The sequence below is a fragment of the Pomacea canaliculata genome, linkage group LG13, assembly GCF_003073045.1.
Source record: "Pomacea canaliculata isolate SZHN2017 linkage group LG13, ASM307304v1, whole genome shotgun sequence".
NCBI lineage: Eukaryota > Metazoa > Mollusca > Gastropoda > Architaenioglossa > Ampullariidae > Pomacea > Pomacea canaliculata.
In genome coordinates, this window is record NC_037602.1 from 470,973 (window position 1) to 612,780 (window position 141,808).

At 44.0% G+C, this 141,808-nt stretch overlaps 11 protein-coding genes across 13 annotated transcripts; 1 reads left to right on the top strand and 10 right to left on the bottom strand.

Annotated features, from left to right (window-relative positions):
- Window positions 1-15,004: 15,004 nt before the first annotated feature.
- LOC112553683 (adenosine receptor A2b-like) lies at window positions 15,005-24,100 on the bottom strand. Its single transcript, XM_025221067.1, has 7 exons — window positions 23,390-24,100; window positions 21,115-21,266; window positions 20,648-20,830; window positions 20,287-20,402; window positions 18,939-19,170; window positions 18,566-18,698; window positions 15,005-17,719 (listed from the first exon to the last, which is right to left on the bottom strand). The coding sequence occupies exons 1-7, from the start codon at window positions 23,418-23,420 to the stop codon at window positions 17,460-17,462; spliced, it is 1,107 nt and encodes a 368-aa protein (XP_025076852.1). The 5' UTR covers window positions 23,421-24,100; the 3' UTR covers window positions 15,005-17,459.
- Window positions 24,101-26,072: 1,972 nt separating this feature from the next.
- Window positions 26,073-30,518, bottom strand: LOC112553691 (glutaredoxin-1-like). The gene is made up of 2 exons (XM_025221076.1): window positions 30,092-30,518; window positions 26,073-28,107 (listed from the first exon to the last, which is right to left on the bottom strand). The coding sequence occupies exons 1-2, from the start codon at window positions 30,422-30,424 to the stop codon at window positions 28,012-28,014; spliced, it is 429 nt and encodes a 142-aa protein (XP_025076861.1). The 5' UTR covers window positions 30,425-30,518; the 3' UTR covers window positions 26,073-28,011.
- Window positions 30,519-30,657: 139 nt separating this feature from the next.
- LOC112554323 (serine incorporator 5-like) lies at window positions 30,658-45,011 on the top strand. The gene is made up of 14 exons (XM_025222060.1): window positions 30,658-30,948; window positions 31,821-31,988; window positions 32,295-32,473; window positions 32,860-32,936; window positions 33,514-33,607; window positions 34,519-34,562; window positions 34,862-34,898; window positions 35,192-35,361; window positions 37,734-37,829; window positions 38,046-38,292; window positions 38,849-38,894; window positions 39,386-39,422; window positions 40,102-40,240; window positions 40,596-45,011. Exons 1-14 carry the CDS (start codon window positions 30,928-30,930, stop codon window positions 41,248-41,250), a joined length of 2,010 nt encoding a protein of 669 aa, XP_025077845.1. The 5' UTR covers window positions 30,658-30,927; the 3' UTR covers window positions 41,251-45,011.
- A 269-nt stretch (window positions 45,012-45,280) lies between these two features.
- On the bottom strand, window positions 45,281-63,533 carry LOC112553678. 2 transcript variants are annotated; one of them, XM_025221061.1, is made up of 12 exons: window positions 62,988-63,532; window positions 59,386-59,435; window positions 58,862-59,139; window positions 58,250-58,451; window positions 57,786-57,881; window positions 56,438-56,581; window positions 55,928-56,068; window positions 51,579-51,931; window positions 50,774-50,933; window positions 48,498-48,614; window positions 47,668-47,930; window positions 45,281-46,657 (listed from the first exon to the last, which is right to left on the bottom strand). In XM_025221061.1, exons 1-12 carry the CDS (start codon window positions 63,056-63,058, stop codon window positions 46,511-46,513), a joined length of 2,022 nt encoding a protein of 673 aa, XP_025076846.1. In that variant the 5' UTR covers window positions 63,059-63,532; the 3' UTR covers window positions 45,281-46,510. The 2 variants fall into 2 exon arrangements, with proteins under 2 accessions (XP_025076846.1, XP_025076847.1); XM_025221062.1 differs by lacking the exon at window positions 45,281-46,657 and having other exon boundaries at window positions 47,706-47,908; window positions 62,988-63,533.
- A 1,794-nt stretch (window positions 63,534-65,327) lies between these two features.
- LOC112553688 (cysteine-rich motor neuron 1 protein-like) lies at window positions 65,328-81,572 on the bottom strand. The gene is made up of 4 exons (XM_025221073.1): window positions 79,525-81,572; window positions 75,755-75,863; window positions 67,080-67,278; window positions 65,328-66,649 (listed from the first exon to the last, which is right to left on the bottom strand). The coding sequence occupies exons 1-4, from the start codon at window positions 79,877-79,879 to the stop codon at window positions 66,599-66,601; spliced, it is 714 nt and encodes a 237-aa protein (XP_025076858.1). The 5' UTR covers window positions 79,880-81,572; the 3' UTR covers window positions 65,328-66,598.
- Window positions 81,573-84,909: 3,337 nt separating this feature from the next.
- Window positions 84,910-92,101, bottom strand: LOC112553685 (cyclin-dependent kinase 7-like). The gene is made up of 11 exons (XM_025221068.1): window positions 91,939-92,101; window positions 91,353-91,412; window positions 90,434-90,535; window positions 89,670-89,738; window positions 89,191-89,301; window positions 88,835-88,953; window positions 88,202-88,301; window positions 87,691-87,777; window positions 86,451-86,600; window positions 86,095-86,236; window positions 84,910-85,576 (listed from the first exon to the last, which is right to left on the bottom strand). Exons 1-11 carry the CDS (start codon window positions 92,008-92,010, stop codon window positions 85,545-85,547), a joined length of 1,044 nt encoding a protein of 347 aa, XP_025076853.1. The 5' UTR covers window positions 92,011-92,101; the 3' UTR covers window positions 84,910-85,544.
- Window positions 92,102-93,482: 1,381 nt separating this feature from the next.
- LOC112553682 (stomatin-like protein 2, mitochondrial) lies at window positions 93,483-100,138 on the bottom strand. The gene is made up of 11 exons (XM_025221066.1): window positions 99,933-100,138; window positions 99,336-99,470; window positions 98,882-98,981; window positions 98,272-98,330; window positions 97,244-97,376; window positions 96,799-96,855; window positions 96,337-96,429; window positions 96,074-96,172; window positions 95,087-95,166; window positions 94,638-94,766; window positions 93,483-94,046 (listed from the first exon to the last, which is right to left on the bottom strand). The coding sequence occupies exons 1-11, from the start codon at window positions 99,972-99,974 to the stop codon at window positions 93,852-93,854; spliced, it is 1,122 nt and encodes a 373-aa protein (XP_025076851.1). The 5' UTR covers window positions 99,975-100,138; the 3' UTR covers window positions 93,483-93,851.
- A 2,937-nt stretch (window positions 100,139-103,075) lies between these two features.
- LOC112553681 (collagen alpha-4(VI) chain-like) lies at window positions 103,076-109,770 on the bottom strand. Of its 2 annotated transcripts, XM_025221064.1 has the most exons (6): window positions 109,465-109,770; window positions 109,062-109,116; window positions 106,469-107,059; window positions 106,095-106,282; window positions 104,828-105,185; window positions 103,076-104,256 (listed from the first exon to the last, which is right to left on the bottom strand). In XM_025221064.1, exons 1-6 carry the CDS (start codon window positions 109,486-109,488, stop codon window positions 104,249-104,251), a joined length of 1,224 nt encoding a protein of 407 aa, XP_025076849.1. In that variant the 5' UTR covers window positions 109,489-109,770; the 3' UTR covers window positions 103,076-104,248. The 2 variants fall into 2 exon arrangements, with proteins under 2 accessions (XP_025076849.1, XP_025076850.1); XM_025221065.1 differs by lacking the exons at window positions 109,062-109,116; window positions 109,465-109,770 and adding an exon at window positions 107,368-107,384.
- Window positions 109,771-122,420: 12,650 nt separating this feature from the next.
- LOC112553687 lies at window positions 122,421-125,513 on the bottom strand. The gene is made up of 4 exons (XM_025221072.1): window positions 124,245-125,513; window positions 123,907-124,060; window positions 123,353-123,401; window positions 122,421-123,051 (listed from the first exon to the last, which is right to left on the bottom strand). The coding sequence occupies exons 1-4, from the start codon at window positions 124,448-124,450 to the stop codon at window positions 122,645-122,647; spliced, it is 816 nt and encodes a 271-aa protein (XP_025076857.1). The 5' UTR covers window positions 124,451-125,513; the 3' UTR covers window positions 122,421-122,644.
- Window positions 125,514-126,444: 931 nt separating this feature from the next.
- On the bottom strand, window positions 126,445-129,094 carry LOC112553690. The gene is made up of 4 exons (XM_025221075.1): window positions 129,051-129,094; window positions 128,419-128,571; window positions 127,811-127,859; window positions 126,445-127,175 (listed from the first exon to the last, which is right to left on the bottom strand). The coding sequence occupies exons 2-4, from the start codon at window positions 128,533-128,535 to the stop codon at window positions 126,769-126,771; spliced, it is 573 nt and encodes a 190-aa protein (XP_025076860.1). The 5' UTR covers window positions 128,536-128,571; window positions 129,051-129,094; the 3' UTR covers window positions 126,445-126,768.
- Window positions 129,095-132,604: 3,510 nt separating this feature from the next.
- Window positions 132,605-136,075, bottom strand: LOC112553689. Its single transcript, XM_025221074.1, has 4 exons — window positions 135,683-136,075; window positions 133,694-133,835; window positions 133,245-133,293; window positions 132,605-133,136 (listed from the first exon to the last, which is right to left on the bottom strand). The coding sequence occupies exons 2-4, from the start codon at window positions 133,808-133,810 to the stop codon at window positions 132,730-132,732; spliced, it is 573 nt and encodes a 190-aa protein (XP_025076859.1). The 5' UTR covers window positions 133,811-133,835; window positions 135,683-136,075; the 3' UTR covers window positions 132,605-132,729.
- Window positions 136,076-141,808: the final 5,733 nt, after the last annotated feature.

A 141,808-nucleotide genomic window follows, 5' to 3' on the forward strand; every position in this document is an offset into this window, starting at 1 on the left:
GCCCACCGAGGAAACCACCACGACAGCAACAGAAGCAGACGACATGACAAACACCAAAGGTCTCGGTACAGAGAAAGGAAACGACGACGATGAAGATGACGATGACGATGATGATGATAAGAGGGGGGGGGGGACACTTCTCGAGGTAGCTACAGAAGAAGTACACCGGAAGCAAGGAGCAGAAACAAGATGTCTGGTGATGACGTAGTCGTCAGCTTGTGCGACAGAGCACGTGGTCTGAGATTGCTGCAGCCTTGTGTTCCCGTCATCCAATCACAACGCTGTGCTCTAAGGTGAGTGTCTGTGTTTGTGTTCAGCACACACTACTCACCCCGAGCTGCCCCCAGTCTCAGAGCTTTGCTCTCATACGATTGTCTTGACGACACCTACACAGATGGCCTCCAGTGTCCAGGCTAGAGCCCCCGGGGTAGCCCACACCCCATGATGCATGTCACAGTCACACGGGTACGTGCAGGGTAGTTTGTTAAAATAACAAGTAAAATGTGGATGAAATCATTCAAGTTCAATATCAGTATTTGCTCGCTGCTACAACCTCCCCCTAGTGTTTGGGTGGTGACTGGGGTCACACAAATTATTTGTAAATTGGTGAAACAAAAGTTGTGAAGTACTGTGTGACATAAATTCTCGCTTGTCACCCACACCCAGCAAGAGCCCAGCAGGCTCCCCATCATGTGAACGCCGCCCTGGTGTCGGGGGCAAGGGAGGCGACACGGCAGTGAGTTCAGAAGGCATGCGCCTGGCACTCCGAGTGATGATCAATTATTCATCAGCACTCAGGAATTCATTTAGCACATTTAAACAAAACAAATGGCGTGCTCGCAAGTCAATTACATTGGCTGTGCAGCAAAATACCCCCTCATCCTCCCCTCTGTCGGTGCCAGACTTTGGCAGCTGTAAATTGCGCCACCAGAGCGCGCGGCACGACTGAGACGTTGTCGTGTAATTACTCCAGCGTCCCCACAAGACCCCGCAAGACCCCACAGACCCCTCGCGACTTCGCTGAGTTCTAGCGTGGCGTGGACGGAGGGTCATTATTCCCGACCCTCTGGGCCCGAGGACGGATTGTCCAGTACAGATGACTACGCATGCTCAGAGATGTGGCACTTCCTGGCTGCCCCCACCACTCCACCCGTCACGTGCAGGGTTCTGGACACACTTGGACAACACCGGTCCTTTCATGAGACAGCCATCGTCATATGGTGCTACCCGGGGTACTTATTGTGCATTAGATTTACTTTTAAAACCTACTTTTGTTCTCGCAACCTCTGACCTCTCGCTGCGGGTAGTCCCGATGCTATTTTTAGACAGTCTCGTGACTACCGATACTAACACTTAGTACCGGGTGGGGGAGGGCAACACATCCACAGTAACATCGATAACATCGATAGATAATAACGTCCCGACTTCATCTAACCCTCGCCAACCTCACTTGTTGGTCTCTCACCCAAGACAAACCACAGGTTCGGATATCAAGGGTTGAGTAGTGGAGTCCCCCCGACATACCCTTTAGCAGGCTGACCGCTAGGGGTGCGTGACTCCAGCACTGATGACATCACAACACGTTAGTGTCAACGACAACCGCAGTCAACGTCACGTTGTCTCTGTCAGAGGAGCACGTCACGTGACAGAACATGTGACAACACGAAAAGGCAAAGCAGCAAGTTGGTGCCTCAGTGACATGTCCTAACCACGGTGCCCCAGTGACATGTCCTAACCACGGTGCCCCAGTGACATGTCCTAACCACGGTGCTCAGTGACATGTCATAACCATAGTTTTGCAATGATGGTTGATGCCAGCACCCGGGGTGGCTGAAAGCACGGAGCTGCCCGGTACGCAGACGATGATGATTTCAGTTGACTGTAGTCTCGCACGACTGTCAAGTCTCCCTGTCGTCTGCTGTTTCTCTTACAAATCCTGTTTTTATCCCCTCCATGTCGGTCCCGAGAATGATGAACGTGCTTTTCAAACGACGCACCAACAAATAAAAAATAAAGAAATAAAATGTGGGGGCAGGCGGTGAACTGGGGGACTGAAGGACAAGATGACCACTAGCACCTCCCTCCCCCAGACACTAACGGCTCAGCTTCCTGTCAAACGATTACGACTTCCTCTCCACCTGTCGCGTGGCTTATAATGTGTTGCTATTTACCTGTGCAGCATAAACAGCATCTCATGAAAGTTGCAGCCGTCGCGTGCCTGTCTCCCTTGTCTCCTTGTTTTCATGTGCGCGTGTGTGCGTGCGTGCGTGCGTGTGTGAGCGTGTGTGTGCATGCTGAGTGTGCGTGTGTGTGTGTGTGTGTGTGTGTGTACGTGGGCGCGCTCGTGTGTGTGTGCGCGTGTGTGTGTGTGAGCCTGTGTGTGTGCGTGTGTGTCAGCGTGTGTGTGTACGTGTGTGCGTGCTGAGTGTGGGGTCAACAGGTTGTTGTGGGCGCTAACTGTAGACACTTGTGACCTCGGGTCTTGTGACGTGTCAAGGGGGAGACAAACGGCAAGCAGGGGGCAACACCAGGCCAGGTAGGCTGTGCAGACCTCCCGTCACTTGCCATGTGTTGGTAAAAATAATCATCTGGCGAGAACAAGTGATGGTCAAGTTCTGCCGCCGCTGACAGACCAGAAAGTTCAGACGCTGCACGTCACTGATGTCAGGTGACGTCACGAAATGTCACACCGGGCTATCAACTCCAGCTAATAGAGAGCTGATAGTGCTGAGGCAATCATGACACACTTGTGTGAGGACAAACACACAAACACACAAACAACTGTGCCTTTACTCGTCAGTCTGTGGAGGTGTGGCGGTGACACTGAGTTCAGCAACCCTCGACATCAACACGTGATGTCATCACACACTGCTTACACCAACATGGTGACTAAACTACTGTAGCTGTGTAAAGAAGCAGCAAGCAACATGCAAACCGACAAATAGACGACAACATCTTCGTCTGTCTCGTGTTGACTGCTGGACACAGCCACCCGGTGTAGCGAGACGTCCTCTCCCGCCCAGAATGTAGTTCCTAGTGAGGACTGCAGACGCTGGTCTCCTGGTCTTGAGGAATGGATCAGCAGACATTTTCGTGGTTTTTTTTTTAAATCAAAACTAACGTAAAGCGTGAGTTGTGTGTGTTTAGCTTTCTCACGTTATTTTTATTTAACTTTGACTTGCAGTTACTTGCAGTTAGTTGCAGTTACTTGCAGTCACTTGTAGTTACTTGCAGTCACTTGTAGTTACTTGCAGTTACTTGTAGTTACTTGCAGTCACTTGCAGTCACTTGTAGTTACTTGCAGTTACTTGTAGTTACTTGTAGTTACTTGCAGTTACTTGCAGTTAGTTGCAGTTACTCTGTAGCAGACGATCAAACACACTGCCACTCGCGCAGGGATATCAAATGAAAATAGTGCACTATCCACATCTGTTTGCAGGCTGTAATAATTTAAACATAAGTTTCTCAACTGTTAATTTACTTGTGTCTCATGCACAGACCACTGACTCTCGCTGAGAGCTCGCTTCTGTCCGGACAAGACGCACACCTCGCCGGGGACACGATTGTGGGTAGGAACTCCGTTTCCCCTACACCGCCAGAGTGAAGCGAGTCAGCGGCTGACCTCTAAGGGTCACCATCCCAATTACCGTTAACACCGATAAGACTGAGGGCCCTGGATGGCTGGATGGGGCAGCTCTCTGTGTTTTTCTCTTGCTGTGGTTTCATCATCATCAACATTTGTATCTACATCTTTCTTTACTTCCTCTGTGTGCTGCATTGTCTTGGCTTTCTGTCTTCTTCCTTTTTGAATGCGCAGATGACATGGAGGTTTGGTAGACTAACGGTCTCCATAGCCCTCTACCTCTCTCACTGTGTGTAGTTTATAGCACTCACCTCTACACTCACCTCTACCATCGCTGTGCATCCATCTGACCTGTCTTCACAGTCAGTGCACTGAGTCACATCGCCGCACTGTTTGTCACATCGCCGAACTGTCTTTGCTTTCAGTGCGACTGATGCTGGAGAAATGTGCTATATACATGTGATGATGATGATGGGATTAGTATTATCATCATCATCATCCTAAGTATTGTTATTAACTCTAACATCGCTGTTACGTGTGGTGTAACACTGTTGTTGTCACATTAATCTTATCTCCCGTATAACATATACTATAACAGGTAGTATCGGAGACAAGAAAATACCTAACAATACCTAACAATAAACCCATTGACAATGTTCTCCAGGCCTCTGTGTACTGTTATGAATGTCTGCTGTGTTTCCTGAGTGTTGAGTGTGGTGCTGTGTGAAAAGCCCTCGTGTTTGGAGGAGAGTCGTTTACTCGCCTTCTCTCACTTTCAAAAGCCTCCGACTTATTCTAGTTCTCTACAGAGATATGGAAGGTGGAATCGGTTCTGCTGTGAGAACATGCAGAAAATGAATGTCTTCCCAGCAGGCCTTTCTGTGGCCGCATCTTGCCAGACGACACAGAGTACACATCAGTCATCGCCGACACCGTTGGTGCAAATTGGAAGACGCACTGCGTGTTAGTGGCGCCCCCATTACACCACTACGAGGATTGCTCGCCACCCGCCCACCCTGCCCTCCAGTCTCCATCCACCCATCAACCCCTCCTCTGCTCCTTAGCACGTGCAGAAATCGGATTGGAGCCTGGGACGGCTAGACACTGGCAGAGGAAGTCTTACTCACAGACTCGCAGGACTAAGTGGCGAGGGGAGAGCACCACCCCGCCACCCGGTGCTACTCACAATCTCAAGATGGCTGCCGAGTCCTTGGTTGGACTTCACTCAGGCTGGTGACTGCGGAAATGTCAACAGAGGACAACCACAGCCCTCGCCATGGTCATCATTGTTGTCATCGTCATCATCGCAATTAAGCCGACTTACACTCACATCGCTATCGTCATCGTCGGTAGGGTCATTGTCGTCTTCTGGATCTTCACCATCATCCCTCTTATCATCCACATTAACATCGTCTACATCGTCCAGCAGGTTCAACACATTGTTTACTGCACACAAAGCATTGAGTTCACTGTCTGTTGTTGTTTGTTGCAGATGAATGCTCCCTCGCTGTGTTTACTGAGCTGTTCACGCAGCCCCTCCCTACCTGTAATATTTATCGTACTTGTCTTTTTGTGACTGCGTAATTAGATTTCAATAAAAACTTTTGAAAAACGAGCTGTCGGAGTGTCGGTGACTAACTCAGTTAGTCGCCCTTGTTTCCGGCCAGCAACAGTATTAGGCCGTCAGGAGCAGAAGTCCGGCCAGCAAGCAGCCCATCCAGCAGCCGCTGGTGTCGACTCGGGCGGCCATGATGGGTCCCTGGGCTGCTGGCTGTGACGGCAGATACGTATTGGCTGGTGGACGTCCCCACGGTGGGCACCTCTAGAGGTTGACCTGACTACAGTCACGTGACACGCGCGCGCTCTCAAGTTGCTGAAGTCGAAGTTGTGTTGGACTTTGGACGCCATTGGACACCGTTAGGCTTGTGGTGACAAGTACTGGTGACAGTGTCAGACACATACTAGTGTACACCTCGTGATATACACAGCGTACTGACATGTACATGTACAACTGCCACTGTCACGTGATCACTGCAGGTAGAATAAACAACCACTGATGTATTCGTTCCTTCAGAAATTATTGCTGTCTTCGTGCACAGTGTCTCTCCCTCTTCTCTGTGTCTGTGTGTGAGACTGTGTGTGTCTGTGTGTCGTTTGTAAACCTGTACACACTTTTTAAAGTTAGAGAACATATGTTTAGGTCCATACATATGTTTGTTCGTTCGTAAGTGTGGCGAAAGACGGAGAGTAAGAGTAGGATTGAATGGTGGTGGTGGTGGTGGTGGTGATGGTGGTGCCGTGACGGCTGTCACACTGTAACAAACAAGACGACATCGAGGGCAAGAACTGCCGAGGACAAGTGAGAGGCCAAAGTGCACGCCATAGCGGAAGGACGAAAAATGCTGAGAAATCAGATTTGTCGATTTGCATTCTGCTCAAGATAAAAAACCTCAAATTTATTTTCTTTAAAACAAACTAATTCTGCCATCTCTGCAAGCGACTACCCCACATTCTAGTGATTCAGGGGCCACGTGACCACGCCATGGCTGTAATTAGAATGGATGACTTTAGCGGCCTAACCTGGCCTGTGGACCTTCTCGTTTTTAGGAGTGACAGAGCGAAACACAGACAACGAGTCGTCCAGTCCATGAAGTCAAGGAACACATGCCAGACGACAACGAATTGTTGTATTTGAGCTTATTCGTCTTACCCCGGGTATCCTCAGGTGGATTATCCAGTGAACTCACCTCGCACATACTCTGCCCACCTGACATTCAGCTCTTAACCTCGCAGTCTCTGAGGACAGTCAGTGGGTTGGCGTGTCTGTACTGTGTGTCTGTGTGTGTCTGTGGTGTGTGTCTGTGCTGTGTGTCTGTGCTGTGTGTCTGTGCTGTGTCCGTGTACTGACAGAGTTTGTTGCTGTCAAGTGTTGTTCTTTCTTTATTTTAGTGTGAACTTGATTAGCACTTGATTAGCACTTGATTAGCCTTTGTGCAAGAATTTATTCCCTAACAATTATCTGCGGAATATTAGTCTCGTGCACTAAATGTTCATTCGTATAATGTTTTCAGTTAGTGAGTTAGTAATTCACATAATTTTATTTATAATCAAAGCTGCGTGCTTTCTATTGGCATAATTTTTATTTTATTTCGTGAAATTCGTATCCACACAATTTCTTTCTCTGAAGTCGCTGCACTTGCTCCGGTGTAGTGTTACTTGTAAGGTGCGTGGTTAACAATCAAGGTGTACATAGTCTGTGTACTTTCAACAAGTGGTTAACCCTCTCAATCCATTCCAGAGGGTTGTAATTCGTCAGGGGCAGGTTACAGAATTATTTGAGAGAACACAGGTTAGCTTATTTTATAGTAAGAGTCGGCATTGTACACTAAAATAACATTAATTTGCTTTTCTTTTGTTTGTTTCTCTTACTTTCTTACCGGCAGTGTTTATTGTTACGGTCCAATGGACTGTTCACAGCAATGTGTGATGTGTGTCAACAGTCTGTCTGTTCTTTGTGGACAGTTTGTACTCAAGACAGGTGGTCACGCCCACCTAACAGCGCTGCTGGCTTTTGTCGCTGGCGCTGTTCCTGGTGTACAGAGGCCCGTAGTGCGAGCCACGCAGACCCTCACAGCCAGCACTAGGTGCACCGACTGCCCCAACCCCTCCCACTCCCCGTCTCCCTTCCACGTCAGCAGAGAAAAGATCCAGAGGTCTACACGCACACCTGAACCTACCTGCCTGCCGCCTGCAGCAACAACTTCTACAAAAAACAACACGTCACGCGTATACAGCTCCAGTCACAACAACTACCTTCCTACTGCACCTTGCCTGTCTCTACAGCCCCTTGCCTGTCCCTCCCTACAGCACCTTGCCTGTCCCTCCCTACAGCACCTTGCCTGTTCCTCTCCATAACACTTCAAATATTTCTTTTCCTCGTTTCATCTTTGCTGTCGTCTTCCACACACTGTTCTCACCTACCACAGGATGAAAGTATAACAGCTTTCTCCTTGTGACTGAAGCAAGAAATGGCTGCTGGGGACTGGCTATAGGGCACTCATTCTACTGCGGACATTGACCTCAGTCGTGTGCTCTGTAGCGTGAAATGACCTTTACTCTCCGGAAGGACTTCGTCTCAAAGACGCTTCTTCACGAGGTCAGATGTCAGGGTTCAAGTTTCCCTGCCAGTTTAGGATAAACATGACGAGATTGTTCTGGAGTTGTAGCCTGCGAGGAGAAGTAGAAAGATGCAGCGAAAAATAAAGCCGACAAGAGGAAAAACAAAAGAAAGACTGTGCATTGTGTTTTATTTGTTTACTCTCTGCCCAGTGTTGTCCCGTGGTCCCGGCCCCCATCAAACAAGCTCCCCCAGCACAAACACGTGCAGACGACAGTTCTTTGTTGTGTCGGGTGGCTGACCCAGGCAAGCCAACAATCAGCCGCTCAAAGCCAGGCTCCACAAGGTGCTGTGGAGAGGTCAGGCGAGGTCAGGTCGATGTGAGTTACGGGTGACTGCCGCCTGACAGGGTGGAGCGCTTCACACGGAGCCAGAGCTGCCGCCGACTTTTCAATTAAAATGTTGGTGTGTGAAGTCTGTGAGTCGCAGCATCTCCTCTCCTTACTTTGTGTGGGCGGGTTTTCACTGGGGTGGATTCATGCTGCACCTCTTTGGTCATTATGGTGCCAGAGCACCCGACCTTCATGTCACATTCTTCATTCTTCGCTGCCGTCTGACATCTCAGTGTAGCACGTGTGTGAATTCTTGTTGCTGGTAATGGAACAGTTTTGTACAGCCTCCTTTCTTGATGTTCTGTCCTGATTCACTGCAGCTGTAAGTCGCCATTCTAAGGTAGTAGTGAGGTCACCAATGTAATGATATAGTAAGGTCACTAAGGTAATGATGTAGTAAAATTACCACCGTAACGATATAGCAAGTTCACCAGTGTAACGGTATAGTAAGGTCACTTTTGTAACGATATAGTAAGTTCACTATTGTAACGATATAGTAAGGTCACTATTGTAAGTCACTATTGTAATGAAATAGTACGGCAACTATGGTAACGATATAGTCAGGTCACTATTGTAACGATATAGTAAGGTCACCAGTGTAATGATATAGTAAGGTCAACAGTGTAATGTGTCAGGTCACTATTGTAACGACATAGTAAGTATGGTAACGATATAGTAAGGTCACCAATGTAACGATATAGTGATACTATACTATAATGATGTAGTAACATTACCACTGTCACTCCATACCCTGATGGTAAAGTCAGCCATCAAGTTCACTGTAATCGTAAGGTCACCTTTGAACAGTCCCTAGTGAACATGTAATGTACCTCTGTACCTGTCGCCACTGACGAGGGCTGAGTACAAACGTCTGCTGACTGACCTCAGACTTTGTCACCTTCAGGACAGACCTGCCACCAGGCAAAGATATTTGTCTCTGCTATTAGTTGCTTTGTCGTTGGTGGAAACGAAAATAGTCGGGGGCAGGAGTAGGTCTCGGCCACTGCACGCGGCACTAATCGCAGCCTCGTGTTCACACAAAGCACGTGCGTGACGTAGCGCCATGTCGCCCGTCATTTGGCCGTCCCTGGCTTGTCTCCCCTCGCGTGCCTGCAGACCTCAGCACCGCCGCCATCACAAAGCAGCAGTGGGATGGGGCCAATTGCCCGCAGTCAACAACCGTGTTGCCCATGCAGGTGTTTTCCTCTTTCTTCTTTTCTTCTTTTTTCTCGTCCCGCGACAAAGCATGATGGGACGAGGGAAGGCGCTGCTTGTCGGCAACTTTGTGGCGATGGCGGCGGGCTGTGATGCAACACAGATAAGGGGCTAGTGTTCGTGACGCCCTGGGCTGGAACTGGACTTTGGTGCTGCCAGGTCAGTCTGTTGTGACAAAGTGTGCAGGTAATGTGGAGGTTCTTAGCTGATTGAACTAATAAGACAAGCGCTGGAGCCGGCGGCTTTGTTGTCCACCTCACTGAGGCTCTGATGTCATGGGCGACCTGGCGTCCAGTGCACTTCCTGGCAGCCTGGTGCACTTGACACGAAACGACTGCATCCAGCGTGCGGTCCATTGGCTCACATGTCCTTGGAGACGAGTGCCATGGAAACCCAACAACAACAACATTGGGCTGATGTTCACAGTGCAATGAACACCGGACAATACACTCATGGACAGTGTTCGCAGTTCACTTGTCAGCATTAGCCACACTTGGGACATACACAGTCACAGCGAGCAGCAAGTCTGAAGACTTCAAGCGATAAGACTGACCGGGAACTAGTCATCGCACGAACACAGCAGTCGTTAGTGATGAGGATGCTGATGGATGACCAGACTCTCAGACTGACAGCACCACGTTCTAGTCCACAGTCTCACAGTGTGCAGTGTGCAGCATGGCGCAGCGGCTGTCCTCATGGCTTCAGAGGCTTTTGAGACAAATCCTCTCCACACAGCTTCACCTATCCAGGTATTGTCACCTGACCAACGGCAGGCGCAGATAATCGATAATAAACGTGATGATGGCGGTGATTACGATAGTTGTGGTGGATGTAGTGGTGGCAGTGATGGGGATGCATGCTGATTGTGGAAAAATACCTCAGAGTGTAACGATCCACAGACAGCAAAGACGATAGAAGCCTTTGCTTCTCTGCACAACACCACAGCTGTCAGTCACATAACAGCAACACCACAGCTGTCACACACACCATAACAACACTACAGCTGTCACACACACACCATAACAACACTACAGCTGTCACACACACACCATATCTGTCAGACACCGTAACAACACCACAGCTGTCAGCACACCACAGCTGTCACACACACACACACACACACACACACACCACCTATACAACACTACAGCTGTCACACACACCATAAACAACATCACAGCTGTCAGTCACACCTCAGCTGTCACACACACACCATAACAACACCACAGCTGTCACACACACACACACACCATAACACGACAGCTGTCACACACACCATAACAACACCACAGCTGTCACACACACTATAACAACACCACAGCTGTCACACACACTATAACAACACCACAGCTGTCACACACACCAGAGCAGCACCAAGGCCTTAATGTCAGGGGCAGCAGCTCATTGCGGGTTGCAGTACTCACCCAAGTATTGTTTGGATGAGCTAACGAGCCATGATGGCGGATGGCACTATTGAATGTTTCAGGGACCAATCATGGGGCCACTGAGATGGCAGTGATGTCATTGCCGTGTCAAAATAAAACAGGAGACTGCCAGTGCGCCAGGATGTAGGCACAGAGTCATCTGCTCCTGACTCTACAGTCGGGTGGCTCTCCTCCCAACCTGCTTGATGTTGACTTTCACTCAGAAATACATCAAAGTACCCGGCGACGGCCGTGTCTTGCGCCACTTCCACACAAATAAACAAGGGTGACACTGAGAACTGCCCACCCTGCACCCAATTTCCGCAGCTGAGTCGTTCTGAGAAAAGCTGGTTGTTGATTGCTAATTGTTGACTATTAATTAATAATAAATAAATAGATTGTTGATTGTGGATTGTTATTTGGCGGCTGTTACTTTGTGACTGCTTGTCGTTATTGACTGTTAATTGTTCTTCAGCGACATTCTCCACGAGCAGGCCGGTGGTGACGGGAAGATGACTGGCAAGAGACATGTCATTACTTGTTGACACTAGTCGAGACATGTCAGGATGTTTTGGTGCGTGTGGTCACTGCAGACATCGCAAGTGGCAGTGGATTCGGTCCACCGAACCGTCACAAGTGGAGGGCTAGCATTTGTGGGCATGCGCACTGCCAGGATATGTTTGTGAGGTGGGGCGAGGGACAAAGTGACAAACAATTGTTCAGGAAGATAAGGCGTCGCCCCCCGCCTGTTGAAAGTGTGGCACCTCCCATCCACCCTCAGAACTGTTGCTGCGCATGCGCAGAAAACCTTGCGATGGTGTCGCTGCCAGGTGTCGTGGTGACACAAGCTCCACCACTCGGACACACAGACGGCGCCATGTCGGAGTCACGTGCAGTCAGCTCGCCACACAATGAATATAAGATATAAGTAGTCGGTGTGACAATTAATTAACCCTGCTTACGCTGTACGTGCGGCAGTGTATAAAGGTCAATAGGTCCTGGCTAACTACTCACTGATCTCGGCTGAGGAGCACATTTACAAAGTATACTTTGCGCCTTTTTTTTTTGTTTTTTAATTAAAGCATATCTTAAAACCAATTTATACCTGATTACTGATCAGTTTGAGTAAGAAATCTTTAGGGTAGGTAATTACTGTCAAACTATTTGGAGGATAGTTAATTACTGCTGCAACATCGTAAGGGAAGGTAATTATTGCTCCAACAACCTCCTGTCTATAAATGTTTACTCAACAAGAAAAGCCTCATGTCATGGCAGATTCCCTGGAGGTTGTATTGCTGGAGCAGACTGGCAACACCTTGTCCCTTGCTGCACACGTGACTGGAAGGAGGCTGACAGCAACATTCGAGTTCCCAGAACAGTGTATCAGCAGCAGCGAGAGTGAGTGTGGTGAGAACCACTATCTTGCCTTCAATATCCTTGTCTTCATCACCAAGGAGGAAAGTCATCTGGTAGTCATCAGACCCAGCGGTCAGGTGGCACAGCGGCTAGCGCCTGTCACCAATACAGTGAAGATTGGATGTCCTGGGTTCAGATCTCCTCTCGGGCACGCTGTTGTTTCTGTGAGTGGCATCTGTTTACAGGGCTGACTGATGTAACTTGAGTTGCTGACTCGGTGTAAAACACCAACCACCCCCAACCCACACACACACCTTCATCTTGTCATCATAGTGACAGGTAAACATGGCAAGTCGAGTACAGTCACCCTGTACAATCGGAGCTACCCGTTGTGTGCACACTGTATCACAACCACCATCCCACCCAGCTCCTCCTGACCGCCCTGACGTCCTGCATTATTCTGTATTACAGACGACACAACGGGTCATCTTTCTGACCCCTGTACAACTCACCTTGAAGGTACACAGAGTAAACATCAGAGTAAACATCTGAGGTTGACGCCGAGGCCGCGATGCTGACAGCCCCACTCACCCGATAGACTCTTTGTCACGTGAGGTGTGTGTGTGACATCACACCAGTCAACGTGTCTCCGCTGAAACTCTAGGGTTGTGACACGTGGCCTCCAGGGTTCGCCTTGTCTCCTCCTCCTTGATGTCTGGGAGTCACTGCCGCGGGGCAGCATCACGCCACGCACGTGCGTTACCATGGTGCACGGTCACGTGGCTGTCACGAGAATGACAACTGCAGGTTGACAAGGGTGTAGGCCCGACAAGCCACTCAGCGCTGCCCACCTCTCGGCCCAACGGACTAAAGGGGAAATAACTGGCCTAGGCAGGCAGCAACACTGACATTCCGTGTTTTCATTCTTGTCCCGAAATTGAATTCTTCACCTTTTACAGCCAGCGCCGCCCTGCGGGCTCGGGATCAACGACAGCATAATGGAATGTCCGGCCTGCTGCTGCCAGCCACCCTGTCAGGTCAGCCACCCTGTCAGTCAGCATCTCGCGAGCTAGTGTACGGGTAGATACATGCTGGGTACGTGTGTTGGTGTGTTGGTGTGTGTGTACGGGTAGATACATGATGGGTACGTGTGTTGGTGTGTTGGTGTGTGTGTACGGGTAGATACATGCTATTAGGTGCGTGTGTTGGTGGGTTGGTGTGTGCGTGCGCGCGTACGTGTAAATACTTGCTAGGTACGTGTGTTTGTGTGTTCGTGTGTGTGTACGTAAGTGTAATTTGTATTTATCAAACACATGTGTGTAACATGTCTACATTGATACGGATAATTCTAACTCTGCTTTGTGGGATTGCATATTCTTTGTGTCTGTAAGTGTCCAGTGTGTACAGTGTGTACTGTGTGTAATGTGTATGCTCACTGAACACTCGTGTAACTGTACAGTGTGTAATGTGTGTCCAGTGTGTACAGTGTGTAATGTGTGTAATGTGTGTGCTCACTTAACACTCGTGTCTGTAAGTGTCCAGTGTGTACTGTGTGTACTGTGTGTGCTCACTTAACACTCGTGTAACTGTACAGTGTGTAATGTAGTCTTGTGTCTTCATGTTAGCATGTGTGTATATTTGTACAATTCCACTGCTTTCTAATATGTGTACGTACGTGTGGTTTCCTATACACTTGTGTGTAAGTTTGTAGTAAAGTGTTGTTACATGTGTGAATATCTGTGTGAATATCTGTATTTGTGTAGCGTGTACGACAATGTTCTTGTGTAATGTTTGTATTACTTGTACATCCGTGTCCTCCTTTGTGTAGCAATGGTCGTAATCTGTGTAGCCCCTTGGTCTGTAGTTTGTCCAAGTAATACAATGTTTGTTTGCGTTTGGTAGTGTGTGTATGTTAGGTAAATGAGCGATCGTGCTGACGAACGGTAGTCTGATATTCAGGTTCCCCCATCCTTCCTTTCCAATGCAGGTTATCTTTATGTTTCTGTTCTCTCGTCTTTAAGTTAGCCCTGTGGTCAGTGACCCGTGCAGTGACCTCAATTTCTGTGGGCCAAAGACAAGAGAACCCTCTCCGCTCTCCAACTGGCTGTTGGTTGACATCACGTGACGCAGAGCCCTCTCTGCTTTTTCTTTCCCTCCTTCTCAGGATGAAAGAGGCGACAAAATAAGGCGCAGATCAGGATGTGAAGAAATTATAATTATATTTTCAAACTAAATTCGATGCTACAAGTTCCAGATGTTGAGAAACTTCTTGATGCGACTTCAGTCACGTTGTGCGGTGTGGAGGTGCGGCAAGCACGTGACCACACGTACTGCTGACGATCACATTTATTGTGAAGAGCATCGGGCGGAAGGGCTGGAACTCTTGACAAGACTAAGTTATCATGGATAGCGTCCCTTTAATGTAGCAGCACTGGACACTACATCAGTCTCTGTCTCTCCTTGTCATTCTTATTGTTGTTGTGGGTGGTAGGAATGTGGGGGACTGGAGGGAAAGGGATTAGGGGATGTGGGGGAGGGTCTAAACTATTTTATTTTAGGTACTAGCTTTGGTTTTACTGGTACTTTCATCAAGAACCTTCAGATCGTTTCTTTAAATGGCTTAGATTTTTACTTTCTTTATTGTTAGCCCACCTTATGTTTGGCTATAGTTCTGGTTACGGATGAGTGGAGAACTCCATATTTGCATGCCTTGCTATAAAGATTTTTTTAATTTATTATATGGTTGTGCTAGCTTATCAGCTTTGTTGATTCATTTATGGCAAAGTTAATAAGACTTTGAAGTTTTTTAATTGGGTTTCAGGTAAATGTTATCCATTTTATACTTTTGTCTCCAGAGAGCATAGATAAGGAAAAGTTTCACTTGCAACCGAGGTGGACATGTTGGGGTATTTTCCTGACTTGATGTTAAGAAACAGAACCTGGTGCAATCAGCAAACTGGATCGTGAGACAAGGTGGACAGTTTTGTTCTGCAATAAACTGTCACAACACCAAATTTAAATTAAGCTCAAAAGGAAAGCTTTTCCACACCTTCCCAAAATACAAAGAGAGGGATGCTATGTATTTATTCTCAATTTACATTAAGTGGACTGTAGTTGAGAGCCGTCTGCTACAACTACTGCTCGTCACTGTCAATACTAACATGACTGTGATCATTATACATGTACTGTGAAAATGTGAGATGGATTCTCACTTATCTGATGATGAACCCACTGAAATTTGTGAAAGTATAATCATTTAAGGCATTCGCCATTGGGATGAGGTGTTAGCACTCAGGTTTGATACGCCTGAGTACCTATAGTCTTATAAGGCTATTACTATAATATACTCAAACTATCATTACAACAGTGGCAAATTATGGATGAATTTCACAATAACAAAAAGATGTTGACCAACTTAAACTATCTGATGTCTTTGGAAAAGGTTATTGTTTTGGTTCAGATCATTTCAAGGAAAGGCAATATAGTTGTCAAACCCCTAAAAGTCTTGACTCCAATGATAACCCACAGTTTTCTCCATTCCAAATTCACCACAGAACACACTTACCATCAATAATTTTATTCCCATATATAATTCTACTAGCTCATATTTTACCTTTATGGAACTTTGCTCTTCTCTTATATTTTAGTTATTTTTAAATTAACATTTGTCATGTAAGTCACTCTAACTGGCACATAAGGCTGATGATCAGAGCTTGTACTGCAAAAGGTCTGTTGAATGGATGTTTGCACAGATCACACAGGTAAATAAATATATTGGATATTTAGGCTACTGTTAATTTCCTTTCATTCACCATTATGTAGGCTTACAGAATTTCTTTGTGACATGTCGCAATGGCTGCACACTGTTGAAACACCTTATCCAATCCACAGACTGTCTGACAGGCTGGAAGATGATAGTGCAAGCTCTGCCTGATGAGCTTCATACAAACTAGGGTGTTTCATTCCCTCTTACAAATGGACTGAATTAAGACTATTTAGAAAACTGTTTTCTTGCATTTGGGGAAACTGGGGGCATCTACAAAATCCCACTTTAGGTGGTTTAGATTATTCTTCTGTCAGCTTATGCTTGAGACCCTGTTTCTTTACAGTCATGGAAGAAGTTGGTAGGAGGACAAGGACAGTTTTTACTTGACTCTGAGATTATTATTAATTTTATTATTGTTATTATTATTATTATTAAAGTTAATTTATATAGCACTTTACACCCACATCAAAGGCAGGCTTAACGTGCTTTGAAAATAATAAAGAAAATAAAGAAAAATGCACAGACATTAACAATGAATGTTGATTTTACAATAAACCTGTAAGATTATTGCGTGTCGGTTTGTATTGCCACTCATGTTAAGTATCGTCATCAGTACATATGCGGTCTGCAGCCTGGCCATTACATGAAATCTTCGGTAAGTCAATAAAGTTTTGCTTTAAAAAGTAGTTGAGAGTTAGTAGGATGTTTTTATGGAGGCTCAACTGTCAATCTTTGGTGGAGTTGCTTCACTTTTGCAAACAGAAATAAGTTTCCATGACAACATGTTATCTGTTTCTTTCTCTGAAAGATAGCTCTGTGTCCTTTTCGGAGAAAGAAACAAAACGAAATTGAGAAATGTTGAAGTTACACAATCTGTGGCTTTAAAGTAATTTTGAATTGCATTTGAATAGCGTGAAAGAAAATGTAAACCGTTATGTAGAGGACAAATACGAAGTAAAGTGAATTCCCTTGAGTATGTGCTTGCTGTATGTTTGTAGTGAGCTTGCATGCTATTTTCTGTAAATTAATTGTCCACCAATGTCTTTATACTAAGGAATATGAATGGATGTGGATATATACATAATTCTGTTTGTTATCAAAGTATTATGATTTGAGTGAGAATTTATTGTTGCAAGCTTGTCAAACATGTAAGTGTATATTTGTGAGCAAGTCTTCTGAACATGAGCATGTTGATGTCATGTTTATATTCATGTGTAAGTCTGCTTTTAACTTTTTCTCTATTTATGAATAAGAATTTTATGGATTCTAAATAAATACAGAGTTCTGCTCGTGGATTTGCTGTTTAAATTTGTGCAAGTTGTCCTTTAAAGATGCATTCATCTGCCATGTGTACTCAAACTCTCCCGAGCTCGTCTCGCCTCAGCAGTTCCGTGAATAAAAGACAAAAACCTATTCTTGGACGAAAGTCTTTTCATATCTCGACTACATAGACATTCCCTCTAAGGACAAACGGTGCCAGCGACGACTTTGTTCAGCAGTAGTTGTTAGTAGTAGTTCTTGTAGCAGGTGTCGCTAGCATCGCTACCAAGGGACGCAATTTTGTTCTTAATTAAGCGAAGAATCACAAAGGAGGAGAGGATGCTGGCTATATCTGTACTCGGTGATGCAGGCTGGCAATCAGGGTGCAGGTGGGGTCAGTGAGGGTCACGGGGTGGGCGGCCATGCACGGCCTACAGAAGACTGCCCTGAAGCGCCGCCTGACGGCGGGGATCTTGAGGGCGTAGAGCGCGGGGTTGACCAGCGAGTTGCCGAAGGCGGGGATGCAGGCGTACAGCAGCAGGCTGCCCTTCTCCTCCACCGTGTAGCCAGACAGACAGCCTGCCAGATTCAGCATGATCAGCAGACCTGCACACACAGTATGACAGCAATGTTGGCACATCTGGTGGCATCACCTGCACAGTCATGTTGGATGTTGATAACCAGACACAGTAACACGTAGTTGACTTTATTATATGAACGATAAAAGTCTTGATTGTCGCCATGTTTAGTCAGTAAGACACAGACAGACAATCCACACACAGGGGCCTGTCTACCGCGGAGAGAAATCACCGAGCTGGTTGTGGATGACAGTGGATACAACTCCGAGCAACATGCACGGCTATTAATTAATTAACATGAGTAGAGGGATATCTGTAGAGTGTTAGCTGTAGGTGTCACAACATGAGTAGAGTGTTAGTGGTAGGTGTCACAGCATGAGTAGTGTTAGCTGTAGGTGTCACAACATGAGTAGAGTGTTAGTGGTAGGTGTCACAGCATGAGTAGTGCTATCTGTAGGTGTCACAACATTAGCAGTGTTATGTGTGTCACTACAAGTACTGCCCCTACACCTGACACAATGTTTATTTCTACAGTGTGGCCCTGAGCACCAAGCTGCTGCACACATGAAACTAAGCAAGGATTGGTATTTCTGGCTTCTACACAGACCTTGGTGATGTGAGGTCTCCGTGTGTCACAGCTAACATCGTCTACTTTCCATTTTGATATCAGTGGCGGCTTACCTACGTGTATACCACGTGAGTATTTGTATATAAACGTGTCGTTTGTCTTTGTATCCATACAGCGAGCATACAGAGTTACATCGCATAGTAACCTGCACACGGTGGTGCAGTCTACTGAGGGTGGGCATGAACCCACTCGGGGTAATCGTCGTGGAATCCACCCTGACGGTAGCCGTGTGAGGTGTCCACTCACCTGCTGGTGTCCAGCACACAATGTACAGCCCCACCACGGCCAGCATGGTCTTGGTGTAGCGCCAGGTGTGTCCTTCTTTCATCCTCAGGCCCACGTCATGCGCGGTGATCGCTCGAGAGTGACGCCTGGCCACCTGTGCGAACCCCCTGCATACTGTCAACATGCTCCATACAGGTGTTACCTCGTCATCTACAGATGTTAGTCTTATACCCAGGTGTAAGCATCCACCCAGCTATTCCAGGTGTGTTGTGGTCAGCCCCAGGTGTGCATGTGTTTGTGTCAGTGTGTCAGTGTGTGTGTGTCAGTGTGTGTGAGTGTGTCAGTGTGTGTGTGTCTGTCTTACTGTGCACACTGTGTGTTTGCGTGGCCGTACCTTAAAAATGTGCAGGTAAGCAAGAACCATGACTATGGAGGGCGCAATGAACAGCGACACCATCAGCCGCTGGTAGTCGGCCTTGAGGAGACCGAAGAAGCTGCATGGCGGGTTGAGGTCGTCATGACGACTGCTCCACAGCAACATCGGCACCAGCGCCACCACGCCGGCGGCTGTCCACGTGACCAGGAGAAGGCCGACGAGGAGTCGCCCGCGGCACAAGCTGATGTACCTGACAGGTGAAGACACAAGCCATGCCATTCATCTTTCTCATGTTGTCGACATAAAGTTAATTGTCTCCTGGCAAAGTTCTTTGCTGTACCAACAGAAATGTTGTCATGGATACGCTTGTGACAACAGTCCTCACCACAGTCTGCGTCTGCTAATAACAACAACTATAGCAGTGTTGACAGCGAGGCTCAGTGGTGGTCTCCATCACCGTCTCTCTATTTCTCTGTCTCTCTCAGGCAGTCCTGTGTTGTTTCAGCCTGCGACCTCTCTGCTAATGAATTTGAACCATCTGCGAGCCTGACTGTGATGGTGTGAGTGGTGTGGTGAGTATGAATGTGTAACGGTACTGTTGATTGTTGTTGTTGTGGTGGTGGTGGTGGTGGTGGTGGTTGTGGTTGCTGTGCTGTGTGGTTCTAACCCTTGCTTCCCTTACAGAGCTGCTATTATTCTTCTGAGAGTAATGAAGTGTTATCTTATCTCCACTAAAATATTGTTCGATTACATTTCTTAGTTATGTTCTAATTATTGATGTACTACTTTCTCTATACTCGGTGATGATTGATCTGTTGTATTTCTGTTTTACACCCTTCGTTACTTTCTCTCCCTTTTCCTCCTACTCGTCATCATCAACAATGTTTTCCACTCAAATACATCAGAAAGTGCTTTTCCGTTACGATGTTGTTCTTGTTCTTGTAGTCTGACCTTATTTCTTCATCACGTGATCATTGGCTTGAGAGCAGACTTCAGGCATGTAGTCTCATCCAGTTATCTTTTCTTTGCTTGATCATCGACCTTATCAGCAGAGGTCAGCCTGGTTGTCATGTCAGGTCTTGAACATGAACCTGGAGGACTCGCCATGTAGTAGTGACCTCGGTGGCTGCTCGACGTGTTTAACATTCGTGTTTCAGACACAACAAGCACACAAGCTGACGGACATTTTCGAGAAAAACATGAGCTTCGTGGAGAAGCTGACTTGAGACTTCACAGCAAACCAACCCCTGGAGACCTCACGATAACTCACGAGATTCTATCAGTAATGTTAGCTTCAACACTAACCCTGGGTTCCATTGCCTCCCCAACTTTGTAAGCCAAGAGTCCACCGACACTCGCATCTCACCTGTAGGGAAAGAGGATCTTGATGTATCTGTCTGAGGTAAGAATGATCAGGTGAAAGATGGAGCTGTACAAGGCGCCATGGAAGACAGCCATTCGCACCAGGCACTCTGTTGTGTTCTGTAACCATGGAAACACAGCGACTATCAGCGACTGTTGTGCTGCTGACAGGACGAGGGGAGAGGCAAGAAGGAGGAGAGAACAAGGAGACACCACTGAGGGCAAACAGCCGTCTAAGATGTTTGTGGACTCAGGCAGCACTTTGTCAGGTGTTCCCCTTACAAGTAGGTACACTGTATTGTCTTATCGCATGCCATCATGGAAAGATCTACAACTCTATCTGCTTTACAGGTGTATTTGTCTACCTGGTATTTGCTGAGGGAGTAGATGCAAGTGTGGAGAATGAAGACGCCACTGAGGATGTCGGTGATGCTGAGACTGGCCAGCAGCACGTCAGTTGGATCACGTGATCCATTTCGGCCGTTCAGGCGGATGAGAGTGTCCAGCACGAGGCTGTTCAAGCCGATGATCCACCCCGCCATCACCACCTGCCCACAGACACCAGTCCACCTCACCTGCTGACACCACCCATCTTCACGCGCACATCTCGTCAACACGCAGCTGTTGGTTGAGCGACTTCCGTCGTCTTGAGAAACTTCCGGATGGGATGATTGTTATTTTTGTTAGATAACTTTGGTAAATATAAATTACCATTCCACAAATACAAGGAGGAAGGCCTCATAACTTCCCACACTGACATGTAAACACTGTTAGCATCCAAGTAAAGAAGGAAAGAAATCAAGGAAACAACAGAATGTCGGGAAGAACTCACCTGGATAATGCTGATGATGATGTCACAGGAGGTGACGTCATAGCCGTTAAAGCCCCCGTACACGACGCTCATGACAGTGAGTCCGGACTTGCTGGATGTGTGGCTGAGACTGGAGTCGTAAGGGACAGGGGTCCCAGGGGCCAGCGTACTGCCTGGTACACACGACATGCATCATTAACATTCACACAGAGGCTGGTGTGTGGCGCATGCGCGTGCGCGTGCTTCTGTATGGCAGGACGTGTTACCAGATATAACAAAGCTGTCTTTTCCTTTAGAAATAACACTTGCAATATTGATGAAGCAGACTACCACCGCGGACAAAGGGAGGTGCAGAGGCGGATATGGAGAGGACAGGACATACTGCACGCTCCTCCAGCTCCATCTGGCATCAGTCAACACAGTAGTATGTGGGGAAGTGGGGAAGGAGGCCAATGATGGATGGAGCGACTGAAGCGCGGGGACTTACAAATGAACTCACGTCGATATTAGTGACACCGGTCAGTTGCTGAATAAGCTGTACACAGTGCGACTGCGAAAAAGAATTTGTTGGTGGCAATAGATGGCCGCTGCTCTGTCCAGTATTTACTGTTCGTCACACTCCGTGATATACAACTACAACACTCGCGACACCATCATTCTCTACAACCCTCGTGACCTCACCGCTAATGTCGCCTCGTGCAGACAAATTTCAACTTTCTTAATAACTATGCTGAATAAGGCTAGAACATAGCAACTCAACCCTATATTTAAATATATCAATTCACAGCATCATCATCGTCGTCGTCGTCATCGTCATCTCTTGTCATGTGAAAGCCCCCAGTTAGGCCACGTGAGATGAATACTCAGCACTTCAGTGAAGACAAGTGATGACGAGCTCTGCAGAGACGTCTCCAGTCATCACAGTAGCTGACACTAATTGTCTTTGTTCTTGTTTGTTTGTTGTTCCTCTTTGCGTTTTTGTGTTTGATTTTATTCTTCGTTAGTACTGTTGTTTATTCTTTTATAGTTCATATGTTATTTGTTTGTTTTCCTGTCCCCGATCGTCTGCTGTCCAAGTTTCGTTCTTGTTCTTAAAGATCCTGAACACCAGTGGCAGCGACAGGTCGAGTTATCCGGACGTTGGCAGTCTGAAGTAGCAGTTGTTCAGAGTAATCCATCTGTCGCTCATTCTCTTTCTCTCTCTCTCTCTCTGATTGGTGTTGACTGCAGGCAATGTCGTGAATGGTGTACCAACGTGCAAGATAGCCCAGAAGCCTAAAGTAAGAAGAGGGACATTGCCTAGTGTGAGACGAGACCAGTCATCGATGGAAAACAAGCTCACTCTTGGATTTCAGTGACATACAGCGGGCTGTGACCCTCCCTCTGTCTATCTTATGGTCGTCTGCCTCTGACAGCCCTCGATGGTTTAGTCTCGGCAATGTTCACGCTCCATACATGAGCCCACAGGACATCTGTGCTTCTTGCTGATGAGAGCTGACACCCACGGTCTCCACTTGAAGTCGCAGAGAGGGCTGGGCAGGGAGGGTGATCATGATTGTTGTCATAATGAGCCCTGACTGCACAGAATTCTGTGGTCGCGAATGAACATAGACTACGGAGTTATAGGAACTATAAGACAAAAGGAAAATACAAGCTAACAGAATTTAATCAGCTGTCTCACCTAGAAGATATCAAACACCAAAACTGCCAAACCAAACAGAGAGAGGGAGAGATAGAGCCTAGAGGTAGTGGGTGAGGGATTTCGCATTTTTTTAAAAAACCTAAATGAAAAAAAAATACCACATAGAGCAGGATGCCCAACCTACGGCCCGCGGGCCATATCCGGCCCGCGAGCGGTGCCAATTCCCAAAGCAGGAAATTTTATTAATAAAAAAAAACGAAAAAAAAACAACTCGAAGGGCGTTTCCCAAATATGGAAGCATGGTGTCTCTACGATGCAGCCGGACATTCAGAAGAAAAAACTTCAATATAATAAAAAATGGTACTGCTCATATTTTGTATAATGGCCGCGACACGCTGTCCGAAAGGATACCCGCAAGAAAAACTCACTGACATAGAGGAACAAAATACATGAAGAAAAGTACTAACAACGCAGTATAAAAAAATAAATCTTAACAAACTAAAGAAACAACAATAGCGAAAGACTTCACACAGATACCACATTCTCTTTCTCTTTATAAGCTGAAGTTTTGTCATTAGGAAAAGTGTTGTGTAGACTGGACGATGCCATCCATCTTTAATTTACAAAAGTAACATAGCAGGACATCAATCCTACCTTCAGCCAGTAGTCGGAAGGAGGGGTCCATGGCACGATGTCTGCTGCAATCACCAGAAGGTGGCTTTCGACAAGTGGTCAGTAGTCTGGCCAGTACTCACCTCTCCAACATCATGCTTGCATAAAGTATGTTCAGTGTCCTGTCTGTCAGTCTGACCTGAGTGGTAAGTCCTTTGACCCCGCTGGCTGAGTGTCTAGATATTCAGCAGTGAGTAGCCAGTCAGTCCGTGTCAGTAGTGTCAACAAGTCCTCACAGGTCCTCAACACTCCATGTTTTGGCAACAAACAGCCTCAGGAGGCGAGTGCACCAACAAACTCGTGTAAACGTCAACAGCGATGTCTTCTCCGTGAATCATCGTTTCATAAACTAACTGAGAAAATGAGGAATGTCCCAACAATTTGACAAATAACAGTTTAGTGTTGCCCAGTGTTGCCCAGTGTTGCCCAGGTTGACAGCGGTGTCATGGCAGCTCGGCACCTGCACAGGCGCGAGATGTGAAACCTTTGCATCTCACCTTCCACAGGCGTATGACAACAATGTGTGGAGACACGAGCGGACAGGTAAACCAAACAACGGATTGTCTGGCAGCAACTGTCCTTGCCGCGGTCCTGGTCTGCACTGACAGCAACATCGATTACAGTCGTGCTGGAGTGCACCCGCTACAGTAGGGGGCGCTGTGGTCGTGCTGAGTGAGTGCACCCGCTACAGTAGGGGGCGCTGTGGTCGTGCTGTGGTCGTGCTGGAGTGACTGTGCACCCCGCTTTGTGTGGTCAAACACAGGGGCCCGTTACGTCTGACAAACAGCGTGCTGGAGACAGTAGGGGCACGTACAGCGCCGTGGTCGTGCTGGAGTGCACCCGCTACAGTTGATGCTATGCAGTTCTGCTGGTGTAGAGGGCGCTGTGGTCGGCTGAGTGCGGGTTAGCTGACAACAAGAAGGTGCAAAATGCCAAAAGTCGAGGAGGACCGCTAGAAAGATGCATTTCACCACTTCATTTTTTAAAGGATTGCAACATTGACAACACATATCATGTCTGCAGTTTTCTCTGATAAGCACACATGTGTTGCTGTGGGAGGAGAGAAAAAAGGAGAATGTTTCACACTTCAAAATCCACAAATTGTAGAACTTATAACACTTGGAGAAAACTCGATGGAGAGAAAGGAAATGCAGGGTGAAGCTGAGTGTCGGTGGGATGACACGCTGGTCTGTGCTAGAATTGTTGTACAAATAAGAATAACATAGCAATAACAATAGACAATATGCGTTACTCAGACCGCGTGTTGAAATAACGGTTCGTTCAAAGACAGGAGTCAGCAGATCATCACCAGTTGTGAGGGCGGTCATGTGACGCAACGGTTAGTGTGAGGATTGTCTGCCTTGCGTTCAGATCTCGTCTCAGGCACGTTGTTCTTTCTGTGCATGTGACATATGTTTACAGGGCTGCCTTGCCGTGATGTCGGGTTAGTTGCTGGCTCGGCGTAAAACACCAATTTCACCTCCATCAAACTACTCGAGGTGGGACCGCAAATCTGCAGCCATTGCTGGGTCCTCAACTTGCCCACAATGCCCTTTACAGTAAGGTCACCTCCACCATCTATTTCTGCAACATTCACTAATAATTTTACTGCCCAGTGTCACTTTTCCTGGCGTTTGACCGAGGCTGCCCTTCGTTCTTATAAACTCATGAGATTGTCACCTCACACCCCAGTTGCTGGACTGCAACTCATCTGGTAAGTGACCCACGCTGTAGTTACTTCCCCATACCCACGTGACCATCACATCAATGTCCTGGAGGTAAGACCTTGAAACTGTAATACGGGAATGTGTTCGTGATCACCATAAATACATCTTTTGTCTACAAGCTATAGACAGGGTCCGAACATGGTGGAACACTACAGCCACAACAATGACTGTAAACTCACTCTTTTGCTTTTCCTCCCGACATGCATTATTGATTACTTCTCTCAATCGCCACAGAACGTTTGGATTCTGTTGCTGATGGCATTTCCTTGTTTTAAACGTTTTTGTATTGTCCTATTACATACAATAACAGATCAATGGTGTATTTATACAATTTTGATGTTATTGGAAACGGTCTGCTGGATTAGCGCCATTTGGCATATGGCAGCGTGTACTGGTGTAGGATGAAAAATTATGTGAATGGCAGTGTGTACAGATGTGTGTGAGAGTGAATGGCAATATGTAGCATGGTGTGAATTTCAGTGTACTGGTGTGAAGTGAAGGGTGTACTTGTGTGTGTGAATTAGTGTGTACTGGTGTGAATGACAGTATTGGTGTGTGAATGTTAGTGTGTATTGTGTGAATGGCAGTGTGTACCGGTGTGTCTGTGTGAAAGGCCTATGTGTGAATGACACTGTGTACAGGTGTAGTCAACATGTCGATGTTTCATGTTTGCCTGGGTGTTGAACAGTGTGCATGTTTCACGTGTCACTAAAAACTATGATTGCCCCTGGCGTCGGTAGTCTGTGAACAGAGTACAATCATTTCCCTAGTTTTGCACAGGTATCCATCCGCCAGGTTACTTCGAACAGCGTCCAGTTTTGATCTAATAACAATGGTGGCTGACCTGCATGTCACATGGTTAATTTATGTTGAAAAAGTAGCTTTCTCTACATACAATAAGCAACAAGTGTCATCATACTGAATAGCAACTTCTGTACTGGACAGTCAAATTTATTCAGGGTTGAGCTGAATCAGCTTGGGTCAAATTAGTTAATGGCCGAATCGACAATCTTTGTAGAAAGCAGCTATTTTGCTGTAACTATTTAAAGTTTAATTCACTAAATGTTAAGGGTGTATTGATCCACACAAAAGAGAATGAAATAGCACAAATTGGGCTAGACAATGATAGAGAAAGCCCATTAGTCTGTTCTGTGTTAAATGGAGGAGCAAGTGCTTTCCTAGTCTTCACATGACCTCCAAGTGTTTAGTCCACTCCTCCTCACTCTCAAGGGAAGTCACTTCCATTTGCCGCAAGACTATGGTGAGCTCCCCTTTGTCGTTCACTTGTTTACACACAGCAACAGAGAGTCAAGGATCAAACCTGAATCAAGCCAAGAGTTAGCACAGGAGAACCAAATTCAAGAAACTTCAAATGAAGTTAACACTTAAACTGACCATTTTCTTTTTCTTGTTACTTAAAATGATGATACTGCCTCTGTAACTTCTCATATTAGTCAGTTGTAACAAATTCATTAATTTATTATAACATTAACATTTTGACAAACATAATAAAGGTAATATAATTTCACGGTACAGTATGTTCCTCTTTATGACAATGTACACTCACTTGTAGCACTCACCCATACTTCACACCCTCAAAAATCTTACAAATAAAACTCTTTATTGATGGAAAAAGTACAGAAGCTGTAAAAATACAAAGTTATCAGAATTAATTAATGGTCAGATGTATCTCAATAAGTGTGAATTAAAATATTTTAAAAGTAAATACACCTCAAAGTTACAGGTACACTGGTTAGAAGCGTGAAGTGTTTAGTAACAAATGTCAATCCATCACAAACACGCAAAATCCTAAAGATCCTAAAACTAGCTCACACTCAAAACATGTTTCTAATTCCTGTCAAAAATCATAAAGCAGTTAGTGCTGCTCAGGTTTATAGAGTTCAATCCCTGAAGATGTTACAAAAACTGAAAGACTTTGTTCCAACTCTTCAGCTCATGGCTTTAAGCTATTACATTCCTGTCATACCATGAAGAAAAGATACATTCCACCAACATGTATGACATTATTGCTATATAAGCCCTCAAAGCCCTGAACCAAGCTAATACATTATCATTTCCCCAATAAAGGACACAACATTGCCTCATTTAGAGTTATTCCAAACTGGGTATGTTAGTACTAACAACTTTTATAATGTGTAATATGAGCATTTTTTAACAAAAACTGTTACCTGAATAGTGCCAGAACAGACTAAAGAAATCAGTTTCAATACAAAAACTCATCAATTTAAAGATCAAGAGGTATGCATAGACTATAATGGTGTGCTTACTGAATATATTTATCTATTTATCTAGGACTGAATATATTTATCTATTTACTTTCTTGTACATGGAAACTTGAGAAATGTACTAAACTGATTGCAAAATAAATCCTCTTCTCGATAAGTAACTAAGAATTGAGTTTCAGGTTAAATGCATTTTCCCTAAATGTTGGCAGCTATTCCAAAACAAAAATCCTTTCATGTTTTATTTACTAACTGCACCCTAACCTTGGAGATGCATGAATTTGTTGCATAAAATTAAAATATGGCATCAACATTGGTGTAAACATCATTGTATATATCATAATAACTCATTAAACATTTACACAATGTCATTTTAATATAAATGTTCTCCATCAGCTGCTGTCAAGTTCCAGGGTTACTTTCCACTATAAAATGATTCTTCTTAAGCACATCACTATTAAATAGTATACTACTAATTATAAAAGGATTTCTTTCTTACTAAAAGGATAAATTTCTCGGTTGATGTTTGGTGCATTTGTTTGAGATTGTTTTTAAATGGCAGATATTGTTAAAAGACTGTTGCTGGGTGTGAATGATGGAGAGAGGATGCCGCAAGCCAACACTCCCTTGCAACTCACAGCAGCTTTTTCACCAATTCTCCAGCCTTGTCTGCAGCAACCACATCATCCCCACCGCCAATACATTTTCCATTAATGAAGACCCGTGGAACCTGAAATACATCAAAGAAAGCTAGATTATTCATTAAGGATAATCACTAACCTTTTCAGGTACATCCACACCAGGAATGAAGTTAAATTCCAGGGTTAAATGGTCAAAATGTCTAAGTGACACTAGCAAGGCATGTTTGTGTCTGTCAACATTGTGATCCTTATTTGATAAGTCATTAGATTCGGGAGAATTACCAGACTGGAAGACTGCCGAGGTAATAGCTTTATTTAAGAAAGGATTGAATTCTGATCTTGGAAATTATAGACCAGTCAGTTCAACTTGTATTTTGTGTAACGATAGTTAGAGATGCTATTGCTAAATATTTTGTAGAATATAGAATGTACATGTGCTCCACGAGGAGTAGCAAGGAATAAACTACTAAGAATGTACATGAAATGTCAACATGGATTTAGGGATAAAAGATCTTGTGTGGCAGTTATTAGAATTCATGGAGAATATAACCTCAATACTGGATGAGGGCGAGGATGTCAATATTTTATATCTTGATTTTAAATGGGGATTTGATTTTATCATGTATGAAAGATTTCTGTCATGTATAAAAGATTACTAGACAAATTAGCAGCGCAAGAAGTGGGTAAAAAAATTGCTTAGATGGATAAGAAACATTTTAACAGGTAGGACATGACATGTCAGGGTAGGATCTGTAAAATCAGGTAAAGCTAAAGTGGAATTACTCAAGGAAGTATTCTAGGACCACTATTGTTCATGGCATTTTTTAACGTTTACCTAATGCATTGTCTAGTGCTTGTAAGCTCTTTGCCAACACCACCAAAATATATAACATTAACAATCACAGTGATATTGACAAAATGCAGGAATGGTGTCAAAAATGAAAATTACAATTTAACATATCAAAATGTGGAGTTATGCATGTAGGTAAAAATAATCCAAGATTTATATATAAAATAAAAATAGAGGATGAGTATCAGGGCACAAAGATATGTGATGTGGAGAAAGACTTGGGAGTGGACTCTGTACATTGTCTTTTGACTCGTATATTCAAAGAGTGATACGCAAAGCGAATCAGTGGTTAGTGTTATTAAAAAGAATGGATCTGGATTGGGAGATATTTTAAAGACTGTATAAAGCACTTGTGTGTCCACATTTTGGAATATGCTAATCTAATTTGTCTCCCTTCTTAAAAAGACAATACAGTGTAGGGTCATGTAGTTAACAATCCAGTAATGTGCGAATTTGCTTAAGCCGCACAAAATGCTTGGATCCCAATTTTTTTACACTGTGGATCATATGGAGCTGGACATGGCCTCTCAAACACTCGAGACAGGTGCTGACAGCTATCATTTTGGCATTTCGAATGTCCATGATTGACATGCTATGCACTATTGAGGATTAAATATTTAAATGCTGGATTATAACTTCAAAGAGGTATTTATAGAAGATTAGTGTTTTACTTGTCAATAAACAATAAAATAACTATATATTTAAGCCAGAGACCACCTAAACCATGTGGACCCCAATCACCGTGGCTTAATGGCCCTACACTGTATTAATCGAAAGTGTTCAGAGAAATGCTAAAAAATTGTTAGATAAATGTGTGGACGTTGTATGCTAAATTAAGACTCCACTCTGAGGAATTGAGGGGGACATTATTCACATGTTATAAATTATTTCATGGTTATGTTGACATTGATATAAATGTATTTTTCTCCCCACAACAAAAATCGTTATAAATTGTGAAGGAAAAGTCTCTATTAAAAGTTGTAACACTAACAAACTTAAATTCTATTTTTCACTAAGAGTTGCAACCAGTTTGAACTCGCTTCCAACTAATATATTAAATATGCACCAAATTTAAATAGCTTTAAGACCTCTCTAGGAGACACTTAAACATTCATAGATCTGTTTTATTGTTTCATAGACATTAATGAGGGTACATGGTGACTAGGCTGTCAGAAGCCACTCCCTACTACTATAACCAGGTGAATGTGGCACACAGTACTTACTGATCTTGCACCTGTTACTGTCTGCAGGTAGTTCTGGATAGCGTCGCAGTCTGGGTTATTTTCAATTTCCATCACCTCATAATCATCAGAGGATAGTTTCCCCTCCTCTATCAGTCTTAAAAACACGTGTTTTGCCTTGGTGCAAAAAGGACAGTAGGACTTAGAGAAGATGATGACTTTCTTGTCAGCGATTTTGCTGTCAACGAGGGTTTTCACGTGTGCCATCGTCGTGTTTCTGTTCAATACGAAGCACGTACGAACTTTCAAACCTGTCGGCCAGTCGCGACAACTACGAACTAGCGATTGTGTTAATGTTAATAATGATCTACGCATGCAATTTACTTCCAGCAGTTAAAAATCTGTTTTAAATGAATTGCAAGTCACCGTGCAGAAGACTGTGTTAAACGTCACGGAAAGTAGTGCTCCGACTTCGATGACGTATGACTCATGTTCACGTGAAGCCGAGAGCACAACAAAACATTTAATTGAAAAAGCAAACTGTTATTTCGTATATAGGTTTGTTATTTGTTAAAAGAAGTTAGCTCTTATCACGGGCCTCTGTAATGCGCAAAGGTATAGGTTTGGCTGGTGTGGGTCGTGGAGGGCGCCCAGTGTACTTCCCCCATCAGGCGCGCCATGCGTCACACACAAACATCAGCTGTGTCCATTGGCGGGCATCAACTTCCACTTGTTGCTAACGCCGCAAGCAGTCTCACTGCTGACCGCCACTAACTATTGACTCGCAGACTACATGACATGACTAATAAATTTCGATTTTAATTTGTGTAGTTGGATCCTCCTGCCGACTGGCTTTTGAAGGTGCAGGGTGTTTGAAAATGGGTTGTTGCACTTCCCAGGTTTGTGACCTACTTTGTGTCCTAGTCTTTCCTTCCGAGCTAGTTTTGGCAGAAGTAAACAGTAGGAAACTGGAGAGAACGGTGCAGTTAGAAAGCGGTGGGTTATCTATTTTGTCTAATGAGACCCAGTTATACACCTAATAATCAGTCGACAGTAATAACTAATTAGCAAAGTTACACAGTCACTATAAACATCCTTTGGACCGTTCTTCTGTTAGGTCCTGCTCACAGAAAATGGATTGGTATGCACCAAATACACTCACTAACAAGAGTAGTTACCTTCTTTTTCTATTGGAGTGGTTGTTTGCCAAGATTAAAGACAGTAAAATAATCCCTTACCCGCTTGTAACAATTTGCTGGGAAAAAATCAGCAATATGATTAGTTGTATTCTAACAAAAAATAGTTATGTTCAAACCTAATTAGGTAGTTTACGTAGAGAAGGAAAATGAACATACAAGTGTAATACACTTTTCTTTGAAAGAATTTGATGAAGAGCTTACATTTTGATATATACATGCACACATAAAAAGGGGTCCTATCTTTTACTACCTATACATTTAGTAGGCTTACATACATCTAAAAGAGAGAGCTTGAATGTCTAGGTCGAATAAGGTTTAGACTATCTTTTGCTTTTTCACTTGACTGTCTTTTGTGATACATATCCATTTAGCAGGATGGGCAGAAAATTCATAAGGCTCATAAGTAAAACTTCATTGGAAGGGGAAAGTGAGGCATTCCTATAGTTTTAAAAGTTCTTTTCAGGAAATTATTTGAAAGTATCTTTGTTATATTGTGTGTCTGCACATGTCTATGTGTTATGTCCAGCTGTCCTGTTGCTATGGTGTACAGCTGGTCTGTTTCTTGTATCTAGCTGGCTTGTTGCTGCGGTCCAGCATCATGTGGCCTGTGCTGCAGCTGTCTTCCAGAGATCCGCGAGTCCACAGGAACCCGTGTGATGTACACAGTCTTCCTGTCTCTTGGCTTCATTATCCAGTGCCTCATGCTAGTGCCTCAGGTCCACCAACTGATCAGTGATAATGTAAGTGGTCAGACTTGAATTTTACAATGTGTGTATGCAGACACAATACTGCTGTAAAGGAAGAAAACTAAATGGGCGAGCAGAGGGAGAAAGTGAGATTATGCATGTCCTGCTCATTTCGTGCTCATGCATTTCTTTCCACATATCCTGCCCTTATGCTTTTTTTAATTTTTGCATTGTAAAATTGTTAAATAAGATGAATAGTTTAAATAATATAGTAAATAATAAATAATGTTTAAAAAATGAATGTATCAGGAGATGATGGGTAATACATCATGGTTATTGTGGTTATTATGGTTGTCCTAGATAATGGGTTTCAACACCACCTGTCTTGCCCTGTCAGCTGGTGAAAACTGCAGTCTTTTGATTGGCTACCAAGCTGTCTACCGCATGTCATTTGGCATTGTTGCTTTTTTCTTTATCATGATGCTTTTAACACCGTGTGTTCCATCTTCCAATCACTGGCGGGCATCCATACAAAATGGGTAAGTTGTTGTTTTCTCATTCATGTATTAACCAATCTATCATTTTCCGTGTTCATGTGCATGTCTCTTAGTCCATCTTCACATATTTACTTGCCCTGTAAGCTGTAAATTTTGTATATTTTGTCTCTGATTCATCGGTATTTCTGTCTACCCTCTATTTGTCATCATATTTTATGCCTCTGTATTCTGTCATAATTTTATGTCATATGTTACTGTGAAATAATATATATCATTGTCATTCATGCAAGGCTGTTATTTTTGGCACTTTCACATTCATGTTGCTCTTTGTTTTAAAAGTGTCAAGCATATGTTTTTTCATTATTTGAACATTAATTTTTTTGTATGTGTGGGTGCATGCATGGGTGCCCACATCTACATGATGCTAGCTACTGGTTTTTCAAACTTCTGGTGCTGTGTGGACTGTGTGCTGCAGCTTTCTTCATTCCAATGCAGCTGAGCATCTGTAAGTATCTTGCTATCCCTAACTTTCATAGTCTGTAAGAACCTTGCTATCCCTAACTTTCATGGTTTGTAATAATCTTGCTACCACTAATTTTCATAGTCTGTAAGTGTCAAGGTTTTACCTAAATGCCTGTCTTTCATGCAAGAGAAAGTTTACTAACTGTGGCTGTGTCTTTCATGTTTTTATTTTTTTTGTTGGTAGAATGACTTTTTTTTTTATTGTGACTACATTTATGTCAAACATCTTGCTAGCGTTTGGCATTGACATAAATAAATATTATTATTATTGTGATTATCTTTTGTCACTGTTAACATTTTTTCACATTTTTCTACTGAGTATCTAAGGTCTTCTTAGGATGTGCTTATTGAGGTTCTTTCTGACGGAAATGCTAAGTACACTTAGTTAAAAGGAAAGGGTTAAAAGATGTTGGAATGAAACCAGCTTGAAGTAAAAGACGATAACATGTAGGGGCTGTGTGTATGTGTTTTTGTTTATATATGCATGTGTGTGTGTTTATATGTGCATGTGTGTGTGTTTATATGTGCATGTGTGTACATGTGTTTGTGTGTGTTGTCAGACTGGATGTACATGGGAATGGCCGGTGGAGTGCTGTTTCTATTATTACAGCTGCTGCTGCTTGTTGACTTCACACATGCCTGGAATGCCACTTGGTTGGTTTTTGCATGTTTATTCTTTCTAAATGGCCAGTGATGAATCATAGCCAAATTGAACTAAACAGCACTCATATCTACAGTTTTAGTTTGCATGATAAACTTACTTTAAAGCCCAAATCTTATAGGATGATAAATCTCCATGAAGCGGACAACAAATCCATACCAGCAAAACAAAGATGTTTGGAGAAGGATAAGACATCTAAGATTAGCCATCAGTATTTATGTTCATCTTGTTTCAAATGGTAGCCATTGTTTATTTTTCTGTTACAGGATATGCTAGTAGTTCTACTGGGGTAATAGTTGGACATTTTGATTCTAGACATGCATGCCAGTGGCCAACCTGTTTTTTTTTTGTTTTTTTTAATTTCTGCTGTTTATAATTTTTGACTGTTTGGTTTCGACATGAATTAACACTTGGCCTTTGAAGAGAAGATCTAAACACACAATAGCATTGTGCTATATTTTCTTAATAATTTGTTTATGTATTGTTACTGATTTATCATTATTATCGCTATCATCATTTATCCCATTATCGATACCAGCTGTGCACCAGTTCTGGAAGGATGTTTGGGGGATGGGGGGAGATTTGCTATTATGTACATGTTGAATGATGTGATTAAGTTACTAATAGTCCATAGTGCAGGAAACATATTGAAAGATACTGTGTGGGGGGGAGAGGGGTGTAAGCACTTGGGTGATGTATGCATGCCCGCATGTGCTACTTTGGGTCAAATTTAATAATAACTGTGCAAAGATAACTTGGAATCGGCAACCTGCTAAACCTATGTTAAAAGAGAGAGTGTATGTGTAGCACTTTGAAATGACCTCATGTTTGTGTTGACTAAAAATGGAGCCTTTGTGTGACTTTCATTTTGTTGATTGTTTTTATTTTTAAATGTTTGCTTCAGGGTAGGACGTCGGTATGGTAAACGCAACACATTTGGCTGCATTGGTAAGTGATTTATAACCACATTGGACTGGTAGTTGTTAATCTGTCTTTTTTGAATAGATGAATTTGTCTTGATGAGATGTTAACACTTGGATTATGATGTGTGTACTGTTAAGGTGTGATGTACAAAGTAACCTGTACACCAGTAGGCATATTAATTTGACTCCTAATGACTTGTGATAAATTCAAATGGAATAACAATATTTACAATAATTAAAATCCAAATAAAGGATATGAAAAATGAAGGATATTGCTGTGATCTATTTAATTTTGATCAACCAAGAACACATTTCTGTGCTCAGAGCAAAAATGGCCTAGAATTTACATTCCTGCAGACACGTATCATAACTAGCCAGGTAAAGTTTCCTACACTAGTACATACCTACAGATCCTAAGGTAGGCACAATAGCACAAATACTAGCGCACACAATGCTAGTAGTAGCACACAGTCCTGTAGGTGTGTTATGTCTCTGTTATTTACAACTGATTTTGTTTTTAACATTGAGTTTAGGTGGTTGTACCTGTTTTAGAAACAAGTGGTGTGAGTTTTACAATAGTTGCTGAAGGCACTGTGACTAAGTTTGAGTTAATTTGGTCATGAGACAGAGTTAAAATGAAAATGACTATTTCAGCGACAGGGGCGTGCGCCATTATTTTTACATCGTCGCAATCCTGGGCATGGCTCTCCTTGTCTACTACTATGCTGTGGCTGACTGTACCACCAACCGCATCTTCCTGGGCATTAACGCTGGCCTATGCATCCTCCTGTCTCTTCTGACTATTCTTCCATGTATCCAGAAGCGTAAGTAATACAACTATTATGGATTTGTGAAAGTAATAGAAACTCTTTTATGGATTTGTGTAGATGTACGTAGCTGTTCCTAGATCACTTAAGTGGATTTTGATGGGTAAGATGTAAATGTGAGAGCAACATGTTAACCATTTTTGTCAGGTATGAAGCGGTGTTTTGGCAAGGTGATATTATGTGATAAGTATGTGTCAAGTCACTGAGCCTGAAGTAAATAATTATCTAAATGTGTATGTGTTTGATGTGTGGACATTTATACAGACTGGATACATTGTTGGTGAAAAAGTTAAATTGTTGTAATGGTATCTTTTGGTTCTGTATTTTTGTTCATTTTATTTTCATCTCCTTACCATTTTTCTGTTTCCTTCAACTTTCATCATTCTTTTTTTTATTCACAGTCCATTTTACTCTCACCTGTTTTAATTGTCTGTTACTTGCTTATCCACGTATCCACTTAAATGTCATTGCCTCAACCACAGATCCATCTACATGTCTTATTCATTGGTCAACATGTTTATCCATCGTCAGTAAAAATGTTCAAGTTATTTATTTTCCCAAATCTTTTGCATTAAAAATAATCTGTTCCTCGAGCATTACTCCTTACGCCAATCAACAGAATTCTGGTCCCTTTTCTAACCCTTTCTTTAACTTTTTCGTATGTTGATTAGTTGTTAATAGTTGTGATTAATAGTCTGTTGACTAGTTCACCTGCTCGTCTTTTTCTGCAGATTTATGATACTCTTCCTCCTTATTGTTTGTTTCCATATCCCTCTTTGCATATTCTGTTTTTCATTTAGTGTCTGCTATTTTTATTATTTCTCCTTCCGTCCATGGTATTCTGTCCAAGTCTCCTCCTTGTCTCAAGTCCTGAGCGGTCCGGTGGCGCAACGGTTAGCGCCTGTCACTAATACAGTGAAGGCTGGCTGCTCAGAGTTCATTTCTCGTCTCGGGCATGCTGTTCTTTCTCTGCACGTGGCATCTGTTTACAGGGCTGGCTGCCTTGCGTAATATAGCCTCAGTTGCTGGCATGGCGTAAAACACCAATCTTTTCTCAAGTCCTGAGCATGCTAGCTAGGAGTTCCTTCCTGAACATGATCATCGCCTATATAAATCACGTTTTTTTATGATTATTATTATTAATCTGTAATGCTTTGTAAACAAAATAGGCAAAATTTTGGATAAATTTTGTAGAATTACTTGTAAATAAAGGGGATCAATGGAACTGAAAAGGATTCTTATAGAATTTTTAGCTTTGCCTTGCTCTCTACTGTTCTTTTCCAAGTCTGGTTTGGCCACCCAACTCTCCTCATCCCCTGAGGATTCCAGTCAAGTGCCTGCCTGGCAATAGTGTCAGCTGGTTTGCATGGGGTGTGTCCTTTCCAACCCCATTTGCGCTTTTTGATGTCTTGGTTAGTAGCATTCTGGTTGGTTCTTTTTCACAGGCTGCTGTTGGAGATCTTTCAGGCCATCTTATTGCCAGAATATGGCGTAGGCATCGGTTGGTAAAGGTCTGGAGCTTGTTGTAGATGGTGTTTGTCACTCTCCAGGTTTCAGAACCATACAGTAGGACTGCCTTCACATTGGTGTTGAAAATGCAGATCTTACTGTGGAAGGATAATGCTCCGGAGCTCCAGATGGGCCGTATGCTGTTGAACGCATGCCTGGCCTTGTTGATCATGGCTTTTGATGTCAATTTACGCTCCACCATCGTTAACAATGCTTCCCAGATACACGAAGCGATCTGTTGTCTCTAGAATATCTTAACATTGTCCAATCCCAGATTAAACAATTATATTGGTAAAGTACTAGCATAATTTTATTAACCCAACTGACCTTGTAATTATTATGCATATTTAACAACATGTAGATTTTGGGGGGCATTTGATTGGGGAGGGGATAGGGGGTGAGCCAATGTGACAATTTACAACCATTATGCAATGCTTCTTAAGTATAAAATTAAATTGTTAACTGTTATTTATATAAAGCGAGGTGCAGATCCACAAACTGTAGGAAACATCCACTTTGCTATAAAAACGAGTTCAACCTCAATGAAAGAGAGCTAGGCATTTTCTTTGGAGTAAATGTTTTTGAATATAAGTACATATTCTAGAATTTTCCTACCCTGTGTTTAATAACAAAGTTTTTATTACTATTCAGCATACCAGACCTAAGAGTCTGTGATACCTCTTTATGTGCAAACATAAACTCAAAACTTATGTACATGTATCTAAGCTAAGCATTTGGCATTTTTTTTTCATAACCTGTTAGTTTGTCTGATTATAACAGAATCTAGCATTTGTCACTGAGTGCTTGCACCTCAGCTGTAGAAAAATGTCTGAAGTAACTTTGATTTCTGCTGGTTACAGGAAATCCTAATGCTGGGCTCCTGCAGGCCTCAGTCATTACTATGTATGTTGTTTACCTCACATGGTCAGCACTCACTAGTGAACCTCCTGAAGAAAGTATGTATATGTCTTGCATTCACTGAAGGTGGTTGGGGTAGTCTATGCATGTATGTGTCTGTGATTTTTATGTACATTCATTCACATTCTCAGTCTTTGTTGATAGACTAAGTTTTGTAGATTTAACAAACCTACGTCTAATTTCTATATCTATGAAAAGCTGGTTGAAAAAAGTTTTCTGTTTAATTGCCCTTTCAAAAGTGCTTTTTATTGCAGTTGAAAATATCATCGACACTCTGAAAGCACTAGCAGGTTCACAACAGGGGCATACTGTCGTGGCGGCAACAGCTGCGACTGTTCCACTGGTGGCGCCTTCGATGCCACTTGTTGCCAACGGAAACAATCAGTTAAAGATACATAATGTGTCCTACAAATGCCGGCCAGACCCAGGTTTTCCTGAAGGAGACAGGATTGCTGCCTATGCCGGAGTGTGCATCACCTTTATCATGGCTGTGTATGCTAGGTGAGAGCAATAGTTCAGTGTTGCAGAATGTTGATGTCAGGCAGGTAGAACCAGCAGTTCTTAGAAGACAGTGATGCTAATTAAGGTGAAAGCTGTAAGTTAAGGAGAAAACTGTAATTACGGTGAGAGCCAGTTAACGTGAGTGCAAGCTGACAGGCTCCACTTACAGTGGGTGAAAGTGATAGTGGACAAAAAGGCTATTAAAAAGGTGAGTTGGCACAGCTTGAACATTTTAGCAGGATTGTAAAGAGGCAAATTTGAGAGGTCACGTGTTTGTCATTATGATATTGACATGGGTAGCATCCACATTGATCACATGATCACATTAGCTTGGTATTTCCTCTTACAACAGTACATCAACGAAGTCTTGTTCTATTGCAATATAGTTCTATTTACTGGCTTCAGATTAAGTTAGTTTAGTTTATAGGAGCGTAGAAAGAAAATTTCTACTTGGATAACATTGTTGACTATTTCATCAGCATGTTATTAAAGATGCTAATGATGTTGTGATATACTGTTATTAAAGCTAAACATGATAGTATTTTTTCATTGCCAGTCTCAGGACATCAAACCAAGCACACAAACTTGGACTTCGAAAGAAGGTATGTCATCAAGATCATAATTACTGTTTGCATAATGATAATGTAATGAAGAGAAGCTTCAAGTGACCAGTTTTAGAGATAATGTTGTATGCACCTTTTCATTTGTAATGTGCAGTCATTCACATGTTTTCAAGTGACTAGTTTTGTATACACACCTTGCTGTGTTTTCAAATAACAAGTTTTAGAAATAATGGTATATACTTCTCAGTTTTGACTTGCACTCAAGCACATATGCATGTCTGCACATTAAATTTCTTTGGCTCACCTTTAGACTAGAGGAATATGCTTTAAGTTGCAGTTAATATTATACATGAGCACATTGTACAGGGCTATACAAACTTCCATAAAGAAAAATGTCTGTGGTAATGTGGTAACCTTTTATTTGATCTAACAAGTTATTGAATTTTATACATATAATTATAAATAGGTAACTTGAGGCCCATTCTTACCAGTTTGGTGTGTCATGAGTTGTTTGGTTCCTTGTCTTACAGGACAGCTGGGCATGTTGCTGTTGTGTGATTAAGAAACGTAAGTATCTCAGTGTCTTGTGTAAAGTGGAGGCATTGATTAGTGTACAACAGGGGTGTTGATTAGTTTACAGTGGGGGTGTTGATTGGTGTAGAGTGAAGTGTTTATTGGTGTTCATTGGGGTGTGTTGTTCAGTGTACTGTGGTGGGTGATGATTAGTGTATAGTGGTGTGTTCAGTGTACAGTGAGGTGTGCTGCTGCATGCACAGTGGGATATTTTGTTCAGTGTACAATGGGGTATGTTTTTCAGTGTACAGTGGGGATGCTGATTGGTTTAAAGTGCAGTGTGTTTGTCAGTGTGCAGTGGGGTGCTTGGATCAGGGTAATTGGATGTAGCCAGTGTAGACATGTTTTTGTTAATAACTTTAGTGGAGTGTGTTGCACAGTTCAGTGGAATGTAGATCAACAGAAGAGTTTGGTCAGGTCAGCAGATCAGTCAGGCATTTTGCTCAGCTATAGGGGTCAAGTAGATCTAAGTGAGGTCAAGTAACTTCTGTAATATGCTAGTTGTTCCTGTCTTATTAATGTAATTCAAGCAACAGGCTGTTTGTATCTTGTGAAATTTTCAGTTTATTTCAAGACATGCATGTCCAGTGTATCAAGAGAGATTACCTTGTCTTTGATAAATCTGTCAGAGGGGACCATAAGGAGTTCTAATATTTATCTTTTACAACTGCAGGAGACAATCCATCACTGCTTGGAGGCCAAAGGGTCATTTACAATGAGGCTGAAGGTGTCAAATATCCCTACGCCTTCTTTCACTTTGTATTTTGCTTGGCAGCTTTCTATATCATGATGCAGCTGACCAACTGGTACAGGTAGTTTCTTTGTACAAAAATGGAAGATTACAATGTGGCTTGTGAACATGCATTAAGAGGGTGCTGTACATCAAATAAAACGTATTGCTATACCTGGGCTTCCAATCAAAGGTCACATTTTCAATTCTTCCTCAAGCCAGTGGGTATTAACTCTGCAGTCTTGGTTGCCTGATTTATCAAGCTTTCTTGCATTCTTCATGGCAGTAAATCACTTACAGTTTACATCTGTTACAGCCATTAGATCTGGGAACCTTTACCATTTAAAACAAATAATTTTGTCTGAAAAATCTGCCATGATTCACTAGGAATATTGATTTGGTTTATCTTTCAGCATATCTTTGGTTTTATTCAACAGGCCTGCTGAATCAGATCTCAATAATTTTGGGCTAAACTGGGCAGCTGTTTGGGTGAAGATGGCATCATCTTGGGTTTGTGTTGTCATTTACCTCTGGACTCTTGTTTTTCCTCGTTTGTGTTTTGGTCGAAATTTGACCTTCATTCAAAATCCACAACCTGAGGAGATGAGGATGAACACTCTGGATGACGAGCAAGAGAACACAATAGATGGTATCAGGACAGAACCTGGACATGTTTACCGGTCATCATCATCTCACCAGTTGCGATCACCTGCAGATATCCACCAATCTCATGAGTCTCTTGGTGGAAAAGCAAAGGCTGGAGGACAACGAACACCAGTCCCCAGACCACGATTACACTCATCTCAAGAGTCTCTCGGTGCAAAAGGGAAATCCTCAGCTCAATCACGGTCAAGATCACCTGCTCCAAAGCCAAGACCACGCTCAGGTGATATCCATCTCTCTCAGGAATCACTGTCTGGGAAGAGAAAGTCATCAGATCATGCACGATCGCGATCACCTGCTCCCAAGCCACGGTCGAAATCAAATGATGTCCACCAATCTCAAGAATCACTCTCTGGGAAAGGAAAACCATCAGTACAACCACGCTCAAAGTCCCCTGCTGTGAGGCCAAGGACAGTATTCAAAGAGTGACAGGACACTTTCAAATGAAAACGAAGTTTAATATAAACAATATGAATGGTAGCTTGATTTTGAATGACTCTTTTTATTCCACAAGCAAAGATTTGGAGAATCTGTGATGTATATGAACAAAACCAAATATGTGTCTTTAAATGACCTGTAGCACCTTTTCTGTTCATCATCTTCTATTTGAACAAAATTTTTATGACAGTTTTGGTACATTTTCATGGAAATTGGAAGGTAAGTTCACTGGCTGAAGTCATCAACTCTAGCATTCTTAAAGTAGGATAAGCTCAGCTGACAAGTGTTGTTATTGTCCATTTCGGGATTAAACTCACTTTACCTGGTTGATTGAATAATTGGATTATTTTGAAAAGAACTGTTCATAATCTGTTGCTATCTTACAAGGCATGTATCATGTGTTATAGATGTAATTTAGTATAGCTAATCAAACACTTTATTAAAACTGGGGCATTGACACTTTTATTTTATCCTAGTAACATGTGCTTATTTTTGCTTGCACTAAAATCACTTTGCCATTCCCAGTGACCATTAAGGCTTGAGGTATTGGCATTCCAGTTCTCTATTAAATCCAAAATATTGTGAATCCTTCAGGGCATAATGTCTGTTAGATTGTGTATTATAATTCAGAGACTCTAGCGTGGCATAAGTCTGTAATATTGTTGAGTTCTATAGCATACTTCATACACTCCTGCTATACCTCTGTGACTTCAGAAATTCAGATATTTACAGCAGACTTTCTGGGTGACTGGCAGTTGGCAGTGGTGAGTGAACTTTATGCTGCTCAAAGCTGAAGGAGGATATTGAAAACTTATCTTGTGTTGTGCACTTGCTTGTCTTTTGACTAAATTTGCTTCACTTGCTCTGCAGGTATTTGGGGTCAAAAGCTTCTCAGCAGAAAAGGCCAAGTGCATTTTGCAGTTAATACATCAAGTTCCTAAAAGCGGACAAGAAAGATTAATTAAGAAAAATTAAGGGGTATGATTGTGATTGCAATAGTGGAAAGGACCTAGATGACTGTTGATCCTATCAGGTGAGCACATAACATCGTTGACAGTCAATTTCAGTAATATAGTGTAATGGGGATTAAAGTGTAATATCATTGTCACAAACTTCATGCGGGGGAAAAAGAATCCATCAATGTCAGTGACAAAATGGTAAAACCTAGGACTTGATTTGCAGATCAGTCTATGGGGTTGCTTACAATTGAGATAATGATTGCCAAGTGCAGGAAGAATGCCTGATTTAAAAAAAAAAAAACTGTAGATCATGTAGAGTTACTGAGGATTTTGTGGAATTTTTCAAAAGCTTCAATAATACAGTAAGAATTACTATATACATGAATGTCTAAATGTTTTGTCATCCTTGGTACACAATGCATTGCAAGATTATTGCATCATGTTCATTCAAATACAGTCATAGATTTTTTTTTTCAAAGTTGATTTCGTGCTCTAATGGACTTTCAACATATGAAATTACATTGTCAGTGTTGGGTGTAAAGATGGCAAGCCGATTTGACTACAAAGGATGGTATACTTTTTTATATGTTGTAAGGATGCATAGTAGCTGCAGTGACAGAATATCAGATGCATTTACTCAGGGCAGAAAAGTGAAATGCATGGAATAAAGAGCAGAGTTATGTGGAACAGTAAAGTTGTTTGTGAAGCTTGCATGTCAATATGAGCGACATGGATTAATTGGTAAAACTACATTAACAGAAAGTGCTTAAATATTTGAACCAGTGAAACTTGCTAAGAATTAACAGCAGGTACAGTGTTGTAGCATGAACAAGTATTTTATTCCAAGTGCAAAATGTGTTTCCATTGATTAATATAATCAGATCTTTGTGTTTAAGAATGGTCTGCTAAGAACCTTTTAAACTTGCAGAAATTTCCTTGTAAAATTATGGTTGCATATAATTCTGATATTATTTAACTGACCTTTTCATTTACAAATGGTGGCAATTTTTTAATGTTTTATTAGATCTGTGACTACTGAGTTTGATAACTGATTTTGTTTCATGTTCTTGATAAAGACTAGACTTCTGAGCTGGTTATTTTATCAACATCTCTTTTCCAAAAGTTACTGTCCAGAAGAGCAGTAGTCACTGTTGCCTACAGGCGTGACCAAACACTAGTTAAAGTTAAGAATGCTCACAAGACATTATTTGTAGAGTATTTTATTAAACATGGGTATTGTGGAGCTAAAAAAAACAGTACATGAAAGTATATGAATATTTTGAGGCCCATATTCCTTTATTTTTGACTTTCCTTCTTGTGCTATGTTAAAATGCTGTTAACACTCAGCACCCCATGTACTTACTGCGTAATTCTGAACTCTGCTCCATCATGAGATAATCGGCAAAAATAGCATGATGACTATTGTCAGTATTGGAGTCAGGATGTTCAGTGGCTTTTAATGGAGAAAGTATTTAAATACTGCAATCAGCAGCTAAGAGGTTTGCTGTTGTTGGGAAAAGTGAATGGTGTAGGTATTGATGTGGCTGGCGTTAACTCTTCTTGAAGCTACACTGTAGTTCTAGCATATAAAACATATGTTCATGGAATAGGGCAGAGATTCTCAACCCTTTTCGCGCCTGTATCCCTAAAGGGTGAAGTTATGTCCACGGGTACCCTTCCTGCATAAGTTTGCACATAAAAGTACTTATATTCATAATGGCATGTGCTTATTTATGTTGCTGCATACCCCTGCATAACCCTCACCATACACCTAGGGGTACGCGTACCACCAGTTGAGAACCGCTGGAATAGGAGATTGATGTTGGAAGGGGAAGCATCAGATATGACTGGGATTTCGATAATGCTATTCCACATTTACAAAAGTGAGTCAATATTTATCACCAATGCAATTGTATTTGTGTTTCTGTTGACAGCACTGTCAGCCCTGGATTTGCAACATTATTGGAGGGTGTTCAATAATAAACAGTGTTCTTTACAGTTAAATGTTTATTGAAAAAGACTTATGAGCTGGTTATTTTATCAGCATCTCTCTGCTCAAAGATATAGTCCACAAGAGCATTGTTTTCAGTAGTGGTGAAAGTACTAGTTAAAGTTAAGGGTGTTCACATTCACAAAAGACTGAATTGCAGAGGATTGTTGACTCAATTCTCATATTTTGAAGAAAGAAAATGCAAGACACAAGCTGTTTTACTTTCATTTGTCTACAAAAGATAATTATTTGACTAAAGTGGTAATTATTTGTATATAGTCATCTGAGTTATTTTTTTATACAAAATATATTTTTCATCGGCTGCGTGTAAAATATCCATGCAATTTTTTAACCATTAATTTTTTTATATTATTATTATTGAATGTATGTGCCAGTGTTTTTTATGGGTATCACCAAACTTTCCATCTTCAGCTGTCTAACTCCACATTAACAATATTATAACAGAATACAAAAATGTTAATTATTCAAATTAGATTGAAAATTAAATTTGCCATAAAATGCATGGAAACTTCCACAGGCCCAAAATACCTTATATTCATTGACAAAATAGATGGTAAAATTCAAACAGTGTTGCTGTACATGTCTGTAAACGTTGGATGTAGGTGCAACACACAAACAGGTTTTTAAAGACCTTTTATAAAAATTCATTACAGGCTATTTATTATATCGGTCCTATACTCCACTGGGGATGAATAATAATAAGAATTTATTACTTTTATGTGCCTTTTCATATTCTTACACTGGTACCATGTGCACTAGTGATGATAAAATCAGAGTTGGGATTGTGTTTTTTTTGTGTGTGTGTGTGCAGTGAATGCCATTTGATGACAATGTGCAGATAAAGGCTTAAGTTTATTGTGCATAAACTTGTGGATTGTGGAATGTAATGAAATATAAAAATCAGTTTTGGACAATTTGGTGAACGTACATGTAATCCTCTAGCCATACAAGTGGAAGTCATCAACTGCATATGCCATGAACATGCACCATCTTCACACAAATATATGTCAGTCTACCCATCTGGGCACACACAGGTCAGTCTACATATAATTTTGGTAATTTTTGGAAAAAATTTATTCCGTAATTATAGCATGCAGATACCCATGAATTATTTGTGCATTTCATCTTTGCTACAGAACAGTTGTACACAGATTAGTGGCCATGTCAGCCTGCTGCTCTTACATTGGTGCCTCCAGCCTATTCTAGAATATTCCCATATAGTCAGCTGTCTAAAACGTCTTATGAATCATTTCTATGGTTTTCCATTCCTATCAGCTGAAAGAAGATGTGTAGGACATTTGTGATTCAAGCACATCAAGTGGGACTCCATTATTTCCAGGAAGGAATCACCGATGTTCACTGAAGGGATGGAGAAAAAAATGGTTCCTGTCCCAGTATTCTTCTTGCTAGATGCTAGACTATGTCATTTTTCACTGTTAGAGCTGTCACCACAACATGGGTCAACATGTTTCTGCCCATCAGCAGAGCAGTAGGGTGTGCACACTGAATTTTCTCCCTGCCATTACAATCTCTATCATTGAAGACGATTAATGTCTAGCACATATTTATGGCTGGATGCCATTTACACACTAAGCAGCAGCGTTTAAGGTGCAACACAGGTAACAAATGTAACAGGTAAATATATTTATATGGAAAAATATATGAATTAATATCAAGCAAAATCTGTCAAAACATTAAGCATACAATAATTCGTATGTTATAGCAACAATATCAGCAATGCACATTACGTCAGAGCCATTGTCCAGTTAATGTTACATAGACCCTACAAAAATAGTTTTGAAATACCAGACTATTGGCCATGACGAGAGACCGGGCGCCCTCACGGGCTACAATAACCTTTGCCAGTGTGTTGCACTCAACTCTTCCCCGACTGCCTTTCTTGGTTCCGTCTGTCCTGGCTTGTTCGGCAAATCTTGGAAGTCGTTTGGCCATAGCTGCAGCTGTTCTCAACTTTATTTTCCCATAGGAAAATTCTCTCGACCATTTTTACTTGCCACAGTCTTTGTACATCTCCGTGTGTGCAGGTAGAATTTAACATCGGATGAGGATTTTTCTCAAGAAACGTCGAAGAGGTAGACCTGAGTGCCAAAGGCTGTTTCTCGCCTGCCTTCACCAGAACACATAATTGTTTTATGGAGTCTCAGAAGCTTCCCAGAAATCAGAATTCGACTTCGATAAACGCATGATCCCTATGAAAAATGATTGATGTCGGTTGGAACTCCTCTGACATGACGTCCCGAGCGAGAAAACTGTCATGGTGTCATGGCTCGCAGCCCAACACTTCGATGAACATCACCGGATCTGTGCCGCTCCACCTCTGTGGTATGACCTGTAGCTCGTCAGCAACAACAGGTGAAGGGAGCATCAAGATCAAGGCCTTGCCTTTCTTTGCAGCTGTGTTGAACATCTAGCGGGCAATGACAACAGCAGTAGAGGTCGGTGAGCAACTCGTACACCACATGAGACGTCAGCACGTTGACAGTCACTAACAGGCACGTCAGAACATCCACAGGACTACATGCAGCCATCAGCTTCACGGGACTACTGGCGTTATCACGCTCATTGGACTATATATAGGCGTCAGCACGTTCACAGGGCTACATACAGGCGTCAGCATATTCACACGATTACATACAGACGTCATCACATTTACATGACTACATACAGGCGTCAGCATATTCACACGATTGTATATAGCGTCAGCACGTTCACATGACTACATACAGGCGTCATCACGTTTAAATGACTATATACAGACGTCAGCATATTCACACGATTGTAAATACAGTCAACACATTCACAGGACTACATACAGACGTAGCACGTTTACACGACTACATACAGACGTCATCACGTTCACATGACTACATACAGACGTAGCACGTTTACACGACTACCTAAAATCGTATCATCAAAGACTAGTGATAGTCAAGTCTGTTAGAAGTTTACGCTGTCTTTGGCTCACGTCACTGAGCAGTCTTCACGTTCTTTTCACTTCCAATATGTCCTACCGTTCCTCCTCTCCCCTCTCCCCCACTGTTCTTGTGGCCCCTCCTGGAAATATCCATTCTCTCCCCCTTGCATCCTCGTAACTAGAAGGTACCACGACATGTTTTCAACATTTTAAATTTCATCAGAAGATATGTTTACTCATTAGGCACCATCCTGTGGTGTACTGTTCAACAGAATGTCTTCTGTCTGGAAGCTGTTCACCGCTGCCCATACACTGTGATTCTAGAGTCCAAAGTGCCCCATCCCCACCATCAGTGGTTACCGACTAATGGGTCTGCTAAGAACACACATGGTCGTTGACTGTGACGTATCTCGCAATGGAAACAGTGCAAGAGGTTTGAGAAAGAGCACTGTTAAAAGATGGATGATAGACAAAAGAGAGGAGTCGAGGCGGCGAGCTCAGACCTTGATGTTGCCAGAATGTGTGACGACTTGGGTCCAGTAGGGAGTGGACGTTCTGTCTCTGTGCTTGAGGGTGAACACCGTCACGCCATCTTCCCCTGTCTTCTCCATGACGGGGGCCTTGACCATCAGCCCCGTCACCTTCATGGGATGAGACATGCCGATGATGGCGTAGCCGTTCAGGTTCTCAAAATCCTTCGAACTGCCAAGGTTGGTGAAAAGCAGGCGCTTCGGTTCGCCGAGGCTGTTGAGACATTCAGGCGGCACTGCCAGCACAACCACCACACACCTGACACTAATACATGTTGCACACTTGACACACATATTGCACACTAGACACACATATTGCACTAGACACACAACAAACTGCATACTAGACACACACACATATTGCACTAGACACAAACAAACTGCATACTAGACACACACACATATTGCACACTAGACACACATACATATTGCACTAGACACACACATATTGCACACTAGACACACTTGACACTAGCATACATGCGTCAAGCACAGCCACAAGAATTTGCCAGTACCAGTCAGCACACGACACACTAGAGAGTAGCAAACACAGCACAGACACAACACACTTGACAGTAACACAAGCAGCTCAAAGTGACACACTTAAAGTAACACAGCGAGGACATCCCTGACAGCTGTAGAGCCAACGACACACCTGACACAACACAGCCATGACACTAAACAGTCGTACACAGTACAGCACGACCACGACACAACAGTGACACATGCTACGGCCCACGCACACATCAGGTAAGACTAATATTACTGTGACACGTCTGGCTGTGACATGACAGAGTGTTTACCTGACGTGTGGGGGCTGAAATGGACGTCCACTGCTATTTTCTCTTCATGCTTGCCCTCGTCCTCCACCGAATGTGGCTGAATCTCAACCTCCATCATGTCCATCTGCTTGCTGACGTCTGGTGAGTGGTGGACAGGACACACAGTAGTCACGCTGTCATCAGAGCCTGACACTAGTGTGTATCCTGTGCAGCTCACGTCCCTACTTATGTATCTGGGCATCTCACCACTTGTCCCCAGGCTCTCACAAAACCTATGCCTCTACCTCCCCACTTAGTGTGTCTGTGCCTGTAACCCCCCCACACACACACACACAGTGCATGTCTCTAACCCCACTAGTGTGTCTATGCCTCTCACCCTGCTAGTGTGTCTATGCCTCTAGCCCCTACTAGTGTGTCTATGCCTCTCACCCCGCTAGTGTGTCTATGCCTCTCACCCTGCTAGTGTGTCTATGCCTCTCACCCCACTAGTATGTCTATGCCTCTCACCCCACTAGTATGTCTATGCCTCTCACCCCGCTAGTGTGTCTATGCCTCTCACCCCACTAGTGTGTCTATGCCTCTCACCCCACTAGTGTGTCTATGCCTCTCACCCCGCTACTGTGTCTATGCCTCTCTACCCACTAGTGTGTCTATGCCTCTCACCCCACTAGTGTGTCTATGCCTCTCACCCCGCTACTGTGTCTATGCCTCTACCCACTAGTGTGTCTATGCCTCTCACCCCGCTAATGTGCCTACTTATCAGGAAGCAAGGTCTCCTCATGGCATCAGTTACGAGTGTATAAGAAGTCTGGTTAGGAAGACAGACGACCTAAAGGCCTGCATACTGCGCAGAGAAACGGATTTCTACAAAAAAAAGTGCGAGTCCATATTTTAAAGTGATCTTTCTACCAATGCAAAGCTTCATTAAAGGAACTCAACTGTTTGTTTGCATGGACACAACACAATGACCTCTGGCCTTGAGTCCTGCTACACCGCGCTAAGATCACCTTTAGAGCATCCCTAGGTCAGGCCGACTCTCGGAGGGACAGAGGAACTACAGACCTGCTCCCCGCACTTCTGCACCACTTGGTGTGGGGAGAGGTTGACACTTAATTTTTCAGTTTGACATTTTTTATTACATAAGTTGATACTCTTTTCTAAGCCACTTAAGTTTTCAATTTGTGATTCGTTAGCTTGTCTTGTCACTTCTGTTCTCACTTTGTTGCACCACTTGCCGTTGGGGTGGGAGGTCACAAAGACAAAACACTAGATATTCCACTCAAACGAACCCTCATGCCGGATAGGTCGAGGCCCGGATAAACAACGACCGCGCACACTGCCAGCAGGCTACGGGGTGGGTACAGCCACAAATGTCCTTTGACACAAACATAAAGCTGAGAGAAGACAGGTCATCAAAGACAGCAATGGCCGCCTTCTCACAGAAAGCACCGATGGACTGAATATTGGAAGGACCTGTACAGCTTCCAGCTAAAGACAGACGCTAACATCCTTCAGAACAACAAAGGCTGTAACTTCTCTGTGCCAAAAAGTCTGGGAACGTGAAGAACTACTCAAAGAATAAGCGTAATCGCTAGGTCTACTCCTTGCCAAAACAAAAGAAATAGCAAGCTGCCAGAACTGTAGAACAGTGCGGCTAATTATCCACCCAAGCAAATGCTGAAAGTAATACAGAACCGCATGCCCACCACCCTGAGTAACTGCTGGCTTCACAACAGGTAAAAGAACAGGTTCACACAGGCTTCACAACAGTTCACAACAGTTGAGCAAATCTTCAACTACTGTATCCAGATAGAGAAACATCTTCAGCAGCAGCGGGACCTCTATCATCACTTCACAGACTTTAAAAAGGCTTTCGACAGACTGATACCAGTCAAGAACAAAATGACTGAGAGTTGCCCTTCTCCCCCATGTCGGATCTGCTACATCTAATTACAGTGAAATTCCAACATTTGATAAATACGAAATCCCACTCAGCAATCGACATCAAACTTTTCTCTTCATATTAAGTTGCGAAACTGTGGCCCAGGGACATCCACATTAGACAGGTTTATAAGTTTAGTCATACTTGTCCCCACAACCACATCTGCTGTGACCTTTCTCCTCCCTCTTCTTATTTACTCGTATCTGCAATCACTCTTCTCTTTAACCTCACTCTTCTCACTCGTATCTCGAGGCATCCCCTGAAGCCACGTGCAGGCACAGCTATGCTCTTGGTGAGACTATTGGGGGTCTAAAAGGATGCGACATTAAGATGGATGTAATACGCCGGACCCTACCTGGTAGCAAGTAGCACGCCAGGATGTCTATAGACAGGTAAGGCTTGTGAACCCATTCGTCAGGAAAGATTCCGATGGCATCAGCTTCTAAAGCTTTGGGCAGGTGAAAGACCACTGGATTTTTAGCGTCCTCCTTGGACTGAGCGCCAGTCTGAAATACCTGTTTACACGCACGAACGCACATGTATATTAATGTACCTTATAAGCTGCTTTATAAATCAGTTATAAGTGGATAATATGGTGGATAATATAGCTTCAACGCGAATTCAGAACTATGTATTTATGTGCTGAGTGGATTCGTAAGGAGAAAGAGTATTGAGCAGACTCATGATCGCGAGGACTATGACGGTGTTCGTGTTGGAATGTTCGCTGTCTGTTAGCTTTCCGTGCACATTCCGAAGCACGCACACAGCCTGAACGAGGCATTCAAACAATTTTATAAATGTGAATGATACATGAAGTAATTGTGCAGATGTGAGAAAGCCACCCCTGGTCCGTGCTGATAGCTGTCCGAGTCCATCTAATCAGAGAGTTCCACCCTCAGCTTGTAGGGTTAACCCTCTAGCACCCTCCACTAACGTCTCGTCAGGCTCAAATCTATTGGCTTATGTCATGGGAAGCTATTTGCCTACTTGCACAGTGGGGACAACAAGGGAACCCGAAGAAACACTGCAGCTGCCAGTAGCCCTGTGAACAGGTGCCACGTCCTAAGGACGTGATTGCCCCGTGACAGGATCTGTGCCTTGCACTTTCGGTTCTCTTACGAGCCAGCGTTTAACCACACGTGGTATAGATAACAGCTCACCCGAGGTGTTCCCGACATGTCGGCGTAGTAGTCCCACTCGCCGCCGTTGTTCTTGTAGAGCAGCGAGAAGCGGGTGACGGCACCCCACTCGCTTTCCCCTTCCGGCCCCCGCACGTTGCTGACGCCCGCGACCTTCAGCCCCATCACGACGGACCGGTGGTGGAACGTGATCTCCAGCAGGCGATGGCTGTGGTGGTTGGGGGTGTCGGTGGGGAACAGGTATGGGACGTAACCAATGTCATACACAGCGCGCCACGCCTGGGCCGGGTTGCCGAGCGCAGAGAAGGTGTCAACGGGTGTGGTCTCCGCCGAGTATCGCCACTCCTCCGGCTGCCGACAGGACTGATGCTGCGCTAGGCACCAAGCAAGAGGAGACCATTGCTGAGTCTCCACATGCTCGTCAGCGTGGCATGTCAGTGTAACAAAGTGTTTTGCAGGCAATGACTAGGTTCGTTGTGTTAATGTACAGAAACATTCCAAGCTCCATCTGTCTCAGGCACACTTGAAGCCAAGACGCTCCACTCTCAATACCTTGCTGCTACCAACACGGAACGTCCTTTTCCATGCCTGAACTAGTTTTAGAATGTTGAAATATATTCTAACATGTTCTAAATCAACATCTGGTACAAATTCGAATACATTCCCACCAAGAAACACATGACATAACGTAAACCAAAGCTGTTGCCAGTAAAAAGCTCGTGTAGTTGGAGCTACAGGCTACCTTAGGAGCACGTTTAACGCTCTTTACAGGAAACACACCCACCAAGCTACTTTCCATGAGCCAAGTGAGTCAGACGAGAGACATCTGCATCACCAACCGCAAGTACGAGGAAGACGGTAAGTGACCTCTTGTGGGGTTGCAATGAGTAACACATTCACGTCATCACAGTTCTCTGCTGGCCAAGGGAAATGGTCCCACCGCCTTCTGGACTTCATTGAGAAGACCTACACCAAGGGAGGAAACCCTGACAAAAACAGTATCAACACGACATATCAACACGAAGGCGTTTAATTTCCCCGATGAAGATACCTGCACCACTCCTCTGAAATTGTGGGCGAAAGCTTTCCCCCACAAGCACCCGCCAGAGATTAGTAGTACCGCGGCCAGAAGTTCAAAAGGAAAAGGGTTAGGAAGTAAACCCAGGAAATTCGATGTGTTAACAAGTCAGAAGCTCCCCACCATCAACAGCTCACCCCAACAACTCTCCCAAGCAGCTCGAGTAGGTGACCAATGGACAGGTGGGATGTTGGGTGCTCAGCCAGAGGTACGGTGGTTCAGTTTCGGGAGACAATTACAGACTATGGTCATAAGTTGTGGTACAGCGACGACGACCTCAAACACGGACATCACGTGAGATTCCTCGTGATGCAAAGAGGTGGTGAGAGCGGTGCTCAGCTGCTCACTCGTCTCATGCTAGCTGTCGCTGCCAGGCACCACAATGTGACTGACCATCATACAGCCAGGCCACCCAATATGAATACACAAAGACCACACACTATGACCTTTATACAAGTGTACGCCCCCACTTCTAGCCATCACACAAAAGTGAAAATCTACGAACAGCTAGAACGACCCATACAGAACATCTCCGCCATGTTCAGGGATTTAAAGGCACAGACGCTCATCATGATCACAGACACTTATCAGCAATGGCCTGGTATGGTTTTGTGCTTCGACCTAGGTAAGACAAGGGTCTGAGGCTTTTACAGGATGCTCAAAGCCACAAGTTAACTGTCACTAATACCCTTCCCCCTCACAAAAGTCTGGTAACCTCACTTTCTCCAGACGATTCTATTCCCAATCTAACTGACTTCATCTTTTCAATTAAGCATCAGTAGGGCACAGACGAGGTCATATCCGGATATCAATAGCGATCCTAATCTCGTCTCAACAAGTCTAAGGCTGAAGCTAAAGGAAGATACGCAGACTGTAATGGAGAAATCAGAATTAAGACAGGATAGAAGTTGCTTGATTTTGGAAAGAAATAGCAAGTAGAATAGCAAGAAATAGACTGGGCGGGAATTGTCTGGCTCACTGATGTGGAAGGTAGGCTGTTTTAATAGCGGTTTCACTAAGGCTGCTTTGAAGGTAGTGTAGAAAATATGTTTTCTATGTTGTCTTTAATGTATTTAGTGTGTGTACTTATTAATGTTGGGGTAGGTTGATTAGAAGGGACAATAGGTAATGTACGGGCAGCACATCAGTCCGGCTGACGCGCCACCCGTCTGGCTGTCCACTCAGCAACCGGTGGCCAGTCGGGGGCTAACAACAACATCGACGTAAGCGGCCGAGATTCAACTATGGCCAGGGGAGACAACTGGGTAACAGCCCGACCCCCTTCATTGTCCAGCTGAAGGCCGGGTACCACCTGAGGCGACCAACGCCCCTTACACGTGCTTTCAGAGCCTTTCTACATGTCCAAGGCCACCGGGACAAAGATAGTCCCACCGGAAGAGAGAAAGGTACAGACGTAGAAAACTCACTTTTCCGGGCGGCTGGCTAGCGACTGGCCACGACAGAGAGTCCGTCTTGTAACAGACGTAAAAAGGGTCCAAGGGACTTGGAGTTGTATTATCATCTGTGGCGAGTGTGTGAACTTGAGAATTAGTAGTGAGCTGTCTCTTTATGAAACTTAAACGTCATTGGACTTTGTGAACTCTTACTCTGTGGACTTTGGTGAGCGTGTACTCTGTGGAATACGAAGGGACACCAGAGAGATAAGTGTCGTAATTCATTTACTAACCGGATGTATGATATGTATATATTTATTCATGTATTGCTAAAATTATATTCTTTAATTATTATCACGAGCTGCAGTGAATTTGTTGTAATTAGGTGTGTGGGCGAATGTATGAACGAAATAGCCACTGCGCGGCAGGGCCTACATTGCAGTCCATTACAGGTAGTTGGGAAGATGCCAGAGGACAAGCTATTATTTACTATTTCTGTGACGGCAGGGAGTAGGATGTCGAGACAGTCTAGCAGTAATGGGTTGGGAAGTGGGTCCAGTGCACAACTTGTGGGTTTTGACTGGAGTATGATGGTCCCAATCTCACTCTCCAAGATTGGCTGAAAGGAAGCAAAGGAGCACTTTGGCTTTGCCAGATCGTCGACGTGGTTAGTAAGAGCTGAATGATGCACAAGCAGTTGGTTAAGTTTGGCCCGGATGTCAAGGATCTTGTGGACAAACTCATTCAGTAAATCAGGTGCAATGACTGAGCAGCTGAGGTCTGTCCGTGCGGCCCAACAGGTGCTTCCATGTCCTAAACAGGCTCCTACTCGACGAACAAGAACTGATGTGAGCATGAAGGAATGCAGTTTTGACCGAATGAACAAGGTGGATGGCAGCATTTAGCATCTGTTTATGGGCAGTCAACCCGGACCTACTCCACAACCTCTCAGCTCGTCAACGTTTTGCCTTAGGTCTCCGCAGCTCAACACGAATGATGGGTTGATGGAGATTGTTTGCTGGGAGTGTTGCAGTGGTCAAGCAGATCAACAAATTCTGACAGAAACAGGTTCTCACTCTGTTTGTGATGTTGGGTGGCGGTCTATATAAGGACATAAGATGAACTTCTCTGTCTGACAATGAAAGTCTTGCATTCGCAAATTCAATTAACGAATGTACCCAAGGGAGATCAGCGCTAAACGTAAGGTGACTCACGAGAGATGTTTTAAACATCACAATATGGCTGAACGCTTTCTGGCACAGAACATGATCACGTGGACACACTCTATACTCAGACAGAGACTGTCCTGTCCACGTCCGAAACTATCCGTGGGCTCAAGATCGGCCTCGAGGGTGCGCCTATGGTACTGCCAGGGGGGAATTGGTGTTTTACGCCGTGTCCAGCAACTGAAGGCTATATTACGGCAAGCAGCCAGCCTTGTAAACAGATGCCACGTGCAGAGAAAGAACAGCATGCCCGAGACGAGAAATGAACTCTGGGCAGCCAACCTTCACTGTATTGGTGACAGGCGCTAACCGTTGCGCCACCGGGCCGTTTAATTAGGGGAGGGGATGGACGGATGATGAGTGATGACGATTATGTGCTTATTAGGATTTATTTCAACACTATCAACACATTAAGATATGTAAAAGGCTGTTCCGTGTTGATAACATACAAGTGTGCAGGAATTGGATATTTCGAGTGAGGCTATCCCACTATTCCCTCAAGTCGTTCATGACGTAGTTCACTGTGCAAAACAACATCTTCCTCCATTACAAACACAAATCCATTCTTAGTCTGTTTTAAAGCTTAGAACACTAACTAGAATAGAGTTGTAAGGAAGACAGAGAGGAAGAGGATGACAACTCAGATGCTGTAGACAGTGGTGGTGTACTGACAATGTTTTGTCTCCAAAAGCACGACTTCCTCTTCATCATCGTCTTCTTGTTCTATGGCCTTCGCAGCTTCTATGGCTAATTCTGAGTTCAAGCCTTTCAGCCTTGGTGTATGTTCGGCGATTATTTCGACTTCCACTTTCTCTGAACATAAGGAAAGTGTAACAAAAGTGTAAACACTTCAAAGACTTGTCGTAGATTTAACCAAAAAGAAAAGTGTGTAAACAAAACTTAACATTAGATCAGGTGTTATCATTTGTTGCGAAAGTGGTTTATAAAGTATGAGCGTTCAGAGGTGTGTAGAGAACAAATGGCGGAGAGATGGAGGGAGGTGAGAGATAGACTGACAGCTGACAGGAAGTAACCCCAACCCTGCATACGACACCATTCATGGTATTTTCGGAGGTGATCATCACCCGAACGTCTGAATAAGAATAGCAGCGAGTGGCGTTATAAAGAAGCCAGGTACCCAGCCAGCCACCCAGCCAGCCAGTCAGACGTTTTTGAACTTACTCGTTTTTTTTCTCGGGAGAAGCAGGTAATCTTCAGGAAATTCAGATGATTCGATGAGCGCATCCTCTATGACTTTTTCTTTGATGTCTGACTTCAGGTTCTTGATGTCTTTCTTCAGTTTCTTGGCGTCCATTACAATCACCTCTGATCGTGAAGGTAAACAGTCGTCAGAGAGGTTTCGTTAGCCACCAAAAAAGACCACCAATGTGATAGTGTGTGACACAAGTTGTAGTCAGTACTGAGACAGGTGTATGTGTGACACACAAGATGTACTCAGTACTCAGACAGGTGTATGTGTGACACACAAGTTGTAGCCAGTAATCCACAAGGTGTATGTGTGACACACAAGTTGTAGTCAGTACTCAGACAGGTGTATGTGTGACACACAAGTTGTAGTCAGTACTCAGACAGGTGTATGTGTGACACACAAGTTGTAGTCAGTACTCAGACAGGTGTATGTGTGACACACAAGTTGTAGTCAGTACTCAGACAGGTGTATGTGTGACACACAAGTTGTATCCAGTACTCAGACAGGTGTATGTGTGACACACAAGTTGTAGTCAGTACTCAGACAGGTGTATGTGTGACACACAAGTTGTAGTCAGTACTCAGACAGGTGTATGTGTGACACACAAGTTGTAGTCAGTACTCACACAGGTGTATGTGTGACACACAAGTTGTAGTCAGTACTCAGACAGGTGTATGTGTGACACACAAGTTGTAGTCAGTACTCAGACAGGTGTATGTGTGACACACAAGTTGTAGTCAGTACTCAGACAGGTGTATGTGTGACACACAAGTTGTAGCCAGTACTCAGACAGGTGTATGTGTGACACAAGTTGTAGTCAGTAATCCACAAGGTGCTCCTAACTGAGACAGGAGGTATCAGTGACACAGGTGGCAAAGGATGCAGGTGTTAGCGAGTGAACTAAAAAGCGTTAGTGACAGTGTTAGTGAGTGAGGCAGGTGGTATCGACAGTGGTTACAGGTAACTCAACCATTTAACAATGTCACCAAGGCTGTTTGACTATGTCCCTGAGTTAATTTGTGCACGTAAACCGTAAAGTAAGGGAAGATTTCACAATACCTAGACAAAGGTGAGTTACATTATTTGAGTCGTCGCCCAAGACGCGGCTTCATACCAAAGACACAAGGTCCAGTAATGTTCTGAGAGAAGCTGTCTCAGGAATGGCAAACACTGTACTCATAGGATTGAAAATGGTGTAGGGCTCGTCTGGCTTGACAGGGAAGGGACACACATACAGGTAGACAGACGGGTGATGGGACGGACAGACATCAAATACTGACGAGGAGAGTTGTCTTCTCTTCAAAGACAAGAAACTCTTACCAGGATCTTCCGCCCCTACATTTTGGCCGGTCAGGTCTGACTGCAGCACCAACAGATCTTTGTTCACTTTCTTTGTTTCTTCTTCGATGACTTTTTCTGATCATATGAAGGTAATCTCACTGATTTTCAAGTATAGTCATGGTAATACAAATTGCAGTTGATCAAGTTTTAGTAAGTATCCACGTGATCGGAACCAGACTAGACATAGCTAGTGACGACAGCTACTAATTCTACTGACAGACGTTGCTAGACTAACAGACACACGATGACTACTAACACACACACACACACAATCTTGTCTGTCACTATCATTCTACACAGTCACACAAGACTATTGTACATGACAGTGTGGGGGTAGGGCAGGGGGAGTGGGTGTGTGTATGTGTGTGTGAGTGTGTGTACACCTGTGTCTAACTCTCTCGTCCTACCACACAGGTGGACTGGTGCTCTGAGTGCTGGCTTACGCTCTATGTTGGAGACATCGAGGGCATCGCGAAGGATCATCTTAGCCATGGAGAGGGAGCAGATGACGAGCCTGACCTCAAGGAAGGGCACACCTGACCAGGTGAGCGGCGTAAAGCGTATTGACCTGATCTCCACAGGCTTCAACAGGTTGACCACCGACGGAATATCCGCGAAGGATAGGTCACCATGGGGTTTAAACTCCTGCGCAGTGTACAAGAGGCCCCAACAGCTTCTAAGACTAGTTTCTGTTAAAAGCTCCAGACATACACACCCAAACCACGACACAAAGCTTTCATCTACAACAATTGACACACTACCTGACCCCACTTCCATGTGCACAGGAGCTCACCACAAAACACGAGCACAGGGTGTGATCCCAACATGTTCACAGAACGACAACTTCTACTAAGACAGTTTTACAGCCACGTCATCAGCAAGTCACAACTAACCCTAACTCCGTCAGTAGCAAAAACTACTACACAACTATTATACATTTGACTGTTAACAACTGTCTCACAACTATTACACAGCTGTTACACAACTAGCGAACAATTATTACACAGACATTAGACAAGTGTGACATAACTAGGGTCAAATGTCAAATGGCTGACCCCGTCCCTAGTCAACGGGTCTTCCAGCTGCTGCATCTTCCCCGTCTCGGTGATGTAGGTGACCACGTAGGTGCTCACGAAGCCAGGCTCTTGTTTGTAGAAGCCGTGTCTGAAGCCTGCTCGCCCACGTGTCGTCCAGCCCACCACCAGCACGGGCAGAGCGAAGTCGAACTCCAAGAACGAAGTTTTGCCGATCGACTCCGGCAACCTGTCCTTAAAGGACAGCGAGTCGAACTCCATGCTGCGAACCACTTCGCGTGTATCTGTGCATGGTTTCTCTGCACACACACACACGAATCCGCCTGTCAGCCATAGAGAGCTGCTATAGTCCCTCCACAATAGTATAGTCTGTCCTCTACACTGAGCATACGAGGGACATTCAGCACGCAGTACCCACGACACACGAGCAGCACACACACACACACACTGCACGATGCACACACACACACACTATCATCCCATACTACACACCACTATTTATACACATTGCACGCACGCACGTGTGCACCCAGTCAAGCACCCACCTTTCGGTAAACCTGGAAGTCCAAGTTTGGGCGCTGGTCGTAGACGAACCCTGTGTAAGCACAAGACAGTGAGTGGTGTTCACTGCTCTACCTTCAAACATATGAACGTGACTCGAGTAAAGAGCTGAGTAGACATGCACGTGCATCGTGGGTCTACGTGGTAAGTGTCGGGCAAGTCTACACCAAGGGTTACAGGGTCTCTAGAGGTAGGTCTACACTGAATGTACAGAGGACATCGGCACCCATTAGGAGCTTGGGTCCCACCTTGTGACGGACACTGCGACAGGTGGACACTGGAAGTCCCCCATTCTCTCGCCTCGCCCCTGACTGGACCTTGGTGACATTTATGTTCTGGAAGATGTGAGTATGAATAACCCAGCAGCAGCAGTTTTACCAGTATGAGATGCTGTATTATACTGCCAAGGTCTGGTAAGACAGTCGCGTGAGCTGTGCTCGCCAGGACTTTCCTAGCGGACACCGTCTGCCGCACGTGCGACATAACGAAGACGACGAGTGCGAGTTTGAAAGGTTCTGTAAGGAAGCCAGGTATAGACAAATATTAACTTTTTGTGCTTTAATGGCAACTGGTTTTGTGCAACTGCATTTCCTTCTGGATGAAAAAAATTGTAAACTTTTCCTTACTTTCCAGACTTAATAATTTATACTCTATGTACAGTTTGTCTGAAAACTGAATCGGGAACCAATGCCGGGACATCGAGGATGGAATGACACTAGATGACAGCAAAAAAGCTCCCAACTTCTAAAGACCCTCACTAAGAGAGATCAGCTTTCATTCATCAGAGACAACCCCAAGTCTGTACATAGTCTGAATGGAGGAAAGTCGCCACAAGGAGTGTTCAAAGAATGGACGCAGTCACTAATCATACCCTCCCCAGAACAGTGAACTACAGAAGCTTAAGCCTTATCAGCCAACAGGCAGTCATGCTGAACCTACAGAAGAACCACCGCCAAGGAGTTGCTAGTATAGAAACAGCGTGAGCAGATCTTCAACTGTCGCATTCTCATAGTAAAACATCTTCAGCATCAGCGGGACCTCTACCATAACTTTGTTGACTTTAAAAAGATATTTGACATAGTCTGGCACGAGAGGTATGACATGTGATGAGAAAATTCAACATGGAAGAAGGCCTCGTTGAAGTCACCGGAGCTGTACAACAGGTCAGTAAGTACAGTAGAGCTGAACAACCAAATAGGAGCTTATAGCCACAGTAGGCGTACGTCGAGGATGTACTTTATCACCAGGGATGTTTAATATCTTCTTAGAGAGCACCATGCCGAAGCTCTCCACGACCATCATACTTGCATTTCAGTTGGAGGAAGACCGATGTGCAACCTACGCTTTGCAGACTACAAAGACCTGTTAGCAGGCACTAACAAAGAACTGCAAGACCTCACCAACAGACTGACAGACAGTTCAAATGCATGTGGAGTGGAGACCAGCACTGAAAAGAGCAAAGTCATGATCCCTGGCAGCGGCAAAGCAGAGAGCTCTATGACCGGGGTCATACAGGCTCCAAGAGGTCAGCAGCTTCCAGTCCTTGGTAGCCACCCTTTCGTAGGACGGCAGCTCCACGCCAGATATCCTCATCAGGATCGCGAGAGCAACAACAGCGATGGCTAAGCTGGATAGGATCTGGTATATCCATAAGGTAAGGTTTATTACCAAATACAAGCTGTACACATCCCTGGTAGTACCGCTCCTGCTCTAGGACGTGAGACGTGCACTCTGCTCGCCGAGACGGACAGGAGAATCCTGGCTGAGGAGGCCACAGTCGTGGAACACCATGCAGGAACCTCTACTCTCAACAGTCAAATGACGTAAGCTGGTCTTTTTTTTGGCCGCGTGACCCGTCACGATACCCTGCTGAGGACTACCCTGGAGGGTAGTGGACGCCGCGGTGGTCAGAGGAAGAACTGACTAACGAAGGTCAAAGACTGGACTGGTCATGGTGTACAGGACCTGCTGACTGTCGCTCACAGTAGACAAGATGGCGGGCCTGTCAACTGCCAGTCTGTCCACGTCATTCCCCCATCCGCAAGTGGTGTCAAGGGACGACTGACCTACCCTGTAAGCAGATGCTACATGTAAAGAAAAACAGCGTGTCCGAGACGAGAACTGAACACAGGGCAGATAACCACTCTTTCGGTGGGTGGGAGGTGAGAAATAACACAGTTCACTGGTAAGATTAAAGTAGACCGGACATGTAGCGGCAGGTCTTTTTTGTGTTTAGTATTGAGAAAGGACATGTGTATGTGATACAGTCTGACCAGACGAGGTGCATGCCTGTCACGTGACATCGACAAAGTCTTTAGCAAAACATCCATGAAGCCTGTTTCCCTACTGACACACTTCTTTGCCGTCTGTTACATCCCTCCAACCCGGGTAGATAAGGTACCCTCAGGCTTGGTGAACAGCACAGTTGTCTTGCTGTTTGCTCACTAAAGAGTTCACAGGGTGAGTGTTCCTATTATTTCCCATATAAAGAGTAAAGTGGGCGAGTTCTCCTGTCAGTGGCTCGAGAGAGAGGCTTGGACCCAGCGGCCTGTACGTTTGGAAGTAGAGAGCACTAACCTGTAGACTAACCTGTAGATTACTACACTAATCACTGGTCGACGACACATTTGCTGTCTCCCTGACTCCCCTTCATAGGGCGGTCCTGTGGCACGACGGTCAGCGCCTGTCACTAATACAGTGGAGGCTGGCTGTCCTGGGTTCAGCTTTCGTCTGGGGCACACTGTTTTTTCTCTGCATGTGGCATCTGTTTACATGGCTGCCTGCCTTGCCGTGGTACAGTCTTAGTTACTGGTTCGGAGTAAAACACTAATCGCCCCCCCCCCATCTTACTCATCATACTCACCCATCCCTCCCCACCTTCCATTGAGATTGGCCCCCACGTAAACACGTCTGTCTGTGAGTTGTCTCGCTTAGACCACCGGCCTACAGCGGCGGGGACAGCAAGTGATGGAGGCAGTGATGAGGCTCGTGCGAGGAGGAGACTTGCTGAGAGAGGTTCTCCTTCACAGGACTTTATAACAGGGCGGGGCCGCGTGTTACTGGGGTGAGGGCGGGGAACTACCAGGCAGAGATGAAGTCATCAGCACTACACAAATGCACGCACTGTCTCTCTACTATTTAGCAAAATAAACCAAAAAACTGCAGCGACAACAACAACAACAACAAGAAACAAAACAGCAAGTGGCAGGCAGAAGAATTGCATGTATGCATTAAATCACACATAAGCACAATCACAAGCCCATAGTATTGGCCGCACACACCAGCGCACAGATCAACATTAGCATGAACTTAGTTATGATGCCCCCCCCCCCCCACACACACACAGAGAAGGAGAGCAGCACAAAGAGAGGAACAAATACAACAGGAGTAAAGATCAGGTGTCAACAGGCCACGTGTTCGTGGCATAAACAAACTTTGTTGGTAAGTTGAAGTGGCAGCCAATGTGCATACTACACGTGTGAGTGGACGATACGAACAAGAAGCACGTGATCAGTGAGGCAGAGTTGAGTAGGACCAACACATCTGAGGACATTCACACACTGGAAGATGGAAGTCAGAGACTGACCCTTCAAGATGTCCGCGACAAACACCCGAAGAAAGAAGGAGGACTGCGACGAGCAGGCAAGCTCGAGCCATCGCGCGGCCGTCTGATCCACCCGGCTCCACAGCCAGTGGCGTCGTCTGGTGGTCATCCACCACCGCGCATCCCCTCCCTGCCTCGCCTCCCAGTGTCCTGCGGCGCACAGGCTTCCCTGGTGCTGGACCTCCTCACCCCACAGTCTCCGTGTGCACTGGCACTGCCCGCCACGCTGTGGCAGTCACAAGTGAGGTTGGCATCGCTGTAAGCATCAGTGTCAGTGTCAGTGTCAGTGATACTCCCCGCCACACAATGGCAGTCACAAGTGAGCTTGGCATCGCTCTAACCATCAGTGTCAGTGTGCAGTCACATCGCTAGCTACAGGCCGCTCATTGGCATTGTCATGTCCGCTGGTGTCGGCTGCTGTCCGCCATTCATTCCATCATTTGTGACGACATTCAATCTTTGACGTCATAGCGGCAGACATTGGGCGCACGCGCAGTCACACGTACACTCACGCGCCCAAAATGGCGAAGAAGGAGAGGACAAGGAGGAGATAGCATACAGCACAGCAGTCGTGTCGGCGGCGTGTGTGTGTGGCAGCAAGTTCACGACTTGAACACGTTTGTCGGCAGCTCAGAATGTTTGTTGACAGAAAGTTTGTTGACAGAAAGTTTGTTGACAGAATGTTTGTTGACAGAAAGCTGTTCGCTGTGGCGTGGCGATCAGCTCCATGTTGGCACTCACGTCAGGGAAGCTGCATTGAAGTACACAGACGAGGCTCGCATGCACGCGCACGCTGAAGCACGTACCCACACACTCTGACACACACTCACACACACTCTTTCTCTCACACACACACACACTCTCACACACACTCACACACACACACTCTGACACACACTCACACACACTCTTTCTCTCACACACTCTCACACACACACACAAGGCTCTGGGCCAGGAGCGACCATGAAGCCTGTGCTGTTCACTGCTCCGCCTGAGGTTGATTTATCCGCCTGCGCACGAAAACCTCGGAGATGACTGGAAACTGTGATCGAAGATGAAGTGACAGACGCAGGAAAACTGCTCCTCCTCCGTGTTTGGTGACCCGCGCACCGCGCACTTGGCTCCAGGAGGTTGCCTGCCTCCGCTATGATGCTCCACGGACCACACACACATTGCTACAGGCCGGTGCACGTACATCTGTACAACACTACCACACACACACAGTCACACCCAGCCATCCGCTCACCTACACGCACGCTCTCTCTCTCTCAGGAATGTCTATGTACACTGAAAGTAAACCCACACCGACACACGCCCACCCCGGGGGCCAGGCAATGTAATCAAAGACGATGGCTTGCGGCCCACAGCTCCCACACCTGTCTGCGCTTTAATTAATTTGCCGGCCAGAAGCTCCTCCAGTGTAGGAGGCGATGACATGCACGAGCTCTTGCTGAACACCTGGTAAATCAGCCCCACCCCTCCTTCACTCCATCCACCCTCTCTCAGTACCAGCACTCAGCACGGGTGTCAGAACTACAGATGGGCGTGTTCTCTACACGGACTGACGCCCTTCACTATGGCAGCTGTATTATAGTGTGACACATAGTATTATTATGACAGTAGTATTATAGTGTGACACCTAGTATTATGACAGTAGTATTATAGTGTGACACCTAGTATTACGGCAGCTGTGACACCTAGTATTATTATGACAGTAGTATTATTTAGTGTGAGACTATATAAGTGTCATGTTATGTCAGCAGTACTACTTAGTGTGAGACCTACTAGTATTATGACAGCTGTACTACTTAGTACTACCTACTAATATAATGACACTAGTAGTATTTAGTGTGAGACCTAGTGTCATGTCATGTCAGACCTCATTGAGTAGCGAAGGAGGGGCTGCGGGCTGTCATGTGACGTGTACTTGAATCCCCCCGTTTCCCCAGTCAGAGAGCGTGTTGCTATGGTGCTAAGTGATGCTGGGAAGGTGAGATCACACATCAACAGTTGGGGCTCGCTAAGTAGTCCACTAAATGTATTTACAAAACTACTCATGCTTATCCTCGCGTAGCCTGACAGTTTCACTGACAACAGACACTCCATCACATGGGAGGGTTAGTGTGAGAGAGTGTCCGAGTAGACAATAGACTGGAATGTTACACATACCGTAATGTACAGGTACTATGTGTGTTCAGGTTGACATTCGTGTTGTGTGTTTGCAACTTGACACAATCAGCTGCTGTGACAATGTGACAATGTATCAGCTGCTACATCACGCCATCAGCACTGCACGATCTCTTTGTATTTTGTTTGTTTTTATTTCTCAGTTTTCCGGTTAATAACAAAGCCGTTAAAACAATACAAGTTGGGAATTGTAGGCATTGCCGTCATTTTGCAATATTTGAAAAGAGCTTCACTTGTACCTTCAGTGAGTGCTCAGGGCAAACAGGAAGTTTGGTGTGAACTGTACTCACCACTCCCCATCTTGTCACAGGACAAGGAGACACAAGCTGTTACCCTGTCAGTAGGAGCTCTCAATGTCCTGTAAGACCGTAGACTGCTTCATCCTGTCAACGACCAAAGATTCAACGAGTAGCCATTCACATCTCTGTGCTGGGGAGAAACAAAGAACAACTTAATCAACAAAACCTGTTTAATATTGATGCCAGCAGCTTATAGCAGCCGCGAGTCCAACTATCTGATGATGACCAAGCCAGATGATGTTTCTTGGCCAGCTGCATCCAGCTGCGTACAGCACGAGGCGGTCCTTTGAGCCAGGTGGTTCTCGTGTTGCGGGCACCACTTCAATTTATCACAGTCACACAAGAAAGCAGATATCACAATTGGCGGCGTGCATGTTGTGCATGGTGTGCACGTGTCCGTACTATCCACCCTCTTCTTTCCATCCACGTGGAGGACTGGCCGATGCCCTCATCTTGTCCGTGCTGATGACGTGGGACACAGACTACTCAAGGTGCAGGGAGCTCAAGCTTTTCAAGCAGTGGAGGATCCTGTTCATCAGAACTGTCAGCACTTATCAAAGTGGAAAGCTTCCATACGACAGTTCCACGCGGTGATGCACGGCAGGAGAGAAAGTGTTGCTGGGACAAAGCACAACCTGTCCACTAGAGGCTTTTACTGTCAGCAACTGTCAGCAAGTGCCATCATTTCAAGCCACTTTCAGTGCCAGTAGATGACTTTTTGTGGGAAATGATGAGGCTTGCTAAGCAATGACAGTTTGTGTGCGTCATCACTGTTGTCACAGTTGAGGAAATCGCTGTAGCCTCTAGGTGTCAGCGGGTCACGCCTAACTAACCTGTGACATCACGGAGAGCTACAACTGATGACACTCCTCAAGTCTCATTGCTTGAGATACGCAGTAAGCACTCACCTGCAATTTTTTTCTTCCTTTTTTTCATCTTGAAATAATCTGAGCATCCAGTGATTCATCTCGATGTCACATGACGTCAGGGCATCCTCCACCGCCATGACACAGAGGGATGAGGTCAAGGATACAGCAGCAGCCAGACAGCCAGACAGCCAGCCAGTCCCCCTCCTTCTCACACCTGTCAGTGGGAACGCAGACATTCTCAGCCTGGACACTCCGGCACCTCGCAGACTAAACGCTGACCAGCGGCCACCTGAAATACGGAAGGCTGACGTCATCAACACTGACCTGCCGCTACCTGTGCTTATCACTTATGACTGCTGCAGGGTTACTTCCGGTATGAGCGAGAGCAAACTGTCGCTTTCATATGACCACCTGATGTTGTGACCACCTGCTGACATCTTGTTATCACTAACACGTCCAGACTAGGTAGGGTCAAGGACAAACATCCACATGTATACATAGCACGTACCTCCGTGTCAAGGCTACAGAGGTGAGTGCCTGTAGCTTCTCACAATCCCACAACCCTCTCCCCGTCTACGTCTTAACAGAAAACCTCTTCCCATCCTCACGATCACCACTACCACCAAAACCAAAACAAACAAACAAAAAGGGAGACTTTGTCCACACACACACACAGAGTACAAACACACGCCACAGGGTTCACGTGCAATGGCCCTCACCTTCACTTTCACCTTGACCTGTCGACATCCTTGTCTTCTGACAGCATGACCTCGTTTCCTGGCCACGCAGCGTCCGAACTGCTTCAGACACTGGAAGTCGTGGCCAGAGCAGCGGACACACTCATCCTCCACAGCGCATGCGCGACAGGAAGTATGCTGGCAGGCTCCCTGACAGGGTCGCGGTGGGTCAGCGACGGAGCTGAGAAACAACAGCGACAGGTGTTAAGACTTCACTGCATTACCGAGTTTGTTGTTTGTTTACAAGCAGCAGCAACTGCAAATGTAAATGTTTACGTACGGAAGCTGTAGGACATGCAGCAAGCTCTCGCCTCCGCAATAGTCCCTCACCCTCGCCCTCGCCCTCTGCCAGGTTTCTGTCAAAATGCACTTGTTTCACTTTCGGCCTTTAAACGAATGTTTAAGATAAAACAGCTTTCAGACTGTAAGACAAACGTTTCTGCTCCTACAAAGAGATTTCTGTGCTAATTACAATTGAAGACGGGACTGCTGGCTCGACTTCAGCAATGACTGGCGGAGACGGCGACAAGATGTTGCAGCAGACAAGTCTGGCAGAGTCCAAGTCTAATGGCGAGTGCACACTGGCAGAAGGCTTGTGACAGCAGACACAATGTGTACAGGACCTCAGAACTGCGGATGGCACAAGCCTCAACTACTAATCACTAATATTTCACTAAAAATTCAATAGAGGGTTCAAAGCCTTAAGTGATCACCCGAGTCTACTGTGCATAGCTGGCTATACTCTGACCTTTTAGCCTTTTGTGATCATTAGTTCCCGATGTGCACTGCTTCTTATGTCGCCGTGGTGTGCACGCCAGACACTGGCCGCTACATACCTATCCACCCGTACCCGTTCTGATGTTTATGACTGTGTGCTACTGTTATTTTCATTCTTCCAATGTTGGCTTCTGTTTGTCTTGTCACCTTGATGACGTCAAAGAATTTGTTGTCTGAGGCTGTCAGTGGCTCGTAGCGCCCTCTGTTCCATGGCAAAAGACAAACGTCAACATAAACAAGTCAACAAATCCCTTTAACTGAAGCCATCGCGACTACTACTAACAGTCACTCAGGTAAAAACATTGGATGTTAATTACTGTAGCAGCTCTGAATACTTCATCATCCGGGACATGCAGGGAACATGGTGTGGGAACCTGATCCACAGCAGGGAACATGGTGTGGGAACCTGATCCACAGCAGGGAACATGTGGGTCCCATCGGACACTCGGCGAACAGCATCCCAGCCCTCCAGCCCACTGGAGCACCTGGTGCCCACCTGAGCCCACCAGACCACCCAGTGGGCATGGCAAGGTCTGCGTCTGCGTCACGTGACTGTCTTTAATGCTACACTGGTGCAAGAAGAATGCTCTGGAACAAAGGCTTTCTGCTTTTTAAGATGAAATACGACCAAGATAACAAGGTGAGGCCACAGTGGAAGAGAGTGAAGGGAAGAAGGAAAAAAGACAAATAAGCTCCGGAAGAAAGGAAAAAAGCACGAGACATGATGAATGACCAGTCGGAACCTAAGAAAGTTGTGAGGTGATGAAGGCTGACAGGGCCTGGCGTCCTGCAGCAACACAAATATGTTTCCCCCAGCCTCCCGCACGTGCACCACGCGCAACATTCCCCACCGTTGGCAACAGGTGGCAAGGCACGTGCGGCACGCGACGCCAGTGACGTGGGAAGATGGCGGCCCGCATGCAGGGGAGGCAACAGGCGGGCTCAGCGGGTGCCCAGCTTCAAAGGCGCCGCTGGAGAGTCGTGCAGGGGTTGGTGCCAGACGCTGAGAGAAGACAAGAGCGAGGCGCGTGTCTCACCCACTAAACCAAACCTTGCAGACGGGTAGAGAAGGCCCCGGGTGACCGGTCTAGGGGGCGCACCTGTTCCATTCAGGATGCGACTCGCTTGATCACACTCTAGCATTGTCGACTTCAAATACAGAGCCAGGACTGACGTCACACCTTCTGGTGTGCAGCAAGCAGCACCGGATGTTTACCTGCTCGAGACAAGGGGAGAGAAGGCCCCGGCGCACACAACAGAAGATGACAACATCAGCGACTTACCGACCTCCATGCACACTAACCGACACACTAACCAACACACTAACCGACACACTAACCGACACACATCACACCAACTTGTGATTGCATTACTTGTTCTCTACTAATGCCATCTACTGAGGAGACCGTCAGGAAGCCAGCGGTAGTTAACTGCCCCTTAGTCTGCTCCATTCACATCTCAGTCCCTTCAGAATAGCCTTAGAATCGCCCGTAGCCCTCCATTCACTTACAATGTCATGGTAATCCTTAATTCACATTCACAGTCTTTCACGTCTGCTCTAGCTCATCATTCACACGTTCAGTATCACATCAGTTGTAGCTAGAGTTGGCTCCCCTAACACTGATCATCTGAAACACTAAACATCTGTGAGAGCTGTTACACTTTCACTTCTGAAGGTGTTACAACAAGAGAAGACTAGGTGTGTACTTTACTGTTACCCAGTGGATAACTTAAACAGAGGACAAGGTGTGTGCATTGCGTGTTAGCTGAATAGTTGAGCTTGAAGACAATGGTGATGTTCACACACACACACATGTATATATATCTATGCGCGCGTGCTCGTGCGCGCCATACACAAACTGAACATTGGTGTCAGTCGAAAGTGTCGGACTGACATTGTCACAGAGTGGAAATAGTGTCAGTGCTAGTGTTACGAAGCCCGAGCATTCCGCTGGCTAATGGCTGACACAAAGCACAGCCTGGGTGGCACATTGTGAGTAGCTGAGGGTGAACCTGGGTGAACTGGGTGTCGTCAACTAGTGTCACCTCACCCTAAACAGATCAAACGACGTTTGCCGGCTCGTTAAAGTAAAATGATTTCTCGGCTTTGGTTCGCTTGGCCTCCGATGAGCCTGGTGCCAACTTCTGCAATGTTGTTGTCTGCGGACACAGTGGCTGGCGCTTGGTGTCGACTCTCGTGTCGTCACGATCCAGTGAGTAGGAGGAGAGGGTGTGTAGAGGACATAATGCACAGCATGTGCCAACAGGAGGAGGACGGACTGCCTACCTCCTAGCACCGATCCCCCTTCCTCTCCCCACCCTGGTGGGGCTGACGACGTGGGGCGAGAAGGCGAAGACACCGCCAGATGGCGCACGACCACCGCTGAGTGTGTGGAGGCGTGGGCGAGTGTCAAACAGTCCCAGACTCTCGTCCTCCCCCAACCCTCCTACCCTGTTTGTTGTTACTGGCTTCGTCACGCTAGTCTTCGCCAGCCTCTGCAGTCCCCAGACCTGCTGGAACCTGCTGTGAAACTCCCGGAGTAGAGGCTACTTCTTGGCGCCAGATCCGCCTACAGGTCCACCTGTGCACTGGCGTAAGGACCGGTGGTGGGTCTGGCAGAGAAGTCACCTGATCCGGCTTTCCCTTGTGTCTTTTATGAAAAGTTTACATCTGGTGTCGACTTTGCTCGTCAGTTCTCGATGTGTTATTAGCAAATAATCAAGCCCTTCAAACAGTGCAGACCCCGCAAGCAAAAATAACAGCAAGGTAGGCTATCCCAGGGATAGGAAAGCGAAGCTATTGTCGGTCAGGTCAAGTTGCCCCTGGATTGATGCCAGCGCTTCTTACAGGACGACATACTTGTGCCGGTCACAACAAAGCACTAGACCTATGCAATAGACAGACCTACAGTACAGTCGGTAGACACCAGACAGTTCCAACAACTTCCTAGACACGAGATACAACATCCGTGGGGCTGCTTCCTGTGTCAAATGTTCAATTTATAAGGAACTTGATTGACGTACATCAAATGTCTGCAACCGACAAACTGACCCCGTGTACTACGTCATCACGACAAACTGACCCCATGTACTACGTCATCTCATGACAAACTGACCCCGTGTACTACGTCATCTCATGACAAACTGACCCCGTGTACTACGTCATCCCATGACAAACTGACCCCGTGTACTACGTCATCTCACGACAAACTGACCCCGTGTACTACGTCATCCCATGACAAACTGACCCCGTGTACTACGTCATCCCATGACAAACTGACCCCGTGTACTACGTCATCTCACTGACAAACTGACCCCGTGTACTAAGTCATCTCACGACAAACTGACCCCGTGTACTACGTCATCTCATGACAAACTAATCTCGTCTGCTGTCTGCTGTCATGACAAACTGGTCTCTTTACTATTCGACAACACCGTGTCTACAGGTGCCACTGCAAAGTCTGACAACAAGCACGTGACGTGCCTGGGTCCACAGAAGCTCGGCAGGTGACGAGCAATGAGAACAGCGTCCATTTGCCGAAGCTGCGCACTGAGCACTCGTCATCCTGCCTGCCTTGACCACGTGACTGACGGTGTCTCTAAGGACAGTTACAGGGACCCCGGGACACTACCTGGCTACTCTAGGCGGTGATTTCAGCTCAGGCTGACTGATGTGCCGCATATCCTGTCTCCACGAGTAGACACGCAATGTGCCGTCAGCTGCTGTAACGACAGTTTCGATTGGACTGTTGACATTAGCACCTACAGGAAGTGTCGTCAATCACGCTGCCTGTCACTGTCACGTGCTCGAGAGCAGACGTAACCGCCATGGAAGTGCGGCGTAAGTGGAGGAGGATGGTGGCCAGGGCCGCCTCTTGTGGCTGATCGATCACGAGGCTCGCATTTTATTTCTCCCTCAATTCCCTGCACCCGACACTTTCTCAGCGCCATGCTACAGCCCCGAGGTCCTCAGCCTGTCGTCCACTGGGGGCTGCTGTCAGAGGTCACCACGGTCAGTGTCTGTGCACCAACATGTCATCAGTGAGGAACACGCTGCAAGAGCCGCTGGCGTTGGGTTCGCTTCCGTATCGCTCTCCGCGTAGCGATTTCTTGCTCTTATGCTTACTTTATGCTTACTCGTACGCCGACTCGCAAAGCCATGGCAATGCAGCAGTTGCTGAGCTCCTTGAGTGGGATGATAACATTATTGAGAAAAAGCTAACTTTGTTTGTTTTGGGGTTGGTTTTGTTGTTGGTGTTGGTTTTGTTTGTTTGTTTTTTTTGTTTGTTTTTTTTTTTTTGTTTTTTTTAGGGGGTCAGGGTCATCGCCCGTCTGGTCAGCGCATTACAACCTACACCCTCCCCCATAGGTCCCGTTAGGCGTCACTCAAACATTCCACACATAACATTATGTACACATTTTTGCTGTCAGATTCAGTGATCATCCAAACATCGACTTTCCTCTAACGATATACACGATGTTGAGTCTGTGCTGATGCGTGGCATGGACAAGGGGCAGGTCCTCCCGACAAGTGATGAAAGAGGTGAGACGTAGGTGTGTATGATCAAAACACAACTGTTAATGTATGCACGGACAAGATGCCTCCTCAGGTGCAGCTAGTATATTTAAACAACAGGCAGGCAAAGTGTCTGGTGATCACAGTAGCAGACGACCACAGGATGGCGGGCAGTGGCTTCTGTCATCTGCAAATAAACCGCCCGCCTCAGCTATTCAGCAAACACATTGTCTGTCGCCATCGTGGAAAAAGTCACGTGATGCTTCACTTTGGGGGAATTAATATTGAAGTTCTTTGTCGGATTTTGGAGAGTTGTGGCGCTGACATCGACACGTGTCATTAATTTCTAGCAAACAGACCAACCCACCAAAAACAGCGAACTGCTATGTCACCACCAGCAAGTGCGGCAAGACCTCAACACCAGTACATGCGAGGACAGAAATAGGAGGACAAACACCTCAACGCATGAAAACCTCACGACAGGTAAGAAGTTAAGGTGTTCAGTAAGTCAAGTGACAGGTTGGGACAAGGTGATGAAGCTTTTTAAGAAATCAGCGACAGAGAAATAAGATTCCTTGAGTGTGCTCACAGCTACCGACTGGCCATAGCCACTACCCTCCACCCCTTCAAGGGATCGACGACGACATCTTGGCCTGCTTAGTAACTTGGAGAAAACAGTTTTCTTAGTCTTTTTTCTTTTCCTCCTTTTCCATTTGATATTTGTGCCGTCTGCCTAGGTAACTGCTGCCCTAGGACTAGTAAACTATAGTTATCTCTCCCTATTTGGTCTGTAAGTTCTCAAAATTTACAAAACATTGTAAAATTAATTTACTACTTGTGGACTGCTGGAAAGCATTTAACATTGCGTTGTCACCGGAAATACTAAACTGGTAAAAATGTCAAACCTCGAGGACGATGGGAAGAGGGTGAAAGATTGATTATAAAATTCCAGCCAGACAGACGAACAGATAGAATGAAGTAAATCAAAGTGTGTAAACAGAGTGGCCTGTGGAGGTGCACGGCCATCAGCAAGGCCACTTCCCAGGAAAGACAACTCTTAGCGGCCATACTACAGACCCATCAGCCTCATCAGCCAATCAAAGTGATGCTCACATTCATCTTCAACCGCCGTAAAACCACCTTTGGGGAACATGTGGCAGAAAACAATCTTCTTTACACAAAGCTGGTCCAGTTGAAGGTCTTCCAATGTGACCAGCACCGCCAGGCAGCACGATGTCTTACATCACCACACAATACATCTCTAGCAACGGCAAATAACAGTCAACAACAACAGGTACGTGTCAACATTTGATAACAATAACACAGCAACAGGTCTGTGTCAACATGTAATACCAATAAACCACCTACATTGTAATACTAATCACCATTACGCCAGCGGTCAGGGTCAAAGTTCATATTTCCAACAGTCAATAGTCGATCAGTGTGTTGTTTGTTAGTAAGAAAAGGAATACACGTCACAGAAATTTATGAGAATATACAACAGAAAAAGCAACAGACTATATACAACAGAATACACGTGTTGACCAACGAACACATGACAAGACACGTGTTGACCAAAGTTGTGTGACGTCAGTGTGGTACTCAAAGCATTTTAAAGAAGCATGTTCATAAGATCTGACTTCATACCAGGAGGTCATTAGCAGCAGCTGTGGGAGGACCCAAGGGCTAGAGCCACACAAATCAACAACAAGAATCAACAATACCATGACACCCCCATACCCGCCACACCAGACAGCCCCTCAGACAAGCACACTCCCGAGTGTCCTCCACTTTCATTCTCAGTCGCACGGCGTGAGCAAGGGACGGGGGCCTCCACGTGCTGGTCATGGCTGCAGCTCCACACAATGGGCAGCTGGACGGAAGCTGTGAAGATGTCTGCCCGTTACACAGAGTCTTAGAGTCGCTCTGAGTAACCAGTAACAACGTGTATACAACACGATTCACATTCTTCTCGTCCTTGGCTGATAATAAATAAACATAACAACAAAACATGGCAGTACAACCACGGACGTGTGTAGGTGGACTGCTGTCTGTCTGCCGAGACCAACGCTGAGCCTCTTGCGATCTGCTGTTAGTCTCGGCGAGCCGTAACAACGAATGGGACTAAACCGGAAGCTTTCTTGTCTCATGCCTCGTTTTAGCAGTTAACTGGAAACAATCGTGTGCCATCAGTCCAGGGATGTTAGTTGGTGGGTGGATGGCTGACTGTACGCCGAGACACTCCGCCTCTTGCCAACTCCTCCGCTGCTAGTCTCGGCGAGCAGCTGACAGCCTGACTTCTGCTTCAAACAAATCTTGGCTCTCAATGATTGAAACTTTTGTGTGAGCGACCTGTAGCACGAGTGAGAGCCGCTCCACACTCCTCTTCCTCCTTCCACATACCTGCCCCCGGGAGCGAAACAAATAAACAAACAAACCTACAGCGAAACATTTGACACTTGCACAGTGACATCCTTCCACTCAGCAGTAATGACCCCCTCCTGATTGTTTGTTTACTGTTGTTGCTCTCACAGACTCTCCGGTCATCGCCGTTGTCGTCGTTTGCTAGACCGGAAGTGTTCTCTCGATAGCCTCGTTCTAGGAGTTAATTGAAAAATATCGTCTGCGAGCCATCCAGAGCATACAGATTTATGGTAAACACAAACATGGCAACAAGGGAAACAAGATTTGGTTACAGACAACAGGGTCTTCGCTCCCTCCTCGTGTAGCTGTGGTCTGTGTTGTAGAAAGTGGAGGGAGCCTGGCTGACAGCGAGCTGACGTCCATTGTCACATCACACGATGACAAGAGGAGAACATGTCTAACAGAAGACAAGATAATACTAGGACTCGGCTAAACGTGTTGCTACATGATTCTTCTCTCACTCCTTTCATTGACAGAAGGCAGGAGAGCGACATTCACTGTGTGGGTGACGTGGCAAGAGTCTGCTGGAGGCCCACACGTTCTGTCACTGACCTAAAGGTGTCACTGTGTCAGCAACAGGCAGACAGGTGTTATTGTACAGTTAAAATCAACCTTCAATGTCAACAACCTTTATTTTGCTGACGGAATATGGCGAAGTCTAAAGATTGATGCTTCATAGAATGAAGAAGGCGAAGTGATGCTGGTAGACGATGACCTGCAGGTGTTGTCACAAGGTCGTCTTCACGAAGTCAGTACACAGGTAAGTCAGTGTGGCATTCAGTGTTGCTGTGACACGTCATCTTACTGTCACACATTCAGAAGTGAGCGATATTCTAATGATTACATTGCCTCCACCCCACAGTGACAGACGTACAAGAGTGACATAGTGTATTCTCAGGTAACACACACCTTGCCTCTACCTGACACAATGCCGCCTCACCTTGCAGAGCAGATGGCACGCGGGTGGCGGGTGCAGTACTGGAGGGTGCACTTGGGGCGACAGGGTCGTCGGAGGGCAGCATCAGACTGCTGACTGGTGATCTCCCCTTCTGCAAGAGACCGGAAGTGTGACATCACTCTCAGTGTTACCTGTGTTACGCACTCCACAGTGCAACCCTTCACGCAAACACACACAGGACGAAGGCGTGGGTGAGGAGTCAGGTGTCACTGTCGTATTCTGTAGTCAGGGTGACAGGGTTAGACTACTTACTTCCCTGCACGCTTCCCTGCACCGCTTGGGGTGGGCGGGGTTTCTCACTCCACTGACCCGACGATATCACGTGATTGCACGTGCTGCTGCACGAGGTAGAGAAAGAGGTGGGGCAGCGGGGAGCTAGGGGTGGGGGGCGGCACGTCCATCATTTGCATGACGTCGATGAGCACGCGCGATGGCGGGGAAAATGGAGGTTTAGTCAACATACGACGTGATGCTCGTGACATGCAACCAATTCTCCCAGAAGGACTTACGTCATGGTGACGTCACCAATGGCGGCGGCCCTCGGTCTAACAAAGCTAGTGTTTACAAGCCGTCAGTTGCAGCGGAGACCTCGGACGCTGGGCGCACACACTTTCTGGTTCGATACCCGTGATGGTGCAGCGTGCTTTCCCCTGGCTGACCCCTAGTCGCTTGGGAAATGAAAGGCAGAGGGGTAGAGGGGGCGCCGCTCCCCAGAACAGTTAACCCTTACCTCGTCCCAAGAAAAGTGCGATCTCGCTTCCCGACGACCAAAAGGTCATGAGGACTGACCTGACCTGATTATGATACTTTCGATGTGAGTGCAAGTGAAACTGTCAGAGTTCCCTTAAATAAGGTCTTGGTTCTCACGTCTGGCGCTGGTCGTCGTGTGGACACTAGAGTGCAACTGATTGTACATCCCTGCTGAGTGTTTACCTGACCTACGACCTTTTAGCAACAAGTTGTGTGGACTTCACTTGTGTCTGTGGTCATGAAAACACACGAGGGTTAAAGCTCTTCTGAACGGGCAACTATAAACAAACATGTTTGGCCAGGTCTGGCAAAGTGTTTCCATGACGGACATACAAAGTGTTCACACGACGGCTTTACATGATGGCTACACAAAACCTTTGCCACACTTGGTCGAACATTCATCCAAGTGTGTCCAGTTGAGATCTTGGGGGTTTGGGGGGAACTGACGACAGCGATAGTCAGACTGTGATAGTCAGATAGTGAGACAAAGTCTGGGCCTGGTCTACATGCATTGTGGTGGCTACTCTGTGTGGGTGGGTGTGTGTAAGCGCTGTGTGTGTGTGAGAAACAGCTGTGGGTGGGTGTGACAGCTGTGTGTGTGTAAGCGTTGTCTGTGTGTGCGTGACACAGCTGTGGGTGGGTGTGAAAGCGTTATGCGTCTGTGTGTGTAAGCGTGAGTTTGCGAGTAAGAGTGTGTGAGAGGGATTTGTGTGTAAGAATGTGAATGTGATAGAGAGTTTCTGAGTGAGAAAAAAAGAGCTTGATTGTGAGAGAATACGCGTCTGTGTGTGGAGTGAATGTGCTCATGTGTGTTCATGCGTATGTGGATGGAGAGAGTGTGTTTATGTATGTGTGGAGTGTGTGTGGAGACAGTGTGTGTGTAGAGAGGAGAGAGGGGGGAGGAGTGGGGCACGTGATGTTGAGTCCCACCCGTCCAACACGTCGCACCATGTTCACTCTCGACATCTCACGGCCCTGAGAGCATGCGCAGTCAGCTGTGTCTGCACGTGGGTGCACGGTGGGTGCACGAGCACACGAGGCCGTGCGTGGCGCACCCGGCTGAACCCCACACCCGGCAGTTTGCAGCTCAGTTTTCCTCCCACCGGAAAAGCTAGATGCGAGGGAATCGGTGGGGGGAGGGGGAGGGAAGCGTGGGAGTGGGAGTTAATCGAAAGGAATGTGTGAGCGGAGCACAGAATGCAGACTCACCGATAAATGCATCAGTCGGCACGTGGAGGCTGCTGAAAGCCAGGCTGGCGATACGCAGGTCATCGGCTCGCTGATTGGCAGGCCAGGAAGCCAGCACCTGTCAGGGTGAGGGTACCTACCCGCACAACGACCTGGCGACAGTTACTGGACGCATTGAGAGGTTAGAACAGTGGGTTCAGTGAGGACATCACCAAGTGTGACGTGTCACGTGGTGTCACGCATCTTGTGTCACAGATGACCCCCACTGCCCCCTCCTCCAGCCCGCCCTCGCTCCTCCCTCATCTCCAACCTCAAAGTCTTACAAATACTAAACTGCACGCGCGGATGATCCATCGGAATATTAAAATGCCCTTGATGCTTTTTTTTTTTGTGTCAAAGTTGCAGGTGACTTAGTTTGCGGGTCACAGTGCAACATCCTAGCAGAGTATCGAGGTTGGTCTCCCTCCCATCTGAGTTATCTGGGGAGGTAAATGGAGGAGACAGATGGCTCCACGTCCACATCCTCAGCCGTGGCATGGCGAGCCACACAGTTCATTGTCCTTTGGGCTCCTTGCCTCTGCTAAATTATACTCACTGTCCTTCTGTCTTTTGTGAAATTCTAGTGAACTGCCGAATTTACACCGAACCCCTTCCTCTTTCTCATCAAACAGACTGGTACAATAAAAAAAAATATGGTTCAGCGAAAAATACTTCAGAAGGTTGGAGAACAGCAAGACTACATGGTCTTGTGGCCACTTTCATCCCAGATAAATGGTTTCGGAGGAAGCCCACCACGCAAACAGCTGATTTTATACAGGACGACAGCTTTTATCGAGAGCTCTTCACTTTTTCCAAATGATAGTGCAGTTCTTTCAAATGTTTCAGGGCTTCTGCTTACGCAAAAGATTGCGTACAGTACGCATTAAAAGTTCGGAGGACCCCTTCAATTTTCGTCAATGGGGTCCCATTCAAATTTGGGCGAAGAACAGGGACCCCTTAAAAATCTGAAGAAGGGGTCCCTGGGACCCCAAAGAATTTAGCCTTAGCAGAAGCCCTGTGTTTGCCTTTTCCCGAGTATAGTACACTACTTGGGGCTGTAGTTGGCCTTCACTACAGTAGAGAGAAGTCGTTTGGCTCTGTCTTTAGAACTTACAGTAGAATGCATGTGATGCTCTGGTCTGTACTGAACTGTACATTACCAAGTTACAGTAATTATATGTTACAGAACACAACATAACTAGGTGTGAATTAGTTGTACATGACAGACAGGATATATAAAGGTTGTAGCTGAAAGTTCTACTTCGTGAAAACTTGTCCAAACTTGCTTCCTACTTGCTTCATTACATACATAACTCTAAACCATAACTCTTACATACAAGTGTTACTCTCACAGCTCACACATTCATATACTCCAGCCACATGTACATATCATTGTAGTCATAAGTAATGCTGCAGGCAGCTTGTGCTTAATACTACAGCCATAGTGTAGTGAAAACTGTGTTGACACTCAGTACTACCGATACATTGCACTGTCTACTATCCTGTGTCTGTATTATGTCTACTGTGTCTATCCTGTGTCTATCCTGTCTGTACTGTGTCCACTGTGTCTATCCTGTCTGTACTATGTCTACTGTGTCTATCCTGTCTGTACTATGTCTACACCATACCAAATGTTACAGCCATCCTACACTTCACATGAATGCCAACCTGTTCTCAATATGACACGAATACATTTTGGTCAAGAAGTGTCTGGCACGACAGTCGTCATTGTTGTGTTCAAAGAGACACAGGAAGATGGAGTTGAAGCAACTCACCTTTAGTACAGATGCCGGGCTCCTCCCTCTGTAGCGGGAATCTCGGCAAAGGTGGTCCAGTGGAAGGTGCAGGTGGTAGACAGGTGAGTCCTCGGTCACACTTGCCCAGGTAAGCCAGGTCGCCGCCACACGTTTGACCGGCCGTACGAGCGCACACTGGACAACACCCACACACTCCCGTTGTGACCCCACCCTCACACCTCAGGTCGGCGGGGTTCCAGGTGGTGCAGTGAATCTGGTGACAGGGAGGGCAGATCAGACCCATGTCATCTCTGTGCCTGTCGCGTGCACTCTCCACCTCACGAGGTCCACGCGCCGCTAGCGCCAGAAGCATCACAACTCTCAAGGATGCCATGTTGACGGCTATCTGACGGCTATCTGACTATCTGACGCGCTGATCACCACACACGACCTGCTAGCAACATCAGACTGACGAACACAACCATCCCACCAGTCTCTTGTCACAGACGGAGCAGCACAAATCGCGCGGCGCCCACACAAACAAACACAGTCACAGCTGCGGATATACGGCTACCAGCATCTTGAGAGATAACCGATGTTATTAAACTTGTTGTTCACACACCATACTTCCTGTCATAGATACAATAACTGTCAGTGTAATCAAACCTGCTATGTACAAATAACAGCCAGTCGGGATCACGTCTGCTACATATATTGACGACAACGTGTAGTAATCAAACCTGCAGTGAAGTGAGATAGCCAGCGGTAATGGTAGTCACACCTGTGGTATAATGACGACAGCAAGTGGTAATGGTAATCACACTGCTGTATAATGACCACAGCAAGTGGTAATGGTAATCAGTGCTGCCAGCGGTAATGAAAGGTGCTGGTGTTCAAACGAATTACTGCTCCTTGACGACAACCAATGATATTTGCATTTTCTTCACCTCGACAGCAACGCTGTGGTATTAAAAGTTGCATCCAACTGGTAGACAAAAAAACAAATTAAAACTTTGGCCACACACAGCGACGACCAATGAAAACAGTGGCAGGCTCGTCACGTGACCGTTTCAGCAGCTACTCGCGCCGTCTCGTGTGTTGCGCGTTGTTTGGATTGCGCGCTGCTGCTACTCACAGGCCAGTGCCAGCAGTCCAGGTCGGCTCCATGCAAGATTTCAGAGTCAGTACTTGGAAATTCTTGTCATATCTGAAAGGCCGTGAGCGTGGCGGCCATGCGACCAGCACATGATGGTGGTTGCCCTCAGAGAGTCTGACCCCAGTGATACTCTGAGTGGAGCGATGATAGTCAGTGCAGGTAGCTCCCCCTGCTTTTGGCCAACAAACTCTCTTGTCTTGTCCCCATCATGTGGTCGTAAACCTCTCGCCCTCAAGCTGTGGTTAAGCTCTGATCTCTGGCAAGGAAACTGCCTGCCTCTGGGGTCCACAGTGGTTTACCAGGCTGCTGCAGTCCGCGACAGACTGACGGAGTGTCTGCAGCAGGAGACAGGTGACGGCGCCTGGCTACTCGGCATCAACTGCGTTTGTCAGGTGAGCCGGCATCCTTTTACTTCTCCCTCCTCCTCCAGATGTCGGCACCAGCCATGACACTGCCCACGGTGGACTATAATTACTCAGCCTCCCACGGCGCGTGGGGAGCGCGGAGGATAGGGATCACGAAGATCCACACTGATTACTTTCTTGATTACACCGGAAGTTGCTCAGGTTTTAACTCAAAAGATTGTCGGCAGAATAGCAGGTACAAACATTTCGCAGGAATTTGCGAGAGGAGCTAGGGAGGAGAAACAATGGCGCACGGTGGGCGGATAATTGGGACACCTTGCGAGCGGCACTCTGGAGCGATGAATCATCCTTCCCCGAGTCATTGATAACAGGCCGACGTCCAACAACAATGGCTAAACACCAGCAGAGTGGGGGCAGGCCAGGCGCCGACTACGCCGCGTGAATCGTTTTCACCGTCGGCGCGTGCTCCTCCCCACACCCCGGGTCGTTCGTCTTTCCGATAGGCTCACAACTTTACGAGGCTTGTACGAGTACCTGTCATCAATGAACACCTGAGGCGTCTTGCAGGCAGGAGAGGGACAGGAGGGGTGTGCTGCAAAGTTGAGGCTGTTGCTGTATGGCATTTTGCGAAAGACGAGGTTTCTGTTGTTTAAAGTCATTCTGACTGAGGTGAGTAAGAACATCCACAACATGACAAAAGTTGTAAAATGTACGGTGTGAATAACAACATATTTATAAAGACGCCGACGGTTACAAATACTCGAGGAATTTGTGCCAGGCGTCTGAAACATGTGTAGCTGTGCACACACACACACAACATTTACAGGTTCTAAATAATAACATCATCACTAGAAAACACTTTTACACAGAACATGTTGGCAGTCAGTTGTCTACAGGCGGTGACCTGTCTATAGGCAGTCAGTTGTCTACAGGCGGTGACCAGTTGTCTAGGCGATGACCTGTCTACACTGCCGAGGAGCACAAGCCTGCGTCTCCTGCAGGTAAATGAAGGGAGATTCCCAGTCGCCATCCCCAGTCAACTTCACACCCACTCTGCTCTACTTTCTGCTTTGAAGTGGATCGCAGCATCTACGAGCCTCGGAGCATTTCCGTAGCATACGAACCACATTGGAAACATCTCGGCAATGTACAACTCGACTGGAAACATCTCCGTAACATACAGTCTAGTCAGTGTGTAATAACACAATAACATGCTATTCGTTCGTGTCATTACTCTCTTTACTGGAGTGACACTTAATAATAAAGTTGATTTCTACAACGCTTGACACCATCAAAGGCAGGCTCAAAGTGCTGTACCAAACTGTACAGACACAATAATAACAAACGCTGATCTCAAAAACAAGATTATTGTGTGTCCAGGTAAACATCGCCATCAGTACACGTGGCGTCTGCAGCCTGGCCATTGCACGAAATCTCCGTGTGTCCACAAAGTTCTGATTTACAAATAGTTGAGAGTTAGTAGATGTTGCTTATGGCACTGTCAGTCTTTGGTGGAGTGGCTTCACTTCGCAGACAGAAATAAGTTTCCATGATGGCAACATGTTAGACCAGAGGTTCTTAACCTTGTTTGAGGTAGCGAACCCACAAGTTTCATATGCACATTCACCGAATCCTTCTTTAGTGTCATCACGAATTGCAGTGTGTCTTGACCTCCGTGGCGGAGGCTCAGCCGAACCCCTGAGACCGACTCACCGAACCCTTAGGGTTCGATCGAACCCCGGTTAAGAACCACTGTGTTAGAGCATCACTAACGGTCACAAACTAGTTCAGAGAGATTGTGTCTGTGTACAGTGTGAGTCTATGTACGGTGTCAGTCTATGTACAGTGTTAGTCTATGTACGGTGTCAGTCTATGTACAATGTTAGTCTAAGTACAATGTTAGTCTGTGTACAATGTCAGTCTATGTACAATGTCAGTCTATGTACAGTGTTAGTCTAAGTACAGTGTTAGTCTGTGTACAATGTCAGACCTGCGTGTACTGTGCACCAGGCTTGCTGTGACAACTCACCATCACAACTTTAGCCAACAATTGTACAAAAGGACTCAGTGTGGCGATGACACTGCTGATGTACACATCTCTACTGTCAGTCATGACAATGTGGCGCTGACGCGGCAGTACAAATAAAATAAGTAAAAGAAGAAGAAAAGCTGCGCACACACAAAATTAAATCCAGGAATTTATGAAATTGTGTTATAGATACACAGATCAACATTGCACACAAGACTTCACTCAGATTAACAGGGAAAGACGAAAAACGGAGAGATAATCCACTGTAGTCAGTTAGGCAAGGGACATCACTCTCAACTTTTATTCTGACTGCTTTTTCATTCATTCCTGCTTTTACACATTCTGTGCTGACATGACACTCTTGAGGCATTATGATCTTTCCTGACAGTTTCCTTATGTTGAGCTGATGTTAGTCTCAGCCTCCACACCAGTCGCACAACACAAATGGTGGTGGAGGCCGCAGTGGGGGACATGACGAGGACAACTCGGGGTGAAACCCTCCGCCACGTGTGTCAAGAGCGGGGGTTGACAAGATGGCGAGACTGCTTGTTTTTTTTCTGTTGTACTCATTGCTGACGTTTGTTTTTTTCCAGTACATCTTCTCAGACATCATGATCCTCTTCTCTTCCATTAAACTTGTTTTCCCCCGACATTGTTACCCTCCTCCCAATATTCATTTGACTTGTACTGTCTTCTTTCCTCGCATCAGGCTTGGTTCTCGCTCCCCCCGACATTCCACTTGTTGATGTTGATAGATGCGAGTGAGGCTGCCGACAGGTGCAGCTGTGGCTGAGGTCACGTGTTCGAGGTTTGGCTGCAGTGTGTGGGGTGGATGCCTGCACGTGGACTCGCGATTTACTGTCGTCTGCTCGTCTTCACGCCTCGTCGTCACGTGGCTGGCGTGACGAGGCCGACCGCGCGTGCACCTGCAAGTGCCTACACGCCTCGAGTGCGCGCCCTTTAACGCCAGGTTATCCCGCCTACAGCCCTCCAGGAGGCGCTGGCGATAATGTTCGTGACGTCAGACCCGCCTGCGCCGCCTCCTCAGTCTGTCCTGGAAGAGTGCTTCGAGTTACGGCCCCTGCTCGCCGTCCGCGCCTTCTGATGGCTCACAACACTGGGGAGGGCAGGGCTCCGTGTGGGGGACACAGCTTGAGGCCATGTCGGACAGCAGACCTGCTGCTCTGGTCACAAAGCAAAGATGTTGTAGCCATGTTACCTGATGGTTTTCTGACAGGTAAGAGCTAAATCTTATCTGATGTCTTCTTGCAGGTGAAACCAATAGCTACTTTTATGACGTTTTTGTTTTCTAGCAGGTGGGAGTAAAATCTACCTTCTAGTCACGTCATATGTTTTATGGCGTTCTTTAACCAGGTAACATGAGGTCAGGTGAATACGCTGCTAATATGATGTCAGGTGAGGAGGTTGCTAACATGTCAGGTGAGCGGGCTGGTGACACCGACAGTAGTGACAGAGACAACAGTTGAAGAGCAGGAAACAGTCAACCTGGCATTTCTCTATACAACAGTCGAGGTTAGAGACCACAAAATGTATCATTTCTTTCGGCAATTCATAACTGAACACAGTAAAGTAAAGTAAGAAACTACTGTATTCCGTGCCTAATCCTACCTCACATGTGCTCTGTGCATTTTACCTGCCTGTTCTACTCATACAGATGGCAACCACAGTAGAGACACATTGTGATCTGCTAATGTGAACTGGACACCCACTGCACACTGCTGGACACTTATTGTAGACAAACTGTACAGTGCACACCATACCATGCAAAACTAATATCATATATATTGCAGTATGTCATTTATCCTGCACAATAAACATTTATACAGCAAAATACCTCCTTTACAACCAATTGCTATGAATGTTTCAATTTTATTTCAATTGGGTAGTTTGCTTACACATTGTTCAACATGAACTAAAGCCACAAAGGCAGATGAAATTTGTCAAAACGCATGCAACCGTAAATGTCTGTTTCCTTACAACAGAAACTGAGCCTGTCTGCAAAGACAGTTTATATACTTGTCCTCTGCTATAATAGGAGCAAGCAATCAACGACTTGTTATCATCACTAACAACAAATTACTCTCACAGCTACACCTCCACAACATATCACAGAGTGTTTCAAGGTCTATGACATTTTAAGTCTTTCTAAGCACACAAACACAATCCTTCTGAACACACATGAACACATACATGCATACATTCATTCTGAGTGCCTCCACAGCAGAGATCAGAACCAAAATACAATTATTCTTATTAAGTTTACAACATACATTTCGCTCTTCACACAGACTCACGAATCCTGCCAGACGTCAGCTTCCCAAAGAAAGAATGTGGTTGACTTCAATCGCATGCATTACACTTGTCTCTAGGAAGAATCGTGTAGATGCAGACAAGAACATGCATGTCTCCACGTGCTGACACCCGTGATGGCACACAGTTCTGTCCCTGAGATTTATGAGAGACCATCAGTCACTAACTGCCTGAATCGTCAAAACAGAAGCCGCTTAGCCAGAATGCGATCTGTTGGGAAAAATATAAATACAACATAGATATTAATAAAAGGTCATGTGATAATATTGTTAAGTTGGTGGAGAACACCAGCCTTAAAACACATGTTGAGATATGTTTGTATTATTCATTTCACCAGTCAATGTCTTCCTCTACCTTATAGGATGTGTTTTTCAAATGTTTTCCACTCTCTAGTAAAATAGTGAAGTCTTAGAATGACAGAAATACCCAAGCTGTCAAAAACAAGCTAACTAAACAATCTCCTACCAACAAATCTCTTAACCAGCACCAATCCAATTAAATATCAAATAAAAATCTTTATCTGACTTAAAACACATCTCTGTAAAAGCCACTGGCAAGCCAATATTTCAGAGAACGCTAAATGAAAATCTTTTAATCCCAATAAGTAAATATCATACAACAACATGCTTAAAATCTAGCAGCATACCTCATTATCATAAATATAAATATCAGTAAGTCACACACGTTTAACTACAAACTGTAAGCACCCAAGAGTGCCAGAGACCCACCTTGCTCAGGGTTCATTTTCCGCTTTATACCTGGTCGATGTGCCTCCGATTCCTTGTTGACAATTTTATTCGAGCCTGGCCGAGGAAGTTGATGCCCCAGTGCAGGAGGTGGTTTGTTACTGAAGTATGGCATCTTGAGTGCCTTAGAGGAAAGTATGCATGTCTTACAACTGTGCCAGAACATTGAAATCAACCTTGTCACAAAGCGCTTTTGAAAGAATATTCCTCCTAACACTAAGTTCAATGTTTAATTTATCCCTTCATAACGTAAATAAGTTGTGACTAACCTACACAAATAAAAGATAATGTCATCAGCACTGTGGCTGACTTTGGAAGTAATAAGGTCAACCCCTTACCTGTGTGGCGGTGCATCGCTTGAGCGGATCCATGGCCAACATGACTGACAGCATGTCAAGCAAGTCATTGCCTGCTGCAATGAAGATCTCCTTCAATGGTTGCCGTGGATATTGTCGAAACTGGATGTAGTCGGGAAGATTTTTCATATCCTGCAAAATTCAAAATCCTAATTGTTCACAGATCAGTTGCAAGCAGTTGTAATTTGCAGCTGCAAAAAAAAAAAAAAGTTAAATGTTATAGAAAAAATTATTATCCATAAAGCACTGTATATCATAGCCATAGGCCTCACCAAACTGTCTTACTGTGACTGGCTCTTGCACTGTACCACAATAGAAAATTAAATTAGATTTAAAATAATTGTAGCGGAGTGGTGGAGGTCGTGGTGTGACGACTACTAACTTCCAACACTCGACTAAAGGCAGAAACAGTCAGCAGGTGTGCGACCCTTTAATGCACGGGCTTGTACAATGACTACGGCTGCGTCGCATCGCCAGAGGCGCTAAAAGTCCGGCTGTCTCTTCTCTGTCACATGTCTGTGCTCGCTGTCTCCTCCGCCGACGTCTGCTCTCGTTTCGTCTCAGCTCTGCCCTTATATACCTGTCGGAAGGCTAAACTTTCCGCGATGCTCCTATATGGCCGAGGCATTTAGCAGCTTTAACCCCAGCTAATCACTGCCGAGTATCCACTCTCGCCATGCCTCAGCAGGTCCCGCCAACAACAATCATTCCCCAGCCCCGCCAAAAGCTAACACCAAGCGCCGGCCTACCGGCCCTCTACATCCCCGCCGACCCTTTCTCTAACAGCGTCCAAGCTGATGAGCTTTAGCTAGCAAGACTAGGCTCACATTATGCTTGCCACGGGGGACCTCCAATATTTTAAACCTCAAAAGATCTGTTGCTGCCGAAAGGTGTCACCAAGGATGCCCCCTATCACCTATACTGTTCAATATCATTTCAGAAAACATCAAGCAATAAACACTTCATGACCATCACACCTTCATTTCCATTGCAACCTGTGCCTTGCAGATGACGATAACATTCTCCTGCTGGTAGGAACCAATAGCAAACTGCAAGGTTGGTTGATTGTTTAAATTTAACTCCGTGCCAGCAATAAAGGCTACATCAGGGCAAGAGAAGGTAAAAATACGCTGAAAGGGTGAAAAAACCAAGACTCTCAGGGGATACAATAACACCATCGCTAGCAATGGAAATTAACATTAGGAACAAGAGAAGAACATACTGGCCAGTCTGTATCTGATGGCGTGCCAAGAACTTGAAATATTCGACTCAGCTGGTCCAGATCAGAGTCTCCCTGTAAGAATGGTGCCTGCAGCAGACACAATTCTTAGTGTTAAAAGTTGACATTTCAAAAGCTCTACTACTGACTCAGTGTTTGTAAATGATATCACCTGAAGCTTTCTATGACCCAATGACTCCAATGCATGTGTGTGTGCTTCAAAACCAATCAGAAAGGATCACAGATTGTACTCATATCTTACAATTATCAACACACCTAGAAATTGGCACTGCGAAGAAAACATTGTTTGCCTTAGATCATCAAATGCCATCATGAGGTTTAAAATTTAAGACAACTTCAAGGAAATCATACAGCTGATGGCCATGCTTAGATATGCAGGCATGAACATCACTACATACACTAAGGAGCTGAGCTTAGAGGGGGAAAAATACCAAGCCTGCACGACAGATTGATTTTACTTGGTAAAACATTACATTAGTTAGATAATGCTTACTCGTATCAACAACTCTGCCAGAATGCAGCCCGCAGCCCACATGTCTACACCTGTATTGTACTGACGAGCTCCAAACAAGAGTTCTGGGCACCGATACCACCTGCACATAGAATGACATCATCACAGATCTGCTTTGCCTTAGACAATGAGTATGAACTCACTTTACTTTAGACAACAGCTATGAATTGACATAATTATAGACAATGAGTAGCAACTCACTTAACAAGTAACATTTTTAGTGTTTCTTCACAGTGTGCATATGTGCTGCTTAAAATCTGAAAAGTGGTTTCTAAAAATTGGACTTTTTCATGGATCCATGTTTAAATTATCAAATCCATTGAACAAATTTTTTTTAAATCATGTAAATCTGGATATCAAACAACACATTATAAGTTTACAGCCATCTTTACATTGCAAGTTTTTTCTTTAAACTAGTATCCTAGAATTTAATCAACTGAGGGCTGTACATGATTTTAGTGCTTGGAATCACCCAGCAATTTGAATTCTCCTGAGCTGTACATGACTGTACTGTAATGCAGTAAAATACTGCATACATGATCAGTCACATAAACACATGCACTTTAAACCAACAGCAAGCGCTCATCTCACAAATTTGAACACCAAGAAAAATACCTTGTGACCACTTGATGTGAGTTGATCCTGCTGGGAGAACCAAAAAATTTGGCAAGGCCAAAGTCAGCAATCTTAAGCACACCACTGTCATTGATGAGAAGATTATTGGGCTTCAAGTCCTGGGCAATTCAAGTAAATACAAACATTTATCAACTGTACCTTCCACCCCTCTGTCCCTAATCTGTTAATGGAAAACTTGACTTTGCCTCAAAAACTCCTATGCCTGTGTTACTGGAAAGGTATCCAACAATTTACAGCTCAGCTTTTTACATAATCTTTAGCTTGTTAAAAGCTTTGTGTATGTGTGGAAAGTATTGTCTTGGGCAATGCACTTCCTACAAAGATAAATGTCATACCCTGTGCAACACCCAGTGTGCATGGAGATACTCCAGGCCAAGCAAGGTCTGCAGCATATATGACTTGATGTGTGGTGCTGTCAGGACCAAGGTTGTGTCTCTGATGATGATCTGAGCAATGGAAATGCAATTGTTACTGATCATTAACATTTTGTACAACTAAAGCTCTTACTGACCACGCTACCAACCCAAGTATTCAGATGTGATTTGTAAAACCCTTATAAAAGAACAGCATCATCATTAGACACATAATAACTGATTATTTTTAACAAAATTGCCCAATGCCATAAAACTTTAATGTAATTAACATGTTAATATTTCATTATTAAATAATGTCAACACAAATTTAAGTGTGACATCTAACTGTAACAATATATTTAAACTGATAAAACTTTACATCTCAAAATGATATTTTATTGCAAAATTGATAAATACATAGACAGAACAGGGACAAAAATATGCTATGAGAAGAAATTAACCTCCAAGTCTGTTTCCATAAAATCAAAGACAAGACTGACGTTAGATTTGTGGCCAAAAGCATCAAGAAGCTGTAACAGACAGGACAACATGAAAAGTTTACATCTCTGACATTCCTTTAAAAAAAAATGAAAGTGACAGGGCTAAATATGACATCACTTTAAAAAGTAATAACAGAAAAGCATCTAAATGTTTAATACTGTTGCAGTTTTTAAATCATAGTACTATCATACAACATGCCTATTGCATTGTCATTGTTAGGAGATCCAAGATAAAAATGAACAATGAAGACAAATGAACCACATAACATTAAAGTAAATATGTATATATGCAAAAATGTAACATACAAGATGGAAATAACTATAGAAAAAAAAATTAATGCTAAAATTATAAGCAAAGGAACATGGGTGGGGAGTCCGTTGCATCAACAGAAATAAACAGGAAAGCGACTGAGAGTGTAAATAAAGCTGATTTCAACAAAACAAAATACAGAACCATTGGTGAACAACCAAAAAACACAATGTACAAAAGGATTAATCTTTACAGCATGTTCCATGAACAATTAAAATACAATAATAGACATTTCTCATCCTTATAAGTCCATATAATGATGTGACCATGATAACCAGTGACTTGCACAACGTGGTAGACAGTAAAGATAAAAACCCTTAAAAACTGTTTACCTTCATTCTTCCCCCATAATTTCTATCTTCTTATCATGACAGATATCAAAACTGAAGATTGATCAAATTATCTAACGACTTACCCCAATGATATTCGGGTGAGACAACTCCTGTAGCAACTTAATTTCTCGTAAAGCTGTTCTGTTAATGCCATCTGCAGCCTCAACTCTTGTGCCAACTTTAATCTATAAAATGTCAACAGTAAAACTGAAATCAACATGCCATTTTCATCATTACATGGTTACCATAAATTTTGCGCTTGCAAGACAAATTTTAATAAAACAACACCAGATTTAACACTACATAATTATGACTGCACAATGTTGTTGTTTTGGTGACAGAAAGAGTAAGCAGATGGTCATCAGACGAGGAGCGGAATTGTCTAGCTGGGATGTAAGGGAAAAGCAGTTCAGAAAAATAATCAGGGCAGGTATCAGCAAAGAAATTAAAACACAGCACGGACAGTTTGTACTGGTTGCTAGAACGGATGGGAAGCCAGTGTAGAAAATGAAGGAGACGGGTGGCGTGGTTGTGAAGAGTTTGTGAAGAAGGTATTCAGAATATCAGAGCTGTACTTGTGAGAGGCTTGAAAAAAAAGAACCGTCAGACAAGGACAATTTATGCCCAACAAGCACTTGCACAGCCAGCCAGGGCAATCTTCAGTAGTAATGTAGAAGAGTCCCACTTCCTTGCCCTCAAAATGCGTAGAGATGCTGAATTCTGATGTCTCTGATGTTTGTTGAGAAGACTTTTAGGGCACCCAGTGAGAGGTGGGGTTGGGGGAGGAGGACACAAACAGATAAACAACTTAACAAAAACTAGAATAGCAATGTTATTATGTACCCAACTGTCACTTATTATTGTTGCTGGAAAAGTGTTTTTAATCTGCTGTCCTACCATCAATTATTCAATAATCAGTATAAAATATATAATATGTATTTAAATAAAGCTGATTAAATGGTAGTGTAATGGATTTCGTCTAGCATGACCATACAAGGTTACCTTCTTGACTGCAACTATGGCATCTGTCTTTGTGTCACGTGCTTTGTATACTGTGGCAAACTGGAAAATGAGGCAAATAAAAGAGCAATTATTCTGTAGCCTGACAGGACCCTGCTTTGGTTCCTGTGATAAAGTCTCAGCTATTATAGTTCAATGCCTGGTACTCTTTAAAGCTAATATAATTTTTATGGGTTTGTTTTAATGATGAGACTTGCATAACTGCATTATGCTGTGGCATAATTCAAGAAAGTTAATAATAAAAAAAAAATGGTAAGAAAGCATAATCGGTTAAGAGTCTATTCAGAAGTAAAATGTAAAGTTGTTATATGTTAGTTTATTCCTTTCTGCTCCTTTGAGGAGCATAGGGCCGTAAGTTGTTACACGGTACATGGATAATTATTTTTGATTGTAATTCACTCCTGTCTGCTTCACTAATCTAAGACGCTCTTTACTTTGTCAACAACAAAAATAATTATAAAGTGTCAACACATTATACGTGAAGTCATGCCACAACATAACATGGACAACAGACTATGATCGATCCGATCGTTCTTATTGCAGTAAATCTGTAAAATGACACACGTACTTGTCCTTCTCCCAGAAATTCTATTTTTTCGTATCTTCTGGTATTGTCGTCCGACATTCTGGTGAGAGACATGAAGCTATTCACGGATCTCTCAGCTACTCACTGATCCCTGAGCTACTCACACGCGCCTTGACCACACGGGCCTCACTCACTCAAAGAGCTCCTTTCACAAGGGAGATGATTTCCACGCTTCAGCCGGTGGGGAGAGGATTTATTATTGGAATACACTCCACGTTCTGAAATTTACGATAACCGAAGAACAAACTCTTAAAAAAAAAAAACAACTTGGACTGATTCTGCCTTTTAGTTTTCCTTGCAATATGATAAAATTATGTTTGTGTGACACTGCTGTGTAATTAATTGGTAGCATGATGCCAATTAAACCTCCTCTCCACCTTTTCTGTGATGTGCTCGTACTTATCGTGATTTTGTACATTTTGAAAGAGTGAAACAAAAGATTATCACATACGTTAGTGCTATTTTTCTTTTCTTTGTTTTTGTTTGTTGGCAAGCTCTTTTACATGCAGCTTGTATAATTTGCTTTGCCCCATGCGCATGTATTGCAATGATGAACATATCTCTTACATATAATTGTATTTTTATCATGTTTATATTTTACACATTGTGTTCATAAATCCTGCATTTGTGTGTCACCATAATTTGCTGCTCCTCATGTGAGTACATTGCTTTCGTATCTCTTGTGTTCATGGTTTTTAATTCTATTAAATATAATTTTTCTTGAAACCTTCAATTGAGAAATTTTGATTATTTATGACTTTATAGTAGTGATTATGTTACATGCGGACATTTAAAAAGAACACTTTCATAAAACATTGCTGGCTTGCATGTGGCATTCCCATAAATTCCAGCCACTGTAAGAAATTTGGAAAATCAATAGCAAAAAACTGAGATACTTCAACAGCTAATCCATCATTACTTTTATTTGACCATACAGTTTTGACAAAATTTATCAGATTTTACTTTTGTGTGGACAACTTGCATGGTCCAACTTAAATTTAAATGTAGATACTTATATTACACTTGTGGAACTGTTTCGAAAGACATAGACACATAAGAGTAATGTTAAACTACGAAAACTTGTATCATCATTATTCTGTGCAAACCTTTGTTGTCCGAGTCAGGAGTAGTACAGCTAGAAAATAATTATTCAAATTGATGCTTTGTGAGGAGGAAAATCCAATAACAAAAAATATATGTATACTTAATTTTCCTGTCTTTAAATTCTTGTCAGGTTTTACTTGATGGTCGGTTGGTTTGAATATCAAGTGATTCCACCTTTTCATGACTTTTCATCATTGCCCAACAAATGGGTAGTGTGAGACATTTTGTCTTCTGCTGATGTATGACTTGTGAGCCTAGACAGCAAGCACTTTCTTTAAGTAAGCAACCAATTTTATTAGCGTACTTTTTTTTATCATTGTTGCATGAAAACAAAGCTGCTTTTATGAAAACAGTTGTTGTCATTTCCATTCACACTCAGTATGAAAAGAAATGGTTACAATAAGGAGATGAAATAACAGGAATAATGCTTATACAATGTTTAATTCCACACACACACAAACAACACGCATCATCGTTGTGTTAGCACTCCTATATTCAAAAACCTGCAACAATTTGATGGCGCATTATCAGTGCTGCTACCAGCAGTATATCCACAGTCTGCAGATCTTAATCACACCATCAAGATTTGTTGCCACCAATATAGTTCACATTTGAAGTTACAGATATTGTCAATGGTGTTCACCAAAACCAACTTTCACATCAATATTTAAGGCAGTCTCTAGAATACAGCAGCACTTTCTAAAAAAACATGTCATCATTTGTACTCACACATTCATTTGCTGTAACAAACCATTCAATAAAACACATCCATTCACACATGCAGGAGATTCTCAGTGCTGGTCTCTGTGATCTGATGGTTGATGTGCATCTTTGCTTAGATCCTTCTCTACATAGTTACTAGTGGAGTCACCGGCAGCATCCAGCTGTTGACAGCCACTGTCAGAGTCACTTCTAGACTTGTTGCTGAGCTCGCTGCCTTGTAGGTGGGTATTCCTGTCAGCCAGACTGGTATAGATGGTCATAGCCTAAACACCACAAAATGAAACAGGATTCATCTTACTGTGATACGAATGAAAGAAAAATAAATTCTATTGCACAGAAGAATATATACGTGTAATATTGTTACTTTGATGACAGTGCTCACCTATGTTCATAATTTTTTTTTAACTTAAGCAGTTTGGTATTTATATTCCTTTTGATTTTACAATGTAGCTGTCATATACATTATGCATTGTATGGTGGAAAGGGGAAGGGAGACTGTTGTTTTAGTTAGGCTAAACCAGCAACTAAGACTATATATTTAGACAAAGGATCCAGCCACATGCAGAGAAAGAACACCCTGCATAAGATGATAAGATCTGAACCCAGGACAACCAATCCTTACTGTACTGGATGCCACTAGACCACTAAACATGTACTTATGTAACATAAGATACAAGTTTATAAATAGAAAAAAATATGAAAAAACTGGCACACAACAGTACAAAATTATAAAGTCATGAATGCTACATCTCTACGAAACAGCCTCTGTAGCTGATATATAACCAACAAAAATGTAGTAATTATGCTTGCTTTCTTCCACATAAAAAAAAAAAATGACAGCAGTCAGTTCAGACCTGTGCAACCATAGAAGAGACATCACCAGTGTTCGAAGGCACAATCAAGGTGTTTGTGGTCTTGGCCAGCTGACCGAATGCTGCCACATACTGCTCAGCTACATTCATACCAACTGCATTCAGACCATTCTGAAAATCACAGGTGGCAACTAATTTTAACTGTTCACTTCCGTTTTGTTGTCCTATATACAAGTTTATGGCACTGCAAAATTAGTGTAATATATTCTCATGTGCATATCTTGTACAAGAATTTTAATAGCTCATGTTGTTTGATTAGCCTCTGTGCTATTCTGAATGATTAACCTATAAGATAAAACTGCTTGGTACCTGCTTTATGCACACATTTTGTTATTAATGCAACTCTGTTACTAATGAGATGAGTCCATCTAAGTTGCTTATTAACATATTTGTGCTATTTATAGATATGCTTGTACTGTGCATTTACCCACCTTCTGTGAAAGTGCTTTAGCTACAACATCTACAGATGATGCCTTGGCACGGGCTCTGGCAATCAGGGCCTCTGCATCACCTGACATGGAGGAATTATGTTGACAACCAATTATAGCGCTGACTCACGACATGAACAGGCTATCACTATCACTATAATAGGAAAACTTATCAAGAGTTCTCCTCTTGACCACACACACTACACTATTTGTTATACTCCTGAGTGTTGTTTTCAACAGTCAACATCAAGAAGTGACATCAAATGTATAACATAAAAGTAACATGCCTGAATGATGAAATATATATTAAAATTGTATTCAACAAAACTGTCTTTTGAGGAAAGAAAATTTAAACTGTGAGCTATACCAAAATAAAGTCTTTTTCATTTCATTTATGCAGGAGATAACCAATACTGATGACCACAATTTTGATTTTGTTTTTGGACCCAAGAACAATCCCTCACACAAGAAAAAGTGTTGTATTCAAAAGATGAATCCATTTTGTATAGTAGCTTCCCTTGAAATCTATTTTCTCTTGAACGAAAAATGGCACTAAGAAACAATTGCCTGTAGATGCTAGATCTCTGCTAGCAGAGATGAGATGTAAATAATTATGTAATGTCAAGTCTGATGATGAAAATAATGTTATAATTTTATATAAAGATAATATTAGTAATTTGTTTTCATCTAAAAGCAACAATGCACTTTAAGACTCTAATTTGGAAATGTGAGGTTCATTCATTCAGTTTTAAAACAGCATAGCTGCATGTTGAAATAATTCTTTAAAAACTGTTCAACAACTCTTTTTCACACTTAAAATGACTATTAAAATCAGAGAAAAGATTTAAGATAAGAACACTTTTTGTGCTTAAATATTCTTTAAAATGTACACACACATGCACTCACTGTATACTGTGTCAAACAAGGAGAATGGCTCTATCATTCTTGTGTTAGTATGCACTCAAAGAAATGATGAAATATGCTACTTACCGTGAGCCTGGTTAATTTGTTCTGCTTTGAAAGCCTCAGAGTTGAGAATGCGAGCTTGTTTCTTGCCCTCGGCTATGTTAATTTCTGCCTCTCGTATGCCTGTCATCCAATACAACAAAGCTGTGTTGGTGAAGGCATATTCATTTACCATCTAAATAATAATTCTGGGTGAAATATCGCAAGCTGAAGCTTGCAGTCTAGTTTTACCAAACAATAAAGAGAAACAAAAGTATAGATTGTCTTAGAGAAAGAGTGTAAGATACCCTCTGATTCCAATATGGCTGCTCGCTTCTTCCGCTCTGCTTCAACCTGCATCTGCATGGCTTCTTGTACTCGTGAAGGGAGCTTGATATCACCTGGAAAATGTCAGCAATTGTATCACTCTGTCATTCTCATATTAATTTTAAGTATTAAAAAATAGCATTATCAATCTTGCCACTCACATCTCACATTAACACTCACAGGCAGAACTCAAAGTGTCACCTCATCTTTACGCTAAAATTAGTCATAGAAAGATTGGCTAAAGTTGGAAAGTAAAATAAAAAGACCAAATACTTTCTTTTAATGAAAAAGCATAATATAGACCTTTTCAGTTCACCAGAAATTTAAAATCGAAAATAACTGAAAACTAAGAATTTATTTGCCACAGAGCATGCTCTATGTAAATGCATGCATATTGAAAGAAATATTTAGGTTTTTGTATGATTTTATATTAATATACATACGGATCTCGTAACGGAGACACACAATGCCCCAAGCTTCTGATGCCTTGTTGATTGCCTCTGTGGAGAATTGTTGTAAATTATAGAGCTGATACTCTTTGTCTTCATGCTTTTAAAGCAGGCAAACATTTGTCAAGAGATAGAGCTTAATCCCTTCCCCACCACAAAAGCACCCAACTTATACATGTATAATGTCACAATATTTATATCTATGATAAAGGCAACAAAATACTAAATATGGAATGAAAGTAACAAAGCCTTATGGACAAGCTTTTGAAAATGATCTGTCATCATATCTTGCTTTACAAAAAAAAAGCTTGCTCACATGATATGCACATTTTCAGACATCAATTTGTCTGTAACTTTCAACAGCCCTTTGCCAAGAAATCTTTAAATGGTCATAAAACAACTTCCTGTTATCACCAGATCCTTTTATATAGCTACTCACCAACAATTGCAATGTTGAGGGATTCTCGTTCTCTGAAGACATTGTCTAAAGTAATTTTACCAATTTCTGATCGCATAGTGGTCTGGGCTAGCTGTGTAATTGCATACTCTGGATCTTCCACTCCATACGATGCCTTTAGAAAATGGCAACAGAGCAAGTTTGTAGGATAAAATCGATCAGTTGGTCAAAGCAAAAAAAAAAAAACAATATTTTATATCAACGATAATAATAATTCAAAGACATGATGCTGAAAATGTACTCAGCTTTTATCACCTTATTAGATGAATGTGGGTTAGTTCTGATTATGCAAATAAAGCAATTAGACATTTTCAGAGATTATAAGCTTTAGTTAATAATAATGATAATGCGTGTACTTGTAATGTGCATCATCACGATCAAGATAGAACACACTCTCTGCACTTATAATAATAAATGAAAGATGGTAGAGGACGGTGAAGTATGTATAGGCCCGCTGAACAATATAAAGATGAAGTACAAGAATAGAACATCTAGCAATGGATGAAAATATGAAAGGATATAGGCACTATAAACAGTGTAAGATAGGGTTGTTACATGATGATTAACATGACCGACAATATTACAAGGGAATTAAGAATAGTAATTCAGAGATAGTACTCAGTGAACAGATATGTTTTTAGAATAGGTTTGAATGTAGCTTTGGAGTCAAAGTGGTGAACATGATGTGGAAGAGAGTCCCACTACTTACAGCTCAGAGGGAAAACGTCCATTGTCTGTATGTAATTGTCTTTGTAGGAGTCTGATGAGGATGGACACAAATGATTTCAGTCAAGTAGTGAGGGGGTGGAGCCTTCAAAAAATCCACAACATACAGTTGAGAGCTTGTAGTCTATTCTAGCTGACATGATTTCACTTAAAAGTATCACAGGATTCCTTTAAAAGCCACTGAATAAAATTAAATTTATAAACAAGCAGCTAAGCAATTCTAAAGTACTTTTGATGAGACAAAATGAAATCAGTCACATAAAACCAAATAAGCAATATGTTACCTTGTACGGATCCATAACTCTCAGATAAAGAATACCATCCATTGTCAGTGTTACATTGTCTGAAAACAAAAACTTTGGATGCTAATCATTATCACAAATTAAAGCCTTGTTGAAGCCCTCAATCTCACCACCTTTAATGCTCAGTTCTACATTTTCAGTCCTGTTGACTGATGGTATGTTTTCATCTTCTGCATACAAGTAGCAATTTATAATAAATAAGACATTTAAGCAACACTGACAATGCTATTCAAAATGATATTGAAAATATTCTAGCCATAAGCATATGCAGTCCATTAATGACTACTTCTTGATCAGCTGTTACTATCTGCCCTCTTTGTCTATATCCAAAAACTATTTCATCTACATGACCATGACTTTTTCTTGTCTTCTTCATCTAGAGCTAGTTTAATCTCTGTTCTTTATACTTGTGTTGTCACATAAAAATGCACATCAACTATTTTCCATGAATACTTGCATATGTGCATACATATGGCAAATAGTGCTCAATCTGACAGTCAATATCAAGGAGTTTTAAGATGGCAATCCACGTTTTCTGTTCAGTCTGTCTTAAACAAAATTCGTGTGATTGTTGGCAGAATGTAAAACATACCAACAGAGATGGCAGCTTGTTGGGGAACATCAATGGCTATTTCCTTGAGACTCTGAACATATTTAATTGAGTCCACAACTGGGATGCATAAATTCAAGCCCTTTAAAACCAAAAAATCATATATAAATAGAGAGGTAAAACTCATTATGATGTTAACTGACAATCATCAATGTTGCAGAGTAGACGTACTATTCTAGTTACAGTATTTTTCCTATCAATATGTGCTGAGAGTACAAAATTATGTTCCACTGGGTGGAAGATAACTAACCCAAACTAAATGCATTTTGCTGTCACAAACAAATCTGCTCCACTGAAACTGATTTTCTTAAGTTTATGACATGGCAAATCCCTAAAAGAACCCAGCAACAAAAAGCAAAAGCAAAACAGCAACAAAATGAAAGTGATGCTGTAAAAATAAACAGAAAAACGCAATTTTCAAGAAAGTGGTAATCACAGGTTCAAGGACTCTGTGATATTTTCCAAAACGCTCAATGATCCAGGCTTCCTGCTGAGGTACAAACAAAATGGCTGTGTTTAGTGGCAGACGGGATCGTAGACGCACTTGTTGTTGACATAGATGATGCAGTCCCTAAAATAAAGATAAAAGTCATAACCATTATACCATAACTGAAACACTTAAGCTAAAGTTAAATGAATTAGTAAATGTGATGTTATTAAAATAGTCTACACAGAAAACTGTTATGGAATGTTTATGCTTTTTCTTCATTTAAAAGCATAAGTTAAAGTTTTAAAAAAAGCAAAAATGATGGAGAAACCTTAAATGAAGATTTAGAAATATAAAACTCATTATATGAAATTAACCATTCGTTTGATTATAACTCTGTAGCTTAAAACTGTTACAAGACTTGGTAAACACGTTTTATTATTAAATAGATCAATTTTTGAGTGAAGATATATTGTCTTGCAAGGACTAAAAATAAAAATGCACATCTTATAGTTTTATGAGCGTCTCCAACAGCTGCTATGAAATGTTAGCCACTTATTTCGTAAGATCATTGCATGATACACCGCGTCTAATTCATGACCTTACCTCCAGCGATCGAAGCGTTCCTATCCTTGCTAAACGAAACATTTTAACAAAGTTAAGTAAAAATAGTTCGATTAACTCTCTGTTCGATTAATCGTTAGTGATCAGTTATCTCTATCGGTTTCGTACGACACAAAAACATGAACACAAGACGATGAGCCTGCGGCGTGACTTCTGTGCAGACAACCTCCCCGGCACTTCCGGTGTCAGGACAGACTACTCTGTGAGAGTTCTCCTCGTTACATTTGTAGGATTACTTCCCGTGGAAGTAACATAATTATTATGTTAAAATTTATTAAAATATGGTATTAATTTTGCTTAGCTTGGATGGCATTTCATATTATTCGTGCCACCTGACGTGATCTGACCATGGATGTGTATTTATGGACGGATGTCTGTATGCCGAGACTCACTCTTGGCCTCTTGCGAAATGATCCGCTGTTAGTCTCGGCGAGCCGTAATAAAAAATGTGACTAAACCGGAAGCCATGTCGTCTAATGCCTCGTTTTAGCAGTTAACTGGTAAAATCGTCTGTGAACTGACAAATGAGCACAGTTTACTGGGTACCTTGAACCAGGGTGTTCGTGACACTGCGGGTCGTTTGGCACATACCAATTAAAACGTGCTTGTTGTTCACAGACTTTACGGGAAACAATTCAAATCGCCCAGAATGTTTGCCTGGTTAAAGATTTCGCAAATGTTCCAAAGCCATACAAAAAGACACCCCCACTAATGGTGGATGACATCTTCGTTCAGATTCTTAATAAAATCGTGGCTGTGATAACATGTGTATTAGTATTTCTCAAAAAATTCTTTGAAGTTGTTGCCTTTATGCAAAATTTCGCTGCCAATAATTAAATGACCAGCAGATTTTGCACAGATACTGAAGCTGATATCAAATGAAGAATGATGTTCTAATATTTCAAGTCAGGTTTCATACTGCGATGGCCACAGACTTGTACGATGTGAGGCGATGACACTTTCTGTGAAGAAAGGTTGACGTAACATTCCTCACTCTGGGGAATTTTTCTATACGGGGTACAAAAGTTTGATCCTTTAATGCCATTTCTCCTCATTTACTAACCACTCAGGTGTAAACAACTCCATGTTCAGTTAGTGATGTAGCTTCTAGTGCACTTGTCCAACTGTTTGCAGTCAATATTACGTTACTGAATGAAATGTAGGTATTGAAGATCGAATTGTAAGCATATTATGATATTCTGGGAAAATAATTAATTTAAGGTTCCCGGGGTAGACGATCTCTCCGGGTCCCTTGTAATTGTAAATTCTGGCACTCGGCGGCCCTGATCATGATACTAAGGCTATTTAACTGGTGAGTTTACAGACGACTCATCTCTAAAGATGATAAAGCAGTCGGCACATCAAACGACTAAAAAGCTAATTAAGAAGTGAACAACTGTGGTTTGTCGGTCACAGTACAGCGATCACCAACCTGCGACTATAAGTGGCGGACACAGCTTTGTTTTACAGTCTACTGTCGAGCTCAGCCAAGGGACTGTAAATGACAATCAGCTCGGCACACCTGCACAGGTGACAGCAAGGGTGACGTCAGGTACGTGAGGTCATCTTGCCTCCTCCAGACGATCATCTCATCTTCCAGTCGTCTGTCAGCTTTGTGTTTGTCCTGGTGTGACTGGGTCAAGTGCTTTGTCCTGTCTGCAGAAGTCTGTTTTCTCGTTTTGTGTTGATGCGCATACATAGTGTGTAATCCTGTGTGTAGTTACATAGTGTGTAAGCCTGTGTGTGATTACATAGTGTGTAAGCCTGTATGTAACTACATAGTGTGTAATCATGTGTGTAGTTACATAGTGTGTAAGCCTTGTGTAGTTACATAGTATGTAAGCCTGTGTGTAGTTACATAGTGTGTAAGCCTGTGTGTAATTACATAGTGTGTAATCCTTTGTGTAATTACATAGTGTGTAAGCCTGTATGTAACTACATAGTGTGTAAGCCTTTGAGTAATCACTTAGTGTGTAAGCCTGTGTGTAGTTACATAGTGTGTAAGCCTTTGTGTAATCACATAGTGTGTAAGCCTGTGTGTAATTACTTAGTGTGTAATCCTTTGTGTAATTACATAGTGTGTAAGCCTGTATGTAACTACATAGTGTGTAACCCTGTATGTAACTACATAGTATGTAAGCCTGTGTGTAGTTACATAGTGTGTAAGCCTGTGTGTAGTTACATAGTGTGTAAGCCTGTATGTAACTACATAGTGTGTAATCATGTGTGTAATTACATAGTGTGTAATCCTGCGTGTAATTACATAGTGTGTAAGCCTGTATGTAACTACATAGTGTGTAATCCTGTGTGTAGTTACATAGTGTGTAAGCCTGTGTGTAGTTACATAGTGTGTAATAATGTGTGTAGTTACATAGTGTGTAAGCCTGTATGTAACTACATAGTGTGTAATCATGTGTGTAATTACATAGTGTGTAATCCTGTGTGTAATTACATAGTGTGTAAGCCTGTATGTAACTACATAGTGTGTAATCCTGTGTGTAATTACATAGTGTGTAAGCCTGTATGTAACTACATAGTGTGTAATCCTGTGTGTAATTACATAGTGTGTAAGCCTGCATGTAACTACATAGTGTGTAATCATGTGTGTAACTACATAGTGTGTAATCCTGTGTGTAATTACATAGTGTGTAAGCCTGTATGTAACTACATAGTGTGTAATCCTGTGTGTAGTTACATAGTGTGTAAGCCTGTGTGTAACTACATAGTGTGTAAGCCTTTGAGTAATTACTTAGTGTGTAAGCCTGTGTTTAATTACTTAGTGTGTAAGGATGTGTGTAGTTACATGTGTCAACCGGCAGCTGTGGTGGTGTGATCGTTACCAGACAACTGTCCATTACTTGTCCAAAAGAAATAAGCCGTCCTAATAGCAAAGGATGCATGCAAGACTATGGCTATTCTAGAACGTTTCATTTTTTTAAACTCTCAAAATGAAAGTGGTCTGATTACTAAAGACTTTAAACAGCAAGGTCGTCTGAGGCCATTGCTAGGTGCCAGCCTAGTGTCTGACAAACAGTTTGTTACGTGGTCAGTCCTGCCAGTGACGTGTCATTTATCAGGACAATAGCTGCCACTCACACTCTCGCCAGGTGCCAACATTGCAAGTGTTTAAATATGAGAGCATTTTATTTATCACAACAATGAGACGCTCATGTGGTTTGTTGCCCAACGAACCGCTCGCTATTAGGACGCAGGTGGCAGGGAACGATGTTCAGTCATCTGTCATCAGTCATCTGTCTCTCGCAGGCTGGTCTGACGGTGTACGTACATCACAGCCTCGTGTGATGTCCACACACTTGTGAATGTACAGATGGCCCGAACACACACACCATCACACGCGTTCACAAACGAGCACGTGTGTTACACTGAGGACCGAGTGTGTAATACCCTGACAACAAAAATAACAACGGACCCCAATGGTCACAGTGAACAAGAAAAACAAAACTGAGAATACAAGGGTCAGTGCTACTGGGACAAACACTGTTCTTTCAAAGTCTTGACAAAGTAGCCACAATCACACTCACACTGTCACAAATCACAACTCGGATTTCCCAAAACACGGACAACCCCGCCAGGTGGCACCACGTGCTTCCCGTCGTGGGTATGCAAACGCGCAGGGTGTACATAAACAAAGGGGAAAATGGATTTGATTGCCTGAAAAGGAAAAAACTTTTTCCCAGCATCATAAACTGTTCTCAATGCACTGTCCCGTTAGATAAGACAATATTTCCAAGCGGACTGCTCAGTCACTCTTATCGTGTGTCCAATAATTGGCTGATGGCTGGTCCTGGAAGACAGGCGGATTTGAAGTAACTGGCAGTGATGTAGACATGTTTGTCTCCTCCTTACTTCAACGTCTGTCCAACACTTTGTTGGTTTACAGCGCTCACTCCACACTGAGCAAGTGAAAACAACAAAACCAGATAAACATCAGTCAACCCACTGCCTGTCAGGCTGGCTCCTTATGCTTCAGCCGATAGGTTGACCTGGAAAAGGAGAAAATGTAATGTTCTTGTTGGTCCGGAGAGCAGGGATCCCTAGCAAGTCTGGAACTTGCTGGAGGCCTCAGACGCCATCAGAAGATAATGAATATTGCATTTAAAAGGAAAAAACAATGAATGAGCAGTTTGTCGGCTCCATCAGGTACACGGGGTCACCCACAACCACTTGCTGACAGATGATGCATGGAAAGTGATCTCAGACCACAATGTTGCCAAAAGACTGGGCGCCGTGTGGAGGTGTGATGATGATGTAGTCCTTTCACCTGCTCGTAGGCGCCTTTACAAGTCTGCAAAGACAACAAAAAAATAATCAGTGCTTTTGTAATGTGAGTATTGCTAGTGAGGCTAGAGACTGAGCACTACAGCTTTGAAGTTTTTGTTCCACAGCAAGTTGTTCACTCAAAGTATTTGTATGTATGTTCGCCAGCAGTTAATTGTCACATGACAAGGACAGGAAAAGACCTGAGATGGTCATGCAGGGCAACTTGCACATTGGAGTGGGCTTCAGCTTTAAACAAAGAGGCTTTACAAACGGTAACTGTTGTGATGAGATAAGACAAGCTGTTGTTTATGGGATGTATGCTCGATCTGTCATGAAGAGGAGGTGAGGCTTGTGAAGTAGAGCGGACCGTGGTTTATGTAAACCCTGTTCTAACGAGAATATAAACAGTTCACAGGTGGAGCTGGGAGCCTGGCCCATAAAACTTCCAGCAGCAGATCTCGTTTTCAAACTCTCATTGTAATATCATAACCCATTCATAACAACAGTTACAAGTACCAGCCACCAGTTTCCACAAATAATGTGACAGGCTGCACTAATGATCTCCCTTCCAACCACAAAGGGAGGAAACCACTCACTCTGACAGAAGACGCCGAGAAACTGCCGTCGGACTGTGGGGTCCAGCAGGCTGTCGTAGCTGCTGACTTTGATGATCTGAGACGGGGAGGTGATGATCTTCAACTGACTCTCGTCGCAGTTGTTGCCGATGGCGATGACGTAGACGGAGGCCTTGAACTTGAGCATGAGCGCCTCGTACGTCACCTCATTGAACGACGTCAGCACGTCGTCCACGAAGACCACCGCCATCTTGGCAGCGTCCGGCCGCCCTCCGCGTGCTGCCTCGTACCCCCCGACACGCAGGCGCTTGAGGAGGGTGCTGAGGCTGGGAGGGGCCTGAGACTGCAGCTCCGCCACGAAGCTGTCTCGCCGGAAGTGCTGCGACACAAAGATGGAGGAGATGTAGGAAGTTGAACCCATTCATGACTCGATACTTGTATATGAATGCACGTGCATGTAAGCATAGCACCATTTGGTGTACACTCAGCCTCATACAACATTTACCCGTATTAAGCTCGCAAGCCAAGGCTTCTGACGAACGTTACCCCTGACTTAGCACTCGCTACCAAGACTGTTTTCTATGAGGTCAGAAGATGCATTTGAGTAAAGACTGAAGATAATGACGAGGACGAGTACTGAACACAGGAGATGGTGATGGCAATGGCAGAGATGCTACATCTAAAGATAATGTCACAACGAACAGAAAACCTATCCTCTAATGACATACAGTGATACCTCGGTTCTCGAACGCCTTGACTTTCGACCAAATCGGTATTCGACCAGGAAAGTCGAGAAAATTTTGTCTTGGAATTCGAACAAATATTTGGAACTCGAACATCCGAACGTCCGAGATGAGCCGAGTTGAGCCGAATGGCGTTCATTGGGCCCAGCGCGCCTTGCTTGCGTCATCAGTGACAATAACCATCCCCCTTCCCTCCTCCCTCCACATTCATTCCCTCCTGCCATAAAGTGTGGTACAGGTACAGTAAATGAAACACAATTTACTGTACTGTACAATGCATTTTTTTTTTTTTTTAATAAATACACTTTTATTTCTTATTTCTTGTTGAGACTCATGTTTTTCTACATATTATATACAAATTAGGCCAGTAAATAGGCATTTTCTGGGGCTTGGAACGAATTAATCCAGTTTCCATTATTTCCTTTGGGTTTCATTGCTTCGGTTCTCGAACAATTTGGTTCTCGACCGTCCTCCCGGAACGAATTATGTTCGAGAACCGAGGTATCACTGTACTAGTTTACAGACGACAAGGACAAGGTACTCACCTTGCCCAGATCGATGTCTCCGGGCTGACAGGCCTGCGACACGGTCCCCACGCGGATGTTTCCGGTTCCAAAGTTAAACTCGTGGACCGTTTCGTTTACGAACCGTCGGACCTTAGTGACGTCACGAGAGCTCATGGTGGCCGAGTTGTAGACAAAGATGACGTCAGCCTTCCGGTTCTTCCCGCATGCTGTGAGACATAAAATGTCCGTGCTTGTGACTAGGCATGTGTGCGACAGTTCACAGCCATAACAGAACACCAATCCAACAGCTGTTAAATAAATTAAGTTTTATGGAAACTTTGATCATTCCCACATTAAACACACTCACATACACGTCAACCATTCGTCAGACACAGTCGTCAGCACTGACGTACCGGCGTCATCAGCCTGCGGCAGCTCGGTGTTGCAGATGCTGACAGCCAGCCTGGAGCCCAAGGTGTTGAGGATGTCGAAGCTGGCCACTTGCATGGCGAACTCGTCAGACGGCTGAGAGGCAATGGCCTTGAGCTCGTCCACGTCGACGTCGTTGCCCACGCCCACGGCAAACAGCCATATCCCGTCGTCCCGAGCGGCGATGGCCTCGGCCTCTGTGATGCTAGGAAACCGCGACTTGCCGTCCGTGATCACCACCCCTACGCGGGTCACGTTCTTGCGTGCGATGCCGTCGCGGAAACCATGCGTGCGCATGCCGTGGATACCTCTTCCGGTGTACGTGTCGCCCGAGATGTAGGGGGCGTTTTTAACGGCTCGGATGAGGGTGTTCTTGTCGGGGTAACCACCGAGGTCCAGTACGGGTACGAAGGAATTGGAGAAGACGCCCAGACCCACCCGAGTGGCGTCGGGTGCGATGTGCATCCGCTCAATGATCGAGACGACGAAGCCGAGAAGTTTCTCGAAGTCGACGATCCAGACAGAAGAGGAACAATCCAGCAGGAAGTAGATGTCCACCGGCTTTTCTGCGCAACCTGTAAGTCAATAAACCACAATGTAAGACTGTCGGTCAAACTGCAGAACAATGTAAACAACTTATCAACCGATGTAAGTAACTGGGTCACAACCAGAATGATTATCTTGTCTGATTTAACATTTAAAAGGGAGAAAAAGGGAGAAAAAAGTATGGAATAAAAACAAGAATACGGAATAAAGATGAATAAAAATTGAGCAAATTTTGCAAAAGCGTTAAAGATAAGGTTAGACTTAGGGAATGAACGAATTAATAAAGACAAATAAGAATTTTTATGGGATATTGGATAATGACTACGTGTAAGGTTACAGTTAGGGTGTCAGCTAGGCGCAGCAGACGACATCCTGTCCGCGGGCCGTTATATGGTCCACGAAATCAGTTGGTCTGGCCCGGCACAGGCAATCGCAGGCGGTGTTCGAAATTCAGTAAATATAGGATGTCTATTTTTTATAGACACACACATTTGTATTCAGTGAACACTCATTTACTTCTTGTTTAGTGTCTGCACTGCAGGCGAAACCTGATCGCCATGCGCGTGTGTTCCACACCTTGTTTTATTGTGCAGATGATATACAGAGCGGTAATGAGCTTTGTATTGTATGTTAGACGACACCAAGATGGTCACCAACACCAGACGTCAGGCACGTGCGACACCTGCAGCACCTGAACCTGTCTTGCGGTGACTCAGGAGGAGGTCAGTGCCGTGTAGTCTGCGAGTGTAGACATTGTCAAAGTGTTGACACACTGTGGTGAAGCTTCGACTTGACATCAGGGCTAATGCCTCGGGCTGATTGTCACCCATTCCACCTTTCCACCTTCACCCATTCCACCCATTGTCACCCATTGTCACCCATTCCACCCATTGTCACCCATTGTCACCCATTATCACCCATTCCACCTTATGACAACTCGACTCGTGCAGGGAGCACATTCCTAGTTATCACATGACAACGGCCCGCGAATGATGTTCTACGTATTCAAATAGCTCTTGGAAGAAAAAAGTTCCCCCGCTGTTCTAAAGTCCTGGGTGAAAGGTGAAAGTGTATGAACTCAGCTTCACGCCGAGGCCTGAGAGGTTCTGTAATATCCAGAAGACGCGCAGGAACCTCACCGTTCTCATGAAAACAACAACAAGCTGCTAGCTAGCAACAGCAACAGCTGTTCTCGGAGAAATGAGTGACTAGAATCCTCAGGATGTAAGTGCTCTCGCTTCACTCGTATTTCCTATTTCTGCACGTGTCAGAACATCACGTGACCGTCGCGTGCTACTGTACACGCGCCGCGAATTAAGTCTCATCTACTTCCGGTCTGCCTCATCCTGCTGTTGAGGTGGAGAAGCATCGTCACTGCAGATGGACAGAGCAATTGAAACGACCAGTGTGCATGGACTTCGCGCTCGCACGAGCGGATCTCATCCTCTTTATCTTGGTTCCGCGTTCAAACCCAGAACTACGTCTTGCAATTCCGGTCTCATCCCTGAGGTCCTTGTTGCCGACCTGCGCTCACCACGTCAGTCGTGACTGACCCTCGTCCTCCAGCCAATCATCCGCTCAGCCTGTCGACTAACCAAGTGGTTAGACACACGTACACGTGAGCCACGGGTAGACGGTTTTTGTGGTGACCGCTACTAACGGAAAGAATCAGCGAATAAAAAAAGAACGAAGGAAAGCAGATAGAGAAAGAAAAAGGAGTGTGGCTGGAGAAGGAAATGAGTGGGGTTATCGATATTAACGATGTCAGAAGGGGTTAATAATAATAAAGGTATGTCATAGAGGGCCATGTCCCAGCACTAAGGGCAAACTCGTGGCTATTGACAAGGGAGGTGGGTTCACCAGGTTAATGAGTGAAAGGTTTGATGTAAGACATTGAAACATGTTGATCACTTGTCACTTATATATGAATACACACATACATTCACTTTACACTTCATTTAAAGACATCAATCTGGACTGGTTGGACATTTTGCCAGGCGATGCATCACTGACACACGTGCGCGCACTTACCGATGGCGTTGGGCTGGTCGGCAGGCAAGGCCGTGGCTGTCCCCATGGCAAGCACCTGGTGACAGAGGTACAAACATTGGTTTTCTCTCACTCACAGTCTACTTCCACCTCACCCACTGCTATAGGACAGGACCGACAGCCTGCTGGCTATGATAAGCATGTTTGGTGCATGTTGTGATGATGTGGTGATGTGTGATGATATGATGTGTGGTGATGTGTGGTGATGTGTGGTGATGGTGTGTGTCTACAGATAGAGAGATCAGCACAAGAGTCGATAACAGTTGAAGTTCACAATTACAAAGCCCACTGAATTATTGTTTGAATTGTATGGATACATGCATGCTTTTATCGACACAATGACATGTTCACCAAATAATGAAATGTCTACCTAATGTAGTCTTACCGTCAGCAAAGCCAGCAGATACATGGCCGACAGTCAAGATGTGTCGTCGTCGTCGTAGCCAACAAACGGAGTTGTAGTTGCTCCAATGAGTGGTAGCCACAAGGTTCAAACCTCGCCGTGCTCACCCGTCTCTGTGGACAGTTACACTCAACCTACAGTAGATAAGCACAAGTAGATAACTTGAAGGCGATGCTACAGCAGCTGCTGACACAGTGTATGACAATGTACAGCTGTTCACTTGTTGTTCACACAGTTCACTTGTTGCACTGATGTTGCGAGCGTCCCGTTTGCGGCTGGTGGCGCTGTGGCAGGCCTTATGTAGTGTGGCGGCCATGACTCACCACCAGTGTGGGCGACAGCATTGTGTGTGTGTCCTCACCTAAGTTTAGACAGGGTGAGACGACAACAGCCAACCGTCTTAACGACAATTGTCTCACCTGGGGTAGCCTCTACCTGACTCAGGGGATTGGCTATCAATGGCACATCTTACACCTGCAACACGATATTACATTGTTACACGCCTTTGTTCCGGGTAGTAAAACAGACAAAAAATACTCGGATAGCCATAAGCCGTTACTGACGTCACACCAGGTAGACGATGACGTAGAAACACCTTGTCATTCCAGAGGCAGGTGAATGGCGAAAGTCGAACGAAGCTCTGGTTCATGTCAGAGGCAGGAAGGAGGATGGAATTGAAGGGGTTGCTACTCTAGAGGCTCAAAAAAGCAAGAACATATTTTCATAGCTGATAAGGTCTAAATATTTCTAAAACTTAAAAGTAGAAAATTTAGAAACTCCTTTCAAAAATCGCTCTTATGTGTCAGGCTGGTACGTGAGGTCATCTTGCCTCCTCCAGACGATCATCTCATCTTCTTCAGTCGTCTGTCAGCTTTGTGTTTGTCCTGGTATGACTAGGTCAAGTGCTTTGTCCTGTCTGCCGAAGTCTGTTTTCTCGTGCACAAACGAACATGTCTGCTGAAGACAACGGGAATCTCGTTTAAACAGTTTATCTTCCTTCCATCATTAGTTTATCAGCAACAGAATGCCGACAGCCTGACGACCACCGCGCTGTCCTCAGTGAGTGTCCAGACGAAGATGAGATGAGTCTCACTGGGGGGAGAGAAGCTATTGCAGGAATCCACAGGGACAGGAGGGAGGCAGCCTGACGGTTACAGTCAAAGCTAGTCACGTGATACACTTTACATTCTAAAGTTGAAGTATTGCACTTGACTACCCTGTCGTCGGCTGTTATCACCGATGACATCTTTATGACACCTTACAGGCTTCACGCTGAGGGCTGCGGGCTACTTCCCACACTACATCCGGGCTACCTGTGATTACAGCAGGTAAGTATGATACAATAAGCCACTGACACGAATAATGTACTTTCTGTAAACACTTGTTTTACATCAGGTACAGTAGTATACAGTAAACAAGATGTACAGTATGTACAGTGCATGTAGAGTACACTTTGTACACCGGGTGCATGTTGTGTACAGCGTGTATGTCGTTTACATCGAGTATAGACATGTATGTGTACTTATTATGTGTACATATCGATATGTGTACATATCGTGTACATGTACATATTGTATATAGTGTTTATGTCCTTTACGTCAGTATATAGGTGTCTACGTGTACATATCGTATTACCATGTGTGCATATCGTATTACCATGTGTACATATCGTGTACAACGTGTACACATTGTCAGTATACAAGTGTCTATGTGTACATATCGTATTACCATGTGTACATAGCGTGTACATGTACATATTGTACATAGTGTGTACATCGCGTACATTGGGTACAGTTTCCGACTGTCAGCCTGCCTACCCTATTTTATTCTGTTTTCTGACTTTTTCTATTTGTTTGTTAATTTATTTCGCTGTTTCATTATCGTCTTTCAGACATTGAAACTTATTCATGAAATGAGTGACTCAGTCAGTAAGCATTCACATTTCCCAATGCTAATTAATGAGAACACTCACGCCTGCCAACACCCTCACCAGGTAAGGGGAGTAGCACCTGAGGCGTGGCAGAGAGGATGTGAGAGTTGTGAGCTCACTGGGGGATTGTGGGATGGCAGGTGGGCAGGTGTGTAAGTGTGCCAGGATTCCTCCTCCTGTGGTCATTGGGTCGCAACGATTGTAACTGGTTCATTTGGCTGCTTTGTATTTTAATTTCTTGGGATCCGCGATCAGCTGGACACCCGATATCTTGTAGCCCGCCACAGCTGCTTGCAATGTTGACAGGAAATTCACAGGGTCTGATGGCAGCTAGGTGTGCTAGGTGTGTGCTAGGTGTGCTAGGTGAGGGACAGGTGAGGGACAGGTGGCGGAACATTCCACTGCACATTCTAAAGGGTCATCCAGTGCACCCCACCCGAAGCGAATGGTGAGTAGAATGCGAAGGGTGTGAAGCGGGAACTGGGTTAATGAGCGACCTCTTCCATCCTATCTTCACTTTCAGTAAAATTTCAACATGTTGCTAAGATTGAGTAAATCTGTACAACCGTAGGTGCGCTATCATTATTTAATGCTAGGAACACAATAAACTACTTGATAATGGTTGATGAAGAACTTCAGTTATTTTTACTGCAACCTTATGTAAAATGGCGTATTTCATACTTGTTTTACTGGAACTCTCAGCAAAGACAAAATTGTATGTTGTGTTGCACACGTGACCACAAAAATAAACTGAAAGGTCAGTGCAGAGCACAGTGTCCGACAAAACGAGAGCAACACATAGCAACGTGTCAGACAAAACGAGAGCAACACATAGAAACATGTCAGACAAAACGAGAGCAACGCATAACAGACTGTCTGACAGCCGCCTGGTAACCTCGGTGACCCTACTTCCTTTAGTCACGTGTCACCTGACGTAGAGCAGAGAGCAACTACGTCTTTACCGGAGTTAAAGTAACCGCCGGACACGAAACGGAGAATTAAGGTCGTTGTTAGCTTTCTGATTTTCTTGGATTATACTGGTCACAAATATTTGGAACCATGGTGCATGTACGTTACCTAGACGCCATGTTTGAGAAAGTTTGAATGTAAGAGTTATTTATCGATTTGTAATTTTAAAAATTAGACAACAAATATGCAATCTATTTTTTCAAAATTGTAATATTTGCATAAACTTATATTTTTGCAACAAATTTAGTTTAATAGTAGATTACGATGACATTTTTGCATGTTACTACTGGTATTCATTGTTGTTTTGTGCATAATGTAATAAACAAACGTGTACACCACACACTACCTACCTCATTGTCTACACATTGTCTACACATTGTCTACACATTGTCTACACATTGTCTACCCCTCTACACCTCGACACAAGTCCACCCGCACACTGCAGCTAATAGCAGCTTATAACAGCCCGCAGTTAATTATTAATTCTAGACAACACCTTATGGTAGACTTGTGCTAATTACTGATGTCTCAAACCAAACCACAATGTCATGTCAGACATGTCCAAATCTGACATCCTCATTCTTGTCATTGGAGGTGATTGCGGTGACAGAAAGTACTTGTTGTGTATTTGTATATATTACTATTTGATTTCTTTTACCTCTTTAGTCAGCAAGAGTTGAAACAACAAGAGCAGTCGTGTATTCAACCGAGTTGTCTCACCTTCATTGTCTCAGATTTTTCATAATTATTCTGTATTTATAAGCGTGTGAGTTTGTGTGTGAGCGCGTGTGTATGATATATACAGGTGTATATAAATAGTTTTTTCGCTCCTAAGTCCAGTGTGTGATGTCAGCTGCGACCTAGGAGTGGCGGAGAGGAAATTCCAGACCTGGGGACATACATTTGGTTGTCATTGTAGTCTGTATGTTAGCGTATTGACACACATACAATGACTGCCTACAGCGCCACCTACATCACACGAAGACAAGGACCACAACCACGTCTTGTGTTTGATGCCGCAAAGGAGCTCAGTCCCCCCACAGGCCTCGGTAAGGCTTACAAATAGAAAAAAAACACCACTGCCTACAACTCCGATAACAGTCAGTGTTGGTGTCAAAACCAAGTATTTGACGGAGACAACAACAACAACAACAACAATGATTGAAGTTCTTGTAAACTGCCTGCACAGCAATTTTTTCTTAAAAATTGATAGACCAAGAAAAAGTTTTTATCTATTGTGAAAATTATTGTTAGGTATTAGCTGTTAATTTATAATTTCTTTTCTAAATGCCATCCCGTGTTTCGACTGCTGGCTGTGTCACTGTGTCTGTGACAGTGACACCAGTTCACTCTGTCTGTGACAGTGACATCAGTTCACTCTGTCTGTGACAGTGACATCAGCTGACTATGTCTGTGACAGTGACATCAGTTCACTCTGTCTGTGACAGTGACACCAGTTCACCAATTACTCTAGGGTCTGTACCTACAATAATGTACGATGTACATTCAGTCACAACACCCAGTCTGGGCTCAGAGGCCAACAGTCCGTGACGGGGCGCATCCATCTTGTCTGTCGATGGCCATCACCACACGTGACGCACACAAACACCACGACGACTACAATGTCTAAACAAGGCGATGGCTGTCACATCATCAACGCCCGTGCATGGCTACTGTCCCCTTCCTTCCCCACCACACAGTTTCCTGTCCCTCCCTCCCTGTGCACCCTGGGGACCAGCAACACGTCACATTGTGTCAGTGACAGGCTGCACGTAAGGTCACGTAATGTCACGGACTGACGCCTCGTGCTCCAGTCACGTGCATGTATGTCACGACGAGGACGAGAGAGAGAGAGGACGGGGAGGTGTTTGGGGGATGAGGAGTGGGGCTGTGTTGGAGAGGAATGTGAAGTGAAGATTGATGATGTCAGCAGCTGTTATGACATACACTTGGGCTACAACTGTGGACACCAGCGGCTGCTGACATCGTGACAACTCCCCGCCACCTGCCGGTGACTACACGGTGACTAGACAACTACTCGTGACATGACCTGCTTCATGCTTGGCAAGACACTAACTCACGAGGTTACTCACAGGATGAGCACTTGCAGTGTCCACGTGTCCACTCAGTAAAATGATCAACACTGACACTACGTAGTGTGTACAATCAGTTCTGTGCCATCAGCTCTACTGTGTGACTATACTTACTGACACTTCGATGTCATCTACTCTACTGTGGTGCTATACTTACTGACATAGCTTTGTGATCTACTCTACTGTGGTGCTATACTTACTGACACTTCCATGTCATCTACTCTACTGTGGTGCTATACTTACTGACATAGCTTTCATGGTATACACTATACACTGTACTTATCGGCATCTTCCTGTCAATTGTTTGTGTCACACAGTACACCGTGTATACAAGGAATACTGAGAAATGACAGCGGACCTTGGCACACAGACAACATAGTCAGTGTCTACAAGATGAGGCACATGGACATGACACAGTGACACAGTGACACATTATACAGTGGTGTCGGGCGAAATTCAACAGTTGTTACGATGCATGGCTCCAAGGGAGTGAGTGTTGTTCACCGACACACAGATTGACAGACGGAAGGAGCCGGCATCTCCAGTAATGAGATCGCTCAGACCCTCTGTTTACTGCGCTGCACCTTGTGGGTCACTCAAACTTCTACCCCACCCGTCTACCAGTAGGATACCCGATATATTAGGGAGATTAAAGTCGCCGGAAGCTCCGCACACCACCTGCACTGTCCTACACAGGACAAACACCCACCACCTGTCATCCCAGACTAACAAACCTGTCTGACATAGAGAGGATCAAATCCGCACACGTCCTGCGTAGGCTTAGTGTGGGTTTCTTTCTTTCGTTCTTTTTGGGGTTTTTTTATTTTGCAAATTACCGTGTGGTCTGATAGTTCAGGGGTCTGAAAGGAAAATAGGTTTTATCATAAAAGTGGACCTCCCCAATGTCCCGCCCACCTCTCTCTCACTCACACACACACGTGACAATTGCACATTCTCTCAACAAGTCACGAAGACAGCCTGGGACTGTTAGGTGTTGTACTCATTGTTTGCTGGACCAATGGTACAAGGCAACTTATATTACTTCCCACTACTTATATTCGACATCCATCTACGGTCAAACAATACAGTGAAGAACAAACACAATTGTGTGTATGTTTGTGTTTGTGTGTGTTTGTTTGTGTGCGTGTTTGAGGGATCACGAGATGAACATCGACAGGGGCGGGAAAATTCGAAATCACAGAAAATGTTGACAACACTAAAGTAGGTAAACTCTCGGGAATAGTTTCTAATTACTTCGCTGAAATTAGCCATGATGTGACTAAATACTGCTGTTCACTGAGTAGTTCCTTCAAATAAATTACTTCATAAGACATAAATATTACTAACAATTCACTTGCAGTCTTAACCTCCATACTTTAATGTACAGTGAAGCGGTCAAGCCGACATCTTGACCATCGTCCTTGTCCAACGACACTCGGGTGTACAAGTACCCGGGGTGTCGAAGTGTCAAAGTGCCTTTCCACTGGCTGAACGACTTTAACACTTGTCACAGAGCCTCTTGGAGTTACAGGCTGGGATCTGTGTCAGGTGATGTCAGGTTTGTGTCAGGTGATGTCAGGCTTGTGTCCGGTGATGTCAGGCTTGTGTCCGGTGATGTCAGGCTTGTGTCAGGAAATGGGGTGTCGCAGGTCAGTCCGTTCACTGCCGGTGTTTGTCCGACGCTGTTGACAAATAACGATAACCCCGTGTAATCTGAAAGGTCAGGGTCGCAATAGGACAACACGGTCAACCCTCGGGACCTCCCTCCTGCCTCGAGGTGGCCTGAGGCCGCTGTGATCTACCTGAGAAAGTCAGCTGTCACAGTGTCAGGTGACCAGGTCGACAGACCCGTCGAACACACGTCACTTGACAAGATCCAGGTCATGGCTGACACCAGTGGTGACAGTGACATGGATCAACATGAACTCAAAGAACTGAACACCATTAATACCTGGGGAGCCACACTTTCCAAAGAAGCAGGTGCAGAAATGTCTGCAACGGCGACTACAGCCATGGCCAGGCTGAACAGGACCTGACGCAGCAGCATCATCATGTTTGCCACCAAGTGTAAACTGTGTAAGTGTCTCATAGTTTCCAGCCTACTGTGCGGGTACAACCTTAGTTTCCAGCCTACTGTGTGGATACAACCTTAGTTTCCAGCCTACTGTGTGGGTACAACCTGTGCACGTTGTGTTCATACAGGAAGAAGAGATCAGGCGTTGGAGACCAAGTCCCTGAGGAAATTCTCCAAAGTTCCAAAGTAAAGACCAAGGAACATTATCAGAGCACAGTCGCCACTAAGTGGGCTGCGTGGGCTGTGTGGGCTATGTGGGCTACCCCAGGCAGGAGTGAGGGGACGCAAGCAAGTCTGTTTGGGTCACGTGACTCGGCACTGCAGTCTGTATAAGATAGTCATTTTTGAAAATGTCCGACACCAAGGTGACAGGGAAAACAAGGGTTGTCTAGCGGGTTGGCTGGACAATGAGGACCTAGCGCCCCTCCGGACAGACCTTTGTAGTCTGGTCAGCGTCTAACCAGTTCCTCCCGGCGACACGTAGCTGTGTACCAGTGTGGTGGGTACAGGTGGTGCCAGTCAGAAGATGAATAAAGCAAATAAACATGTGTCAAAATAAAAATAAAAAGTCGTAGGAATTTTGCATTTTGAATGTCTTACAGAATACTTTAACTACATGGTCTATCGTCCAATTTTATATCCCGCAATGAGCGACTCACACTGCAAGTGCCGGGCGAAATTCTGGACTTGTTCAGGAACTGATGATTACTGACCATCCTTATAGGTACAAACATGCAACACAGACAGTGGGAGATGATAGGAATATAACTTGTGTAGTGCGGTGTAAGAAAGTAAGAGACATATCTGTTGACAGCTCACAGTCAGATTTGCCAGATGTACACAGAAGTCATCCCCCTCCCATAATAACTACAAGAACTGTCTCACAGTTCGCTTGCTGTGGTTGATTTATCTCCCCCTCCCGATGAACGAAAAAGCAATTGTGGTATTCAGAAAGTATGAAAGTATTATACATTGTACAACACAAAAGCAAGGTGACAGTCCCGCCTGACACAAAATGTCTGTGTGTAGCCCAGCTTCCTGCCTTCGTGCAGAACGTCCTCCACTGTCCCCCTCGAGTTTAAAGTCTGATTACCGTGCACTGAGTCGCATCGTGTCTCTGGCTTTTGCCATCGCCGCCTGATTAATAATTTGCAGTCTGTCAACTCGTTCACCGACTCTCGACAAGTCCAACACCGCTGCCCTCAGTGCGGATGAACTCGGGAGACGATGATGACCGCCACAGGATGACAATGGAGGTCCGCCAGCTTCCGCCTGCGACGCGCTGAGGACACACAGCTTCCGGCGAGGAACGTGACTCGCCGACACTCCGACCCCCCTGGGTCAGGGGTCACCAGAGGGCGCCAGGCGGACCTACTTGCTGAGATCTTGGCGCAGATTAGTCTCCCCTGACGACAAGAGGACCTTTGTTGGTGTTGTAAGTAGGAGTCCTAGGATTTCCCGGCACACGCACAGCGACAAGTAATCCTGCAGTTGTTGTCGTACAGGGCTTGTACAGCTGACAGCTATTTCTTATTTCAGGATAAACATCGGGTAGGCACTTGCTACACCAACTCAAGATAAAATTGTTTGCCGCCAAGGGGACAATCGTGTTTGTACTTCCGCTAAGAAGAAAGATTTTGTTACAAAACGAGGGCGAAGTCGATGGCTGCTTAGTGTTGTAGTCCTTGCTACTCATTGAGGGCACAGGGCCTCAGTGGATGCTTGTCAGGGAGTAAAACGAATCTCAAGCAGAAGAGCTCTCAATGTGGGTACAGCGGTCTCGCAGCTTTGGGTACCCAGTACCCTCGCCATCTTCTGTCTGTATTCTCAGTTGATAAGGACAACACACAAACAATAACACAACATATAAACCCAAACAGTATATAAACACAACATATAAACATCGTATACACGATGTGGTGTGTATGGAAGGAAAAAAAGGTATATATATTAATAGGGGTGTATATATATATATAGAAGGGTATGTATGTTTTATAAATATAAAACAAGTACAGGCACACGTGTGAACGATGTCGGTTGCGAGAGTTGTGCCTCTGATGTTCCTGTCAGCTCGTGAAATAAATTCTTACCTCATGTTATCTCATTTTATCTTAAAGGAGAAGAGATACCAACAATGAGGGTTCTTGTGCAGGATCGTCAGTACCTTTCTCCACAACCATTCCTACCTCCTACCCACCCCATCTTTCCACCCCACGAACATCAAAGCTAAGGAAGCCGTCATTTTGGTTCCCCGACTTTTTTTTGTTGGTATTTTTTTTTTGTTGTTGTTTTTTTACTCAATTTCAATTTTCGGCTACGAGAAAAATGGATTTGAGCGAGATTTAGATACAAATATTGTTGCTTTAGTTTGTTTAGGTTTACACCAAGTATGTTTCTGCTGAAGTAAGCATCACACTCAGTCACACGGTGCGTGAGAGGCTTTCACCTTCACACAGCGGCCACCACAGACACAAAGTTTGTCACGTGCGTGTAACTGTGACACCTGCAGGTGTCGGGCGAATATATACATAGATATGTTTGCTTTGTTTTGTTTTTCTGTCAAGTTAGAAACATTGTTATGACATCTGACCGTCTGAGCAATGGAGGTCGTTATTTATTTTTCTTTTTTGCTTTTTGTATTGTTCATATTTTCTAGACTCACAGTCAGAGCTACACAGTATTGAGTTTAAACTATGTTTATATTACTAATGCTCATGTTTCCATGTTTTAATCTTTCCCTTTAGTTTCTCAATGATTGCAGTAGCAGTTAGTATCACATACATGAAGATCAAGTAACAACACATTGTAAGATATTGTAGGGAGTAGTAACACCTTGTAAGACATTGTAACAACTAGTAACACATTGTAAGGCATTTTGACTAGTAATAATACATTGTAAGACAATGTGACGACTGGTAACACATTGTAAGACAGTGTAACAACTAGTAACACCTTGTAAGACAGTGTAACAACTAGTAACACATTGTAAGACAGTGTAACAACTAGTACAACACATTGTAAGATATTGTACGGAGCAGTAACACATTGTAAGACCCTGTAACAACCAATACAACACCTTGTAAGACAGTTGTAACAACTAGTAACGCATTGTAAGACAGTGTAACAACCAATACAACACATTGTAAGACAGTGTAACGACTAGTAACACATTGTAAGACAGTGTAACAACTAGTAACAACACCTTGTCAGACATTATTACAACCAATAACTACACCTTGTAACAGCATGACAAGCCAGTACAGATGATCTGTAATACAGAGTGTAAGAGAGGTTTCCTAGCCAACTATTACCAATCTATCAAACCTTCAGTCACTAGTAAACCACTGTTTACCGGGAAGTTGTTTACATAATACACATGAGTATACTCAGTCTCAATGACTCGTGTCAAAATGCTGGCTACTTTAAATTTCTTGAAATAAACTGGGAAGACACAGCTTTCCCCACTGGCTTGTCATTATCTGTGTGGGTTTTTTACAGATAGACATGTAAACACTTCAGTTGTTGAACAAATACATGTACACCATCTGCTACTTCACTTTACTGGATTTCCAACTGTAATGAGTTTCATGAGCCTTTAAGTGACAAAATAACGGTAACAGATTATGTTGAGGAACCTGTTAGAAATATCAGCAAGAGTACAGCCCCCCCTGTGTGGTCGTCGTCATAAAGTGTACAGGTGTAACGGGTACAGATGTGTTGAAATGCTTGATACATATACTGACATATACAATGACACCCATACTTCCCGATACCCAAAGTCCTAAGCGAACACGTGTTTACTACTCAACTGAAGTCTAGGTTTCTATAGCATTTCTATAGCAACACTTGTTTTTTCGGCAAAACACAGACAAATGGATATTCAAGTGTGAGGAATGGTCGCAGTTAGACCGAAAACAAACGTTAGCAGAGGACAACCCAGTCACGTGGGCGGCCCACGTGATGACGCTGATGGTGATGCACACCACTGTCTTACTGCAGCTCACGTCCACAGAGAAGAAGGTGCGTGTAAATATTGTCAGCAGCTTCATCGTTTGATGAACGAGGCTGAAACATGGACATCGTTATAAATACAATCTGACGTGTACATTGTCGCCATGTCTGTCTACCTACAGTCTGTTGCAGTGCGAACGTGAATATCTCGTGAGTTCAAGGACTGCAGTTGACCATGAACCCTGACAAAGAACAAATCAAGTCTGTCTTCGTGGCTTGCCGTCAGTAAACTCAGGCCGGAAAGAAGCCCACGCTGAATTTAAAATTAGAAAGACCTCACAGAATTCAAAGCTCCCTTGTGTTCTACCGAGTTAGGGTCAAAGGGCAAGTTGATTGCTTATCAGATCACTATTCTCTCTCTCAGTCAACAGCTGTCGCGGACCGCAATGGCCGGCGGTGGATGGCGTCTGTCCGGCTGCACGTTGGTGACAAGAATTTGTCGAGCCCACCTCTCGCACCCTGTCTGCTCCCTCCCCACAGTGTTGTTACAAGTTCCTTGCTCTGTACACCGGCAGCTGCTAACAACAGACAATGCAGATGGCAGCTACACACGTCACGCCGTTACGTCACCCTGCATGTTGCATGTAACACCATTTGTAACATCACCACCCGTAGGATGAGCACAACTTGCAGCAGTTAAAAATATCAGCAAGTTACCTGTAACATGAAATATATAATATACACACATACTTTATAACAACATGCTACAGTATACACTTGTGTGACAGTTGTGACAGTTGTGTTACATCCTGTCGGCGACAACAACGACATCCAGCTACACAGTAGTGTATACAGTTGTCAGGGTACTTACACATGAACAAGCATGGCAGCCAGCTGTAGCTACATGTACCCTGTGTTGCCATCTTCTGTATCCTGTCTGACTGTAGAGGTTGAAGTGCCGTGTATTCAACATCAACCTGTAGATCGTTATGTACTCTACGAGTAGTCACCTGTATATACGTGTACTCTGTGTGTAATCCTCTGTGTATATATAGGTGTGTAGTCCTCTGTATATACTAGTATTGTGTGCATAGTCCTCTGTGTATACATGTACTCTATGTGTGGTGTTCTGTATATATGTGTGTACTGTCTGTCGGTAGTTGTAGACACGTAGTGTACATGTGTTGATGGCAGTTTCAAATCAGTGTGTCAAGATGTATTCAATGTGCTGCGTGTGTGTGTGTTGTGTGTCGGCAGTCTCGTGTACACGTGTATCTGTGTGCACGCTGTCCGGCAAGCGGTGGCGAGGTCCGCACACAGGAGGAGAAAGCCTCGAGGTCTGCGTTGTGCGCTGAGTGCATGATTACATCTACAGGAGGGGCAGGACACTAGACAAAGGTTTTTTTCCAGCGTGTGACACACACTACACTCTCCCAGCGACTGACACACGCTACAATCATAAAGTGACTGACACTGCCAGTGACTGACACACATGGCACTCGCCCAGTGCCAAGACTCGAGAGCTGACACAGACCTTTGTTGTGACGCTACAGGAAACATTATCACCTGTACAGACAGGGAGACAATCCTGACATAATTCTCCAGTGCACTCAGATGGAAAGTAGCTTATCTCCCTTTTCTCATTGGCAGCAAAATGTTGCAAACTGTCAGTGACATGTCTCGCCCTTTAGAACACTTGGTGTCCGTAAACAGAAATGTTACGATTTACTAATGTTATGTGATAGTTTTACGTCATTCCTTTTTTATGATAATAATCAGTGATGAAGAGAATGCAGAGTTTGTATTAATAATTATTTATGTGCACAGTTGCACATAACAGGGAGAGAGGAGGGGGAAGAGGAGAAAATGAAAAAAAGCAATGGGTGAAGGGAGAAAACGAATCAAGAGTAGGATGGAAGGAGACAAACAAGACTAAAACGAATAACAGAGAAAATATTGCGATGATAGTTTTTATTGTTTTCAAGAAAATGCTCTGCACCCTGTTTGAGTCGTTACGTGCGTTGAAGCTGTTGACCTGTTGATGTGTTAATGTACTCTGATGTCGTCACTGGTGAGGTCACCTCATGCGACAGATACGTCACACGAGGGAGGTGACGTCGCGCATGTCACATGCGCCAGGTGACGTTACGCATCCAGGTGGAGGAGCGTGATGGACAGGAAGGAATGGTAGGAGCCCCAGTACAAGCCCTGTGCGAATGTCTCCAGCCACACCTTGTCTCCGGCCTTGACCCGCGCCGACACACCCGACGAGCAGGAGGGCGGGTACTGGCTGGTGACGTCAGGCCCCCGGGCTCTCACGAGGATGTTGCCGTTCACCTTGAGGTCAACTGCGAAACGTCCAGTAAAGTCCGGGAACATCTGGAAGTTGATGGCGTAGATTCCAGAATACTTGACCGAGTACACGCCAGTGGTCGGGTCAAATCCGTCTCCGAGGTCGAAGACCTCAGTAAAGCGGATGGGAACAAGGTCAGGGACGTTGACCTTTCCGTCACTAGGCATAGGAAGCTGACCTAGAAACGCCGCTCTTGACTCTGTAATTAGTAAACAAAATGTAAGAAATGAAGTAAAATTCCTGGATCATAGAAAAGGGCTGTTATACTCGTGTTTCAATGATTTATGTCTTCAATGGATTTAACAAATAAGTAATGAAATCTGTATGAAAACAGCAAACGACTTTTGAGTGTTGTCAGGGCAGTCAGCACGTGCACGTGTTGTGTCAAATACATGGAGATCTCACCTGGAATTCATGTCTGACCTACAAAATACAATCTCTCTCTCTCTCCCGGTCCTTCAATATTCAAAATTCTTCCCTCTCTGTCTTCATTTTCTTACCTTCAGAATTTTCCAAAGCTGCGACTCTTGCCACTAAGGCTTCGACATCCTGAAAACGAGAAAAACAATTGACTAAGGAAACATACGCTGCATATATTTTGATATCATTGTGTATACGATATGTTGATACTTGGGTATATGAAGGCACGACAGAATGAACACAATTTCACACACAGGCAGACACATGCCCCCGTTTAAAAAATACATGTTATTTCTGTAAGTTGTAAGTTAATATGCATACCATGCGTGTGTGTGTGTGTGTGTGCACGCGCTAACATGAGTTTTACGTGTTCCACATCTTCCAGCGGCCTTTGAGTAAAATTACAACAATGTTCGAAGAGGAGAGGCTGCCTTGTGTTTTATCTTCTCTGTATAATCGGGTTTCACACGGGACAGAATAAAATGTGCAGTGGAAACCACTGAGCTCCGGGCTCTACAATTACAAATTACACTTACGGCACAAGGCGCGTGTTCTCACGAAAATGTCTTTATTGTGGGATCTCTGAAAACTCAGGAATAATACATTGTGTATACTTTATATAAACTGTCCGCACCTGCGAGAGTTTGCTAACCACAACTTGCAGTGGGTTTACATCATCGGACCGTTTGACCACGTGACTTGCAGCTGTCACACCCGCAGATGCAAAGATCACCAAAAGTAAATACATCTTCATAATGGTACTCCAAAGAAGATAAATTTGTTCTTTTCTGTGAGAGGAAACACACAGAACAACACAATAAAAATTAATGTTTCAGATCACCATCATTATCACACTGTCTTCTTTCTCATGCTTTACATTATTTGTTCTTCTCATTTACAGGAAACATAATTCGACACAAAATAAAGGAGAACAAAATGCAGAAATCTTCCTTTATTGACAGAAATACTCACCTTTGAGAGCGAGAAGTGTCTGAGCACCCAGTCAGACCACAAATGACTGATGTGTGTTCCACCCATGGATTTGTAGAGGGCAGGAGAGAAGTAAGCAGGTACACAGGTGTGTCGTCAATGTAGATAACCACATCCGACCTGTAGACGACTACCTTGTCAAACTGTGAGTGGTGTTTATTACACATCTTGATTGATGACTCAAACATGTCTCTCTGTCTAGATGTTGATAAAGGATATTGAAACTTTGCAAAGCTGACATTATCAAAAACTAATAAACAACATTCATCTGTCAGACCTGTCTGAAATAAAATAGTGAAGGTGACAAGAGACGTGGCTCGAAGTCTGTTTTATTTACAAACTTATGAACCAATTTCATTTTGCCGGAGCACTGGGCTTCAAACATTCATTCTTGGAATACTGTACCAATGCAGAATATTGCATGGAAAGTGAAAAACAAAAACTGACTGACATCACCTAAAATATGTAATATGTGATGTGACATTGGCTGTCAACTTTACACCGCGACACAAAAGGTCGATTATAACATTCTACACAATGTAAAGAGATATATAATGTAGAAGCAATGTAGAAATCTCAATACTATAAACTGTGTAGTATACGCTGTCAAAATAGGTAATATTTACTGTAGTATATATAAAGGACACTAATATAAGTCTAGAATACACTTTGTGTATTTATACAGAGCATCGTCCTGCAAAACAAACAATGAAAGCTCTCAACACACAGGTGATACAGACAACCAGGGACATAATTCATGTCGTGACACACACACAAGTACACACACACACAGACACAGACACACGCAAGTACACACAGACACACACACACACAGACACACGCAAGCACACACACACAGACACAACAAACGTTCGGGAAATATAGAGACAATGTTGTGAGATGACAATAGTTGATAATGTTGATGTGAGATTTCTGACTAGACATGGGTGTCTGACACCTGTACTTACAAAGTTTCTTGTGCAAAGATGTTGCTGTGCGTTTGTTTTGTGTGACTGGTTGTCAGTAGAAGTAACATCAAGTAGTTTAGAGCAGTAAATGTGACCTCGTCTTGTCATGACACACACTTGTCATGACACCCAGTGTCTGTAAGACAAATGTCAAGACGTCATCGTTTCAAGAGGATGTGCAAGGTGTGCATATGAAAACTAAAATGTTTTCCGAGCCTAATTAACTGGCATTAGGTGTAGTCTAATCAACCAACACTAAATGTTCTCCGACAACAAATGGAGGTTTCATGTGACAGCGGTCGTTGTAGCCTTTATCAGGTAGATGTTTGTGTCAGTGTTGGGTCTCACCTGCATTTACGTCAGCAGTACAAAGGGAAATTAATCTTCGCTGAATAAAACGAGGACGAATATCCCTGTATTGTGAGCAGCAAAACAAAAGTTGAGTTTCATCCTCGGTAAGAGCTTCACAACATTTATTTTTGTATATATATTAATAGTCGTCTAGAGTTGTGAGAGTTGTGTCCCTTCGCCTAACAGGCCGAGATGATTGTCTCCCCTAGATGTTATGCTAGTGAAGTGCCGACTGTCGGCTGTGCTGGCTGCAGTCCACTCCGCCCACTTCACTCGCTCTGACAGCCCTTGAGCTGCAGTGAATGAACTAAGTGATGGTCCGCCTCTTGTAGCTTCATTTCATGATGTTCCTTCATATTCTCAAGATGTTAAAATATTTTCTCTGTATTCTCCTGATGTCACCGACATTATTCTCTGGAGTCGTTACCCTTCCATCTACAGTTATCTCCCTTTACTGCCTGTGTCATCACGTTGTTCTTCCTTCTACATCTTTGTTACTATTGTCTTCTACATCTTTGTTATTATTATGCTAAAAGGTTCTACATCTTTGTTACTATTTTCTGATCTTGTTTTGCGCAATGAGTCCACCTTTAGGTGAGATATTGCGCTTTATAAATTTCCACTTATTGTTGTTGTTATTATTAATATTATTATTATAAATATAAAGGGTTTCTTGTGACGATAGATATCATTGATTCCCGATCAAAAACAAGCCAGAGCATCCATAAAGCATCCTACGTTGACATGTCAACATACAGTTCAGAAAGGATGAAAAGAGAGAAGACGAAATATATAGAAAAAGAGAGAAACTAAACTAAGCTAAACCACAAAGACAATAAATGAATAAACAACTCACAATCAACTAAATGACTGAGTATGTACTTATACTTGAGGACAAAGGCAACTTTAGATACGAAGATGTTTTGTAACAAGTCAGAGTTACACAGCAAAAGATCGACGGCCATGTTCTGCTGTTAGTAATTATTATGTGAGCTGTACATGACAGAAATAATCACTTTGTATCATCTATGTTACAGTCCGCTGGTGTCTCTGAGTTGGTTTAAAGTTTATACTCAATAAATCAAAAGAAAGACAACGAGGTGGATATCATTTTAACTTGTTACCGGCTTTCACCCCGTCTCTGCATTTCCGTTCATTGACATATTTACATGAAGACCACGTTGTCGTTAAGCCTCAGGAGTAACCAGAGTGATAGAGAGGAAGGAATGAACCCTACCCCAGTACATGCCCTCCATGGAGGTCTCCACCCAGAGTTGGTCGGCGGCCCGGACACGCACAGACACGCCTGACGACACGGAGGCTGCGTAGGTTGTGATCTCAGTCGTTCGGGATCTCACCAGAAGGTTGCCATTCATCTTTAGGTCAACCTGAAAGCCCTCGTTAGTGAAATCTGGGAACATCTGGAAGTTGATGACATAGACTCCCGAGTACTTGGCTGTGTACACTCCTGTCACGGGGTTGAAGCCATCTCCGAGGTCAAAGACTTCAGAGAAATGGATGGGAGCTTGTTTTGGCACGTTGGTCCGTCCATCACTGGTTATGGGCAGCTGACCGAGAAACGACGCCTTCCGTTCTGTAATAAAGAAAACATTTGCTTTGTTTTTAGCAGGACTTAGTAAACAGGAGTTGTCGTGCTCAAAGTAATGAGTGAATAAATAAGCATGCACGGAGTGAGTCTCTAAACATGTTTACACTACAAAAATATTGAATTCAGATGTTTTGAATTCACTATCATTTCAGTTTAACAATTACGGCGAAAAATTTAAACCTGGGCAAAAACGAAGGAATTCATCTTGTTACAATCAAGAAGTTTCTACTGTCCACAGTTCCTACCTCTCCCCTGAGGTAACTGCTCTCCAACATCGACAACGAGAACTACAGTGACAACTACAGTTAGACCTACACCGCCCACACAGCCGACACCTAGAATGCTCGAGAACACGTCTGTCCTTCTAAAGCTTCACTGAGGGCCAAGCAAAGACGATGATGCGAACTCTTCTGTATTGTACTCGTTCTTAGTTTTGTAAGCAATACATTTTTATCATCATACTCTGTTGAGTTGAGGACGTGCGACCAGAGAGTCTTCAGTAGGGTTTCCTTGCATGGATACATCGTTAGACCAATGGACGAGAATGGACACCAACGAATGTCTGTCCTACTTTCCAAATTCTTCTCCTCTCAAAGATTTTGAAAATAAAATATTCTTACCTATAGAATTTTCTAGTGCTGTGATTCTTGCCAGTAATGTTGTGACATCCTGGAACGTCCAGAAAAAAACATGACCACCATCTTGTGAAAAACATATATGTATATAGAAAAACGCATATACGATACACACAACTGCATACAGATGTACAAAAGTACATTGTCATTAAGAGAGTTCAGTTCTTGACCATACAAGTCATTATACATATATAACCTTACAAGTAATTATATAACCAGACAAGTCATTATATGACCATACAAGTCATTACATAACCAAACAAATAATTATATCACCATGCAAGTCATTATATCACCACACAACTCATTTAGTTTTGTATTTAAAGCTCAGACTGGGGAGCCTCCTGTGTCCAGTCAAGCGCCATCAGGAGAAGACAACTCAGGTTCCCTATTTGTAGCAGGTGACTGACTAGTCATTAAGTCCTGTGTGTTTACCTGATGCCCCTGCATCTCTACCTGACATGTCGCAAGTAAAATCTCATATTTGAAATACAAACCACGTGACTACAGGTGTTGGATATTATCGCACAGTGACAAAGATGTCAAACATCATCTACAGACAGTTGTTGCTTAAGGAAGGAAGAGTTGTTTACCTGCGAGAGATTGTTGACCACAACTTGCAGTGGGCTGACATCGTCTGACCGTTTGACGACGTCTGCTGCTACCACAACCGCCAATGTCAAGGTCACCATGAGTAGCAGCATCTTCATGTTGAGATCGCTCAGGATGGTGAGAGCTTATTGTTCCTGAGGAAGAGCGAATCACAATAATTATGAATTGACCACAACATACATAATTGTGAATTAACAGCAGCACATATAAGTATGGTCTGCTTTGCTGTAAAGTCTTGACAAGCCAGTAAAGCACTGGACACTGACGCCACTTCAGTCTACCGTAGAGGGAAGCTTCTCGTACAGCTGAGCTCAGTTCAATGTTCTAGAATCTCGAGAAGGTTTTTGTTTTTCCCAACATTATAAAGAACACATCGTGAGCTCTGCTTTCCTTGTGACCTGTGGGTCTGACACTGGATTAGGATGTAAATTGAAATAGAAGAATAAGTAGTTCTGCTCATCGTCGTCATCCTCACAAAGATCATCATCTTCTCCGCCTCTTGGATTTATACATTGTTATTTAAAAAACGGAAAATGTTATTTTTCGCTCTCCAGGCATTATCTCTACACGAAGCACAACACTAGGTAAAGGCAGAGATCACAACAAATGTTACCTTGAAGAAGGACAGGTTCTGAGGCAGGAACCAGTGTGGATGTCTCTATAAACTCAGCCTTGTATATATATATATACACGGTCGCTGCACGCATGCGCTCTCCATGCTGAGTTCTGGAGTAGTACCCATGAACTGGAGATACAGATAACTCCAAGATAGCCATGGATCGCCGGAGATGATTGATGGTTGGCTTACTGGATGGCTGGATGCTCTTGAATTCAAACGACCAAGTGATTACTGCACTAGAAAGCTCTCCCATCATGTTTCCTATAATTCTACCAAGCGTGACAGAGCATGCTGCCATGAATAACAGATAATTGCTTCTGTTCCCCCGATGCACCAGAGAAACCTATCATCGGTTATGTCTTTATTCATTACACAATCCAAGGCAGTCTTCTGGTGATAGTGACTCAGTGATGAACAAACATATTCTTCGACCTAGTTCTCAACCACTTCATTTTTATCAGTGTTGCTGGCCTTAACCATACAACTTGTAGTGTACTTTACCACCTTGTAGTGTACTTAACCACCTTGTAGTGTACTTTACTACCTTGTAATCTACTTTACCAAGTACTCTGGTGTCGACTTTATCGACATCCGCTGGAGTGATGTTACTGCCGCCTGTTTATTCTTGTGTTCGTCTGGTCAGTTCAGGTCAACGCCGAGGTTGTTATCGTCAATTTATTCGAAACACTTACGTGGGAAACTGTAAAATACTCTAGATGCTGTGAAGCATTGCTCTCCATTTCCCCTCTAAGCAATATTTTTGTCGTAGACAAAATGACAAATTATTGCGAAAATTTATGACAAATATTTGCCATTCTTTAGCCTCAGTAACTATCTAATTTGTCCTTCAACATTACCGTCCGTCCGTCCGTCCGTCCGTCCGTCCGTCCGTCCGTCCGTCCGTCCGTCCGTCCGTCCGTCTGTCTGTCTGTCTGTCTCCATTAGGGCATCTCTATTGAATTTTCACCGATATCCAACGGACACTCTCGGAAATAGTCCGAAACCGAGAGACAGGCTGAGAAGAGAGAATGAGAGATATTGAGAAAAACTAAAGAGAGAAACTAAACTAAACCAAAAGGCAAAACAAATAAATGAATAAACAACTCACAATCAACTAAATGACTGAGTATGGACAAAGACACCTTTAATTCTGAAGATGTTTTAGCAAGTCAGAGTTACACAGCAAAAGATCGACGGCCATGTTTTGCTGTTAGTAATTATTATGTGAGCTGTACATGACAGAAATAATCACTTTGTATCATCTATGTTATAGATCAGGGGTGGGCAACATACGGCCCGCGGGCCGGATCCGGCCGCGGACGGGATTTTGACTGGCCGCAGACTGTTTCTGGTCGTACATGATAATGTGGCCCGCGCCACATTCTGCCGCAATCTCCCACTACTAATTACTGCTTACTGCGAGAATAATAGTGACTGTTATTATTTTTTGGTTCTTTGTTTTCAGTTAGAATTAGATTTAGAAGTCGGCAAGAAAGCAGTATGTTTGTTGTGCAGTGAAAGTGTTGCCGTGATGAGAGAGTATGTTAGCCGCCATTATGCGACGAAACATGCAGGCTATGGCAGGCTAAGGCAGGCTATGACAGGACTTTATCAGCAGCGGAACGGCAAACAAGAGCAACAGAACTGGACAGAAAACTTGTAAAGCAGCAGAATGTATTCGTAAAAACCAAAGTAGCCCAGAAAGCTGCTATTCATGCCAGTTTGTGGTCGCATACAACATTGCCATGCACAGCAAATAGTTCAGAGATGGTGAATTTGTCAACAAGTGCATGCTCCATGTAGCTGATCAAGTCTGTCCACAGCAAAGAAAGAAGTTTGAAGAAGTCAGTTGGTCGAGAAGAACTGGGGTTCGCCACATTGAAGCAATTGGTGAAGACTGGACATCACAACTGAAAAGGCGGGTACCTTCATTTCAGCTGTTTTCCTTGGCATCGGATGAAAGCACTGACATCGATGACACTGCACAGTTGCTCATCTTTGTACGAGGCATTTCAGAAAACTTTGAAATCACAGAAGAATTGCTGTCAATGGAATCAATGAAAGACACTACTACCGGAGAAGATATTTTTAGATGTATGGAAAATGCCATGCATACAATGCAATTACCATGGCAGAAAATGGTCAGTAGTACTATGGATGGTTGTCCATCTTTGACAGGAAAGAAAGTTGGTCTACTGAAGAGATTGGGAGTTTTACATTAAACACGATTTATTCCTTGCATATGTAGATAAATACGCGATTAAGGTATTGATCCAGTAATCTGGCCCGCCAAGGACTTCATTTCCCCATATCCGGCCCGCCGACCGGAGAAGTTGCCCACCCCTGTTATAGATTGCTGGTGTCTCTGAGTTGGTTTAAAGCAGCGGTTCTCAACCTTTTACATGTGGCGACCCCCCTGACGAACACCGGTACGTCCGCGACCCCCTTAGCCAGCTAGGTCGGTGAAAGCGGGGGGGGGGGCAGCTTTAGCTAACCTCGAACGCCGCGTCGAGGAAATCAATGCAATTCAACAACGAAAGAACAAAGTTCGTATCTGCAAGAAGTATAACTGTTAATGAAATTTTACTAAAGCTAATAAATATTATTTTATTGGACACTCACTTTGATTAATGAGAAGGTTGAACCTGCTTGCTGTTGCATAAAGAAGCGAACCTGTGTGCGATGTTCGTACCCACTGCTATTCGCAGCTCAGCCTCTGCGTCCACACGATTTCTGTATTTCGACTTCAGTGCTGCCAATGCTGAAAATCCTTGCTCACACATATACGAAGTTGAAAATGGCAGCAGAACTTTCATTGCTTTCTCAGAAAGGAGAGGATATTCACCGTTGATGCTAATCCAGAATGTTGGCACTGGTGTTGTGTGGAAGACCATTTTCAGGGATTGGTCACTCGAAAGGTCGATGAGCTGCTCTTCTTCTTGCGTGTACAACCCGCTTGTGCTAGGATCAGCCAGAAATGGATTACGAATCCAATCGTATTTAGTCACATCAATTTCAGCGAAATAATGCTGAAACCTTTCTTGCAGTCCGTTTAGATGGGCAATAATACATTCTTCACCTGATCAAGATTCAAGTTGTCAGCCTTGCACTTACACAAGCACGGAAACATATCAAAAATATTTTCTTGGCGTATCTTTTGCGTCCACAACGAATTTTTCGGACGAAAGCATTCATCTTGTCAGTTGTTTGTAATATGGTGGTGTAATATAGGGGAGTCAGCGATGAGAGATTGGGGGAGAAAGAGGGCAAAAGGCGAGAGGAGGGAGATTGGAGGCTTAATTGTTTGAGAGGGGATTGTGTTTTGAGTTTTGGAAGTGAGAAGTCACTGCATGCCGAGACAGTGTACTTGAATAGGAAGAAAGATTTGGAGTTTGAGCCCCGCACCACTCGGGTTACACAATGTAAACTAATTCACTAATACCAGTATAAGAAACTTTTTTTAAAAAATGACCACCTTCGCGACCCCCTTGTAGGCACGTCGCGACCCCCCAGGGGGTCGCGACCCACAGGTTGAGAACCGCTGGTTTAAAGTTTATACTCGATAAATCAAAAGAAAGACAACGAGGTGGATATCATTTTAACTTGTTACCGGCTTGCACCCCATCTCTGCATTTCCGTCCATTGAAATATTTACCTGAAGACCATGGCGTCCTTAAGCCTCAGGAGTAACCAGAGTGATGGAGAGGAAGGAATGAACACTACCCCAGTAAATGCCCTCCCTGGAGGTCTCCACCCAGAGTTGATCGCCGGCCCGGACACGCACGGACACGCCTGACGACACGGAGGCTGCGTAGGTTGTGACCTCGGTGGTGCGGGATCTCACCAGAAGGTTGCCATTCATCTTCAGGTCAACCTGAAAGTCCTCGTTAGTGAAGTCTGGGTACATCTGGAAGTTGATGACATAGACTCCCGAGTACTTGGCTGTGTACACTCCTGTCACGGGGTTAAAGCCATCTCCGAGGTCAAAGACTTCAGAGAAATGGATGGGAACCTGATTTGGCACGTTGGTCCGTCCGTCAGTGGTTGTGGGCAGCTGACCGAGAAACGACGCCTTCCGTTCTGTAATAAAGAAAACATTTGCTGAGTACATTATACTCTTTGTTTTTAGCAGGACTTAGTAAACAAATTCTTCTTCTCTCAAAGATTTTGAAAATGAAATATTCTTACCTATAGAATTTTCTAGTGCTGTGATTCTTGCCAGTAATGTTGTGACATCCTGGAACGTCCAGAAAAAAACATGACCAACATCTTGTGAAAAACATATATGTATATAGAAAAACGCATCTACGATACACACAACTGCATACAGATGTACATAAGTACATTGTCAGTAAGAGAGTTCAGTTCTCTTGACCATACAAGTCATTATATAACCAGACTGGGGAACCTTCTGTGTCCAGTCAAGCGCCATGAGGAGAAGACAACTCAGGTTCCCTATTTATAGCAGGTGACTGACTAGTCATTAAGTCCTGTGTGTTTACCTGATGCCCCGGATCTCTACCTGACATGTCGCAAGTGAAATCTCATATTTGAATTACACTTGGCTACATGTGATATTATCGCACGTTGACAAAGATGTCAAACATCATCTACAGACAGAAGTAAGAGTTGTTTACCTGCGAGAGATTGTTGACCACAACTTGTAGTGGACTGACATCGTCTGACCGTTTGACGACATCTGCTGCTACCAGACCCGCCAGTGTCAAGGTCACGAAAGGTAAGATTACTTTCATAGTGATGGATGTATTTACTCTTTATCTGCCATTATGAAGAAAGACAAAAAACAATTTAAACAAAGAAAAAAATGAATGAAGTCATTAATGAAAGAAAGAAAAAAAGAAAGCCTATGTTTAACCCTCGGAAAACAAGTTTTTTTGTGTAGATAATTACAATCCAATAGAAGCAGTTGGCGGTATTTCGATGACAACCTGTTAAATGTGAGGAAGGGTGAAATGGGAGAAGGATGCACAAATGACAGACGCATAAAATGGCGGCGCAGGTGAGTGTCGTGCTTGCAGCTGGAGGTGTAGTGACAGTGTAGTGAGGAAATACATCGTTTGACTGTTCACTGTCCTGACCAGTGGACTACAGAGCTCAGTGTGTCTCTTAGTGTTCACACTTAGTGTTCACACAACACTTCTTTATTCTTGCTGCCTTCACCGTACTTAGCGGTCGTTCACACGAGTGGTTTGGGACACCGAGCTGGTGGTTGGAATGTGAACCGCGATAAATCCACGTTAGTGTTAAATCTTTCTTTCTCCCTCCCTCTCTCCCACAGACCTTTTGACGCAAGCGCCATCTTGAAACCAGAACGAGACTTCCTGTGCTGGTGGACTGGCTACCGAGACTAATCTCTGCATCAAATGGTCCGTGAAGCTGGACTTGGAATCCACTCCTCGTTCTCACATTTACGATTACTGAAGAACGAACACTTGGGAAAAACATTAGACGCATTTGGAAAAGCCATCACACAAGCCAAAACAGAGATTCTACTGGTGACATAACTTTTATTTGACAATTATGACAAGATTTACAACATACAAAGACAGATTCCAGCACCTGTACCTAGCACGCATGTGTAATAAATGTAAACATTGCAGTGTTTAGGTGGAAACATTCATAAAAAATAACAGATGAACGAAAAGTGTTCTTTCCATGGTGTATTTTATTCAGGGCCGCCGAGAGCCAGCCCGGGCCACGGGACAGACGACCTCTCCGGGCCCCTTGTACTTGTAATCGTAAATTATTTTCCCAGTAGATAATGTATGTTTACAATTCGAATCTCAATATCTACACTCAAACTCAACTTCTGCATGTGTAATGCTTGGGTGTTCTGTCCTTAGACCTTTCTTTAAAAGAAAAAGAAAAGGAGAAGAAAAAAAAAATCCACTGACCAAGGCCGGGCCCCCTTGACAGCGCGGGCCCGGTACACCAGACCCTGTCCCCCCCCCCCCTCTCGTCAGGCCTGATTTTATTTCTCTTGCTGTACACTGAGGTTAGTTGAATAAAGATAAAGAAATAAAACTATGCTCAGGTCTTCTGCGATCACTCCATCAGTCTCCATCAGGCGCCGTTTGAGTCTCGTTAAGCTCTCGGGCACGAGACACACGAGGCACACGACGGCTAGCTTTGAAAAGACTGAAGAGTTCCGGGTGAATAAGGTCCATACTTTTAGTCTTCCCGCCTACTAATTTCTTCATGTCCTCCTCTTTTTTTTTCTTTCTTCTCCTCCTCTTTCTCCATCATTACCATCATTCTTCTTTTCTTCCTCCTTTGCATAGTTTGTTCATTTTTTCCTTCGCCTGTACAATATTTCACAATTTTCTTTCTCCTTCCTTCTCTGTATAATATGTCATGATTTTCTTTCTTCTTTGTTTTTATAACGTGTCACAATTATCTTCCTCCTTCTTTGTCTTTCTAATAGGTTTTAATGTAAAAATGACTGAGGTTTTAAAACTTTATCGTCAGAGAATTCTGATTTAAGAAAAAAAACGCTCCGTTGCGGGGAAGCAATACCTGCATGGCTGTACTTGCCAAAGACAGACTTTTGTAACTAAGAATAAAGAAATATGAAAAAGCTAAAATCTTTTCCAAAGTAAGCTTACCTTTATGATGCACAGGTGTCCGGGAGGCGAGTTCGAGGAGGAATGAATGGTTTCTGCTGGAGCTGTATTATATAGGGCTACTCACTTACTGTGCCCCAGCTCGGAGAGTGTACCAGGGAACTGGAGGTATGCACGAGTACCCTGGAGGCAACAGAAGGGTCCTTAAACTGAGGACTATCTGGATTGATAATAAGTGGGACCCCTGACAGTCGGAACAAGCGGGAAGTCTGTTATCTAACTTCCCTCCAGTGTTCATGAGATACTTTGAAGCTAAAAAGTAGTCCGGTGTGTAAATAAACACTAATAACACTTGTTGTTTCACCTTTCTAACATACTGTCTACAAAGGTATAGTCACAGAAAATTGTTGACGTGTTTACAAGATGGCGCTGACGCCGTGACTTTGAAAGGGTAAACGTTTACTTTTGTGATGAGCCATGGAAATGTGATTTGGCATCAAACATCTGAGTTTAAAAATGGACTTGGCAGCCGAGGTTTGCACTTGTCTCGTTATCAGCAATAGGCACTTAGCGGTCAGTTTGAAATCCCATTTCTTTCTCTCGTGAAACCCTTCATCAAGGACTATTTTATTCTAGAAAGCTGTCTCTCAAATACTTGGTTGTCCGTCTGCGCAAACACATTCCTGTGAAACTCGTGTCGGCAGGTATTTCACAACCAAGATGGCGAATGAGGCGCCGATGTTTGTGTAGATGTCTCACTCTCACAGTGTCAGTCTATTTATCAGATGAAAGAAGAGTGCGGATGATGACAAAATGTTTTCATGTTTGTGCAGCTGCTACATAAAAGGCGATCAAGTTGACATACCGCCATCACCTAGAGGCTGAGGATGCCGCCATGATCACAGGTCAAGGTCGACAGTGTCACTGCGCATGCGCAAGTGTACTAGTCTTGCAGTGACATCATTGCTGTAATTAAATAAAGTCTGTTCGACTCTGGCACATTAAGTTTCTGTACACAGTACATCAAGTGACAGTACACATACTGAAACGTTATCGAGAGAATAACGGTTTGTGTCCGATGACTCAGTCTTGCTTTAGAAGATCGGTTGCCGCTGCCAATATTAGGAAAACAATACATTACATACATTCCATATATACAATACAATTTTATCAATCCACAAGATCAATTATAGGTACTGCTCACATGCTAGTAGTATAATGACTACGGTGGATGACAAGAAGACTTCGTGTATTTGCCACGTGGTCGTTCATTAGGAATGTCACTTGACGATGGTCGCAGCTCATTTGACAAACACTCATCACACTCACGCCCACACTTGCAGAAGCTGCTGCTCGTCCTGTGGGCTATACACGCCACTAGTGGGTGGAATGCACAATCAGTTCAGAGTGAAATCTTTCTGGTGTTTCTCGCTAAGCCACTGCTGCTGCACCACTACGCCAAGGGCCACGTGTCAACACATCGTTGGAGGTTTTAAGCAGAATCCAAAGGTTTTTTAAGAGTATGGTGATTGCATCACATAAGTACTGTTTACACTGTGACCTATTAGCCTCTAGTGTATAGTGAATAGATCACATAAGTATTGTTTACATCTTAAAATACTTACTTCAAGCCTTTAAATGTTGTTTGTTTAGGAGGCCGCACGTACGAGCGTCACCAGCAACTGAATGACAGCGCGCGCCCTGGTCACACGAGCTATGCACTCGATCTAATAATAATCACCAATATTTTCTATAAAATTTAAAAAAGCTATACTCGTAGAATATAAGAGACAAAATATAAAAGATAAAAGACTTCTATCAGCGCCAAAATTAACAAAGCATTAAGCTTTAATCTCATTGTGAACAATGTCTGGGAAAGAAAGAAAAAAGAGAGAGCACAGGTGACATGTGATCGTCTGTCACGACGATTTTCATCAGACAAACAAACCAAGAAAATGAGCAGAAATCTGACATTACAGTAAGAAACATTTTGGTTGGAAGCCTACCTTGAACAACACTTACATCGAGATATCACCGCAAACTTGCTTGGCTTCGCGTAAATGACCTCGTGACTTTTGCTTGGATCGCGTGAGGACGCAGGTGATAAAAAGGTGAGCAGCTTGGTATAAAGAAGTCAACTTTAGCTGTTAGATCCTTCCCGACATGCGTTACAGTCAGTTGTGAGTCCGAAATGTCACTGTGAGAAAGCTGAGGGTCATTATATTGAGACGAAGTGTTTTTCTCACAGCCCGGTCTGTGGTGATGTGCACGGAGCAGCCGAGTGTTTTAATGTTGAGACTGACAGAAGTCGGGTGAACTGGCTTTTCTGTTCTGTACTATCTTGTCCACTAAGGTGTCGAGGGCCAGTAAGCTGTGTGTCTGTTAGTCACATCAAGGACAATGAGAAGGTTCCTCCTGACATCGCTTGACACAGTCGTGACGTCACAGGACGCCATCTTGACCTCCCTCTCGCGCGAGTAGCATGCTGACCACATGTCTGTACCGTTGTTTTGTCAAGTATCAACTCAGCAAAATTACAAAAGACGATTAGGGTGGGGGTTTCAGTTTACACAAGTTTGAAATAATTAGTTAAATAATTATCTCACAGGTGAGCGACAACTAGAAAGACACTACCGCCTGCAGTCTCGGCTACTGTACACTCCCTTGTCACGGTAAGTTCAAACCATACACAAGCAGTCCCTGCTAATTCTGCCGTTAGAACTTTTTTTTTTTTTAAACCTGATTGTGACAGCATCTGTGACATTTATAGTAGCAGACAACAGTGGGGCTGTTAAAACCACTTTCATCGGCGAAGAACAAGTAGCAATCCGTTCACCATGCTGTTTGGACCATCCACCACATGGTCGTACTTTAAGATTCACTTTAAATTGCCAATAATCTGTATTCCTTCTTCTGTTGACATTGATTCTGAGGTTGAAATCTTGTTTTATCACTCCATCTAACCAAACATCGTATGTCTTACTCGGGGAATGTGTGGGATGATTATAGTCTATAGCTATTACTCAGCCGGTAAGGCAATACAGTACTAGCAGCCCTCAATACAAGAACCCAGTGAATTATTCTAAGCTTTACAAACAAAATCTCGATAAAATATTCTCAACCTTAGACACAAACTAATCAATTGTTTTTAATCATAAACAGAAGAATTCTGTGAATTACTCTCAGTTTAACACTCAGGAAACTAATGAACGCTTCTAAAGTGGGAAGGTGAGAGGATTCATACATGACTGGAGAATTTTTAATAAACATGATCGGCAGCTCGTTCTGATAACAAAATTAAAGAAGGAGAAAGTTAACTGGACCACAGACATACATTGACCGTAAGGAAAGCCACAGAGAGAGAGAGAGATAATGACTAAACAGAGGAATGGTCCCGAATGGACACATGAAGAACTACTCACCATGTTGGATGGTTTGATGTCAGATGGCAGGCCACATCATGAAGCCCAACACCTCCAGTCTCAACACTCAGGCTACGACTCAGTCAACCTACTTCGTGCCGTGGGATAACCCTGACAATATCATTTCCAGACAGGTAAAACGAATAAATCTTTGTAAATAGCGAGGAGAGTAAGGCTCGAGGAAATAAGCGATGGGTAAATTAGATGAAGGGTGAAGAGTGTCAGCAACTGGCACAAACGTGTACAACACACAGACGAACACTCAGTCACTCACGTGTGGTCTGTCTTTCAACAAACAACTCAACGTCTGCACGTGGGCTCCCGTCTGTACTCTCATCCCCCCCCAAAAAAAAAAAACAACCTTAGCTTGGTCTTATTCCAACTTTGGTGATTTTTTCTTTTCCTTTTCATATAATTTTGTTATATATTTTTCATACTCCAGGTGCCTGATATAACACACATCAATAACCAAAGAATAACACATCTCCACTACTCAACATAAACTTTTTTCAGCCTACTACAATAAACAATCCTCTCTCACACACTCACTCCACTCTAAACAACATTCAGCACGTGGATGTCTCTCGTCTGCCGGACTCGCAAACTATTCGAAGGCCTGGGTCGCCATCACATGTCCAGGATCCTGTTTGTCGCCAGTGCCCTGATGACCGAGGATCGGTCCTGTCCCCAAGGGAGGGTGGCTGACTTTAGTCAACCTTTGGATGTGCACTCGACATCTTTGTTCAGTATGAACACTTTGTTGACACTCCTCCACCAGAGCATTTTCTGTGGCGAACATTCCTCGCAAAGAAATCCCCATTTCACTTTACGACTTTCACATGATTCCAAGCAGGATTCCAGGTGTTGTCACAGGTGGGGAAACGCTCCCCCTCCTGCTCTGACGCCTCGGTGGGGACGCCCCCTACTCTCCTGTCGTTACCTGGCAACAGGATGCTGCTCCCTACACAATTCCTAAACATTATTTTCACCTTTAGTCTCTTTACATACTTTGCTTTTCATTCACGCATGTTCCATACCACTGTAATTAACCAAAGTTAATTACTGAACGTTAATTAGCAGGATTCTATACTAGTGTTCACGCGCTAGCAAACTCGATAGGAGAGGAGGGACTCACGTGACCACTACTCGCACACGTGCTCACGCTCTCTTTCACTGGCACACACTGCACACTAATACACGCTAACACACACTGGGACACACACTCTGACACATTACACGCTAACACACACTAATGCACGCTAACACACACTGAGACACGCTCTCTGACACACTGCACACTAATGCACGCTAACACACACTACACACTAATGCACGCTAACACACACTACACACTAATGCACGCTAACACAGTCGTTTCTGCAGTTTCCACTGTCCGTCCACCTGGATGTCAATGTGGATGTTTGTACGTTAGTGATATCGTTTTTTATGCTTTAACTTCTACAAGTAGAGCTGCAGGTATTGGCTGAAACAAAACAAGTCGCTTGTCTCTTTCGTTGTCATGGATACAGACGACATTCGGTCAGGAGCGGTGGTCGTCTGCCTGATGGCGCTCCTGTTGGTCGTCGGCGTGCCGGCAAATCATCAGCGCCGTCGTCTTCCACAAGCTCGGCCTCCACCAGCGGATCAACGTCTGTCTCCTCGTCCTCGCCCTCGTCGACCTGGTCGTTGTCGTCTCTGAATTCCTCATCAACGGCGAGACTCTGCTGAGGGACTGCTGCCATCTCCACTCTTGGCTTTTCAGCACTTATTTTGTTGGTAAACAGAAGATGATGTATACACAATATGCCGACCATAGCATAAATCGACATGGAATCGTTGCCAGGTATTTTGCTGTATCTTTACTTTTGAAATAATCAAATAACACACATCGATCATTTCATGGACGTGTGTGTCGCTACCTGGCGATGAAAATAAGATGACGGCCATGATGCGAGTCAGTAGGGCGAGTGGGGCTGATGCTTAGTCCTGACCTCCATCAGCAACTGCAACTTGTGTAATTAGTGTGTGAAGGACCAGACCCAACAATGACCGAGCGAGAGAGCGAGAGAGCTGTGTGACTCAGACATCTTGATTCACACACGCTACTCTGTCGAAGGGACCTGTGTGTAAATGTAGCATTAGGCGTACATAATTAATGTCAGAAATTAGTGTACTCTGTGTGTGTACCACAGTCAGGTGTTCACTTCCATGTATGTTTCGCTGTGGGCGCCGCCACCCCCAGAGCTTTGCTGGTTACCTGCCTGTTTCTTCTTTTGTCTGAGACAGAAGCAACAGTGTGCCTTCGGTGTTTTGTCCCTTGTCAAAAGAATATGCGGTCTTTGTGTGTTTTATGAGATATCTGTGGGTGTGAGTGAAAGAGAAACCTGCTGTCTGTTTTTGTGTCTCTCTAGGCTTCAACGGCTTCCTGTGGGCCTCGCAGTTCCTGTCGGCGGTGATCGCCAGTGAGCGGTGTTTCTGTGTCGTCAGTCCCTTCCACGCCAAGAGGCTGCTCAAGACGTCCACCATGGCCGCCATCATCGTCGTCACCAGCGCGGTTGTCGTTGCAGGCATGTTCACTATCGTTGGTCTCAAGCACACCATCGTCTCAGTCTTCGATCCGGCCACGAACGTCACCGAGTACATTGTCTACGTCACAGAGTAAGAACCTCACCCTACCTGTAAACAGCCTCCGGTGTCTTTGCCTCTACGAGAGAGAGGGATACTAGTTGGTGATGAAATGTTTGGC

What these genes read in the sequence shown, in the direction of transcription:
- LOC112553682 (XM_025221066.1), bottom strand. Translation starts at nt 99,974, where the DNA reads ATGTTTCGTTTAGCAAGGATAGGAACGCTTCGATCGCTGGAG. An exon ending in GTGTCTCCGTTACGAGATCC is followed by an intron (nt 96,430 to 96,798) that starts GTATGTATATTA and finishes GACATTTTCCAG; the next exon opens with GTGATATCAAGCTCCCTTCA. An exon ending in CTAAAGCACTTTCACAGAAG is followed by an intron (nt 94,767 to 95,086) that starts GTGGGTAAATGC and finishes TGTGATTTTCAG; the next exon opens with AATGGTCTGAATGCAGTTGG.
- LOC112553688 (XM_025221073.1), bottom strand. Translation starts at nt 79,879, where the DNA reads ATGGCATCCTTGAGAGTTGTGATGCTTCTGGCGCTAGCGGCGCGTGGA. An exon ending in GCCCGGCATCTGTACTAAAG is followed by an intron (nt 75,864 to 79,524) that starts GTGAGTTGCTTC and finishes GGTCTCTTGCAG; the next exon opens with AAGGGGAGATCACCAGTCAG. An exon ending in AGGTCAAGGTGAAAGTGAAG is followed by an intron (nt 66,650 to 67,079) that starts GTGAGGGCCATT and finishes TCCGTATTTCAG; the next exon opens with GTGGCCGCTGGTCAGCGTTT.
- LOC112554323 (XM_025222060.1), top strand. Translation starts at nt 30,928, where the DNA reads ATGGGTTGTTGCACTTCCCAG. An exon ending in CATGCCTGGAATGCCACTTG is followed by an intron (nt 33,608 to 34,518) that starts GTTGGTTTTTGC and finishes TGTTTGCTTCAG; the next exon opens with GGTAGGACGTCGGTATGGTA. An exon ending in TAGTGAACCTCCTGAAGAAA is followed by an intron (nt 37,830 to 38,045) that starts GTATGTATATGT and finishes TTTTTATTGCAG; the next exon opens with TTGAAAATATCATCGACACT.
- LOC112553689 (XM_025221074.1), bottom strand. Translation starts at nt 133,810, where the DNA reads ATGAAAGTAATCTTACCTTTCGTGACCTTGACACTGGCGGGTCTGGTA. An exon ending in TGGTCAACAATCTCTCGCAG is followed by an intron (nt 133,294 to 133,693) that starts GTAAACAACTCT and finishes TGGACGTTCCAG; the next exon opens with GATGTCACAACATTACTGGC. An exon ending in AGCACTAGAAAATTCTATAG is followed by an intron (nt 133,137 to 133,244) that starts GTAAGAATATTT and finishes TCTTTATTACAG; the next exon opens with AACGGAAGGCGTCGTTTCTC.
- LOC112553681 (XM_025221064.1), bottom strand. Translation starts at nt 109,488, where the DNA reads ATGTATCTGCTGGCTTTGCTGACG. An exon ending in ATCTGCTGGCTTTGCTGACG is followed by an intron (nt 109,117 to 109,464) that starts GTAAGACTACAT and finishes CTCTGTCACCAG; the next exon opens with GTGCTTGCCATGGGGACAGC. An exon ending in GCCGCAGGCTGATGACGCCG is followed by an intron (nt 106,283 to 106,468) that starts GTACGTCAGTGC and finishes TATGTCTCACAG; the next exon opens with CATGCGGGAAGAACCGGAAG.
- LOC112553687 (XM_025221072.1), bottom strand. Translation starts at nt 124,450, where the DNA reads ATGTTTGAGTCATCAATCAAGATGTGTAATAAACACCACTCACAGTTT. An exon ending in GACACTTCTCGCTCTCAAAG is followed by an intron (nt 124,061 to 124,244) that starts GTGAGTATTTCT and finishes TTCCTCTCACAG; the next exon opens with AAAAGAACAAATTTATCTTC. An exon ending in AGCTTTGGAAAATTCTGAAG is followed by an intron (nt 123,052 to 123,352) that starts GTAAGAAAATGA and finishes TACTAATTACAG; the next exon opens with AGTCAAGAGCGGCGTTTCTA.
- LOC112553685 (XM_025221068.1), bottom strand. Translation starts at nt 92,010, where the DNA reads ATGTCTCTCACCAGAATGTCGGACGACAATACCAGAAGATACGAAAAA. An exon ending in TTATGGAAACAGACTTGGAG is followed by an intron (nt 89,302 to 89,669) that starts GTTAATTTCTTC and finishes TCCATTGCTCAG; the next exon opens with ATCATCATCAGAGACACAAC. An exon ending in GAAAATGAACCCTGAGCAAG is followed by an intron (nt 85,577 to 86,094) that starts GTGGGTCTCTGG and finishes TTTTCCCAACAG; the next exon opens with ATCGCATTCTGGCTAAGCGG.
- LOC112553690 (XM_025221075.1), bottom strand. Translation starts at nt 128,535, where the DNA reads ATGAAGATGCTGCTACTCATGGTGACCTTGACATTGGCGGTTGTGGTA. An exon ending in TGGTCAACAATCTCTCGCAG is followed by an intron (nt 127,860 to 128,418) that starts GTAAACAACTCT and finishes TGGACGTTCCAG; the next exon opens with GATGTCACAACATTACTGGC. An exon ending in AGCACTAGAAAATTCTATAG is followed by an intron (nt 127,176 to 127,810) that starts GTAAGAATATTT and finishes TCTTTATTACAG; the next exon opens with AACGGAAGGCGTCGTTTCTC.
- LOC112553678 (XM_025221061.1), bottom strand. Translation starts at nt 63,058, where the DNA reads ATGGCTCGAGCTTGCCTGCTCGTCGCAGTCCTCCTTCTTTCTTCGGGT. An exon ending in TGTCGCGGACATCTTGAAGG is followed by an intron (nt 59,436 to 62,987) that starts GTCAGTCTCTGA and finishes GTGCTTACACAG; the next exon opens with GGTTCGTCTACGACCAGCGC. An exon ending in TGTAGGGGCGGAAGATCCTG is followed by an intron (nt 56,582 to 57,785) that starts GTAAGAGTTTCT and finishes CTTCACGATCAG; the next exon opens with AGGTGATTGTAATGGACGCC.
- LOC112553691 (XM_025221076.1), bottom strand. Translation starts at nt 30,424, where the DNA reads ATGCGTAGATCATTATTAACATTAACACAATCGCTAGTTCGTAGTTGT. An exon ending in CAGTAACAGGTGCAAGATCA is followed by an intron (nt 28,108 to 30,091) that starts GTAAGTACTGTG and finishes GATGTATTTCAG; the next exon opens with GTTCCACGGGTCTTCATTAA.
- LOC112553683 (XM_025221067.1), bottom strand. Translation starts at nt 23,420, where the DNA reads ATGGACCCCTCCTTCCGACTACTGGCTGAAG. An exon ending in TCATCATCAGCATTATCCAG is followed by an intron (nt 20,831 to 21,114) that starts GTGAGTTCTTCC and finishes GTCTGTGGGCAG; the next exon opens with GTGGTGATGGCGGGGTGGAT. An exon ending in AAGATCCTCTTTCCCTACAG is followed by an intron (nt 19,171 to 20,286) that starts GTGAGATGCGAG and finishes TTCACCTGTCAG; the next exon opens with GTACATCAGCTTGTGCCGCG.